The sequence below is a fragment of the Phyllobates terribilis genome, unplaced genomic scaffold, assembly GCF_046119375.1.
Source record: "Phyllobates terribilis strain yellow unplaced genomic scaffold, ASM4611937v1 Scaffold_11__3_contigs__length_659146591, whole genome shotgun sequence".
Taxonomy (NCBI): Eukaryota; Metazoa; Chordata; class Amphibia; order Anura; family Dendrobatidae; genus Phyllobates; species Phyllobates terribilis.
In genome coordinates this window covers 591539668-591683846 of record NW_027362771.1, presented here as the reverse complement: position 1 = coordinate 591683846, position 144179 = coordinate 591539668, and the positions used below count along the sequence as shown (strand labels likewise).

At 44.1% G+C, this 144179-nt stretch overlaps 1 protein-coding gene across 1 annotated transcript; it reads right to left on the bottom strand.

Moving 5' to 3' along the window:
• Positions 1-23533: 23533 nt before the first annotated feature.
• Positions 23534-119214, bottom strand: LOC141165381 (uncharacterized). The gene is made up of 10 exons (XM_073650974.1): positions 115616-119214; positions 115399-115503; positions 109139-109257; positions 83245-83306; positions 79680-79819; positions 77553-77609; positions 60145-60316; positions 54552-54719; positions 37420-37615; positions 23534-24090 (listed from the first exon to the last, which is right to left on the bottom strand). Exons 1-10 carry the CDS (start codon positions 118419-118421, stop codon positions 24046-24048), a joined length of 3870 nt encoding a protein of 1289 aa, XP_073507075.1. The 5' UTR covers positions 118422-119214; the 3' UTR covers positions 23534-24045.
• Positions 119215-144179: the final 24965 nt, after the last annotated feature.

The following is a 144179-nucleotide window of genomic DNA, read 5'->3' as shown; positions in this document are numbered from 1 at the left end:
CTGATAGGCTGACGGATTGCACCTCCCCACTGTAAATGCGGGAAAGAGAAAAAAAAAATGAAGATCTTCATTGTTCCTGCAGAGATCCATCCCCTGCCCCTCCCCCCACCCCGCTGTACACTCAAACTGCGTATTAACATTAATTTTCATCATTACTGAGAAAAAATCCAGTTATGATTTTGGTGCACGAACAGTTATCGAACATAACCTCGAACAGCCGAATTTTTCTCAAATTGTTCGTGTTCACCGAACGGCTCGAACACCGCCCAAAACAGCTCGAATTTGAGATTGGCGAACAGTTCGAGTAGAACAACGCTCATCTCTAGTGTAGAGTTCCAATGTGTGGGGACATCACACACCAGTCTGTGAGCCAGAAGCTGCAAACACTGCTGAAACACGGCAAGGACGGCGGAAGCTCTAAGTGACTTTCTAAAATGGGTACACAGGCAGCGTACTTTAACAAGCAGATCTGGCAGCTCTGGGTAGGATTTGAGAAACCGCTGAACCATGAGGTTAAGCACATGGGCCAGGCATGGTACGTGTGTGAGCTCGCCTCGCCTCAGAGCCGCCACCAGGTTCTGGCCGTTGTCACACACAACCATGCCTGGCTGTAGATTCAGTGGTGTGAGCCACAGATCTGCCTGCTCTTTCAGAGCTGTCCACAACTCTTCAGCATTGTTCGGTTTGTCACCTAAGCATATTAGCTTCAGCACAGCCTGTTGCCGCTTGGCCGAGGCAGTGCTACAATGCTTCCAGCTTGTGACTGATGTGGTCATTTCGGGGATGGAGGCTGAAGAGGAGGAGGAGGAAGCTGAGGGCCCACAATCCTTGGCATCGGGAGGACGTGTTCCGTCCCAAGGTCCGAATGGGTCCCGGCTTCCACTATGTTAACCCAGTGGGCCATCAGCGAGATGTACCGTACCTGCCCACAAGCACTTGTCCACGTGTCAGTGGTTAGCTGGAATTTCCCGGTAACTGCATTGTTGAAGACACGGCTAATGTTTTGGGACACATGTTTGTGTAATGCGGGGACGGCACACCGGAAGAAATAGTGGTGGCTAGGGACCGAGTACCGAGGGACGGCCGCAGCCATCAGGTTGCGGAATGCTTCCATCTCCACGAGCCTAAAAAGCAACATTTCAAGCGCAAGCAGTCGTGAAATGTGGGAATTTAGTAGTGTGGCCTGTGGGGTGTTGGCTACGTATTTGCGCTTGCGTTCCAAGGACTGGGGTATGGACAACTGACCTCTGCGCTGGGACAAGGATATGGACGTGCTTCCTGATGCTGCTGCTTGAGAGTGTGCAAAGACAGGTGCAGGCCAGGAGGAATCTTCGTATGCACCATGGACAGGCAATTGGCTTGCTTACACAACAGCGGAAGAAGCAATGGTGCCACCCGCTGACACTCTTCCTGGACCCTGGGGTTCAGCCCATAAAGTCGAGTGCTTTGCTGCCACATGCCTGATCATGCTGGTGGTGGTCAGGCTGCTAGTTTTGCCACCCCTGCTGATGCTGGCCTGACAGGTGGTGCAAAAGGCCTTTTTGGAGTCATCGTCTGAGTCTTTAAAAACAACCAGACTCGGGAAGACCTAACAGTTGTACTAGCAACTTCCTTCGTGTTGGTGTTACGGAGAACGGTTGCCTACCTTCTGTCTGTGGCCACCACACTGCTTCTTCCTGCCTGTTGGGGTGCTCTGCCTCCCGCCCTCTGTGTGCTGCTGTCCTCGCTCTGCATTTCCTCCTGCCAGGTTGGGTCAGTTATTATATCATCCACCACTTCATCTTCCACTTCCGCACCCTAGTCCTCCTCCTGACTTTCTGGCAATTGTGTCTCATCATCGTCCACCTCTTGTGACACTTTCCCACCGTCGCCTTCGTGTGACCGTGGCTGCTCAAATATTTGGGCATCGCTACATGCGATCTCATCTTGCCCCGCTTCAAGTGGACTGGGCGAGAGGCCAGAATCTATAAATGGCAAAGTGAACAGCTCTTCGGAGTGTCCAAGTGTGGGATCAGTTGTCTCCGTGCACTCAGCATGGTGGGAGGAAGGAGGATCAGGGTGAGGAATATGCAGTCCAGACTCACGGCTACTGATACTTGACCGTGTGGAAGACAGGTTGTTAGTGGTGGCTAAGTGACTGGAATCATTATCCGCTATCCAACCAGCAACCTTTTGACACTGCTCTGGGTTCAATAGTAGTGTGCTGCGTTCCCCTAGGAATTGGGACAGGAAGGTTGGGCGAGAAGATGTGGGTGTTTGTTGTGGCACAATTTCAGCTTGCCCATGGCCTCCGCCTCAGCCTCTGCATACACCATCACCATCACATCCAGTTCCCCGTCCCTTGCCACTCGCCTTGCCCATTTTAAATGGAGGACAATATCTTCCACGCTCGCTACAAATGGCAGAATTTGGAGCGAAGTTATATGCAATCCGCATGATGGAGAAACCACAGTTTTAAATACTTGGCCTGTAGGTAACTATTTTGAACAGCAAACCGTTGTCGAAAACTTTGCTGACACACTGAAAAAAAGTTAGAATGGAGGCCAGAAATGACAGAATTTTCAGAAAAGGTATATGTGATCAGTGTGACGGAGAAAACACAGTTTTAAATACCTGGCCTGTAGGTAACTATTTTGAACAGCAAACCGGTGCCAAAAACTTTGCTGACACACTGAAAAAAAATTTGAATGGAGGCCAAAAATGGTAGTATTTTCAGCGCAATTATATGTGATCTTTGTGATGGACAAACCACAGTTTTAAATAGCTGGATTTTTAGCGCTGTAATATGGAAAGGACCTGGCTGTATTCTGCAGTGCCAACAAGCAAATGGCGCAGAAAAACTGTGTTCTCTGGATTGCCTTTTAAGCAAATAATGAGGATTAAGATCCAAAAAAATTATTCCTGGCCCCTGAGATCTGGACCTCTGTATAGAAATATCTAACAGCAGCAGAAGGCATAATTGGAATTGTTTGCCAATCTCAAATTCGAGCTGTTTTGGGCGGTGTTCGAGCCGTTCGGCGAACACGAGCGATTTGAGAAAAATTCGGCTGTTCGAGGTTATGTTCGATAACTGTTCGTGCACCAAAATCATAACTGGATTTTTTCTCAGTAATGATGAAAATTAATGTTAATACGCAGTTTGAGTGTGCAGCGGGGCGGGGGGAGGGGCAGGGGATGGATCTCTGCAGGAATAATGAAGATCTCCATTTTTTTTCTCTTTCCCGCATTTACAGTGGGGAGGTGCAGTCTGTCAGCCTATCAGCAGCGCACACACGGAGCCAAGTGCTTTTTTTCACACAAGCAAGGGTATGTGTCATTGGCAGTGTATGTCACATGTCCTTGCCCTATAAGACCCAGTCATTTTCCCCGTCGCCACCATTTTCTCACTGCTGCAGCTGCGTGTTAGACGGCACCGCTGTTGCTGTGTGCGCTATACCTTGTTAATTTCAAGCCAATTTTCGCACAAATCTAAAGATAGCTTGGGAGTAGGGAATAGTTGTGATTGCAGTCCTTTTAAGAACTACGTTACATCATTTCATACGACTTTTATCAGACAGGTCTGTGCTCTTAACCCCTTAACAACATCTGACGTACTAATACGCGTCTGAGCCCTAGGACTTAAGAGCCAGACCCGTATTAGTACGTCATGGCGATCGCTCGCGCACACAGGCTGTGCAGGCAGGATCGCCGCCGGGTGTCAGCTGATTGTCACAGCTGACACCCGATACTATGTGCAGGGAGCGGTCCTGCACTGCTCTCAGCACATTAACCCCAGCGATGCTGCGATCGAAGTCGATCGAAGTCGATCGCAGCATTGCGGTGGCAAGGGGAGGTGATCGCAGATACTCACCTCCTCTTCCGGCTTCCAGCGCTGTCTCACGCGGCTTCCCGGGTGTTGCCATGACGACCCGATGTCGTCATGACAACATCCGGGTCACCAGACAAGCAGGAAGATTGTTTGGACATGCGCAGTGCATCTCCAAACAATCTTCTCCCTGTCCAGCGCTGATAGCCTGCATGGCACAGGGATGGTGCTGCATTCCTGTGCCATGCAGGCGATCAGAGAAAAAAAAGTGAAAGTCCCATAGTGGGACAAAGTAATAAAGCATATAAAATTTCAGAAAGTGAAAAAAAAATGTAAAAAAAATTGCAAAAATATAAAAAAAAAAATAAAAAAAATAATCCACCAAAAATAAAAATATAATGTACCCATCAATAAATATTATTATAAAAAAAAATAAATAAATAAAAGTACACATATTTGGTATCGACGCGTCCGGAACAACCTGACCTATAAAACTGTCCCACTAGTTAACCCCTTCAGTGAACACAGTAAAAAAAAAAAAAAAAACCGAAGCAAAAAACAATGCTTTATCACCATACTGCCAAACAAAAAATGGAATAACACGCGATCAAAAAGACAAATATAAATAAACATGGTACCACTGAAAACGTCATCTTGTCCCGCAAGAAACAAGCCGACATACAGCTCCATCAGCCAAAAAATAAAAAAGTTATAGCTCTCAGAATAAAGCTATGCTAAAAATAATTTTTTCTATAAAATTGCTTTTATTATGTAAAAGTGCAAAACATAGAAAAACGATATAAATGTGGTACCGCTGTAAACGTACTGACCCGAAGAATAAAGCTGCCTTATCAATTTTACCACACGCGGAACAGAATTTTAAAAAAAAAAAAAATCCTGAATTGTTGTTTTTTGTTTATTCTGCCTCCCAAAAATCGGAATAGAAAGCGATCAAAAAATGTCATGTGCCTGAAAATGGCACCAATAACAACGTCAACTCATCCCACAAAAAACAAGCCATCACATGACTGTCTGCCAAAATCTGGAAAAATTATAGCTCTCAAAATATGGCGATGCAAAAACTAGATTTTACAAAAAATGCGTCTTTTAGTGTGTGACAGCTGTCAATCATAAAAACCCCATATGATTCTGGTATTGCTGTAATCACACCGAACCGAAGAATAAAGTCGTCTAATCACTTATACCGCACGAGGAACGGCGTCAAAAATAAACTCTCGGGTTAGGGTTGGGCTAGGGTTAGGGCTGGGTTTGGGGTTAGGGTTGTGATGGGGTTGGGATTTTTTTCAAAAGTAAGAAAAAAAGATGACATATGGCGATTAGTGTTGAGCGCAAGTGCTCGCTACTTGAGTTTGCATCGGGTGCTCTGGTATGCATTGAGTATCGTGGGTATTTGAGTGACATGCTCGAGTCTCCGCCCCATATGCTTCGCGGCCGAAAAAACTTTACGGGGATTGCCTGCCATGCACGAGCGATCCCCGCATGGTTTTTTTTGGGTGTCTAATAACCGTGAAACATGCGGAGCAGGGACTCGAGCATGTCACTCGAGCACACGCTGTACATGGTGCATACCTGAGTACCCGATGCAAACTCAAGTAGCGAGCACTTGTGCTCAAGACTAATGACAACTTATTCAATATGATGACCTAATGTTATCAAATTCTGTGTCGTACCCCTGGGTTCAAAATGTTCACTATACACCTTAATAAAATCCTTGAGGGGTATAGTTTCCAAAATGGGGTCACTTGTGGGGGAGCTCCACTGTTTAGGCACATCACGGGCTCTCCAAACGCGACATGGTGTCCGCTAACAAATTTAATGGAAAATCGGCTCAAATTGTTAGCGGACGCCATGTTGCGCTTGGAGAGGCCCTGTGTGCCCAAACATTGGAACTCCCCAAAAAGTGACCCCATTTTGGAAACTAGACCCCCCAAGGCACCTATCTAGATGCATAGTGAGCACTTGGAACCCCCAGGTGCTTCACAAATTGATTCATAAAAATGAAAAAGTGTTTTTTTTTTCACTTTTTCATTTTTACTAATCAATTTGTGAAGCACCTGGGGGTTCCAAGTGCTCACTATGCATCTAGATAGGTGCCTTGGGGGGTCTAGTTTACAAAATGTGGTCACTTGTGGGGGAGCTCCGATGTTTGGGCACACAAGGTCTCTCCTAAAGCAACATGGTGTCCGCTAACAATTTGAGCCGATTTTCCATTCAATTTGTTAGCTGATACCATGTTGCATTTGGAGAGTCCCTGTGTGCCCAAACATTGGAGCTCCCCCACAAGTGACCCCATTTTGGAAACTAGACCCCCCAAGGCACCTATCTAGAGGCATAGTGAGCACTTGGAACCCCCAGGTGCTTCACAAATTGATTCATAAAAATGAAAAGGTGTTTTTTTTTCACTTTTTCATTTTTATGAATCAATTTGTGAAGCACCTGGGGGTTCCAAGTGCTCACTATGCATCTAGATAAGTGCCTTGGGGGAGTCTAGTTTCCAAAATGTGGTCACTTGTGGGGGAGCTCCAATGTTTGGTCACACAAGGTCTCTCCAAAAGCAACATGGTGTCCGCTAACAATTTGAGCCGATTTTCCATTCAATTTGTTAGCGGATACCATGTTGCATTTGGAGAGTCCATGTGTGCCCAAACATTGGAGCTCCCCCACAAGTGACCCCATTTTGGAACTAGACCCCCCAAGGCACCTATATAAATGCATAGTGAGCACTTGGAACCCCTAGGTGCTTCACAAATTGATTCGTAAAAATGAAAAAATGAAAAAAAAAACACTTTTTCATTTTTACGAATCAATTTGTGAAGCACCTAGGGGTTCCAAGTGCTCACTATGCATCTAGATAAGTGCCTTTGGGGGTCTAGTTTCCAAAATGTGGTCACTTGTGGGGGAGCTCCAATTTTTGGGCACACAGGGGCTCTCCAAACGCAACATGGTGTCCGCTAACAATTTGAGCCGACAATTTGTTAGCGGATACCATGTTGCATTTGGAGAGTCCCTGTGTGTCCAAACATTGGAGCTCCCCCACAAGTGACCCCATTTTGGAAACTAGACCCCCCAAGGCACCTATCTAGATGCATAGTGAGCACTTGGAACCCCCAGGTGCTTCACAAATTGATTCATAAAAATGAAAAAGTGTTTTTTTTTTCACTTTTTCATTTTTACAAATCAATTTGTGAAGCACCTGGGGGTTCCAAGTGCTCACTATGCATCTAGATAGGTGCCTTGGGGGGTCTAGTCTCCAAAATGGGGTCACTTGTGGGGGAGCTCCAATTTTTGGGCATACAGGGGCTCTCCAAACGCAACATGGCATCCGCTAATTATTCAAGCAAATTTTACAATCAAAAAGTCAAATGGTGCTCCTTCCCTTCCGAGCCCTGCCGTGCGCCCAAACAGTGTTTTTTACCCACATATTGGGTATCTGCATGCCCAGGGGAAATTGCACAATACATTTTGGGGTCCATTTTTTCTTGTTACCCCTGTGAAAATAAAAAAAATTGGGTCTAAAGTAACATTTTTGTGAAAAAAGTTAAATGTTCATTTTTTTCTTCCATATTCCAAAAATTCCTGTGAAGCACCTGAAGGGTTAATAAAGTTCTTGAATGTGGTTTTGAGCACCTTGAGGGGTGCAGTTTTTAGAATGGTGTCACTTTTGGGTATTTTCTGTCATAAAGACCTCTCAAAGTGACTTCAAATGTGATGTGGTCCCTAAAAAAATGGTTTTGTAAATTTTGTTGGAAAAATGAGAAATCGCTGGTCAATTTTTAACCCTTATAGCTCCCTAACAAAAAAAAAATTTGGTTCCAAAATTGTGCTGACGTAAAGTAGAAATGTGGGCAATGTTATTTATTGACTCTTTTGTGTGACATACAGTACAGACCAAAAGTTTGGAGACACCTTCTCATTTAAAGATTTTTCTGTATTTTCATGACTATGGAAATTGTACATTCACACTGAAGGCATCAAAACTATGAATTAACACATGTGGAATTATATACTTAACAAAAAAGTGTGAAACAACTGAAAATATTTCTTATATTCTAGGTTCGTCAAAGTAGCCACCTTTTGCTTTGATGACTGCTTTGCACACTCTTGGCATTCTCTTGATGAGCTTCAAGAGGTAGTCACCGGAAATGGTTTTCACTTCACAGGTGTGCCCTGTCAGGTTTAATAAGTGGGATTTCTTGCCTTATAAATGGGGTTGGGACCATCAGTTGTGTTGTGCAGAAGTCTGGTGGATACACAGCTGATAGTCCTACTGAATAGACTGTTAGAATTTGTATTATTGCAAGAAAAAAGCAACTAAGTAAAGAAAAACGAGTGGCCATCATTACTTTAAGAAACGAAGGTCAGTCAGTGCGAAATATTGGGCAAACTTTGAAAGTGTCCCCAAGTGCAGTTGCAAAAACCATCAAGCGCTCCAAAGAAACTGGCTCACATGAGGACCGCCCCAGGAAGGGAAGACCAAGAGTCACCTCTGCTTCTGAGGATAAGTTTATCCGAGTCACCAGCCTCAGAAATAGCAGGTTAACAGCAGCTCACATTAGAGACCAGGTCAATGCCACACAGACTTCTAGCAGCAGACACATCTCTACAACAACTGTTAAGAGGAGACTTTGTGCAGCAGGCCTTCATGGTAAAATAGCTGCTAGGAAACCACTGCTAAGGACAGGCAACAAGCAGAAGAGACTTGTTTGGGCTAAAGAACACAAGGAATGGACATTAGACCAGTGGAAATCTGTGCTTTGGTCTGATGAGTCCAAATTTGAGATCTTTGGTTCCAACCACCGTGTCTTTGTGCGACGCAGAAAAGGTGAACGGATGGACTCTACATGCCTGGTTCCCACCGTGAAGCATGAAGGAGGAGGTGTGATGGTGTGGGGGGGCTTTGCTGGTGACACTGTTGGGGATTTATTCAAAATTGAAGGCATACTGAACCAGCATGGCTACCACAGCATCTTGCAGGGGCATGCTATTCCATCCGGTTTGCGTTTAGTTGGACCATCATTTATTTTTCAACAGGACAATGACCTCAAACACACCTCCAGGCTGTGTAAGGGCTATTTAACCAAGAAGCAGAGTGATGGGATGCTACGCCAGATGACCTGACCTCCACAGTCACCAGACCTGAACCCAATCGAGATGGTTTCCGGTGAGCTGGACCGCAGAGTGAAGGCAAAAGGGCCAACAAGTGCTAAGCATCTCTGGGAACTCCTTCAAGATTGTTGGAAGACCATTTCCGGTGACTACCTCTTGAAGCTGATCAAGAGAATGCCAAGAGTGTGCAAAGCAGTCATCAAAGCAAAAGGTGGCTACTTTGAAGAACCTAGAATATAAGACATATTTTCAGTTGTTTCACACATTTTTGTTAAGTATATAATTCCACATGTGTTAATTCATAGTTTTGATGCCTTCAGTGTGAATGTACAATTTTCATAGTCATGAAAATACAGAAAAATCTTTAAATGAGAAGGTGTCTCCAAACTTTTGGTCTGTACTGTATCTCTCTGATTTAAGGGCATAAAAATTAAAATTTTGAAAATTGCAAAATTTTCAAAATTTTTGCCAAATTTCCATTTTTTTCACAAATAAACGCAAGTGATATCGAAGAAATTTTATGACTATCATGAAGTACAATATGTCATGAAAAAACAATCTCAGAATCAGGGGGATCCGTTGAAGCGTTCTAGAGTAATTACCTCATAAATTGACAGTGGTCAGAATTGTAAAAATTGGCCTGGTCATTAACGTGCAAACCACCCTCGGGGCTTAAGGAGTTAAATAGATAGGTTGGGAGTAAAGACTAATTGTAATTGCAGTCCTTTTCAGGGCTAGGTTACATCAGTTCCTATCACTTTTTGCCAGGCAGGTCTGTGCCAGTGCTGTGCAAGTTTTTTTCACAGCATTTGGCTGAATCTAGCAAAGCTAATCCTTTTTGGCCTATTGCAGAGTGTGTTAGTCAGTGGAGTAGCCTATCTGTGTTGCAAGCTACACCACCTGTGCATAGAATACCAATTTTTTTACTGCACCTAGTGAAGTAAAACCTTTAGGGCATAGCATCATTCTATTAGTCCATCTATACTGACCTCCATCAGGTTGCAAACTGAATATAATTTTTTTCTGCATCTACCTCTGAAAAAATATTTGGCCTTCTAGCAGTGTGTGGGACTTGTTCTATTAGTCAATCTATACTGACCTCCATCAGGTTGCAAATTAAAAATAATTTTTATCTTCATCTAGCTCTGAAAAAATATTTAGCCTTCTAGCTGTGTGTGGGACTTGTTCTATTAGTCCATCTATACTGACCTCCATCAGGCTGCAAATTCAAAATAATTTTTTGTCTGCATCTAGCTCTGAAAAAATATTTGGTCTTCTAGCAGTGTGTGGGACTTGTTCTATTAGTCCATCTATACTGACCTCCATCAGGTTGCAAACTGAATATAATTTTTTTCTGCATCTACCTCTGAAAAAATATTTGGCCTTCTAGCAGTGTGTGGGACTTTCTCTATTAGTCCATCTATACTGACCTCCATCAGGTTGCAAATTCAAAATGATTTTTTGTCTGCATCTAGCTCTGAAAAAATATTTGGCCTTCTAGCAGTGTGTGCGACTTGTTCTATTAGTCCATCTATACTGACCTCCATCAGGTTGCAAACTGAATATAATTTTTTTCTGCATCTACCTCTGAAAAAATATTTGGGCTTCTAGCAGTGTGTGGGACTTGTTCTATTAGTCCATCTATACTGACCTCCATCAGGTTGCAAATGAAAAATAATTTTTATCTGCATCTAGCTCTGAAAAAATATTTGTCCTTCTAGCAGTGTGTGGGACTTTCTCTATTAGTCCATCTATACTGACCTCCATCAGGTTGCAAATTCAAAATATTTTTTTGTCTGCATCTAGCTCTGAAAAAATATTTGGACTTCTAGCAGTGTGTGGGACTTTCTCTATTAGTCCATCTATACTGACCTCCATCAGGTTGCAAATTAAAAATAATTTTTATCTGCATCTAGCTCTGAAAAAATATTTGGCCTTCTAGCAGTGTGTGGGACTTGTTCTATTAGTCCATCTATACTGACCTCCATCAAGTTGCAAATTAAAAATAATTTTTATCTGCATCTAGCTCTGAAAAAATATTTGGGCTTCTAGCTGTGTGTGGGTCTCATTGTATTAGGCCATCTATACCAAGCTCCACCAGCTTTTAAATTATTAATAATTTTTAGCTGCATCTAGCCCTGAAAATAATTTTTCTTCCCAATAGTGGTAGCAATAGAAATATGGGGTGCGCGCCTGGCTTACAAAAATATACGCTTCATAACAAAAAACACCAGCCTAGCGCACTGCATTAATAAGATGGCATCATCGTCTCTCCCAGTGCTAGGCCTACTACCCAGGCTAGCATTTCTGTGCCTAAAACACAATGTATGGGTCCGCGCTAGCCACTATGCTGAGGGGTCTAAAGCTGCTGCTATATAACAATTCAATTGGCAGATTTTCACAGAGCTCTTCCACAACGCCCACCCATCGGGCAACAGTTGCCCACCTTCCCTATGGGATCTAATGGCGAATAGTTGATGCCATTAATCAGAGCGTCAGTTGCCCCGTCGACGTGGCAAGCTTACGGTAAGGCATGGGAAGAGTGGACACGACTAGTAGCAGGCAGACGGGTTGACCAATGTGAACAAGCCAGATCACAAGTCACCATAGAATTTCTCCACCAGCTAATTATGAGGGGCATATCAGAGGCGTCAGCGCAGCGGTGTCTGACCGGAGTAGCATTTCACTTCCAACTACTGAATTGGGGAGATGTGACAAAGGTTCATCATCAGACAATCCATAAAAGTGTGGAAAAGGGGTCAGCCAAGTCAGGAGTGTAGACGTCCCGTCCCGTGTCACTAAAACTGATTTCTCACATCATATCCCTAACAACATTAACATGACACTCACAATTTGAAGCAACACTACTGTCTACTGCATTTGCAATCGCCTTCTTCGGGGCGCTATGCATAAGCGAATTAGTCCCTCAATCCAAAATTACCACCAGTGGAGGCTTATTACACCAGGACGTAGTCATAGCCAATAATGCAATACGTCTACGCATACACAAATCGAAAACGGTTCCAGCGGGCAAGGGCACTTGGGTACTTCTACAACCCACAAACGGTACACTGAGTCGGATAACAATAGTAAAAACATATCTAACCATCAGATCACAAAGTAATTTCTTCCTATCACACATTGATGGAATGCCATTATCAAGATACCAGTTCCAAGCTATATTTAATAAATGCATAACATCGGCAGGGAACCACCCCAAAGATTACGGGACACACTCATTCCGCATAGGCGGGGCCACGGAAGCAGCAAGAGCAGGACTGTCAGAAACGGAAGTTCAGAGGATAGGGAGATGGCGATCCACGTGTTTGGCAAGATACATAAGACCGGACTTGTTATCCTAACGTGGTTTGTTTCTTTTACAGGTGACGCTAAGCCAACAGTGTGGGTGATAGGCCACTCGTATATGTATTGGGCAGAAAAAAGGGCGAAAGTCTGCCCAGGTGGGAGGAAATTAGAGTTTCATAACACATATTTCAACTGGAGAGGTATTAGAGGCCTGCTATGGCCACAGGTACTAATGGAGGTAATCAAGGTAGGGAGAGAGGCAAGATGTCCGGTCATCTTAGATATACAGGCCGGGGGAAACAATCTAGGTCATCACAACAGCGCATAACTAATGGCAATAATGAAACTAGACACTGAGCGCTTCAGAGAATTTTTCACAAAACTAGCTATAGTATGGTCAGAGATTGTGCCGATAGCGGTATGGCAAGGTGCGCGAGACATCACGGCCATCGAACGGACAAGGCGGGTAATAAATATTCGGATGGCAAAATTTAGAAGAGACAGAGGCGGTGTAGTGGTACGACACCGACAACTGAAAGGAGATAAAGCAGGCCTCATACGGCCCGACGTTGTTCACTTAATGGATATTGTACTGGACATATTCCTGTCAGGACTCCAGGACGGAGTGGAACAAGCGTTAAGAGTGATGGGTGGGGGTCAGAGTCAAGCATACGAGTACGCAGGATCCTCCATGGCCTGGAAATAGAAAGGACATGTTGGAGAGTTACACTTGTTGGCCAACTTGCCGGAGTGGAGACCCAGGGCATGCTGCAACAAGCTGAATTATTTTAGAAATAAAATGCCTTTCTAATGGAATGAGTATAAAGAGTTAATAAAGCTGTGACCGATCCTCACCCATCCAGTTGTAAGAGTTACATTATTGTATTGTCAAGGAAAGGGGGGCGGTAGGGGGGCTGAGCGTCTGGGTTTGGTTGGGGGTCCCCACAGTCTGCCTAGCCTAGATGCATTTAAAAATTCTTATTAGATACACAGGCGGTGCAGCTTGCTTTGCAGCTGGGCTACTACGCCCAAAGTATTGCCTAGGCTAGATGCAGTTAAAAATTCTATGCTGACTAGCAGACACTGAAGATTTGGAGCATACCTCTAAGTAAACAGCTCTTCAGACTCAACCATCTGTGTTACCCCAAGCCATAGTGTATGTAGTTTCTTACAGTTAAAAGGGGGGGGGAGCGACCCAACCCACCTGGAATTGACGATGCCAACGTCACGTAAGACACAGCAAGGGGACTCCAAAAAGAGTCTCCATTTTTTCCCAAAATTGTGGCACAGACACCACTTAACCCTAGAACGCATACCTGGGGCCTCGCAGGCCCGCCCTGCTAATTGTTTTCTATTTTCTGCAACATTACTTTAGTTAGAATTTTGAAACTCTAGGTATTCTTCATGTATATAGTTGTTTGTCATTTGAGTTAGAGTTATTCCATGTTATTTGCACACGGGCCTAAAAGGCCCCAGGTATATGAAAGTGTAGATTTTTATGGTCATGCATTCTAGGGTTAAGTGGCATCAATTGCCCCACAGTTGCTTAAAACGGTTGGTGAGGTGATTTTACCAAATCCTCAAGGTTTTAGTCTCCCAAGGATAACACAGGGGTAGAAAAGTCCTTGCGAATCCATGATTTGTTCATCTTTATGAATGTGAGTCTGTCTAGATTCTCAGTGGACAGACGCGTGCGCTTATCTGTCAGCACACCACCAGCAGCACTGAACACACGTTCAGAGAGAACACTGGCTGCAGGGCTTGACAAGATCTCCAAGGCGTGAGTGGCGAGCTCCGGCCATTTTTCCAGATTGGAATACCAAAATGAGCAAGGGTCCAGTGACACAGTCATGGCTTCGATGTTCACTTGGAGATGCTCCTGCACCATCCTCTCTAGGCATTGACTATGTGTCAGACTTCTTGTCTCCTGTGGCCTTGCAAAGGATGGTCTAAAAAAGTGGTGAAACGATTCCACAAAATTGCTGTTACCAGCAGATACTGTGTTACTGTTACGGTTTGAGCGATGAAGACTCAAAAGTAAAGTAGTAAATACAGTAGTTGATACAGATGAGGATAGGGCACAGATACAGGAGGATTTAGATAAATTGGGGAGTTGGGCCAAAAAATGGCAAATGGGGTTCAATGCCGATAAATGTAATGTCATGCACATGGGAAAGAAAAACAGCAGTAACCCATACATATTAAATGGGAAACCGTTGGGGAAATCTGACATGGAGAAGGACCTGGGCGTCTTGGTTAATAGCAAATTAAATTGGAGTGCCCAGTGTCAGGCAGCAGCTGCGAAGGCAAATAGAGTCATGGCATGCATCAGAAGAGGAATAGGGGCATATGATGAGAACATTGTTCTTCCTCTGTATAAAGCGCTGGTAAGGCCGCACTTAGAATATTGTGCACAGTTCTGGGCTCCTGTGCTCAGGAAAGACATATTGGAGCTAGAGAGGGTACAAAGGAGGGTGACTAAGGTAATAAAGGGAATGGAGGGACTAGAATACCCAGAGAGGTTGTCAAAATTAGGCCGATTTACGTTGGAAAAGAGAAGGCTTAGGGGAGACCTCATAAACATGTATAAATACATCAGGGGCGGTACAGAGATCTCTCCCATGACCTGTTTATACCAAGGATGGTGACAAAGACGAGGGGGCACACTATGCGTCTGGAGGAAAGGAGGTTCCTGCACCAGCATAGAAGGGGATTCTTTACGGTCAGAGCCGTGAGACTCTGGAACTCTCTGGGAGAGGAAGTGGTGATGTCCAACTCACTTTAAGAGTTCAAGACAGGCCTGGACGCCTTTCTTGAGAACAATAAAATTACATCTTATGCTTAGTTAATTAATCCAGGGATTTAATCTGACTGCCAGATTGGTGTCGGGAAGTGAATTTTTCCTCAATGATGTAAATTGGCCTATACCGCATGTTTTTTTTTTTTTGCCATCCCCTGGATCAACGCTGTGGAATAGCTGCAGTGCACAAGAAATAGGCTGAACTGGATGGACGCTTGTCTTTTTTCGGCCTTATAAACTATGTAACTATGACTCGACAGTCCCACGGTTGGCAAGTTAGAACTGTGAGATTCACTACGTGCACCACTGGTGTTTTGTGGAAAAGCACATGTAAGATTCTGCAACAGCGTCTGCAGATACTCCTGCATGCGTCAATCCCCTGAGGGTCATGTTGCAGGTAGTGCAGCAAGAAGGCACTCATGTGTCTTGCGCATCCAGGAGGACCAAGTCCTTGTTGTGTTGGTAGCGAGGTAAGAATCATGCTTCCTTCCTCAGCCCTCTCCCCCCAACCTCGCACAACAGAAATGTGATCAAGGTCTCCCTCATCTGATGAGTCTTCCATGCCCATCGCCAGTTCGTCCTCCACTTCTTCCTAGGCTCCTGCACCTTCCTCAAGTTTGGCTGCTACCATGCGCCCTAGTTAATCCCTCTCCCCCACCCTCCCATGCCTGCCGCCTTGGTGCTGCCAACCGTCTGGACCTTGGAGATGTTATCCCTTCCGCATACGACTCCTCCTCTACTTCCTCCACCTCCTCTTGTCCCTCCACCTGACTCTGAATTCTGTTTAATGTGTGCTTCAGCATGTAAATCACCGGAATAGTCATGCTGATAATGGCATCGTCGTCAGCACTAAACATCTTCGTCGCCATTTCAAAACTGTGCAGAAGGGTGTGTGGCTCCCCTGAGGGTTCAGTCGCCACAGAGTTACTGCATCTCACCTAGAGGTGTGGTATCTCACCCTCAGGTAAGGAAGGCATATGGCTCGGGACCCTAACACCTGCATCCAACACATACCCGCAGTGGGGGTAGGGCGAGATTGCTCCTAAGGGAGAGCAGAGTCCCAGGTCCCTAGCTGGTGGGAGGGTCCTATGTAGTGGGTGCTTAGGGGAGCAGCTTAGCGGAGCACATGACAGGGAGAGTATAAATAGGAAGCCATCTTAGAAAGAGCAAGCCAGTCAGAGGAGGAAAAGTGACAGGAGCAGAGGCTCTGCATGAGCTCTGCTCCAGAGGCGGGCCTAGCCTGGGAGGCCCAGGACTGAAGGAGAGAAGAGAGGAGTGGGAGCAGGAAAGCTCCAGGAACCGAAGGTACCCTAGGGCTACGGGCCGTGCAGAATGCCACCCGTACTCCTGCTGCTACCAGGAGGTAGAGGGGTCAGGCCAGATAAGGGGAACCGGTCCCTCAACTAGCGGAGAAACAGCAAGGCTCAACTAGAAACCGGAGACTGCAGCATTTCATGTACTGCAGGTAAAAGTCCACTCCAGTCTCACTAAGAAGGTAGCCACATAGGACACAGGGGACGGAACACAAGTGTCACTGGGTGTGAGGTGCAGGGAGAAGGCCAGAGAAAGGACACACAGAAGGGGGTCCTGCTAAGTACTCCAGAGCTATCTGGGGGTGGACTGAGCCCCTCACTGAGTATGCACAGCATGACGGGTGAGATTGCTCTGGTACCTGTAATCTGGACTGCAACAACTGTGAGTAAAGATCTTGGGACTGCATCACACGGACTCTGTGTTCATTACTGACTTACTGCACTACAACCACCATCTTCCACCCACACTGCCCTGAAGCTACACTCTTCCTGTGGTGAGTAATAATACCATTGCTGCAAAACCACCAGCTTCAGAGGACTGTTCCGCAGCGGCGGCCCCTTTTGCCCCACTCCAGAGGTGGCGTAGTCGGACATTATAAAACCCATATATAGAAATTACCCATGGATTGACCGCCCTGGATCACGGACCGGGTCACCACCACAGTGACTACAACCTCCAGCGTCTACTGGCCCGGCTCAGGGTACCCCACGGCCCAGGGGGCGCGTCAACTTCATAGGTCCCTGATCTGAGACCACTCCTGCAGCGTGATTTGCCCCACCTCTGGATCTCGTTGGCCCAGGCTATACGTCAGAACGTATTGCACCAGGGCTTGTCGGTGCTGCCACAGTCGCTGCAACATGGTCAGAGTTGAATTCCACCATGTCGGCACATCGCATTTCAGCCGGTGAACTGGCAGGCCCAACGACTTCTGTAGAGCTGTAAGTCGTTGAGCTGCGGGATGCAAACTGCGGAAGTGAGCACACAACGACCGTGCCCTCTGCAGAAGGCCATCTAGTCCGGGATACTGGGCTAACAATTTATGGACAACCAGGTTCAACACGTGAGTCATACAAGGCACGTGTGTGACATTGCCCCAGCGAAGGGCCGCACCCTGGTTTGCAGCATTGTCGCACACGGCCTTCCCTGGTTGCAGGTCCAGTGGAGACAACCATTCATGAAACTGGGTCTCCAGAGCTGACCACAACTCCTCAGCTGTGTGACTCACATTTCCCAGACATTTCACAGTAAACACTGATGCCTTGAGCCCTGCTGCCAGCATAGTAAGGAGGTGTGCAGGATTCCTTCTGCGCAGTTAGAAAGCAGGTGGCATTACCAGACAGGCTTTGGGTGCAGGTGGAGGACCAAGAGGAGGTTGAGGAGGCAGAAGCAGTGGAGGAACTTCTAGATAAAGAGGATTGACGCACAACTCGTGGGGACGGTAAGACTTGGACAGCAGCCCCTTGTCCTGCTGTCACCATAGTTACCCAGTGCCCAGTCAGCGACATGTAACGCCCCTGTCCATGCCTACTCGTCCAAGTGTCTGTGGTGAAATGCACCCTGTCACACACAGAGTTTCTCAAAGAAGCGGTGATGTTGTGTGCGACATGCTGGTGGAGCGCAGGCACACCTTTCTTTGAGAAGTAGTGCCGACTGGGCATCTGGTACAGGGGCACTGCGACGGACATAAGGTCTCGAAAATCCACTGTGTCCTCCAGGCGGAAAGGCAGCATTTCTGTAGCCAAGAGCTTGCAGATGGTGAAATTCAACCTCTTAGCTTTCTCATGGCTAGGAGGAAATGGTCTTTTACTTTTCCACATCTGAGGGACCGAGTGCTGGCTGTTGTGCTTAGATGGGGTTGAGTAGGGTGTCCCCGGCAAACTGCCAGTCTGTGAGGAAGATGCAGGCGGACATGTTAGGTTGCCATTATCCAAAAGTGGTGCTCTCGATGTCAGAGAGCGCTCAACACCAGCAGGTGTTTCCACTTCCCAATGAACTGACGACCTGCCAATCACACTGGCTGTTGCAGGTAAAGAGGTGGCAGGTCTGCGTCCAAAAACATGTGTGACTGCTGTCCCCCCAGTCACAGAGGATGAAGAGGCCGCGGATGCACAAGATGGGGCAGATGGTGGTTGGCCCAGCCTGCTAGGCCGCATTGTAGCACAGTGAGCTTCCCACTGCAACTTATGCTTCATATCCATGTGACGGTACATGCATGAAGTACTCAAACTATGGATTTTTTGGCCTCTACTTAGCTTTTGGTGACAAATATTACAGATAACACGAGTTGGGTCATCCTTATCATTCTGAATAAATGCCCACGCTATGCAAGGCTTAGTGCCCATTCGACCTGAAGAGCCACTACGACTTGTGGTCAGAGGCAGAGTTGTGGTTGAGGATGCAGTTGTTGACGTGCTTCCAGTACTCCGTCTCTGTCCAGGAAGGCGCAACCTAACCTCATCGTCAATAGCATCTGTGACGCTCCGCTGTGCTTGGTATCACAGATCCTAGAAGAGTGTATTGATGGAATCCTCCACAAGAGGCCCCCATAAACATTCACACATCTCCACCTTCCACCTCAGACCAGCAGAGGGAGCCCGTTAGGGATATAAATAGGAAAGGTGGAGCTAGGCAGTTCAGTTCCTCTGAAGAGTTCCTGCAGTAGAGAAGCCTAAGAGAGGTCAGTCTGCAGTGGAGCTCAGTCTAGTCTAGAGAACTCAGTTAATAGTTCAGCAGTGGAGCACGAGGCTCCTGCTAGCTAGATTCAGTAAGGCATAACCGGAATCCCTGGAGAACTACAAGTCCCAGGATCGCTAAGGTGCTGATACGTAACAGAGCCAGGAGATGCTTAGGCCCCGCATACTGGGAGCGTGAACTCCAAGAGAAGGCCCTACCACAAGGTCAGCCAGCGCAGGACAGAGACAAAGTTAGGCCTAGCTCCAGTCAGGTCAGAAACTTACTACGCAGAGGCAAGAAACAGGAGGCCCTACACCCGCTCATTGGGGAGGATCCTGATATTCACCCTTCACCCTACAGTGCTCCGGGATGTGCCTGAATTTCCTCCAGTAAAAGGTACTGAAGCGACTTCCGTGTCCGTTCCCGTTCTTGCTCTGACCCAGCTGGGTCACGCCTGTCCTGCATTCCCCCTGCATACGCTACCCTGAGACCTAGCTCCACCTGTGGGGAGCTATACCATCGAGCTGCCTTATCATGGGTCTCAGTGGACTGCTGCAGCGCTGGTGCTTCTCACCAGATACCACAGGTGGCGTCACGAACTCTTATAAAATTAACAATTATCCACTCTTTTAAAGAGTGACCCCAGGGTACGGGCCAGGGAGCCGACCACCGCGACATCCCCAAGGCCAGGCAAAGGCCCGGGTACCGAGTCATCCCCATACCCTGGGCTAGTCACATCCTTCTCCACCTCCTCCGTTGACCTCATCGACTGGCTGACTGTGGGTTGACAGTAAGTGGGATCTCCAACCTCGTCATCATCACCCTGTGTGTTTTCACACCCGTCGTCCTCAAAGCCAACCTCTTCCTGCCCTGATCGAAAAGTCAGGTTGTCGCTCCAATCAGGTATTTGAGTCTCATCATCGTCTTCATCATTGTCTCCACCAACAGGAGTGACAGTTTGGGAACGAGGGTCTACATTATGCTCAGAACCTTCTTCATTTGGTCCTGGATCCGACTTATAAAGATTCTGGGCATCAGTGCAGATCATTTCCTCGTCTGGATTAACAGAAGCTCTGGAGCAGACCTCCGTTTCCCAGGCTATAGTATGAGTAAACAGCTCTGCAGACTCAACCATCTGTGTTACCCCATACTCAGACGGGCAGCTGGAGACTTGGGAGCTGTGAGGAAGCAAGTGCGATTGGGGTGACACCTCTGAGGACTGGAGTATTTGTGATGTTGAAATTGAGGTGGAAGAGAGCCCACTTGAAGGAGCACTTGATATCCGCCGAAGCACCTGCTGTTTTTGTGCCTCATCTGGAATTTGTAGCGATGGGCGTGTCCGTAAGAAAGGAATCGTATCACATTGTCCACTAAAAGAAGTCGACATAAGATAAGATAAGATAAGATAAGATATACTTTATTTATCCCGGAGGAAATTGCGGACATCTTAGTTTGGCTGGAAGATGGTCTTTCTTCTGCAGATGTTACCCCCCCCCACCGCTGGGGGGCTCGACCAACCAGCGGACAGGCACCAGTATTGGGAGAGGGGGGCTGGCCGTCAGGGTCCACCGCGGCTCTGGTACAAACCCGGCGACACGGAGGTGGCACGAGCAGGAACGAACTGGCCGTGTCGGCTTCTCACTTTTTGAATTTTAGAAGGGCATGACATGCCTATATCTGTGTCTCCCCCTCCTTTTACTCCTCCACCTCTTTTCTTTTTGCATGACTATATGTACTTGTCACTTTTCCATGTGTTAGTTGTGTCTTCTGAGCAGTTTGTCAGCTTTTGGACACCTTTGAAGGTGTTTTCTATGTGTTTCTGTGTTTTTGTTTGCCTGCCATTGGTTTTAACGGTGTTCGAAGGTGTTCGACGAACAGTTCGATGAACAGTTCGGCGAACAAACGGGTGTTCGACGAACCGAACTCGAACACTACGGGGGTGGCTCAACACTAGTTATGTGCACTGCAGTCTGCTATATACACTGCCTGCCTATACACCCTGCCTGATATTTCTGCAGATGGATTAGTCCTCAGAAGGACTGTTTGTTAACATGGATATGTGTAATATTTTCTCCCTACACTTCCTAATACACACCCAAATCTCTTTACCTAGTTCAGCAGCACCTCTCGCTACACTGCCTGATTGCGTAGTATACTGACGAGAACAGCGACGCCAGGTCTGATATAGACCTGATGACTCTGTGCGGCCAGCCAATCACTGTAATGTCACAACCAACATGGCTGCTGCATCATAGTGAGTGGCAGGCCATCGCTGCATGTTGATTGGCGCTCTAAAGAGCGCCAAACATGCAGGGAGGAGACCCGAGCATCCGCCCGAGCATCTCGCAAGTACTCGGCAAGCTCCGAGCATCTCGAGTACTGAGATGCTCGGGCGAGTACCGAGTACTTGCGAGTATGCTTGCTCATCACTATTAGTAATCTTTTTTTACTACCTAAACAAGAAAAATGGTTTCCAAGTATCAGATTTAGCAATTTTTTTAAATTTTGGCAGACTTTACTCAATTAACAGGATATTTGATCTTTGATCAGAGCAATCCTATAAGATCAAACAAGTCAAAATTTTTGAACTTTCTGTATGTTGATCACATAGGCAACAAAAAATATAACATTTTCCAAATGAGAGTCAGCAGACATGTAAAATTTATGGGCTCAGCAATAAACCATAGTAACAGCTGCCGCCTGGGATGGTCGGGTATTTTTAGAATCTCTAGAGATTGTGTTTTCACTTTCAATGGTATCTCACAGATCATCATTGGATGGATTTATAGCTCTTGGTTAAGTAAAAGAGGAACAATCAGAAAACAATCAGAAAAGGATTCTATATATTGTTTTATACTGTATATCACCTGTGTATATTAAATCCCAACCAATAAAAAGCAAAACTTTCGACGAAAATGAACAGAGTATACCCAAATATGCAACCAAGAGGTTCAGCAGTTCCACCTTGTGGATGAGAAAATGTGTTGGATATAAAGGTGTAGAGGAAACTTAAAAGATAAAGTTATACATTGTAAACTATCTGCCTTTTATGCCCGGCGCAAAGCTCTGCCAGATCAGAGCAATAAAGGACTGCTCTTGCAGTCGATTCTACTGTTTCATTTGACCCCACATCAAGTCTTCCTCATCCAGACTGTTCTGTTGATGGGGCATCACTGCCAACGTCATGCTGCTTGATAGCTGGCTCCCTGCAGTTAGGCAGCGGAAAACCGATTGTCAATCAGCATGACATCGGCAGATACAACCCATCAAGAGGGCAGCGCAGGAGAAAACAAGCTGCCCTGTTGACGTAACATCAACGGAAGCCGCAGAATCACTGGCAGCAGCGGTCCATGACTGCTCTGAGCCAGCAGAGATCGGCGCCGGGCGAAACATGCAGGTTGTTAGCACCTACCTGCCTAATAGTTCTTAGACCTGTAGGAAAAAAATAAGCATAGTCTCGGATATCCCCTTTCAGGACATTGGCTGTATGCTCAGGGTCGTTGCAGCATGAATTTGGAGCCAATCAGATGCCTACCTCATGGTGTTGCATGCTGAATAAGTATGCTGCCTATCTTTAGCATAAGGAGTAACAAGAAATCATGGATGAAATGATCTGGCCCCCACAGTGTCCTGATCTCAAATCATCCAGTCTGTCTGGATTTTTGCTAGCCTTCATCCAACATGCTTGGAACAATCTCCTGCCGAGTTCCTTCAAACACTGTGTACAAGTACCTAGAAGAAGTGATGCTGTTTTGAAGGCAAAGAGTCGTCACACTAAATGTTGATGTCATTTACATTTCTCTTTTCTTCATTCACTTTTCATTTTGCTAATTGGTAAAAATAAACTAAAAACACTTCTATTTGTGGAATCATTCTTACTTTACAGAATTTTTTCTAAACCTATATAAAACTTTTTGAATTTTCGTATATTTAATTTCCCATGATAAGACAGAAGAAGAATCAACATCTTTGAAATGTGGTGCTGGAGAAGGATGTTATCAAATTGATTTGTTTGTTCTTCTTTCCATCCATGGTAAGAAGAACAAACAAATCAATTTTGGAACAAATCAAGCCAGACATGTCACTCGACACAAGGATCACCAAGCTAAGACTTTCCTACTCTAGACACCTCATACGAAGAGAGCAATCACTGGAGAAGGACATCATGGTCGGAAGAAGGAATAAGGTGAAGAGAAAGACCAGCAACCCAATGGATTAATACGATCAAGATAACGGCGGACAAGACCCTGGTTGACCTATCTAAGCTTGTACAACATTGATCTTCCTACGGAGAATTCATCCATCAAGTCACCATGGCTCAAGATCAAGTTGAAGGCCGATAAATAAATAATAAATACATTTACCATGACCATTAGTCTTCTTAAGCTGGCTTGTACTTTCCTACTAGGAGAAACATTACCCATAGACATCCTACATGTATAACACCAAGAAAATCTTTTGTTCAATTGCAATATTTTCTTTATTGGACATTTGTTACACATGGCCTATTTTGTGTGAAATCTAACTTTTTATTCAGATGCTCACAAAATTAAATTCAAAATACATTAATTTACTTTAATAAATACTAATAAAATAATGAATAAATAATCCAATAAATTAAAAGTAAATTGTAATATGTAGATTTTTTAAAAGCTCATGTAAATTTAGGATCTTTAGGATGGCGCTGGGTTAATACAATGAGCAAATTGTGCAATCTTTTCATAATAATCAATACAGATCAATCAAAGTCAAAAGTGTATGTTCCCGATGGAGCTAATGTGACTCTGAAATGTGTTAACTGTATACTTGATCCAAAGGGGGTTCATTACCATTTTCTTTGTAAACCAATATTGTAGTTGCCTCTTATTTCCATTTTTTTCTCTACCATAGTCTCCTTGTATTTTATAGGAATTTGGGAGATCCTTTGATATCTTTTGTTCTTCGCCATTAAATAAAATCATCAGTAAACCTTTAAGGGTGGTCATATGTTTTGAAGATTGTGTAGGGCTCCTCTTGTGACTTATTGTAAATATCTGTTGCTGAGGTTGGAACTGGGTCTGCTCATCTAAAAAGTAATGGAAACAAATATTCATCATCTGAAAAGCATCATTACCCATGGTTCATCTATTGATTATTTTAAAATTGGTCACACATTATTTTCATAAGCATGGACAGGAACAACAACAAAAATTTGAGAAAATCAGAAATCTGGATGTTTTTAGATGATTTTGTCCCACAACCTTGGAGAAGAAGGAAGATTTAAAAAGGTGAAATTCAGTCAGTGCAAGTAAATGTTGTGGTCCTGTAAATGACAAAAAGTATTTAAGGAGAGGTAAAGTTTAAAATAAGATATTTTATTGGTTTAATAAATATTTTAAAAGGAGAGTATAAAACCAAGGTTATAGGACAGGGCCCTGAGTAAAGAGGAAGTGGAAAAATCGGATGGATGTAGAGGTCAATGTTGAGTGGAGTTTGCCTAAAAGGAAAGAGGAGCGGTATTTAGAGAGTGACCTGTTTGACTCTACTAATTATTTCGGTATTGGTATAAACTATTACCTGTTTGGTCTAGTATGGCTGACCGTATAGTGGCTCAAAACCGTATGATAGTACGATAATTTAGATCACTCTGAAAAAAGGAGGGTGAAGGTCAATAAAGAACACAGTGGGAGGTTGGAGGGACTATGATGACAATGGGTGGTTTACCTGAGTTAAAGAGAAGTGGCTTTAGTTCAGTCGAGTCCTGTACCTATGAGGTAGTACTGGTTATGTGGCACCCTGCTGTTCACAGGTACCACAGGACCCAGGGTGCATGGACGGACTTCTCCACAAGAGGCACTCACTACATACAAACACCTCCACCCTTCCACCTCACACCACCAGGGGGAGCCCGTTAGGGATATAAATATGGAGGGTGGAGCCAGGCAGGGAGTGAGAAGTTAGTCAGAGAGAGAGCGTGCTGACGCTGAGAGCAGCGAAGACGCAGCGCGTCTGCTGCTGCGTATTGAGGGTCCTGAGTGTGGCCGACGGCAAGGAGGAGAGGAGAGAGGAGTTGAGGGGGCAGAGGAGTATCATAGGCTCACCGCGATATACAAACCAGACACTGGGTCCGCGCCTACAGAGTCCTTTATACCCAGTAGGGATCACTGGCATTCCAGGAGGACTACAAGTCCCTGGCAGACTTGAAGCTAGACCCATTACAGGACCAGGAACCACGAAGGCCCCAGCGTTACCAGGGATAGTGGTTGCCAGCAGAAGGTCCTACTACCGAGCAACAGGTGAGAACAGCACGACACATAAGCTAGGCCCAGTTGCAGGCTGGCCAGGAGCATACAGAGAGGCAGACACAGACCAGGAGGCCTTATACCCGCTCAGTGGGGAGAAGTCCTGAAGTGCACCCATCCTACTGAGTACCCTGGACCGTACCTGACATCCGCACCAGTAAAGGTATTGAAGTGAATCCCCTGTCTTTGTCAATTACTCCTGCTGCGCCATCCCGCCTGCACTACAAGTTCCAGCATCACCACCCACCAAACTCCACACTGCCCCGGGGACCCGCTCCACCTGTGGGGAGCAGAAACACCTCAGCTGCCATCCCATCTCCCCCGGAGGTCTGCAGCAGCGCTGGTAAACCTTACCAGGTACCACAGGTGACATCACGAACTATTTACTTCATTTTTAATTTTCCTATCCAAGTTACTATCCCCTTTTTGGTTGACGCCCTGGGCCATGGACCGGGCCGGCAACTGTGACCTATCCCCCACCAGCATCCATAGGCCCGGCTGCCGAGTACCCCATTGCCCCGGGGGCGCGTCAGTTATACACTCCAACACTGCACAGCTGGGTATCCCGCAGACATTTAACCTTCAACTTCAGGTAATTTACCCCAATAAATAACTTAGCTCTCCAAACCAATTGCAATGGAATATCTAATCTTCTCAATTCTTAGACCTTTCACCATGGGTTTGAGTGTATAACCAGTACTACCTCATAGGTACAGAACTCGACTGAACTAAAGCTACTTCACTTTAACTCAGGTAAACCACCGATTGTCATCATAGTCCCTCCAACCTCCCACTGTGTTCTTTATTGACCTTCACCCTCCTTTTTTCAAAGTGATCTAAATTATCGTACTATCATACGATTTTGAGTAGTGTTGAGCCACCCCCGTAGTGTTCGGGTTCGGTTCGGTTCGTCGAACACCGGGATGTTCGTGGAACTGTTCGTCGAACACCTTAGAACACTGTCGAACACCGTCGAACACCATTAAAACCAATGGCAGGCAAATAAAAACACATAGAAAACACCTTCTAAGGTGTCCAAAAGCTGACAATCTCCTCAGAAGACACTCTCTTTAAAAAAGCCGGCCGGCAATTCAGCATCGGTACCCGACAATTTAGAACAGAAAGAATAGACAATCACACACAGATTAGATAGATAGAAACATGTCAGTCACATATATAATAAGTACAGTGATAGTGTTGATTACTGTACTTGTCATTTAGTGTTAAAATAAAGGATTTATTAAAAAAAAAATTGGCGTGTGGTTCCCCATAATTTTAGTCTCTAGCGGAGGTTAAGCAGACGGCTGGGGCAGATGTTTGAAGCCTGGGAAGGGGGTAATACCCACGGAGCTTCCCAAACTACTAATATCAGCCCCCAGCGGAATACCTAGCCTTTACTAGCTATTAAAATGGGGGACCCCCAAAAAAAATGACGTGGGGTCCCCCCTATTTTAATAGCTAGCAAAGGCTAGGCAGACAGCTGGGGGCTGATATTTATAGCCCAGGAAGGGTGCCATGAATATTGACATTGGCTTCAGCCGGAATGGGCGTGATGGTAAGTATGGTTTAATTTAGAACATTAAAAAATTGTGTGTTTATTTCAATTAAAGGACGTTCATAGAAGCGCCATCTTCTGGCGCTGTACCTAACTCATCCAGGGCCCTGGTGCGGTGGCTCACTGGGTAATAAAGGGGTTAGGGCCAGCTTGGTATTATCAGCTGGCCCTAAGCCCAAAATTCATGCGGTCACGCCAATATTAGACATGATTGCCATGAATTTCTAGTAAAGTATTTAAAAAAAAAACACAACACCCAGAATAAAGTCCTTATTTGAAATAAACACACAATTTTTTAATGTTCTAAATTAAACCATACTTACCATCACGCCCATTCCAGCTGAAGCCAATGTCTTCTGCAATAAAAGTAAAATAATAAACCAACATCATCTTTACCTTTCCATGATTCCCAGGACGGCTCCAGCTCTGCTACATTCACATGACAGGCTGGATCGCAGCAGAAAGCTGCCATCCAGCTTGTCATGCCGCAGACACTGAGAAGCTCAGGCATGCGCTTTTCAATTAAAGGACTTTATTCTGGGTGTTTGTGGTTTTTTTTAACTTTGACTATGGGGTTAGTAATGGGGGTGTCTTATAGACGCCTCTCCATTACTAACCTGTGCTTGATGTTAGCTGGCATTATAAGCTGACATCAACCCTAGCCCTATTACCCCACTGCCACCGCTACAGGGCAAGAGTGAGGCTAAGTGCCAGAATTGGATGCGCCATTTCTGGGGCGGCTGACGGCTGGTGTTTTTAGCCTGGGAGGGGGCCAATATTCATGGCACCCTTCCTGGGCTATTAATATCAGCCCCCAGCTGTCTGCCTAGCCTTTGCTAGCTATTAAAATAGGGGGGACCCCATGTCATTTTTTTGGGGGGTCCCCCATTTTAATAGCTGGTAAAGGCTAGGTATTCAGCAGGGGGCTGATATTAGTAGCCTGGGAAGCTCCGTGGGTATTACCCCCTTCCCAGGCTTCAAACATCTGCCCCAGCTGTCTGCTTAACCTCCGCTAGAGACTAGAATTATGGGGAACCCCACGCCAATTTTTTTTTAAATAAATCCTTTATTTTAACACTAAATGACAAGTACAGTAATCAACACTATCACTGTACTTATTATATATGTGACTGACATGTTTCTATCTATCTAATCTATGTGTGATGCTCTATTCTTTCGGTTCTAAATTGTCGGGTACTGATGCTGAATTGCCGGCTGGCTTTTTTAAAGAGACGGTGCATGAAAACACTATTATTTTTTTTAATAAATCCTTTAACACTAAATGACAAGTACAGTAACCAACACTGTCACTGTACTTCTTATATATGTGACTGACTTGTTTCTATCTATCTAATCTATGTGTGATGCTCTATTCTTTCTGTTCTAAATTTTCGGGTACTGGTGTATGCCGCTGCTGAATTGCCGGCTTTTCATGTTTCACTGTGAGCACTGTTCCCATCGATTTGGGCAACCACTGTAATACCACAACCACCATGGCTGTGACATTACAGTGAGTGGCAGACAATCCCTGCATGATGTGAAAAAATCCAGTTACGCTTTTGGTGCACAAACAGTTATCGAACATAACCTCGAACAGCCAAATTTTTTGCAAATCGTTCGCGTTCGTCGAACGACTCGAACACCGCCCAAAACAGCTCGAATTTGAGATTGGCGAACAGTTCTAGTCGAACACCGCTTATCTCTAGTTTTGAGCTTCTATACGGTCAGCCAAACAAGACCAAACAGGTAATAGTTTATACCAATACGACAATAATTAGTAGAGTCAAACAGGTCACTCTCTAAATACCGCTCCTCTTTCCTTTTAGGCGATCTCCACTCAACATTGACCTCTACATCCATCCGATTTTTCCACTTCCACTTTGCACAGGACCCTGTCCTATAACCTTGGTTTTATACTCTCCTTTTAAAATATTTATTAAACCAATAAAATATCTTATTTTAAACTTTACCTCTCCTTAAATACTTTTTGTCAGTACCTCAATCAAACCAGGACCAGCGCAGATACAATATATATTTACATTTTATCCTCCTTGCAGCTTTTTTGGTTTACTGCCTTTATCCGCAGCAGGCCCTGGATGTAAATCTAATAGCGCCCCCTTATATATCATATTTATACGTGATCCTGTAAATGGTTTACAGGTTTTAGAGGCAAATGTTTGATTTCTATTTACAGGCAATCCATTAAATCTGGGAGCCACCCAACATATGACACCTCCAGCTTAGGAGCTGGGATACATGGACAGTCTAAGACCTCATTCAGATGTCAGTGATTTTTCTCAAACACAAAAAGAGACTGATTTTCATCTTTGATTTGGATCAGATTGTCATCAGTGTTTGGTCAATGTAGCATCCATATCTGAACTTGACCCTATCAGCTCTTCATATGTCTCTAGGCAGTGCCACACTTTTATTGCGTTTGATGTGGGGTGACACAAGAGCCTTTCTGATTTTTAGAACTTGTGCTGCTATGCAAGCAGGTAACTTGTAAGTTAATACCTTTACTAATCATTGTATCCTGAATCTACTGGCATTTAATTTGTGGCCTTGGCTCATTTTTCTGATCACCCAACTAATAATTCTGTCCATGACTTTGACCTCCTAGTATGACCCAGCCTTATGACTTTTTTCTCTGACAATTTGCTCAACCGGCCAGCAGCCACTCCATTGACTTAACCCAGGAGGCTATATAAGTCAAGATCCCTGTATAGAGGTTAAAGGGTGAAGGCCATTGTCTCCATAGGACCTTTTAAACATAGTGGCTTGTTCAACAACTGTCCATGAAAACCTTTTTTAGAGCTGCCAGACTTCCTTGAATGGAGTTCCATTACAGTCAGTATGTCAATTTTTATCATCAGAGTTTCATTAATTTCTCTTGTATGTAAAATTGTAAGAGGTTTCACAAGCTTCTCCTATCAGTCAGTGAAAAAAAAACAGAACACAGATGGCATCCAATTTTTTAATGGACCCATGGACTTGCATTGGTGAGTTTGATCTGCGACTCAGACGTAAGTGCCTTATTTTGGTGCAGACTAGTGATGAGCGAGCATACTCGCATATACTCGGTACTCGCCCGAGCATCTTAGTACTCAAGATGCTCGGAGCTCGCCGAGTACTTGCGAGATGCTCGGGCGGATGCTCAGGTTCCCTACCTGCATGTTTGGCGCTCTTTAGAGCACCAATCAACATGCAGGGATTGCCTGCCACTCACTGTAATGCCATAGCCATGTTGGTTGTGGCATTACAGTGATTGGCTGGCCGCACAGCGTCATCAGGTCTATATCAGACCTGGCGCCGCCATGCTCGTCAGCCTACTCCGCAATCAGGCAGTGTAGGGAGAGGTGATGCTGCTGCGTCAGAGAGAGATTTGGTTGTGTATTAGGTAGTGTAGAGAGAAAGCAAGTACATTACACATATCCATCTCAACAAACAGTCCTTCTGCAGAGATATCAGGCAGGCAGTGTATATAGGCAGGCAGGCAGGGTATATAGCAGACTGCAGTGCATATAACACAAGAGGCTCCATTCCAGTTCTGCCTTCTGCAACTGTTAGATATTTCTAGACAAAGGCCCAGGTCTCAGAGGCCAGGAATAATTTTTTTGGATCTTAATACTAATTATTTGATTAAAAGGCAATCCAGAGAACACCGTTTTTCTGCGCCATTTGCTTGTTGGCACTGCAGAATACAGCCAGGTCCTTTCCATATTACAGCGCTAAAAATCCAGCTACTTAAAACCGTGGTTTGTCCGTCACACGGATCACATATAATTGCGCTGAAAATACTGCCATTTTTGTCCTCCATTTAAATTTTTTTCAGTGTGTCAGTAAAGTTTTTGACACCGGTTTGCTGTTCAAAAGAGTTACCTACAGGCCAGGTATTTAAAACTGTGGTTTCTCCGTCAAAAGCATCACATATAATTGCGCTGAAAATACTGCCATTTTTGGACTCCATTCACATTTTTTTCCAGTGTGTCAGCAAAGTTTTTGGCTCCGGTTTGCTGTTGAAATTAGTTACCTACAGGCCAAGTATTTAAAACTGTGGTTTCTCTGTCACACGGATCGCATATAATTGCGCTGAAAATTCTGCCATTTCTGGCCTCCATTCTAATTTTTTTTCAGTGAGTCAGCAAAGTTTTTGACACCGGTTTGCTGTTCAAACTAGTTACCTACAGGTCAGGTATTTAAAACTGTGGTTTCTCCATCACATGGATTACATATAACTTCACTCCAAATTTAGCTATTTGTAGTGAGCATGGAAGATATTGTCCTCCATTTAAAATGGGCAAGGCGAGTGGCAAGGGACGGGGAACTGGATGTGATGGTGATGGTGCATGCAGAGGCCGAGGAGGAGGCCGTGGGCAAGCTGGAATTGTGCCACAACAAACACCCACATCTTCTCGCCCGACCTTCCTGTCCCAATTCCTAGGTGACCGCAGCACACCACTATTGAACACAGAGCAGTGTCAAAAGGTTGTTGGTTGGATGCTTCCAGTCACTTAGCCACCACCACCACCACCCTGTCTTCCACACGGTCAAGTCTCAGTAGCCGTGAGTCTGGACTGCATATTCCTCACCCTGATCCTCCTTCCTCCCACCATGCCGAGTGCCCGGAGACAACTGATCCCACACTAGGACTCTCTGAAGAGCTGTTCACTTTTCCATTTATAGATTCGGGCCTCTCGTCCGGTCCACTTGAAGCGGGGAAAGAGGAGATCGCATGTAGTGATGCCCAAATATTTGAGCAGCCACGGTCACACGAAGGCAACGGTGGGAAAGTGTCACAAGAGGTGGACGATGATGAGACACAATTGCCAGAAAGTCAGGAGGAGGACCAGGGTGCGGAAGTGGAAGACGAGGTGGTGGATGATATATAAATTGACCCAACCTGACAGGAGGACAGGCAGAGCGTGGACAGCAGCACACAGGGGGAGGGAGGCAGAGCACCCCAACAGGCAGGAAGAAACAGTGCGGTGGCCGCAGACAGGAGGCAGGCAACCGCTCCCCGTAACACCAACACGAAGGAAGTTGCCAGTACAATTGTTAGGTCTTCCCGAGTCTGGTTATTTTTTAAAGACTCTGCCGATAAACCCAAAAAGGCCATTTGCACCACATGCCAGGCCAGCATCATCAGGGGTGGCAAAACTAGCAGCCTGACCACCACCAGCATGATCAGGCACATGGCAGCAAAGCACCCAACTTTGTGGGCCAAACCCCAGGGTCCAGGAACAGTGTCTGCGGGTGGCCTTATTGCTTCTTCCGCTGTTGTACATGCAAGACAATCCCCTGTCCATGGTGCATGCGAAGATGCCTCCTGGCCTGCACCTGTCGTTGCACACTCTCAAGTAGCAGCATCAGGAAGCACGTTCACGTCCTTGTCCCAGCTCAGCGTTCAGTTGTCCATACCCGAGTCCTTGGAACGCAAGCGCAAATATGCAGCCAACTCCCCACAGGCCACACTACTAAATTCCCTCATTTTCCGACTGCTTGCACTCGAAATGTTGCCTTTTAGGCTAGTGGAGACGGAAGCATTCCGCAACCTGATGGTGGCGGCCATACCTCGGTACTTGGTCCCCAGCCACCACTATTTCTCATGGTGTGCCGTCCCCGCATTACACAAGTACGTGTCCCAAAACATTAGCTGTGCCCTCAACAACACAGTTACCGGGAAAGTCAACCTAACCACGGACACGTGCTTGTGGGCAGGGACGGTACATCTCGCTGATGGCCCTCTGGGTTAACATAGTGGGAGCCGGGACCCAGTCGGACCTTGGGACGGAACACGTCCTCCTGACGCCAAGGATTGCGGGCCCTAGGTCAATCAGGGTTGCCCCCACAGTCTACAGCTCCTGCACCTCATCCTCCTCAGCATCCTCCTACTCTTCAGCATCCATCTCTGAAATTACCACATCAGTCACAAGCTGGAAGCACTGCAGCACTGCCTCGGCCAAGCGGCAACAGGATGTTCTGAAGCTAATATGCTTAGGTGACAAACCGCACAATGCTGAAAAGTTGTGGACAGCTCTGAAAGAGCAGGCAGATCTGTGGCTCACACCGCTGAACCTACAGCCAGGCATGGTCATGTGTGACAATGGCCGGAACCTGGTGGTGGCTCTGAGGCGATGTAAGCTTACACACATACCATGCCTGGCCCATGTGCTTAACCTCGTGGTTCAGCGGTTTCTCAAATCCTACCCGGAGCTGTCAGATCTGCTTGTTAAAGTACGCCGCCTGTGTGCCCATTTTAGAAAGTCACTTACAGCTTCCGCCGCCCTTGTCGTGTTTCAGCAGCGTTTGCAGCTTCCGGCTCACAGACTGGTGTGTGATGTCCCCACGCATTGGAACTCTACACTGCAGATGTTGAGAAGGATTTGTGAGCAGAAGAGGGGAGTTGTTGAGTACCAGCATCAACAAGGACATCGATTTTCAGTTCAGACTCCACACATAAGACCTCGGGAGTGGACATGGATGTCAGACATATGTACCATCCTTCAAAGCTTTGAGGACTCCACCAAGATGGTGAGCGGCGATGACGCCATAATTAGCGTCACCATCCTGCTACTCTGTCTTCTGAAATGCTCTCTGCTCACAATCAAAGAGGATGCATTGCAGGCGGAGCACGATGAGATGGAGCAAGTAACCATACAGGGTGATTACACACAGCCAAGCCTCATCTCATCCCAATGTGGATTGGGTGACAATGAGGAAGAGGAGGAGGAAGAACAGGAGCTAGTTTCATGTGCTATAGACGGTACTACCTCCACAACTGTCATACCGTCTGTTCAGCGTGGATGGCCAGAGAACAGAGAGGAGGAGGAGGAAGGGAGCATGGTCAGTCATCCTCTTGGTGAGGACACGGAAGTCTTGCCTGTTAGCAGTCTGGCACGCATGGCTGAGTTTATGTTACGTTGCCTTTCCCATGACCCACGCGTTCTCAAAATTTTGGATGACAGTCATTCCTGGTTGGTGACACTTCTAGACCCACGCTACAAGGAGAACATTATATGTCTTATTCCTGAAGCGTACAGGTCTACAAAAATGGTGCTGTACCAGAAGGCCCTTGTTGCGGAACTATTAAAAAAATTCCCATCTGAAAACGCTGGCGGAAGAGGGCACACTTTGTTGGACAACCAAGGAGTACAGGCGAGAGAGACTCAAATGCAATCCAGCAGAGGCAGGGGAACACTGTCAAAGTTCTGGGAGAATTTTCTCAGCCCCTCCCATTGCACAAGCCCTGAGGCGCGAGGTACTCTCGCAAGGAGTGCAAAGTTCGGGAAGATGCTTTGAGAGTACCTTGCCGACCATACCAATGTCCTCTGTGATTCCCTGTGCCTTATAATTATTGAGTATCCAAGCTGGATACGTGGAATGAACTGGCTCTCTGTACGCCTTGGAGGTCCTTGCCTGCCCTGCCACCAGCATTTTATCAGAGCGGGTTTTTAGTGCCACTGGTGGAATTATAACTGATAAGCGCATCCGCCTGTCAACTGAAAATGCTGACAGGCTGAACAAATGAACAAGGGCTGGATTGGGCCAGACTACTCAACACCACCGAATGATAGCAGAGTAACATAAACTCAAATCCAGTGTCTTTTTTGGGGACGTGTATTTCCATGCACCTCTTCACACCCACACATTGGTATACGCTTCCTGATTTTGGCTATTTGCTTTTGTCCTACTCCTTCTCCACATCCTCATTCTCCACCCCCATATCAGCAGGATGACCATGGTCCCTGATGCAACTCCCACAAAAAAATTCTAGAGGGTATTTATGATGCCCATAAAAAAATTTTTTATAAAGTATGTTCATGTATACCCCCCAGGGGTAAATGTTTGTCAGCCCATACACTTAGTTCATGTGCATTACAAGTATAGGAGACCCGCTCCTTTCTAATGGGAACATTATTTTATGAAGCCCTCCTCCACGTCTCTTCCAAGGGGCATTGGAGTGCCTGCCAATTTTTGGAAGCTCTTGCATTCACTGTATAAGTAAACACAATGGGAGACCCACTTCCTAATAATGGGAACATTGTTTTCAGGAGGCCCTCTGACCTTCACGTCTCTTCCAAGGGGCATTGGAGTGCCTCCAAATTTTTGGCAACCCTTGCATTCACTGCATAGGCAAGCACAATGGGAGACCTACTTCCTAATAATGGGAACATTGTTTTCAGGAGTCCCTCTTTTAAGTCTCTTCACAGGGGTATTGGGGTGCGTCCAAATTTTGGGCAGCCCTACCACTCACTGCATACGCAATAACAGTATAGGAGAACCACTCTTTAGTAATAGGAACAATAAAACATAGCCGGCTGAGGGCTCTCTAAGAATAGTGAGGGCCGACTGCTGGCCCTTTAAGAATAGTTAAGGCCGTCTGATGGCCCTATAAAAATAGGCTTTGTGACTTTCAGAGTCCCTCCTTCATAAATGAAACACGATGTGTCTGATGATGTGTCACACACCACATGGCCAGATAAGGATGTAAAATGTTAAAATGACATATCCTGGTGAATGCATTTGTCACGGTGGAAAGTAATGAGAAAGTGCAAAAACGAATCAAAATTGCTACGTGTGAACATACCCAAGGTGTGGAGAAGCATTTTGGCTTTTGGTTATTTATTTTGATTTTTATACAAGTCATTACCCTGGAAAGGATGTTCCTTAACATATTTCCCAGGAAAATCCATTTTGGTTTCGCTTTTGAATGTTTTATTGTGAGTTTGTAAAAGTGGCTTAATACCTCTGACAACGTTGTTGACAGCAATTACCTGGGAGTCAGAAATGCTTCCAGGGGTCTTCCCTATGCTGTTCCCATATCATTTGAGCACTGTTCCCATCAGTTTGGTAAATTTTTAGGCCCTCTGCAGACCGCCGGGGGGAGCCGCCTGAAAAATGCTTGAGTTTCCCATAGACATAGATTGGGCCCATTGCTCGGGTTGAGCACCCGAGTTTTCCAATGTGCTTGACCCGAGCATCAAGTACCCGAGCATTTTAGTGCTCGCCCATCACTAGGGCAGACCTCTTGATCTGAGCAGACATACAGACCATAATGGTTATGAGTTCTGTTTGTGAAAAACATGGAACCATGATGAGAACTGTTGCTTGTTAGCTGCTCTCTCCTCTAGGTTATAGAGGGTACTATGCGTCTGTGGCGCCCCTGAGGGTTCGACCGCCACAGGGATGCTGCACCTCTTCAATGGGGTGTGGTATCCCTCCTTCGAGGTAAGAACGGTGCAATGGTCAGGACCCCACTTTCACATCCAACACCACACTTCTTCCACCAGAGGGGGATAATAGGCACTAGTGTGCTGCCCCTCCCGGGAAAATGGGAGACTGGGGAACCAAAAGATAGGGGAAGCATGTAGAGGGTGGGGGTGGAGGACGCACATTTAGTTTACACTTAATATTTCATATTTAATGAACAGCCATCTTGGGCTCATGGTCTTTTAATTGAGATCTTCATCCCTGAACTTGGCTTCTGGGTGAACCTGCAGTGGATGGAGACACGGTCCTCGCAATCTGGCCTTGAGTCGAGGGGCGGGTTGGAGTTAACTGATGTCTCAACCCGGTCAAGGTCCATATCCAAGAAGGCCTGGAGCTTAGGAGTGTAGCTCCATTGCAAAAGGATGCCAGGGGGATGCAGACAGAGCGGTATACGCCACCTGTCCTCGCTTTTTTGGCCTAGTCAGAGGGATTCCAGCTGCAAGAGGGGTACCGGCCCCCGACACCTGACTTTGCTACTCTACATCCTAGTCAGGGAAGCCTGGCAGGCCCAGAGGATCCCACCAGGTAATGGAAGGAGCGGAGCTGCCACCCGTACCCTTATTCTGAGCGTAGTCCAGAGGGAGACCGGGCCTGTCTACACACACACAGACAGAAGTTTAGGAACACTCTGGTGCGGGGTCCTGATTTAAGCTCTGGAATTACTCGGAGGTAATGGGGAGCAGTATCAACGTCGGCTGCCACAACATCCCGCCTCAGAGGACTGCAGCAGCGCTGATGGCCTTCACCAGGTACCACAGGTGGCGTAGTCGATAGCAACCACTCAACCCTGATAGCCCATTACACCCCTTTTTTTAGTGTGACGGCCCTGGGCACAGAACGGGTCCAGGCCACGGCTGCAACTCACCAAACATCTGACCCGGCTCCGAGTACCCCCATCTCCCAGGGCAGGGCTGCGAGAGTCACATACGTCCCTCTTTAATGACCAAATACTCTTATAAGAAATAAAAAATGGTTTGTCCTGACATGAGAGCTTCTATGTAAATGAGATTGGTTACCTCATAAGAACTCTCATCTATTAGCCAATGGAATTTATCTACAAAAACATTATTTCATTATGGGAAAATGTGGCACATGTCTACATGCAAAGCACATTGATTGCATGGGTGCCTGAAAATGCTTTAGATCTCCAGTGGTGACGCTGCACATTACAAATTGGTAGTTCTGGAAGTCTTAGTATCATTATATTATCATGAGGACTCTTCTATTTAAAAGGGAATATTGTTAACAACTTTTCAATTTACTGCAAATACAGCCATAAAGTTACCATGTGCACGTCAACATTTCCTAAGGATAGGTGGAAGCCAGGTCTCGAATTCTGAGATCCAAATGATGGAAGTGTTATTGCCGCGGCATCCCCCTCCGATGATATCTCCAAGACACAACTGGGGTTGACAAGAACAGGTTCCTGAGAAGTATAATCCCAAGCATCCTCCTGACAGTTTCCTTCTGGATCAATTAACCTACAGAAAAAAAAGTGATCCAGTTAATGAAGTAAGGTCCCAAGTTTTAGGGGAATTTTAGAGAAAAAAACTAATACTTTTATTCTTGCATTGAAAAATTAAAAGAACCTATGAGAGTCCAAGGTTACCCATTTGATATTACTTTAAGCTTTATTTTTATTGCTATAAATGTTTCTAAAATTAAAAAATGAAACATTTTTTTAAATAGTGTTTGAATATAAAACCATGTATCCCCATGGTAACAGACTACAAACGAGCCCTGTGTGTAGTCTGATCCAGTAGTTAGACATTTAACGTGTCTCTAGGATGAATAGTTTGTCTGTCGTTATAGAGACACATAGGTTTTCATAGGAGCTATATACACAAAAGACATTCTAATCAAGGTTATTCGTGAGGCTGCTTAATTTTACATTTTTAATACATAAGAGAATTAAGCTGGTGGCAAAGATCTACACGTCTTTTGTTCTGGGGCTGACAGAATGTAGAAGATTGAGAACTGTTTTTCCATCTTCTACTCATCAGAGAAAATTGGATCACACTCTGATCCCACTCTGATCACACTCTAATCACACTCTGATCACACTCTGATCACACTCTAATCACACTCTGATCACACTCTGATCACACTCTGATCAAACTCTGATCAAACTCTGATCCCACTCTGATCACACTCTGATCACACTCTGATCACACTCTGATCACACACTCGGATCACACACTCGGATCACACTCGGATCACACTCTGATTACACACTCTGATCACACACTCTGATCACACTCGGATCATACTCTGATCACACTCGGATCACACTCGGATCACACTCTGATCACACTCTGATCAGAGTGTGATCAGCATAATCAACCTGATTTTCTCAGATGGGAGAAAACACTGTTGTGTGACCGTAGCCTAAACCATATCACTTCATACCTTGGTCACATTTCCACACAAGGACCAGTGTGGAAAAAAATTAAAGACAAGTAAAAACTGAAAAATGGAAAGTGAAATCTGGTGAATAAGGAAATAAGGTTTCTGGTAAATAAAATTTCCTCCGAACCTCACGTCAGCTACTTTCTCCTACAAAACTTTTGTTTATTTCAGCCATAAACACAACTTGGTGACCTGTACAGATGCTTCATCCGAGACCAGAGGTCATAAGACACAAGGGGAGAATAATTTGCTTTACTGGTTAACAACAACTTCAAGGCATGTTTTTTATTTTTAATTGTTATGATTGAGAAATAGCGTTGCTATAAAAACTGCAATTTGTGACCTATACAAAGGCAGCAGCCATGCCTGAGGAAGCGTAATGCCTATCGGCAACATAATAGCATATAAAAAATATAAATGGTAAATTTTTTGTTGGAACCCAGAAGCTTCAAATCACATGTCTTTTGATCATATCCAATCTCATGAAACTGTACACAATATACAAATTATTTCCTTTATTTCACAAAATTCCACAGTTTTGTCTTTCTGTAAGGCAATTTCATTCAACAGAAGCTTCGCCCAACATTCAGTAAAAAATCAAAAAGTGAGAGAAACGTGAATAAATGCTGCCAACTCACCAATTGCACCTTTTTCAAAAGTTGCAATTTTTTTACACAAATATACTCCAGTCTCTCCTGCCCTGAAAGGATTTTATGTATGCCTGAAGAATTTGCACAAATTTTGCAACATTTTTGTTTTGCAAAATTTGTACCTTTTTGGGCTAGAAAGTTGCCAAAAGGTTAAAAACAAAATTAAAAAGCATTAATGATTGTGGGCAAACTTTTTGAATATTTTTTAACAATTTGGTGCAAAGAATATTAAGGGAGAACGTAAGAAAAAAAGAAAAGTAAATTTAAAAATGCAAATGATATATTGGGTTATTAGTAGTGTTGAGCGATGCCTTCCGATATCAGGAAATATCGTATCGGATTGGAACGGACCGATACCCAAAAAGTATCGGATATCGCCGATTCCGATACCGGAAACCAATGCAAGTCAATGGGACACAAATATCGGAATGAAAATAAACCCTTTCTTTCCTTGTAGGTTAATTCTGCATGAAGTAAAACAACTAAGAATAATGTAGAATGTATTACACGAAAAGCCGGCAATTCATCAGCGGCATACACCGGTACCTGACAATTTAGAACAGAAAGAATAGAGCTTCACACATAGATTAGATAGATAGAAACATGTCAGTCACATATATAAGAAGTACAGTGACAGTGTTGCTTACTGTACTTGTCATTTAGTGTAAAGGATTTATTAAAAAAAATAATAGTGTTTTCATGCACCGTCTCTTTAAAAAAGCCGGCCGGCAATTCAGCAGCGGTACCCGACAATTTGCAACAGAAAGAATAGAGCATCACACATAGATTAGATAGATAGAAACATGTCAGTCACATATATATGAAGTACAGTGACAGTGTTGATTACTGTACTTGTCATTTAGTGTAAAGGATTTATTAAAAAAAATAATAGTGTTTTCATGCACCGTCTCTTTAAAAAAGCCAGCCGGCAATTCAGCATCGGTACCCGGCAATTTAGAATAGAAAGAATAGAGCATCACACATAGATTAGATAGATAGAAACTAGTGTTGAGCGAGCACTAAAATGCTTGAGTGCTCGAAGCTCGGGCCGAGCTCGCCGTGATACTCGGGTGCTCGACCCTAGCAACGAGCCCAATGTTAGTCTATGGGAGACTCGAGCATTTTTGCGGCAGCACCCCCGGCAGTCTTTTAAAAGCCTAACAAGTGCCCAAAACGATAGTGACAGTGCTCAAATGACATGGGGACAGCATGGGGATCGCCCCAGGAAGCATTTCTGACCCCCAGGTCACTGCTGTGAACAACGTGGTCAGAGGTATTAAGCCACTTTTACAGGCTCACAATAAAACGTTTTTTCCTGTGAAATATGTTAAGGAACATCCTTTCCAGGGTAAAGACTTGTGTATAAGTTAAAATAAATGACCAAAAACAAAAATACTCCTCCACACCTTCGGCTATGTTCACAAGTAGCATTTTTTATGCGTTTTTGCACTTTTGTATTGCTTTCAACTATGACAAATGCATTCACCGTGAAATGTCATTTTAACATTTTGCAACCTTATCTGGCCATGTGCTGTGTGACACATGCATAAAGTGCTGAAAAGACAAGGGAACAGCATGGGGAAGACCCCTGGAAGCATCTCTGACTCCCAAGTCACTGTCTAAAAGTGTGCCCATCATAAGTGATCCTTACCGCATCAGAAGATGCAGACTTGCAACTATCCCCATGCAAGTTCTAGTCCCAGGGCAGTGTTCAATTGTACCTCCCCCATTCCTTGCAATACAAGCTCAAGTATGCAGCCTGCCACCCACCCAACCCCAGGCTGCAATACCATACTGCTTGCTTGCTTGAACTTGAAATTGGGCCTTTTAGGCATGTGGAGGCGGAATCTGGCCACCACGCCATGGCTGTGTCGGCGGCCTGGTATCCATACTCAGTCCCCAGCCGCCTGGTGGCCGGGTGTCCCCGCTTGCTCCCCAGCCTCCAGGGGGTGGCCGGGTGTCCATACTCGGTCCCCAGCCACCACTATTTGTCCCGGTAACCTTTCCCACACTTTTCTTAGCCTGGCCTGCTTTAGGGCAGCATTGGCCGAGCCCACCGGACTATCAGACTCCTCCAATGGGCCCTGGCTTCTCCATCAGGGGAGTTGAGAGTGCCAAGGTGAGGAGCATGATGAGGATGAGAGAAGTTAGCATCTGCTTTGTTTTGTTGTAATGCAAGCGCATGTATGTAGTAGCGGCTAGGCCTGAGGTGGTCAGCGTTTTGGCGCATATCCTACCTCCTCCGAGGATTGCTGGATGTTTTCCTGCTACTATTCAAGTTCTATGACTCCCGTTAAAACAAAGCTTCAGGTGATAAATGATGGATGAGGTAGTGGCAAAGGAGAAAAAGCAGGAGGAACAGGGACCATTCACATCAATATCAGGCCAGTCAACCAGATATGTCTTGTAGGATATGTTTCTGTAACAAAAGGAGTGGTTCGGCTACACAGTTATAGGGCATACAGTGAGTGCAATGCCTACCAAAAATTTCGAGCCACTCCAATGCCCCTTGGAAATGACATAGAGGTCAGAGGGCGTTAACTAAACCTTTTTTTCCATTTATAGCAACTGGGTCTCCCGTGCACTGTTGGCTTAAGCAGTGAATGGAAGGCCTTCCAAAAATTATGAAGAACTGCAATGCCCCTTACAAGAGCCATGTGTGGCGCCCCAGGGGTCTGGTCACCACAGTAATAGAGATATTACGTCGGAGAGCAAGTGGGAGGTTTCCTGGTCAGGATCCCTTAAACATGCAACATCCTCCTGCCCCAATCCTGGGAAGGGAGAATTCTGCCCTTATAAACTGGATCTGGGGCGGGGTTGAGTGAGTCAGAGAACAGTCAGAGTCAGAGTGAGAGCAAGGGAAAGTAACAGCAAGGAGATCTGTAGGAGCTAGGAGCTAAAGACCAGGGGCTGGAAGCTGAGCAGAGCTCGCCCTGGCAGAAGACAATAGGAACCGGACACTGGAGTCCGAAGCTGTGAGGACTTATATATCCAGCAGCAGAAACCAGCCGGCAGGGGATTTCAGGTTCTCAGACCATAGAAGCCCGGAGGCTCAGTCACAAGCAAGGGACCAGCACCGCCATCGTAGAGCGGAGGCTAACAGAAGGCCCCAAGTCACCAGCCATACGGGTGAGCACTACACGGTACACTCAGGGACGTGGGCTACTTCTACCCGCTTACAGCAAGGTAGCCAGGAAGAGTGCAGACAGACGGGGAGGCCTACAACTCTACCTGGCCAGGGGAACTCCTGCTTGCTCACAGACTGACCAGGCCTCTTATGCTAGCCAGTACTCCCGGGAGGGTCTACCTTATAATCATCAGTAAAGACCCTGAACTGCACTGCAAAGACTCTGAGTCATTAATGCTGCGCTCGTGCACCATCACCCCCATTATCCACACTCACTGCCCTGAGGCTATACTCCTCCCGAGGGGAGTTATCCCATTCTATGCTGCGCACACAACACCAGCCTCAGCGGTCTGGCTCGCAGCGGTGGTACTCCCTGACCGCAATCCACGGGTGGCGCAGTAGGACAATTAACCTCAAAACCTAAGAAAGACTGCCACTGGTTTGACCAGCCTGAGCCACGGGACCGGGTCACCGCCACGGAGACTACAGACCGAAGAGACCCGGCACCGGGTATCCCACACACGTGTACACACAGCCCCGGGGGCGCGTCACATGCAGTACAGCATATTACAAACATAAGTCCCATTATTGGGGAGTGGGTGTCCCATGGTATTTGCTTATGCTTTCCAAGCAAAAGCTGCCAAAAATTAGGACGGAGCAACTTGCAATGCCCCTTACAAGAGCCATGCAGTACAGCATATTACAAACATAAGTCCCATTATTCGGGAGTGGGTGTCCCATAGTATTTGCTTATGCTTTCCAAGCAAAAGCTGCCAAAAATTAGGACGGAGCAACTTGCAATGCCCCTTACAAGAGCCATGCAGTACAGCATATTACAAACATAAGTCCCATTATTGGGGAGTGGGTGTCCCATGGTATTTGCTTATGCTTTCCAAGCAAAAGCTGCCAAAAATTAGGACGGAGCAACTTGCAATGCCCCTTACAAGAGCCATGCAGTACAGCATATTACAAACATAAGTCCCATTATTGGGGAGTGGGTGTCCCATGGTATTTGCTTATGCTTTCCCAGCAAAAGCTGCCAAAAATTAGGACGGAGCAACTTGCAATGCCCCTTACAAGAGCCATGCAGTACAGCATATTACAAACATAAGTCCCATTATTGGGGAGTGGGTGTCCCATAGTATTTGCTTATGCTTTCCCAGCAAATGCTGCCAAAAATTAGGACGGAGCAACTTGCAATGCCCCTTACAAGAGCCATGCAGTACAGCATATTACAAACATAAGTCCCATTATTGGGGAGTGGGTGTCCCATAGTATTTGCTTATGCTTTCCCAGCAAAAGCTGCCAAAAATTAGGATGGAGCAACTTGCAATGCCCCTTACAAGAGCCATGCAGTACAGCATATTACAAACATAAGTCCCATTATTGGGGAGTGGGTGTCCCATAGTATTTTCTTATGCTTTCCAAGCAAAAGCTGCCAAAAATTAGGACGGAGCAACTTGCAATGCCCCTTACAAGAGCCATGCAGTACAGCATATTACAAACATAAGTCCCATTATTGGGGAGTGGGTGTCCCATAGTATTTGCTTATGCCTTGCAAGCAAAAGCTGCCAAAAATAAGGACGGAGGAACTTGCAATGCTGGCACCCTGGTGGTATAGTGGTGGTGGAGGCTGAGGATAAGGAGAAGAAGATTAAACAGCCGAAACGAGGAAGCGTATACCCATGTGTGGGTGTGGAGCGGTGCATGTGAATACACCTCTCGAAATAACACAGTGGATTTGACTTTATGTTACTCTGCTGTCATTTGGTGGTGATGAGAAGTCTGGCCCAATCCAGCCCTTGTTTATTTTGATAAGGGTCAGCATTGTCAGTTGACAGGCGAGTGCGCTTATCAGTTATAATTCCCCCAGCGGCACTAAAAACACGCTCCGATAACACGCTAGTGGCAGGGCAGGCCAGGACCTCCAAGGCGTACAGAGCGAGTTCATTCCAAGTGTCCAGCTTTGATACCCAATAATTAAAAGGCACAGAGGAATCAAGGAGGACGCTGGTACGATCGGCAAGGTACTCCCTCACCATCTTTTGAAACTTTCCACTCCTTGTGAGAGTACCCCGCGCCTCAGGGCCTGTAAGCTGGGCGGGTGTCAGAAAACTGTCCCAGAACGTTGACAGTGTTCCCCTGCCTCTGCTGGATTGGAGTTGCATCTCTCTCGCCTGTACGCCATGGTTGGGCAACGAACTGTGACCTCTGCCGCTAGTCTGTTCAGATGGGAATTTTTTTAAGAGTTCTGCAGCAAGGGCCTTCTGGTATTGCCCCATTTTTGTAGACCTCTCCACCTCAGGAATAAGAGAGTGAAAGTTCTCCTTGTAGCGGGGGTCTACAAGTGTCACCAACCAGTAATGACTGTCACCCAACATTTTGACAACGCGAGGGTCACGGTTAAGGCAGCGTAACATAAAGTCAGCCATGCGTGCCAGACTGGTAACGGGCAAGATTTCCGTGTCCTCACCAAGATGACGACTGACCATGCTCTCCTCCTCCTCCTCCTCTTCCTCCTCCCCCCTGTCCTCAGGCCACCCACGCTGAACCGACGGTATGACACTTGTACAGGTACTACCGTCTACAACGCATGATAGCAGCTCCTGTTCTTCCTCCTCCTCCTCCTCTCCCTCATTGTCCCCCAATGCACGTTGGGATGAGATGAGGCTGGGCTGTGTGTAATTGCCCGCTACGGCTTCTTGATCCATCTCATCATACTCTGGCTGCAATGCTTCCTCTTTAATTCTCTGCAGAGAGCGTTGCAAAAGACAGACAAGTGGGATGCTGACACTAATGATGGCGTCATCGCCACTCACCATCTTGGTGACCTCCTCAAAGTTTGTCAGGATGGTACATATGTCAGACATCCAGGTCCACTCCTGAGGTCTTTTGTGTGGAGTCTGACCTGAACATCGATGGCCTTGTTGCAGCTGGAACTCCACAACTGCTCTCTTCTGCTCACAAATCCTTTGCAACATGTGGAGGGTAGAGTTCCAACGTGTGGGGACATCACACACCAGTCGGTGTGCCGGAAGCTGCAAACGCTGCTGCAACACAGCAAGGGCAGCAGAAGCTGTAGCCGACTTCCGAAAATGAGCTGACAGGCGGCATACTTTCACGAGCAGATCTGGCAACTCGGGGTACGATTTAAGAAACCGCTGAACCACGAGGTTAAGCACATGAGCCAGGCATGGTACGTGTGTGATCTCACCTCGCCTCAGAGCCGCCACCAGGTTACGGCCATTGTCACACACGACCATGCCGGGATGTAGGTTCAGCGGTCTCAGCCACAGATCTGCCTGCTCTTTCACAGCTGTCCACAACTCACAAGCAGTGTGAGGTTTATCACCTAAGCTTATGAGTTTCAGCACAGCCTGTTGCCGCTTGGCGGAGGCAGTACTGCAATGCTTCCAGCTTGTAACTGATGTGGTGATATCTGAGATGGAGGCTGAACATGAGGAGGAGGAGGATGCGCAGGAGCTGTACACTGTGGGGGCAACTCTGACTGACATAGGGCCCGCAATACTTGGTATGGGGAGGATGTGTTCCGTCCCAAGGTCCGACTGGGTCCCTGCTTCCACTATGTTTACCCAGTGTGCCGTCAGAGAGATGTACCGTCCCTGGCCACAAGCACTTGTCCGTTGTCAGGTGGACTCTCCCAGTAACTGTGTTGTTGAGGGCACGGCAGATGCTTTGGGACACGTGCTTGTGTAGTGCGGAATGACACACCGGGTAAAATAGTGTCGGCTGGGGACCGAGTACCGAGGGACGGCCACCGCCATAAGATTGCGGAAGGATTCCGTCTCCACCAGCCTAAAAGGCAGCATTTCCAATGCAAGCAGTCGTGAAATGTGTGAATTTAGGACTGTGGCCTGTGGGGCGTTAGCTGCGAATTTCCGCTTTCGTTCAAAGGTCTGGGATATGGACAATTGAACGCTGCGGTGGGACGTGGACGTGGACGTTGATGCTGTTTCTTGAGAAACTGCCATAACAAGTGAAGACTGAGAGGAGGGGCATCTTTACATGCAGTATGGACAGGGGATTGCCTTGCACACACAACAGGTGGTTCTATTGCACGCACAACAGTGGAAGAAGCAGTGTTGACACCCGCTGACACTGGTCGTGGACCCTGGGTTTTGCCCCACAAAGTCAGGTGCTTTGCTGACATGTGCCTGATCATGCTGGTGGTGGTCAGGCTGGTAGTTTTGTCACCCCTGCTGATGCTGGCATGGCAGGTGGAACATATGGCCTTTTTGGGGTTATCAGCAGAGACTTTAAAAAAATTCCAGACTCTGGAAGACCTACCGCTTGTACTGGCAACGTCCCTCGTGTTGGTGTTACGGGGAACGGTTGCCTGCCTTCTGTCTGCGGCCACCACACTGCTTCTTCCTGCCTGTTGGGGTACTCTGCCTCCCTCCCCCTGTGTGCTGCTGGCCTCACTCTGCATGTCCTCCTTCCACATTGGGTCAGTTACTAGATCATCCACCACTGCCTCCTCTTCCACTTGCGCACCACGATCCTCCTCCTCACTTCCTGGCAATTGTGTCTCGTCATCGGCCACCTCTTGTGAAAGATTGCCAACGTCGACTTCCTGTGGCCATGGCTGTTCAAATATTTGGGCATCGCAACATGGGATCTCCTCTTCCACCACTTCAAGCGTATCAGGCGAGAGGCCCAAATATGGAAATGGACCAGTGAACAGCTCTTCAGAGTGTCCAAGTGTGGGATCACTTGCTGTCTGACGACACTCGGCATGGTGGGAGGAAGGAGCATCAGGGTGAGGAGGAGTATGCGGTCGAGACTCACGGCTACTAAGAGTTGACCGTGTGGAAGACAGACCGGAGGTGGTGGTGCCCAGGTAACTGGAAGTATTATCTGCTATCCAATTAATAACCAGTTCTCAATACTGGTGTTGTTCTGTGCTTCCCTAGTAATTCGGTCAAGAAGTGGGAGCGAGAAGATGTGGCTGTTGGTTGTGGCACATTTTCACCTTGGCCACGGCCCCGTCCTCTGCACGAACCATCACCAGAACGTCCACTTCCACGTCCCTTGCCACGCGCCTTGCCCATTGTAAATGAAGTAAAATAGCTTACACTTGCACTATCAATGGAAAAAGGGTAATAAAGAGTAGATTAGAACGGTGGAAGAGGAAAACCACAGTTATTGTTTACTGGGGTATACCACACTTTTTTAAATAGAGATATTTGCGGCTGAACAGTGAGCGACACACTCAAACTGCTTTTTTTTTAGATACCGAAGGCCCAAAACTGGATAGTACAGCGATTTGACCCGTGGAGCTACGAAACCACACTGGGATGTCGGGCCTACACAAGACTATTTTCAACAGATATATTTTTGTGTCACAACAGTCAGGAGACACTACTGTTTTTCTTTACGGAAAAATCTACCAAAAGCTGAATAATAGAGATTTTTTACCGTGGGATGGCAAAACCACGGTTATTGTTTACTGGGGTATACCACACTTTTTTAAATAGAGATATTTGCGGCTGAACAGTGAGCGACACACTCAAACTGCTTTTTTTTTAGATACCAAAGGCCCAAAACTGGATAGTACAGCGATTTGACCCGTGGAACTGCGAAACCACACTGGGATGTCGGGCCTACACAAGACTATTTTCAGCAGATATATTTTTGTGTCACAACAGTCAGGAGACACTACTGTTTTTCTTTACGGAAAAAACTACCAAAAGCTGAATAATAGAGATTTTTTACCGTGGGATGGCAAAATCACAGTTATTGTTTACTGGGGTATACCACACTTTTTTAAATAGAGATATTTGCGGCTGAACAGTGAGCGACACACTCAAACTGCTTTTTTTTTTAGATACCAAAGGCCCAAAACTGGATAGTACAGCGATTTGACCCGTGGAACTGCGAAACCACACTGGGATGTCGGGCCTACAAAAGACTATTTTCAACAGATATATTTTTGTGTCACAACAGTCAGGAGACACTACTGTTTTTCTTTACGGAAAAACTACCAAAAGATGAATAATAGAGATTTTTTACCGTGGGATGGCAAAACCACAGTTATTGTTTACTGGGGTATACCACACTTTTTTAAATAGAGATATTTGCGGCTGAACAGTGAGCGACACACTCAAACTGCTTTTTTTTTAGATACCAAAGGCCCAAAACTGGATAGTACAGCGATTTGACCCGTGGAACTGCGAAACCACACTGGGATGTTGGGCCTACTCAAGACTATTTTCAACAGATATATTTTTGTGTCACAACAGTCAGGAGACACTACTGTTTTTCTTTACGGAAAAAACTACCAAAACCTGAATAACAGAGATTTTTTACCGTGGGATGGCAAAACCACAGTTATTGTTTACTGGGGTATACCACACTTTTTTAAATAGAGATATTTGCGGCTGAACAGTGAGCGACACACTCAAACTGCATTTTTTTTAGATACCAAAGGACCAAAACTGGATAGCACAGCGATTTGACCCGTGGAACTGCAAAACCACACTGGGATGTCGGGCCTACAAAAGACTATTTTCAACAGATATATTTTTGTGTCACAACAGTCAGGAGACACTACTGTTTTTCTTTACGGAAAAAACTACCAAAACCTGAATAATAGAGATTTTTTACCGTGGGATGGCAAAACCACAGTTATTGTTTACTGGGGTATACCACACTTTTTTAAATAGAGATATTTGTGGCTGAACAGTGAGCGACACACTCAAACTGCTTTTTTTTTAGATACCAAAGGACCAAAACTGGATAGTACAGCGATTTGACCCGTGGAACTGCACAACCACACTGGGATGTCGGGCCTACACAAGACTATTTTCAACAGATATATTTTTGTTTCATAACAGTCAGGAGACACTACTGTTTTTCTATACGGAAAAAACTACCAAAACCTGAATAATAGAGATTTTTTACCGTGGGATGGCAAAACCACAGTTATTGTTTACTGGGGTATACCACACTTTTTTAAATAGAGATATTTGCGGCTGAACAGTGAGCGACACACTTAAACTGTTTTTTTTTTAGATACAAATGGCCCAAAATGGATAATACAGAGGTTTGAACCGTGGAAGTGCAAAACAACACTTCTGTTTCTCTAGCCTACACCAGACAATTTTCAACAGTTATATTTGTGTCTGAAAAATCAGAGACACGCTTTTTTTTTGGGGGGGGGGGGACACACCAAAAGGTTAATAAGACGGGTATTTGTACAGTTTGAAGGAGGAAAAAAAAAGGAGGATTTAGATGAAAAAAAAGGATTTTTCCTGGCCCCCGACACCTGGTGCTAAGTCCAGCAATTTCAGCAACAGGAGCACACAGGAATGTAATGCAGCGTTTGCTGGTATAACCACTCTGTCTCCTATACAGCCTGCCTGCCTGGTATCTGGGATGGATATTAGTCCTGAAAAGGACTGTTTGTTTGTTCTGGCAGCCTTTACAGACCCTACACTAACTATTTCGCAGTTTATATCTCTCCCTAAATCAGCAGCGCTGTCCCTACACTGTCTAATCCGGATCGACTGTGTCCAAGATGGCGGCGCCCCGTTTTAAATACTCGAGGTGACGCTGTGCGGCCAGCCAATCACTGTAATGCCCACAACCAACATGTCTGCAGCATTACAGTGACTGGCTGGCAATCCCTGCATGTTCATTGGCTCTGTAAAGAGCGCCAAACATGCAGGGCGGAGACCCGAGCTCCCGCCCGAGTAACCCGGAAATGCTCGGTGCTCGCCGAACATCCCGAGTAGCGTGATGCTCGGGCGAGTACCGAGCAGTGTCGAGCATGTTCGCTCAACACTAATAGAAACATGTCAGTCACATATATATGAAGTACAGTGACAGTGTTGATTACTGTACTTGTCATTTAGTGTTAAAATAAAGGATTTATTTAAAAAAAAATTGGTGTCGGGTTCCCCGTAATTTTAGGCTCTAGCGGAGGTTAAGCAGACGGCTGGGGCAGATGTTTGAAGCCTGGGAAGGGGGTAATACCCACGGAGCTTCCCAGGCTACTAATATCAGCCCCCAGCTGAATACCTAGTCTTTACTAGCTATTAAAATGGGGGACCCCCTCAAAAAAATGACGTGGGGTCCCTACTAATTTAATGGCTAGCAAAGGCTAGGCAGACAGCTGGGGGCTGATATTAATAGCCCAGGAAGGGTGCCATGAATATTGGCCCCCTCCCAGGCTAGAAACACCAGCCGTCAGCCGCCCCAGAAATGGCGCATCCATAGGATGCGCCAATTCTGGCATTTAGCCTCGCTCTTCCCACTGCCCTGTAGCGGTGGCAGTGGGGTAATAGGGCTGGGGTTGATGTCAGCTTATAATGCCAGCTGACATCAAGCCCAGGTTAGTAATGGAGAGGCGTCTATAAGACACCCCCATTACTAACCCCATAGTCAAAGTTAAAAAAAAACACAAACACCCAGAATAAAGTCCTTTAATTGAAATAAACACACAATTCTTTATTGTTCTAAATTAAACCATACTTACCATCACACCCATTCCAGCTGAAGCCAACGAGCTCCTGCAATAAAAGAAAAATAATAAAGCATCATCATCCTTACCTTTCCATGAGGTCAGCTGAGTTCATTGGACATGATCTCACCTCATGCACGTCACTGACAGGGTGGGAAAATTCTCACGCTGAAGCGCTGAGTGCAGGTGAATTTTCCCACGCTGTCAGTGACGTGCATGAGGTGAGCTGAGTTCATTGGACATGACCTCACCTCATGCACATCACTGACAGCGTGGGAAAATTCACCTGCACTCAGCGCTTCAGCGTGAGAATTTTCCCACGCTGTCAGTGACGTGCATGAGGTGAGCTGAGTTCATTGGACATGACCTCACCTCATGCACGTCACTGACAGCATGGGAAAATTCTCCTGCACTCAGCACTTCAGCGTGAGAATTTTCCCACGCTGTCAGTGACGTGCATGAGGTGAGTTCATGTCCAATGAACTCAGCTGACCTCATGCACGTCACTGACAGCATGGGAGAATTCTCACGCTGAAGCGCTGAGTGCAGGAGAATTTTCCCACGCTGTCAGTGACGTGCATGAGGTGAGCCGAGTTCATTGGACATGACCTCGGCTCATCTTTATGCCGTCACAGCCAGATACTGAGGAGCGCAAGCAAGCCTGCGCTTCTCAGTGTCTGCGGGATGACAGGCTGGATGGCAGCGTTCTGCTGTGGTCCAGCCTGTCATCTCGATGTAGCAGAGCTGAAGCTGTCGTGGGAACCATGGAAAGGTAAGGATGAGGTTGCTTTATTATTTTTCTTTTATTGCAGGAGATCGTTGGCTTCAGCTGGAATGGGCGTGACGGTAAGTATGGTTTAATTTAGAACAATAAAGAATTGTGTGTTTATTTCAATTAAAGGACTTTTTTCTGGGTGTTGTGTTTTTTTTAAATACTTTACTAGAAATTCATGGTGGTCAAGTCTAATATTGGCGTGACCACATGAATTTCGGCCTTAGGGCCAGCTGATAGTGCCAAGCTGGCCCTAACCCCTTTATTACCCAGTGAGCCACCGCACCAGGGCCCTGGATGAGTTGGGTACAGCGCCAGAAGATGGCGCTTCTATGAACGCGCCATTTTCCGGGGTGGCTGCGGACTGCAATTTGCAGCGGGGGTGGCCCAGAAAGCTTGGGCCTCCCTGCGCTGCAGATTCCAGCCCCCAGCTGCCTAGTTGTACCTGGCTGGACACAAAAACAGGACAAAGCCCCATGTCAATTTTTTTTTAATTATTTCATGAAATAATTTAAAAATAAGGGCTTCCCTATATTGTTGTGTCCGGCCAGGTACAAATAGGCAGCTGGGGGTTGGGGGCAGCCCGTTCCTGGATGCTGTACCTCGCTGGCATACAAAAATATGGCAAAGCCCACGTCAAAATTTTTGGGAAAAATTAATGAAAAAATAAATAATAATTTAGGGACTGCATCTTTATTAACCCCTCAAGTGTCATTTAGTGTTAAAATAAAGGATTTATTAAGAATAAAATTGGCGTGGGATCCCCCATAATTTTAGTCTCTAGCGGAGGTTAAGCAGACGGCTGGGGCAGATGTTTGAAGCCTGGGAAGGGGGTAATACCCACGGAGCTTACCAGGCTACTAATATCAGCCCCCAGCTGAATACCTAGCCTTTACTAGCTATTAAAATGGGAGACTCCCCAAAGAAATGACGTGGGGTCCCCCCTATTTTAATAGCTAGCAAAGGCTAGGCAGACAGCTGGGGGCTGATATTAATAGCCCAGGAAGGGTGTCATGAATATTGGCCCCCTCCCAGGCTAGAAACACCAGCCGTCCGCCACCCCAGAAATGGCGCATCCATAGGATGCGCCAATTCTGGCACTTAGCCTCACTCTTCCACGCTGCCCTGGTGCGGTGGCAGGGTGTAATAGTGGTGAGGTTCATGTCAGCGCCAGCTGCCATGAAGCCTAGGTTAGTAATGATTGGCGTCTATAAGACACCCCCATTACTAACCTACAAAGTGTTAAAATAAAAAACACACTACACCCAGAAAAAAATAATTTATTTGAAATAAAACACACCATTTTATTTAATTCTTAGTTTACTAAAAAAAAAATAGTTACCTGTCCATGTTCCTGCGCTGATCTCCCATGCACAGCTGTCCATCTGGAGATGTGACAGCTGTCATTGCTGCTGTAAGCTCACGCTGCCGGGAACACGTCCGCTCCCGGCAGCGTGAGCCCCTGACTGAGGTCACCGGAGTGCATTCAGGCAGCGCAGCTCCGGAGACCTCCTTTACGGCACTGCTGTACTGTGGGAATTTCTCACGGTACAGCAGGGCCGTAAAGCAGCTAACTGGAGCAGCGCTGCATGAACTCCGGCGAGCCCGCTTATGCAGTGACGGGGCTGCTTTACGGCCCCGTTATTCTAGCGGCGGCAGCGGTTCAGAGCGGTCACATTCTATGTGGCTGCTCTAAACTGGAGATCATCGTGGGACACTCGTGGACTACTACGGAGGGGTAAGGATAAGGTTGTGGTTTATTATCTTATATTTTATTACAGGAGATCGGGGAATTAGGTGTTTAGGTGAGTATAGGTGTAGTTTTTTATTTTTTACTTTATTTTAGGTGGCGATCGGTGGGGACAGGTAATGTATAAACTAATTTATTTTAGGTAACCACTGGCCACCAATGACATGTATTTAAAATTTATTGGGGACACAGTAGGGCAATTTAAATAGCAGGATCAGGCTGATGGGAACTACTGCTCCCATCGAGCTGATCCTGCTGGCACGAGTGGACGGGGGACAGACATAGGCCGATGGGAGTAGTAGTGTCACATCGGCCTATGTCTGCCTGCAGGCACACACCTGCAGACATCACACAGACACCGCGCACACCCACAGACATCGCACAGACACCGCGCACACCCGCACACATCGCACAGACACCGCACACACCCGCAGACATCGCACAGACACCCCGCACACACTAATCATGATGGGTCTGATCGTCTGGGAGGTGAGGCTGACCTGTGCGGCCGTGGGAAAGTTCATGTGAGTTCATGCAATGCAGTCAAGCATGAACTCACATGAACCCTCCGAGGGCACCACGGCTACTTCAAATGAACAGCTGATCGGCATCACCTGATACCTCAGCTGTTCATTTGAAATAACCGGCGGGAAAGCGCAGCACAGAACGGGAAAGCCGGCGGTGAAGTCTTTTCACTGCCGGCTTCCCCGCCCGGGTCCTTCGCTCCCCGCTCCTTGGTGCTGTGCTCCCCGCCCGGTCCTAACTTACGATCGGGATGGGAGGTGGCGAGGGGAGCGGAGGATCGGGGTGGGAGGCTGCGGGGAAGCAGTATGGGGCTGTGTGATTGTTTGAAAGCCGGCGGCTTTTTACCGCCCGCCGGCTTTTAAACAATCAGGAGAATTCTCTCACGATGCGATGGCATTCTGATGACAGGCTGGATCGCAGCTGAGCCCTGCCATCCAGCTTGTCATCCTTCAGAGACACTGCAGAGCGCAGGCATTATGAGAACTTCCGATTCCGGTATTCGATATTGTAAAAGTATCGGAATTAAGTATCGGAATTCCGATACCGCGAATATCGGCAGATACCCGATATTTCAGTATCATAATGCTCAACACTAGTTATTAGTTTGTACAATGGTTTTGAGGAGAACCCACACAATAGATGGAGGCTTCCTTTAACCTAAATGCACTGGCTTAAACCAATTTAATATATTTTACTTACGTTCCCTCGTTCTTTTTATGTTTCTGTCGATATAGTAAAAAAGCCAGCAATAAAATGATTATCAAAAGGAATGTAAGACCAGCAGCCGCACCGCCATAAATTCCTGACTTGCTGACAGCCACCTGGCATCGATCTCCTCTGTACCAAAACTGGCTTGATGATTGACAGCTATAAAAAAAGATGAAATTAAATTAAAAATAAATTTAGGTTTAACAACAACTTTAAACAACAACTAAAAAGTATAGAGATGAAGGGAGGGGAGGGAGGTTAAGGCAAAACAGAAGATAGACGTTGGGATGGCATTGTTTAGAAGAATGAAAAATAAAAGCAACGGGACGGGTACATTTTAAGGACTAACTATAATTATGTAATTTTTGTATTCAGATACATCGGGAAGAGTAGTCAAAGGAATGGGACACTTTGTGGTTTAATTTAAAAAATGGCCTAAATTATTTCGGGAACCCTAAATACCCCTGTTTAGTGGACAACATATCATTGGTGCTACTTTAGCAGTTTTACAGGAGCCCAAGATGTAAGGGGGCCACTTCTACATCCAATGCAGATGGAATTGTGCATTATGAAGAGACTTCAATGGGTCCATATAATGTCCTTACACATGAGCCCTTTTCAGTCTGTGTCTGCACCTGCCCCAATGATTCCTCCTGGATTACATTACAAACCCTCCTGCTTCCCATAAATAGCATTTGCGAAGAGTTGATGGCAGCATAGATCCCATTCACAGCTCCAAAGATGGCATGGGTCTCATGAGTGACCCACATGGCCGCCTCCTTCTTCTTCAGTACTGGCATCATGTTGGTAAATCAAAGAACCTCAGCAATATGGAAAGTCATGGAATGGAAACACAACACAGTCCACTCTTTATTTTAAGGGCATCGTCATTTTAGACTTTCAACCAAAAAGTGGTCAACCTCTTTCAAGTTGTATTCAAGGTAACAGTACAAAGCCAGAAGACTTTCTTCTAAAGCTCCAAACAATTATATTGTGGAGCTCAGAAGAAATTTTCAGGGAGAATCTTCAAATTTTGTACTGTATAGCTAACCTTCAGGTGTTAGCATCTACCATGACATAATTCAGCGTGTCCTTCTTCAAAGATACAGGGAAAATATACACTGCTCAAAAAAATAAAGGGAACACTCAAATAACACATCCTAGATCTGAATGAATGAAGTATTCTCATTGAATACTTTGTTCTGTACAAAGTTGAATGTGCTGACAACAAAATCACACAAAAATCATCAATGGTAATCACATTTATTAACCAATGGAGGCCTGGATTTGGAGTCAATCCCAAAATTAAAGTGGAAAAACACACTACAGGCTGATCCAACTTTGATGTAATGTCCTTAAAACAAGTCAAAATGAGGCTCAGTATTGTGTGTGGCCTCCACGTGCCTGTACGACCTCCCTACAACGCCTGGGCATGCTCCTGATGAGGCTGAGTATTGTGTGTGGCCTCCACGTGCCTGTATGACCTCCTTACAACGCCTGGGCATGCTCCTGATGAGGCTGAGTATTGTGTGTGGCCTCCATTTGCCTGTATGACCTCCCTACAACGCCTGGGCATGCTCCTGATGAGGCTGAGCATTGTGTGTGGCCTCCACGTGCCTGTATGACCTCCCTACAATGCCTGGGCATGCTCCCGATGAGGCTGAGTATTGTGTGTGGCCTCCACGTGCCTGTATGACCTCCTTACAACGCCTGGGCATGCTCCTGATGAGGCTGAGTATTGTGTGTGGCCTCCACGTGCCTGTATGGCCTCCCTACAACGCCTGGGCATGCTCCTGATGAGGCTCAGTATTGTGTGTGGCCTCCACGTGCCTGTATGACCTCCCTCCAATGTCTGGGCATGCTCCTGATGAGGCTCAGTATTGTGTGTGGCCTCCACGTGCCTGTATGACCTCCCTACAATGCCTGGGCATGCTCCTGATGAGGTTGTGGATGGTCTCCTGTGGGATCTCCTCCCAGACCTGGATTAAAGCATCTGCCAACTCCTGGATAGTCTGTGGTGCAACATGACGTTGGTGGATGGAGCGAGACATGACGTCCCAGATGTGCTCAATTAGATTCAGGTCTGGGGAACGGGCGGGCCAGTCCATAGCTTCAATGCCTTCATCTTGCAGGAACTGCTGACACACTCCAGCCACATGAGGTCTGGCATTGTCCTGCATTAGAAGGAACCCAGGGCCAATCGCACCAGCATATGGTCTCACAAGTGGTCTGAGGATCTCATCTCGGTACCTATTGGCAGTCAGGCTACCTCTGGCGAGCACATGGAGGGCTGTGCGGCCCTCCAAAGAATTGTCACCCCACACCATTACTGACCCATTGCCAAACCGGTCATGCTGAAGGATGTTGCAAGCAGCAGATCGCTCTCCACGGCGTCTCCAGACTCTGTCATGTCTGTCACATGTGCTCAGTGTGAACCTGCTTTCATCTGTGAAGAGCACAGGGCGCCAGGGGCGACTTTGCCAATCCTGGTGTTCAGTGGCAAATGCCAAGCGTCCTGCACGGTGTTGGGCTGTGAGCACAACCCCCATCTGTGGACGTCGATCCCTCATACCACCCTCATAGAGTCAGTTTCTAACCGTTTGTGCAGACACATGCACATTTGTGGCCTGCTGGAGGTCATTTTGCAGGGCTCTGGCAGTGCTCCTCCTGGTCCTCCTTGCACAAAGGTGGAGGTAGTGGTCCTGCTGCTGGGTTGTTGCCCTCCTATGGCCCCCTCCACGTCTCCTGGTGTACTGGCCTGTCTCCTGGTAGCACCTCCAGCCTCTGGACACTACGCTGACAGACACAGCAAACCTTCTTGCCACAGCTCGCATTGATGTGCCATCATGGATGAGCTGCACTACCTGAGCAACTTCTGTGGGTTGTAGAGTCCGTCTCATGCTACCATGGGTGTGAAAGCACAACCAACATTCAAAAGTGACCAAAACATCAGCCAGACAGCATTGGTACTGAGATGTGGTCTGTGGTCCCCACCTGCAGAACCACTCCTTTATTGAGGGTGTCTTGATAATTGCCAATCATTTCCATCTATTGTCTATTCCATTTGCACAACAGCATGTGAAATTGATTGTCAATCAGTGTTGCTTCCTAACTGGACAGTTTGATTTCACAGAAGTTTGATTTACTTGGAGTTATATTCTGTTGTTTAAGTGTTCCCTGTATTTTTTTGAGCAGTGTATATTTGTATTGTGTTAGCCAGTATATAGGAAAATAATCAGTATGTCCTTGCAAATATCATTATGTGTTTTTCAAAGACATCCTGATAGGGAATTTAGTTTGTGAGTCCAGATGGGGACAGTGATGATGATGTCTGTATAGGGCTGTGGAATATGATGGCTCTATACATTCATAATAAATAAGTAATAAATATATTTTTGGTAGTTAATTTGATTTTCCCATCAGGAGAACCTCTGTCTATCTATCATGCTTGGGCATTAGGAACCCTTCTTTTTTGCTGATAAAAAGCCACTCTTACGGACTGTAAATGGGCTTTATTTAAAGAAGCCCTCCCATCTATATTTTTTTTCACTAAATCTGTGTATATGTATATGTAATGTAGTGTGAGTGTATTAATATAGTCATCCACCGCAGTCTTCTCTGGAGTTCAGCACCGTTCTGCTCCTCTTCTCAGTGACGTCACAGCTCTGCAGACGCCCTGGGTCATGCTGCGCTCTGCGTGACTCAGAAGTGGCTTTTACAATGTAAGTGTAAGGGACATCAGAGCAAGGCTCAATAGACTTACTTTGTAAAATAGACCAGAGCATAGAGTGAGTCGGCTGGTCGCAATTACGGTGATGCCACTGAATAGAGGAGCAGAACAGAGCTGGACATCGGAGTAAGCGGAGGTAGGTGAGTAGATTAATACACTCACACTACATTACATGCATATGTGCACACATTTAATAAAAAAATATATATACATGGGAGGAGTGCTTCTTTAATACATATATGGTGAAATCATGAACATGGATCCTCAAACAAATGACGCGATTCGGAAGTAAAGTTCCTTATTCGTAGCCATTAGCCATGAATAAAGAAGTTTACTTCCGAAACGCGTCAGTTCTGTGAGGTTCTTTGTTAAATGGTTTTAGCACATAAGCAATAAAGTTACAATAAGCACAGAGTTTCTCAAGAATCACAAAGTTCTGACTTTTCTCTTTCTGGATTATATTGACATGCTCAGCTCAAGCTGTCGAGCACTCTGGATGACGCCATTACAGGTGATGGTTTTCTTATGTTGCTTCTTTAATACTACCATTTATTGAAGTCCAATGGCCATCATATGTCTTGGCATTGAATATCTGAACTTTTATCTTTCCATGATCTGCTGGTCTCGTACTATTTGGGTAATGTGGACTTTGTCACCTGTATTAGCAAATCTTCTGACTAAATGAGTGTCCACCTCAACAACTGCTCATCCACCTAAACTCCCATCTAAATAGGCATCTTTCTATCATAATTTTTTTTGTTGTGACCTTATTTACCTTATATTTGCGATTTCTTCATCATATTTGCAGTGAAAACTAATGTGTGAATGCTAATATGAGCAACAAGCAGGAATTGGGAAACATTGTAGACTTGCATATCTCGTATTTCCAATGTTGATTATTAAAAGGTCACCAAGATCTTTGTATTGTGTAGAGTTCTTTACAGTACAGAGTGGTGGCTACATTCTGGGTAATTATTATATTTGCCCATTGTAGGACAACATATTCTGGAAGATACCCAGAAGATGAAGGTCTACTTCTCCTGTTCTTCAGAACATTTTGTAGGAAAATTAAGGTCAGAACCCTGAGATCCACATCCATTTGATGAATAACAGGTCTTGCAATATTTTATGCTGGGGAGCTAATTTTCGACACATTGTCATTTAGGATTAAAATCTTCTCAATTCTCAAGGTGGTTTCCATATACAATATATGTATTTATTTGCCCAGGCCGAGGGGCTTACTGGATCTCCGAAACCTATGCGATGGTGGAAGCCTACAGTGGTGAGCTCATCCAGTTTTCTGGTTTCCATATACATTAGAGTAAAACTTTAACCATCATGTATAGAGTTGCCCCAACACTACCCTGGAAAAAGATAGATTAGGCATGTTGGATTTTAACATATCCAATCATTCGATCTTTTGGGAGACAAGCCTCCTTGAGATGTGACTTATTTCCTTCTCCCGATTAAGAAAAGAGGCACACTTGGCAGATATCAGCATTAATGCACATGGGTGGGTAGGGAGGAATATCTATTGGCCAAGTAAATGTTTGGCTACCAGCTAAGATGTATGGCCAATACTATCCTTAGTCACATTCACACTAGTATTTGGTGAGGTTTTTATCTCAGTATTTGGAAGCCAAAAGCAGGATTGGGTGAAAAGTGTAGAAGTGGTGACGCGTTTCTATTATACTTTTCCTCTGGCTGTTGAACTCCTGGTTTTGGCTCCCACTGCTGCCATTCAAATACATTTGTTTTATTTCACTGACCAATAGAAAAAGTCACAAAAACCAAATAGTGTTCTCAAAAAGGACACAGCACAGGGTGGAGCAGAAAAGCAGAAAAGGAACTTACTAGCAGCTGGGACCCTTGTCAGAAGCCAGACATTGTCCAATATTACAGTCTATGAAATGCAGACTATTACTGCTGCAACTGGTCACGCACAAGAATTGACTGGAGGCAGTGATGATGCCGAAGAAAAACTTATGAAACTCGGTAGGAATGATTTCCAATTCAGAGCACAATCCTAAGGAGAAAGCATGTCACACGATAATTATTATATTGTATATTAATATAGTAATATTCTTATAATATGAATTATACAATAATACAGCTAAAAAATTCTTCTCTATAAGGTACTACATTCTAGTAGTTCTATACTAGCAAATAGAGGAATGCATTAAATTAATTATCTTCTTGTACATAGGAGCAGTATTATAGTAGTTATATTCTTCTACATAGGAGCAGTATTATAGTAGTTATATTCTTGTACATAGGGAGCAGTATTATAGTAGTTATATTCTTGTACATAGGGAGCAGTATTATAGTAGTTATATTCTTGTACATAGGGGGTAGTATTATAGTAGTTATATTCTTGTACATAGGAGCAGTATTATTCTAGTTATATTCTTGTACATAGGGGCAGTATTATAGTAGTTATATTCTTGTACATAGGAGCAGTATTATAGTAGTTATATTCTTGTACATAGGAGCAGTATTATAGTAGTTATATTCTTGTACATAGGGGCAGTATTATACAGTAATATAGTAGTTATATTCTTGTATATAGGGGCAGTATTATAGTAGTTATATTCTTGTACATAGGAGCAGTATTATTGTAGTTATATTCTTGTACATAGGAGCAGTATTATAGTAGTTATATTCTTGTACATAGGGGGCAGAATTATAGAAGTTATATTCTTGTACATAGGGGGCAGTATTATAGTAGATATATTCTTGTACATAGGAGCAGTATTATTGTAGTTATATTCTTGTACATAGGGAGCAGTATTATAGTAGTTATATTCTTGTACATAGGGGCAGTATTATAGAAGTTATATTCTTTTACATAGGGAGCAGTATTATAGTAGTTATATTCTTGTACATAGGGGCAGTATTATAGTAGTTATATTCTTGTACATAGGGAGCAGTATTATAGTAGTTATATTCTTCTACATAGGAGCAGTATTATTGTAGTTATATTCTTGTACATAGGGAGCAGTATTATAGTAGTTATATTCTTCTACATAGGAGCAGTTTTATTGTAGTTATATTCTTGTACATAGTGGCAGTATTATAGTAGTTATATTCTTGTACTAGGAGCAGTATTATAGTAGTTATATTCTTGTACATATGGGGCAGTATTATAGTAGTTATATTCTTCTACATATGAGCAGTATTATAGTAGTTATATTCTTGTACATTGGAGCAGTATTATAGTAGTTATATTCTTGTACATAGGGGCAGTATTATAGTAGTTATATTCTGTGCATAGGAGCAGTATTATAGCAGCTATATTCCTCTACACAGGGAACAGTATTATAGTAGTTATATTCTTGTACATAGGAGCAGTATTATAGTAGTTATATTCTTGTACATAGGAGCAGTATTATAGTAGTTATATTCTTGTACATAGAGGAGCAATATTATAGTAATTATATTCTTGTACATAGGAGCAGTATTATAGTAGTTATATTCTTGTACATAGGGATCAGTATTATAGTAGTTATATTCTTGTACGTATGAGGCAGTATTATAGTAGTTATATTCTTGTACACAGGGGCAGTATTATAGCAGTTATATTCTTGTACATAGTGGCAGTATAATAGTAGTTATATTCTTGTACATAGGAGCAGTATTATAGTAGTTATATTCTTGCACATACAGTACTGACCAAAAGTTTGGGCACACCTTCTCATTTAAAGATTTTTCTGTATTTTTATGACTATGAAAATTGTACATTTACACTGAAGGCATCAAAACTATGAATTAACACATGTGGATTTATATACTTAACAAAAAAGTGTGAAACAACTGAAAATATGTCTTATATTCTTGGTTCTTCAAAGTAGCCATCTTTTGCTTTGATGACTGCTTTGCACACTCTTGGCATTCTCTTGATGAGCTTCAAGAGGTAGTCACCGGAAATGGTTTTCACTTCACAGGTGTGCCCTGTCAGGTTTAATAAGTGGGATTTCTTGCCTTATAAATGGGGTTGAGACCATCAGTTGTGTTGTGCAGAAGTCTGGTGGATACACAGCTGATAGTCTTACTGAATAGACTGTTAAAATTTGTATTATGGCAAGAAAAAAGCAGCTAAGTAAAGAAAAACGAGTGGCCATCATTACTTTAAGAAATGAAGGTCAGTCAGTGCAAAAAATTGGGAAAACTTTGAAAGTGTCCCCAAGTGCAGTTGCAAAAACCATCAAGCGCTACAAAGAAACTGGCTCACATGAGGACCGCCCCAGGAAAGGAAGACCAAGAGTCACCTCTGCTTCTGAGGATAAGTTTATCCGAGTCACCAGCCTCAGCAATCGCAGGTTAACAACACCTCAGATTAGAGACCAGGTCAATGCCACAGAGAGTTCTAGCAGCAGACACATCTCTACAACAACTATTAAGAGGAGACTTTGTGCAGCAGGCCTTCATGGTAAAATAGCTGCTAGGAAACCACTACTAAGGACAGGCAACAAGCCGAAGAGACTTGTTTGGGCTAAAGAACACAAGGAATGGACATTAGACCAGTGGAAATCTGTGCTTTGGTCTGATGAGTCCAAATTTGAGATCTTTGGTTCCAACCACCGTGTCTTTGTGCGACGCCGAAAAGGTGAACGGATGGACTCTACATGCCTGGTTCCCACCGTGAAGCATGGAGGAGGAGGTGTGATGGTGTGGGGGTGCTTTGCTGGTGACACTGTTGGGGATTTATTCAAAATTGAAGGCATACTGAACCAGCATGGCTACCACAGCATCTTGCAGCTGCATACTATTCCATCTTGTTTGCGTTTAGTTGGACCATCATTTATTTTTCAACAGGACAATGACCCCAAACACACCTCCAGGCTGTGTAAGGGCTATTTGACCAAGAAGGAGAGTGATAGGGGCTACGCCAGATGACCTGGCCTCCACAGTCACCAGACCTGAACCTTATCGAGGTGGTTTGGGGTGAGCCGGACCGCAGAGTGAAGGCAAAAGGGCCAACAAGTGCTAAGCATCTCTGGGAACTCCTTCAAGTTTGTTGGAAGACCATTTCCAGTGACTACCTCTTGAAGCTCATCAAGAGAATGCCAAGGGTGTGCAAAGCAGTCATCAAAGCAAAAGGTGGCTACTTTGAAGAACTTAGAATTAGTGTTGAGCCACCCCCGAAGTGTTCGGGTTCGGTTCGGTTCGTCGAACACCGGGATGTTCGAGGAACTGTTCGTCGAACACCTTAGAACACTGTCAAACACCGTTAAAACCAATGGCAGGCAAACAAAAACACATAGAAACACATAGAAAACACCTTCAAAGGTGTCCAAAAGCTGACAAACTGCTCAGAAGACGCTCTCTTTAAAAAAGCCGGCCGGCAATTCAGCAGCGGCATACACCGGTACCCGACAATTTAGACAAGAAGGAATAGAGCATCACACATAGATTAGATAGATAGAAACATGTCAGTCACACATATAAGAAGCACAGTGACAGTGTTGCTTACTGTACTTGTCATTTAGTGTAAAGGATTTATTTAAAAAAATAATAGTGTTTTCGTGCACCGTCTCTTTAAAAAAGCCGGCCGGCAATTCAGCAGCGGTACCCGACAATTTATAACAGAAAGAATAGAGCTTCACACATAGATAGATATAAACATGCCAATCACATATATAATAAGTACAGTGATAGTGTTGGTTACTGTACTTGTCATTTAGTGTAAAGGATTTATTTAAAAAAATAATAATGTTTTCATGCACCGTCTCTTTAAAAAAGCCGGCCGGCAATTCAGTACCCGACAATTTAGAATAGAAAGAATAAAGAATCACACATAGATTAGATAGATAGAAACATGTCAGTCACATATATAAGAAGTACAGTGACAGTGTTGCTTACTGTACTTGTCATTTAGTGTAAAGGATTTATTTAAAAAAATAATAGTGTTTTCATGCACTGTCTCTTTAAAAAACCCGGCCGGCAATTCAGCAGCGGTACCCGACAATTTAGAACAGAAAGATAGAGCATCACACATAGATTAGATAGATAGAAACATGTCAGTCACATATATAAGAAGTACAGTGACAGTGTTGATTACTGTACTTGTCATTTAGTGTTAAAATAAAGGATTTATTGAAAAAAAAAATTGGCGTGGGGGTCCCCGTAATTTTAGGCTCTAGCAGAGGTTAAGCAGACGGCTGGGGCAGATGTTTGAAGCCTGGGAAGGGGGTAATACCCACGGAGCTTCCCAGGCTACTAATATGAGCCCCCAGCTGAATACCTAGCCTTTACTAGTTATTAAAATGGGGGACCCCCCAAAAAATGACGTGGGGTCCCCCCTATTTTAATAGATAGCAAAGGCTAGGCTGACAGCTGGGGGCTGATATTAATAGCCCGGGAAGGGTGCCATGAATATTGGCCCCCTCCCAGGCTAGAAACACCAGCCGTCAGCCGCCCCAGAAATGGCGCATCCATAGGATGCGCCAATTCTGGCACTTAGCCTCGCTCTTCCCACTGCCCTGTAGCGGTGGCAGTGGGGTAATAGGGTTGGGGTTGATGTCAGCTTATAATGCCAGCTGACATCAAGCCCAGGTTAGTAATGGAGAGGCGTCTATAAGACACCCCCATTACTAACCCCATAGTCAAAGTTAAAAGAAAACACAAACACCCAGAATAAAGTCCTTTAATTGAAATAAACACACAATTCTTTATTGTTCTAAATTAAACCATACTTACCATCACGCCCATTCCAGCTGAAGCCAATGATCTCCTGCAATAAAAGAAAAATATTAAACCAACCTCATCCTTACCTTTCCATGGTTCCCACGATGGCTCCAGCTCTGCTACATTGAGATGACAGGCTGGAACGCAGCAGAACGCTGCCATCCAGCCTGTCATCCCGCAGACACTGAGAAGCGCAGGCATGCTTGCGCTCCTCAGTGTCTCACTGTGACGGTATAAAGATGAGCCGAGTTCATGTCCAATGAACTCGGCGCATCTCATGCACGTCACTGACAGCGTGAGAGAATTCTCCTGCACTCAGCGCTTGTCACGGGTGTGTCGCCACGAAGATCGTCACGATTACACAGCCTGACTTCTCGCAGCTGACTTTTTGGTGCTTTGTGTTTTTCGGCAGTGAGGGAGTTAATTCTCTCTCTCTCTGTGCTAGACGAGGTCCAGCCTCGCCCAGCTGCAATCAATGCTGCTGTAGTGAGACTCCTTCAAATGCCTGCTGGTCTGTTAGGGAAGTGTCGGTGAAAGCATTTCATGCAGACTAACAGAGCGGATCGTGGTATTTGAAGTTTCAGATATAAGTGTATTTGGAGAGTTTTTTCCCTTCCTCGCTTTATCATTTATCTCCTTTCCCGTTGGTGTTCCCTCTGTTGTAGTTGTGTAGTTTTTGTATGCAAGGTGGTTTTGGTTTTTCCCTTGTACTGTCTCGTTCGTCTAAGTACTGAGTGTGGGCATATTATTACCTGTCCCCTTTTGTTGTGATCAGGGGTCCTTCTCAGGACTAGATTACTTAGGTGCAGGGATCCTCAGGAGGTAGGGGTTACGCTGGCGGCCTGGACCTCTGTACCTTTAACAGTACCTCCAGGTAGAGGGATTAGTCAGGGCCCCAGCTTAGGGTCAGCTTAGGCCCCCTACCTCCAGTATACAGAGACAGCGTGACATTTTCACCGACCACTTAGTTTTTCTCCAGCTACCATGGATCCAGTAGCCGGTCTAGCTCGGCAGTTGCAGAGTTTGTCCATGGAGCTGGCGGACGTTAGGTCCAAGGTTTTGTATCCTCAGGAGCAAGCCGGACCAGAACCTAAAGTAGCTCTCCCTGACAGGTTCACTGGGGGGCGGGATAAGTTTTTTGTTTTCCGGGAGGCATGCAAGTTGTACTTTCGGCTGCGGCCTCGGTCATCGGGGAGTGAAGAACAAAGGGTGGGAATTGTCATCTCGCTCCTACAAGGGGACCCACAATCTTGGGCGTTCTCTCTTCCCCCGGGCTCCCCGGCTCTCCAGTCAGTGGATAGGTTTTTCGCTGCTCTGGGATTCGTATATGATGACCCAGATCGGATCTCCCTTGCTGAGTCTAAGTTACGTAGGATTCAGCAGGGAGATCGTCCGGCGGAGGAATTCTGTTCGGAGTTCCGTAGGTGGGCCACGGACACCCAGTGGAATGACCCGGCTCTTAGGAGCCAGTTTTGTCAAGGTTTATCCGACAAATTACAGGATGTGTTGGCACAGTATGACTCTCCCGCGTCACTGGAAGCCGCTATGGCCCTTGCTATTCGCGTTGACAGACGGCTTCGGGAGAGGTGCGGGATAACTCTACCCCCTGTGATGACTCCACCTCCTACAAGGTCCCCTCATATGGTGGTTCCCCTGGTCAGTCCAGAGGAGCCTATGCAATTAGGAGGGACATCATTTCGGGGGAGGGGACCGGTGGTGCGCCATAAGACAGGAAGGTGTTTCTTCTGTGGGAGAAAGGGACATTTTATTGGGGGGTGTCCATCCCGTCCCTTGCAGAGTGAAGAGTCGTCGGAAAACTGTTGATCCCAGGTTGTGTGGTGGACGGCAATCTGGGAGTAGGTATTTCGTCCCTAGGTTCGTCTCAGTTTCTCGTACCGGCGAAGGTGGTGGTGGGTACGAGAACTGAGAGGATATCTGTTCTTCTGGATAGTGGGGCCGGGGCTAATCTGGTTGATGCTCGGTTTGCCCGGGTTCAAGGTATGCGATTGAGTGAGTTGGCTAAACCCATCCCCATATTCTCGATCGATGCCAGGCCTCTCGGTCAGGGAAGTTTTTTGCAAGCTGTGCATGACGTAAAACTTCAAGTGGGGGCGATACATAAAGAACTGTTGTCTTGCTACGTGTTGGAGGGTCTTCCCACTCCTATAGTGTTGGGCCTTCCTTGGTTAACTAAGCATAACCCGGTTATTAATTGGCAAACCAGAGAGATAAGCCAATGGAGTAAATTCTGTAATAAAAACTGCATGAACACGGTCATCGGTGCGGTAACTCCTTGGGTCTTACCTCCATTTCTGGTGGACTTTGAGGATGTATTCTCGGAGAAAGGGTGTCAGGAACTACCTCCTCATCGCGAGTATGACTGTTCTGTAAAACTGCTCCCTGAGGCCAAGTTACCTAAAGCTAGGTTGTATAACCTTTCTGGTCCTGAGAGGCAGGCCATGAAGGATTATATTTCAGAAAGTCTGGCTAAGGGGCATATTAGACCTTCATCTTCACCGGTGGCTGCGGGGTTCTTCTTTGTTAAGAAGAAAGATGGAGGCCTACGCCCTTGCCTGGATTTCCGTGAACTTAATCGGATTACGGTCCGAGATCCATATCCGCTCCCACTTATTCCCGATCTCTTTAATCAGATCGTGGGCGCCAAATGGTTCTCTAAGTTGGATCTCAGGGGGGCATACAATCTGATTAGGATGAAGGAGGGGGATGAGTGGAAGACGGCGTTTAACACTCCGGAGGGGCATTATGAGAACCTTGTCATGCCATTCGGTCTGACTAATGCCCCGGCGGTGTTCCAACACTTTGTTAATGACATTTTTCGCCGCCTGGTGGGACAGTTTGTTGTCATATATCTGGATGATATCTTAATTTACTCGCCGAATCTGGTGTCTCATCAGGAGCACGTTAGGCAGGTGTTACAGATCTTGCGGGATAATAAACTGTATGCCAAATGGGAAAAGTGTGTGTTCGCCGTACAGGAACTCCAGTTTTTAGGCTTCCTGGTTTCAGCGTCCGGTTTTCGTATGGACCCTGGGAAAGTGCGGGCAGTTCTTGAGTGGGATCGGCCAGAGAATCTTAAGGCACTACAACGTTTCCTGGGGTTTGCTAATTATTACCGGAAGTTCATTCGTAATTTCTCGTCCATGGTTAAGCCTCTCACAGACATGACTAAAAAGGGGACGGATTTTTCTAGGTGGTCTGACAAGGCTTGTCAAGCATTCTCCTCCTTGAAAAAATGTTTTGCCTCGGCACCCATACTCATTCAACCTGATGCGTCACAGCCATTCATTGTAGAGGTAGACGCTTCCGAGGTAGGGGTGGGAGCAGTATTGTCACAAGGTTCGTCCCCTGGTAAGTGGCATCCGTGCGCCTTTTTCTCTAAAAATTGTCGTCCGCTGAGAGGAATTACGATGTCGGCAATAGGGAACTCTTGGCCATTAAGTTAGCTTTTGAGGAGTGGCGCCATTTTTTGGAGGGGGCAGTCCATCCGGTCACCGTCATCACCGATCACAAGAACCTGCTATATCTGGAGTCCGCGAAACGTCTGAATCCCAGACAAGCTAGGTGGTCATTGTTTTTTACCAGGTTTAATTTTGTCGTTACATATCGTCCTGGGTCAAAAAATGTAAAGGCGGATGCCTTATCTCGTAGTTTCCCTGGGGCCGGGAATACGGACGACCCGATTCCTATCCTTCAGGAGGGGGTGGTGGTTTCGGCAGTATGCTCTGAGCTGGAGGAGGAGGTATTGGAGGCTCAGGGGGACACCCCTGTTGGACCTCCGGGGAGACTGTTTGTTCCAGATCAGTTGCGACAAAAGGTGATCGAGGCACACCATAACTCAGTTTTTGCAGGACACCCGGGGAGTAGAGCAACTGTGGATCTCCTCTCGCGTCGGTTTTGGTGGCCTAACTTACATAAGGAGGTGGTAACTTTTGTCGCGTCCTGTGGGGTTTGTGCGCGCTCTAAGACCTCACATACCCGTCCGTCTGGGGCCCTCTTACCTTTGAAGATCCCGGAGCGTCCTTGGACTCATCTGTTTATGGACTTTATTACGGACCTCCCTCCGTCTTCGGGTAAAACGGTCATACTCGTTGTAGTGGACAGGTTCAGCAAGATGGCACATTTTATCGCTCTTCCGGCTCTCCCTAATGCTAAAACTCTTGCGCAGGTGTTCATTGGGGAGATTGTGAGGCTTCACGGGGTACCCTCCGAGGTGGTGTCTGATCGGGGGTCTCAGTTTGTGTCCAAGTTCTGGAAGGCATTTTGTGCACGGCGGGGGATGCATTTGTCGTTCTCATCGGCTTTTCATCCTCAGACCAATGGTCAGACGGAACGTATGAACCAGAGCTTGGAAACATATCTCTGGTGTTTTGTGTCAGAGAACCAGGAGGACTGGGCTTCTTTCTTACCTCTGGCAGAGTTTGCTCTTAATAATAGGCGGAGCGAGTCCACTGGTAAGTCCCCGTTTTTTGGGGCATATGGTTTTCACCCCCAGTTTTGTACTTTCAGTAGGGGGGGCTCTTCGGGGGTTCCTGAGGAGGAACGATTTTCCTCATCACTCGCTTCAGTATGGAGAGGGGTGCTGAAGAATCTGAATACTATGGGGAACCGATACAAACGTATGGCTGATAGGAGGAGAGTGTCTGGTCCGGACCTAAGTGTGAACGATCGGGTATGGTTGTCTACCAGGAATATAAAACTTAAGGTTCCCTCCTGGAAACTGGGTCCCAGGTTCATCGGGCCGTACAGAATCAGTTCTATTATTAATCCGGTGGCATTCTGTCTTGACCTCCCCCCTACGTTTAAAATTCACAACGTGTTCCACAGATCGTTGCTTAAGAGGTATGTGGCGCCGGTGGTACCGTCACCTTTACCTGCCCCTCCAGTGGTGGTCAAGGGTAACTTGGAGTTCCAGGTATCGAGGGTCATCGATTCACGCTTTAATCGCCGGTCCCTACCTGGTTCATTGGAAAGGGTATGGTCCTGAGGAGAGGATGTGGGTTCCTGCGTCGGATATTAACGCAGACCGATTAGTTCGGGCCTTCCACACGACTCACCCGGATAAACCTGGCCCTGAGGGTCCGGAGGCCCCTCGTAGAAGAGGGGGTACTGTCACGGGTGTGTCGCCACGAAGATCGTCACGATTACACAGCCTGACTTCTCGCAGCTGACTTTTTGGTGCTTTGTGTTTTTCGGCAGTGAGGGAGTTAATTCTCTCTCTCTCTGTGCTAGACGAGGTCCAGCCTCGCCCAGCTGCAATCAATGCTGCTGTAGTGAGACTCCTTCAAATGCCTGCTGGTCTGTTAGGGAAGTGTCGGTGAAAGCATTTCATGCAGACTAACAGAGCGGATCGTGGTATTTGGAGTTTCAGAGATAAGTGTATTTGGAGAGTTTTTTCCCTTCCTCGCTTTATCATTTATCTCCTTTCCCGTTGGTGTTCCCTCTGTTGTAGTTGTGTAGTTTTTGTATGCAAGGTGGTTTTGGTTTTTCCCTTGTACTGTCTCGTTCGTCTAAGTACTGAGTGTGGGCATATTATTACCTGTCCCCTTTTGTTGTGATCAGGGGTCCTTCTCAGGACTAGATTACTTAGGTGCAGGGATCCTCAGGAGGTAGGGGTTACGCTGGCGACCTGGACCTCTGTACCTTTAACAGTACCTCCAGGTAGAGGGATTAGTCACGGCCCCAGCTTAGGGTCAGCTTAGGCCCCCTACCTCCAGTATACAGAGACAGCGTGACAGCGCTTCAGCGTGAGAATTTTCCCACGCTGTCAGTGACGTGCATGAGGCTGATATTTAAATTTGGCGCACAAATCGGTGATTGGTCGCGACCAATCAGCACGGTAGTGTTTAACTTTGGCGGCAAGATCAGTGATTGGTCGCGCGCCAAGACCGCGACCAATCACCGATTTGGGCGCCACATTTAAATATCGGCCGCGACCAATCAGCACAGCGTTGTTTAAATGTGGATCCAAGATCGGTGATTGGTCGCGGCCGATATTTAAATTTGGCGCACAAATCTGTGATTGGTCGCGGACAGTGTCCGCGACCAATCAGCACAGTAGTGTTTAACTTTGGCGGCAAGATCAGTGATTGGTCGCGGTCAAGACGGCGACCAATCACCGATTTGTGCGGCACATTTAAATAGCGGCCGCGACCAATTGGATGTCAGCGCCGCTCCCCGGTCCTCCCTTCACACCCTAGCCGCATGGATGTCAGCGGCGCTGCCTGTGCGGATACTTCCGCTGCGAGAACCCAGGACATGAGTGGGCGCTCGCAGCAGAAGTATCCCGACCCGCAGCGCCGCTCCCCGGTCCTCCCTTCACACCCTAGCCGCTGATGTCCCCACAGTATCCGCATGGTGTTACAAAGGTCTGGACATTTGTGTTAAAAATCGCTGATTGGTCGCTGGCGCTGCCCGCGACCAATCACCGATTTGGGCGCCAAATTTAAATATCCTCCGCGACCAATCACCCATCTTGGCTCCACATTTAAACACCGCTGTACTGATTGGTCGCGGACGCTATTTAAATGTGGCGCCAAAATCGGTGATTGGTCGCGCCCAGCGTCGGCGACCAATCAGCACAGCGTTGTTTAAATGTGGAGCCAAGATTGGTGATTGGTTGCGGCCGATATTTAAATTTGGCGCCCAAATCGGTGATTGGTCGCGGGCAGCGCCAGCGACCAATCAGCGATTTTTAACACAAATGTCCGGATCTTTGTAACACCATGCGGATACTGTGGGGACATCAGCGGCTAGGGTGTGAAGGGAGGACCGGGGAGCGGCGCTGCGGGTCGGGATACTTCTGCTGCGAGCAGTCACTCATCTCCCGGCTTCTCGCAACGGAAGTATCCGACCAGGCAGCGGCGCTCCCCGGTCCTCACCAATACGATTAGCTGATTGGTCGCGCTCTCCGCACGCGACCAATCAGTGATCTTGGCGCTAAATTTAAACAACGCTCTGCTGAGTGGTCGCGGACGCCAGCCGCGACCAATCAGCGAGATTGGCGCCAAATTTAAACAATGCTCTGCTGATTGGTCGCGGATGCCGGCCGCGACTAATCAGCATTATTGGCGCCAAATTTAAACACCGCTCTGCTGATTGATCGCGGTCGCCGTCCGCGACCAATCAGTAGTATTGGCGCCAAATTTAAACCCTGCTCGGCTGATTGGTCACAGTTGCCTTCCGCGACCAATCAGCGATTTTGACGCCAAATTTAAACACCGCTCTGCTGATTGGTCGCGGCCGGCGATTGCGACCAATTAGCATTATTGGCGCCAAATTTAAACCTCGCTCTGCTGATTGGTCGCGACCGCCGGCCGCGACTAATCAACATTGTTGCCGCCAAATTTAAACATCGCTCTGCTGAATGGTCGAGGTCGTGACCAATCACCATTATTGGCGCCAAATTTAAACACCGCTTTGCTGATTGGTCGCGACCACAACCTATCAGCATTATTGGCGCAAAATTTAAATCCCGCTCTGCTGATTAGTCGCGACCGCCGGCCGTGACCAATCAGTGATATAGTCGCCAAATTTCAACACTGCTTTGCTGACTGGTCGCGGTTGCTGGCCGCGACCAGTCAGCGATTTTAGCGCCAAATTTAAACACCGCTCTGCTGATTGTGCCGGGTCTGCCGCATACATATTCTAGAATACCCGATGCGTTAGAATCGGGCCACCATCTAATTTCATGAAATAATTTAAAAAAAAATTGACGTGGGGCTTCGCACTATATTTGTGTCCAGCCAGGTACAGCAGGCAGGAACGGGCTGCCCCCAACCACCAGCTGCCTATTTGTACCTGGCCGGACACAACAATATAGGGAAGCCCTTTTTTCCTTAATTATTTCATGAATTTCATGAAATAATTTAAAAAAAAAATACGTGGGGCTTCGCCCTATTTTTGTGTCCAGCCAGGTACAACTAGGCAGCTGGGGGCTGGAATCTGCAGCGCAGGGAGGCCCAAGCTTTCTGGGCCCCACCCGCTGCAAATTGCAGTCCGCAGCCGCCCCGGAAAATGGCGCGTTCATAGAAGCGCCATCTTCTGGCGCTGTACCCAACTCATCCAGGGCCCTGGTGCGGTGGCTCACTGGGTAATAAAGGGGTTAGGGCCAGCTTGGCATTATCAGCTGGCCCTAAGCCCGAAATTCATGGGGTCACGCCAGTATTAGACATGACCACCATGAATTTCTAGTAAAGTATTTAAAAAAAACACAACACTCAGAAAAAAGTCCTTTAATTGAAATAAACACACAATTCTTTATTGATCTAAATTAAACCATACTTACCATCACGCCCATTCCAGCTGAAGCCAACGATCTCCTGCAATAAAAGTAAAATAATAAAGCAACCTCATCCTTACCTTTCCATGGTTCCCACGACAGCTTCAGCTCTGCTACATCGAGATGACAGGCTGGACCGCAGCAGAACGCTGCCATCCAGCCTGTCATCCCGCAGACACTGAGAAGCGCAGGCATGCTTGCGCTCCTCAGTGTCTGGCTGTGACGGCATATATTCTTGTACATAGGGGGCAGTATTATAGTAGTACTATACTTGTACATAGGGGCAGTATTATAGTAGTTATATTCTTGTACATAGGGGGCAGTATTATAGTAGTTATAATCTATGTGTGATTCTCTATTCTTTCTATTCCAAATTGTCGGGTACTGATGCTGAATTGCCGGCCGGCTTTTTTAAAGAGACGGTGCATGAAAACACTATTATTTTTTTTGATAAATCCTTTACACTAAATGATAAGTACAGTAAGCAACACTGTCACTGTACTTCATATATATGTGACTGACATGTTTCTATCTATCTAATCTATGTGTGATTCTCTATTCTTTCTATTCCAAATTGTCGGGTACTGATGCTGAATTGCCGGCCGGCTTTTTTAAAGAGACGGTGCATGAAAACACTATTATTTTTTTTGATAAATCCTTTACACTAAATGACAAGTACAGTAAGCAACACTGTCACTGTACTTCATATATATGTGGCTGACATGTTTCTATCTATCTAATCTATGTGTGAAGCTCTATTCTTTCGGTTCTAAATTGTCAGGTACCGGTGTATGCCGCTGCTGAATTGCTGGCTTTTCATGTTTCACTGTTGGCACTGTTCCCATCGATTTGGGCAATCACTGTAATGCCACAACCACCATGGCTGTGACATTACAGTGAGTGGCAGACAATCCCTGCATGATTGGTGCTCTAAATAGCGCCAGACATGCAGGACACGCTTTTGGTGCACGAACAGTTATCGAACATAACCTCGACCAGCCGAATTTTTTGCAAATCGTTCGGGTTCGTCGAACACCACCCAAAACAGCTCGAATTTGAGATTGGCGAACAGTTCTAGTCGAACACCGCTCATCTCTACTTAGAATATAAGACATATTTTCAGTTGCTTCACACTTTTTTGTTAAGTATATAATTCCACATGTGTTAATTCATAGTTTTGATGCCTTCAGTGTGAATGTACAATTTTCATAGTCATGAAAATACAGAAAAATCTTTAAATGTGAAGGTGTGTCCAAACTTTTGGTCTGTACTGTATGAGGCAGTATTATATTAGTTATAGTCTTGTACATAGGGGCAGTATTATAGTAGTTATATTCTTGTACATATCAGGCGGTGTAATAGTAGTTATATTCTTGTACATAGGGGTAGTATTATAGTAGTTATATTCTTGTGAAGAGTAGCAGTATTATAGTAGTTATATTCTTGTATATAGGGGCAGTATTATAGTAGTTATATTCTTGTACATAGGAGCAGTATTATAGTAGTTCTATTCTTGTACATAGGGGAGGTATTACAGTAGTTATATTCTGTTACATATTAGGCGGTATTATAGCAGCTATATTCTTGTACATAGGGACAGTATTATAGTAGTTATATTCTTGTACATAGGGAGCAGTATTATAGTAGTTATATTCTTGTACATAGGAGCAGTATTATAGCAGTTATATTCTTGTACATAGGGGCAGTATTATAGTAGTTATATTCTTGTACATAGGGACAGTATTATAGTAGTTATATTCTTTTACATAGGAGCAGTATTATAGTAGTGATATTCTTGTACATAGGGGGCAGTATTATAGTAGTTATATTCTTGTACATAGGAAGCAGTATTATAGTAGTTATATTCTTGTACATAGGGGGCAGTATTATAGTAGTTATATTCTTGTACATAGGGACAGTATTATAGTAGTTATATTCTTTTACATAGGAGCAGTATTATAGTAGTGATATTCTTGTACATAGGGGCAGTATTATAGTAGTTATATACTTGTACATAGGGACAGTATTATAGTAGTTATATTCTTGTACATAGGGAGCAGTATTATAGTAGTTATATTCTTGTACATGGGAGCAGTATTATAGCAGTTATATTCTTGTACATAGGGGCAGTATTATAGTAGTTATATTCTTGTACATAGGGACAGTATTATAGTAGTTATATTCTTTTACATAGGAGCAGTATTATAGTAGTGATATTCTTGTACATAGGGGGCAGTATTATAGTAGTTATATTCTTGTACATAGGAAGCAGTATTATAGTAGTTATATTCTTGTACATAGGGGGCAGTATTATAGTAGTTATATTCTTGTACATAGGGACAGTATTATAGTAGTTATATTCTTTTACATAGGAGCAGTATTATAGTAGTGATATTCTTGTACATAGGGGGCAGTATTATAGTAGTTATATACTTGTACATAGGAAGCAGTATTATAGTAGTTATATTCTTGTACATAGGAGCATTATTATAGTTGTTATTTTCTTGTACATAGGGGGCAGTATTATAGTAGTTATATTCTTGTACATAGGGGGCAGTATTATAGCAGTTATATTCTTGTACATAGGAGCAGTATTATAGTAGTTTTATTCTTGTACATAGGGGGCAGTATTATAGTAGTTATATTCTTGTACATAGGGGGCAGTATTATAGTAGTTATATTCTTGTACATAGGGGGCAGTATTATAGTAGTTATATTCTTGTACATAGGGGGCAGTATTATAGTAGTTATATTCTTGTACATAGGGGGCAGTATTATAGTAGTTATATTATTGTACATAGGGGGCAGTATTATAGTAGTGATATTCTTGTACATAAGGGGCAGTATTATAGTAGTTATATTCTTGTACATAGGGGGCAGTATTATAGTAGTGATATTCTTGTACATAGGGGGCAGTATTATAGTAGTTATGTTCTTGTACATAGTGGCAGTTTAACATCAGATTTATTCTTGCACTTGAATGTACTGTAGAAATTTTTCTTACCTTAAAATTTTATAGATGTCTTTTTCTCATTTCCTAATAACCCCACATTGGTACAGATCTTTAACTAGTAATTGGCTCAAACACACAATAAAGAAGAAAGACCCCCTATGGCTTGAATATATCCTGCTTCTCTCCTTAGTTACACAGAATACCCCTTTTCAAAACTTTACGTGTCTACTACTAAATTCTTTAGATAAAAAAACAATTCCTTAACACAATTGTACATAATTACTATTGTGTATTCCAGGTGATGCTGTCCCAAAATACAACTATTCTGTCCACAATTTCTATCTGAATTTCATACACTTGAACCCCCCAGCAGCATGTCACTGTCACCACCAATAAACTTTATTTTACTACTCTCCTACTGCACTTCTTACCCGATGAAATGAAGAAATTCGTATGCCCTAAAACAACCCTGTAAGTCCAACAATGAACTTCTATCAAAATACAGAACTTTGCCCTAAAGTTTGACATTTGTGCACATAGTGTATTCTTGTAGAAGAGCTTGTCCTTATGGACACAATACACTTTATTCTGCACGTGGTGTAGAAGAGCTTGTCCGTGTGGACACAATTCACTTTATTCTGCATGCGGTGTAGAAGAGCTTGTCCGTGTGGACACAATACACTTTATTCTGCATGCGGTGTAGAAGAGCTTGTCCGTGTTGACACAATACACTTTATTCTGCACGCGGTGTAGAAGAGCTTGTCCGTGTGGACACAATACACTTTATTCTGCATGCGGTGTAGAAAAGCTTGTCCGTGTGGACACAATACACTTTATTCTGCATGCGGTGTAGAAGAGCTTGTCTGTGTGGACACAATACACTTTATTCTGCATGCGGTGTAGAAGAGCTTGTCCGTGTGGACACAATACACTTTATTCTGCACGCGGTGTAGAAGAGCTTGTCCGTTTGGACACAATACACTTTATTCTGCACACGGTGTAGAAGAGCTTGTCCGTGTGGACACAATACACTTTATTCTGCACGTGGTGTAGAAGAGCTTTTCCGTGTGGACACAATACACTTTATTCTGCCTCTTCCTAGTCGCAGTGGCTGTGTATTGATAAAACTTACGGCTGTTATTGGAAGTTTTACAAGCTTTCTACGTGCCGATAAATGCGCAAGTTACGAGCTCAGTAAACATCCTCTTTTTCCTTTCTCTTTCCCCTCTGCTTCTCACTTAGTCTAACAATGTTCTTTATTACCGGCTGTAAAGTTTTATAACTTGTTTTACTTCTCTGTAATAATAATTGATATTTTATTACCTGTTGCATCCAGGTGATCGCTGATAACCACTCGGCTCGAATTAAAACATAACAGTCCTGTATGGGAAAGTTAAGAGGATAGAAATGTAGTCAGGTGGAAATTGTAGCCCCGTAGGTGAATTCTGTAACAGCCCCACCCCCACCATGTATTATTTTATACTACTGGTGTCTTCTTATGTGTTTTTAAGACCCCTCAGACATCAGGATCCAAGTGCGACTCTAACTCTAAAACGACTATGAACCCGACTCACTTACATTTCTTTTCTTTATTTTGCTTGTAGAATTTGTTGACTATTTTTTGCACCAAATTCTTCCTCACGGCACACGTGGTTTTTGAACTTTGCTCAACCTAAACTATGATTTTATTTTATTTTTTCTCTCTTTACCCCTTTTCGACCGGACAATTTCTCATTTTTGACCTTTTCATTCTTTTTCTCCACTTTTTCCAGGAGCCTTAATTTATTTTTATTTTTTCCGTCCGCATAGATGTATCAGGGCTTGTTTTTCTGCCGCATGAGTTGTAGCATGGAATGACTCCAATCATTTTACCATAAAATCTACTAAATACCGTAAGGAAAATTCCAAGTGAGGTGAAAAATATGGAATTCTGCCAATGCTTTTTGGGTTTTGTTTTCACAAGGAGAAACGTTACCCCTTAGACCTCAGTCCAGAGTCTCTCACCTAGCCAAATCAGTTCTCATACTTTGCACTGACGAGGGCCAACAGTCCAAAACACCGTGTCTGCAAATTGAGATTCTGATTTGGTTTTTATCCTAAGTCATATTGCACGACTCGTTAAAGGGTTGATTGTGACTTGTAGGATTGCTGCTTCCAATAGGTGGCGCTATAGAGATCAAGTCCTCTTTTTCTCTGAGTAGGCAATTTGCATCTTTAATGCGTTCATTATATGGTAAAAATGACAGATCAACAGGATTCTCCAGGTTAGTACAATTACTGCAATACCAAATTAGCTTTTTTTTTTTTATTTGGTTTGTGTCACCATTTTCCAAAACTTGTGACATTTTTACTTTTCCATCAAAGGATATGGATGAGAACTTATTTTTTGCATAGTGGACTGATGTTTTCATTAATACTATACCGGTGATGTTTTTTATTGTATATTTTAGAGAGGTCTGGTGACTGAAAATACGCAATTCTGGAATTTTAATATTTTTTATCAATTAGATTATTTAATTTCAAATTTTTATAGATTAAACTTTCCTGGATGCTATCAAATATGTTTTTATTCTGTTAATTTTTTTATTTTTATTGGAAAAAAAAGGGGGGTGAGTTGAATCTTTACATATTTTTCATAACTTTTTTTGTCTTTCAAATTGAGTTAGTTCCCTTGGGGGACTTGAATCTGCAATCATCCAATCGTTTACACTATATAAGGCAATGCCAGAATGTTGCAGTATAAAGTGTAAATCGTTGTCTTTGAAGGTTAACATATAGGACCAGGATGGCAGCATAGTTACTCATCAAGGTCCCGCGATCACGTCATTGGGTGCTGATGACAGCAGGCACTTGTGCACCTGCTGTAACGTCATTTAAATGACGATGTCGGAAATTTCAGCAGCATCTAAATGGTTAACAGCTGTGGCCAAAACTTAGCTCTGGTCACAGCTGTTACAGTCAAATGTCAGCTATTTAATATAGTCTGAACTCAACTTCTGAGCACCCTCCATACATGGCACCCCTGCGATGTACAGTGATGCCAATATATGAGAAGATGTTAACTTTTTTGTTGACTTTTTAGAGCAAAAAGAAAAATTTGTGAGATATTATTTACATTATTTTGGCTATTTTTATTTACATTATTTTTGGCTATTTTTATATTAGTGTAATATTCAGTATGATATTCAGAATTCGTTAAAAAAAATCTGAATTATTCAGGATTAGAAAAACATGTCTACTTTCCTCCCACTACAGCGCCCCCTTGTCAACAGGTCAGGCGAGGTAATGAAATTTAATCCCATTCCCATTATTAGAGATAAGTAACAATACCACAGGCAACTTGTGAACAAGTAAAAAAAACTTGTAAAAAAACTTGTAAAAAACAGCTCTTTAAGGTTGTGTTCACATGAGTCAGCCATATTGTGCTTTTTTTTGCCATTGTGCACTCACCTTCAAAATAAAAATCCTTTGTGCAGTTTTCATTTCTTAAAGCCTCATAAAGACTTTGTACGGCCCTCGCGTGCTGTTCTTGGACACTGTCAGAATCCACGCTCAGTAGTACCACGTGATCCACGCGAATGCTCCCCTTTCTAGAAACAATGGAGACAAAAAGTAATATGTCCTATCCTTTTGAGGATTCTCTTAGTAATGATCCGTGCTGCTATTTCTGCATCTGCCGTCTGCGTTGTCTCCTCATATAATGTGACGTAATATGCGATAATACACGAGTGACTGTGCGGCCAGGAGCGATTACCTCTGACTCACAGCCATTACCAATGACACAGGTGTAATTTGGCATAATTCATCCCTATCCCTGATACTGGACTGATCTACGTGAACACTATCTTCACCCCAGTGTCGGACAAGTTCAATATCCAATTGGCAACCAATAGTGCAGGCGCGCCCGACACTAATTATTGCATGGATGAACCATTCTAAGCTCAAAAAAAAACCTTGCTCTCTTACCTATTTGTTAATTAAAGAGGTTAGGGATATTTTTTTTTTTCTTATTCAAATGAATGAATTTTTGGCTAAAAATTATTTTTGTGATTGGGTCTTATTCAGACGTTTGCACCCTTTGCCTTCTATAGTCTCCATACTGCATTGTCTATTTCCGGCTGCAGAATAGAGTAACTGAGAATCCATCAGAGAGCTCATTCTGATGGTTCAGTGGGAGAGTTTTTAACTCTTTCATCTGCATTTTTTTTAGCGCCCTTGCAATTGATTAATGACCACAGACCAAATCAAAGTTGAAAGTTCAGGGAAATGAAGAGTCTGTTCAAAAATAAATTTTAGCCTAAAGAATATTCATTTAAAAGGGAATCTGTCGCCAGGTTTTACCTACCTCATCTGAGACCAGCATAATGTAGGAAAAGAAACCCCAATTCCAGCAATGTATCACTTAGTGTATTGGGTGCAACAGTTGTGCTACAATCAGAGTTTTCAGATGTCCACACCACAGCTTTCTGTGTACATTGTATAGTGACAGTGAGTTGCTTATCTGAGAAGGGGGCGTGGTAGGACCAGGATTCATGTGAACTGTAGTCCAGGCAGTGATAATCACTTGGTAATAAAACCTTCATTGTATGGAAACAACAGCACACAGCCTAATAAGTGATATATCTCTGAATTCAGTGTTTCAGCATCTACCTCATGCTGTCCTCAAATTACATAGCAAAAACCTGCTGGCAGATTCCCTTTAAGTAAAAAAGAAAAAATATCCTCAGAGATAGATAACTCCTTTTAATATTTCACTTTTATGATTTTATTATAGGGACACTATAACAGTCTCCCATAGCTGACATGAAGTTATCTGTCCATAGCGAAAAGTCCTCCAGCCGTATTCCAGATTAAAAGGTGAATTTTTATTCCAGCTTGATTAAAAGGAAGACACAGCTTCAAGTATAATACAGTGTGATAATTTTGTCTTTTTCCTTGGAGAATTATCACCCTGGATTACACTTGAAGCTGTTTCTTCCTTTAATCATGCTGGAATAAAAGTTTATCTTTTAATCTAGAATACAGCTGGAGGACTTTTTCTCAATGGATTTCAATGCACCATACCAGGCAGATATCGTTCCCTCCAATAACAAGTCTTCATAAGGAAGAGTTGGTTTTCTTTACATTATCAATGAAGTTATTTGTGCCAGAACTTTTTGTAAGTTCCTACTGGACCAACCAATGGTGAAAAAACAACCCTAAATCTACATGGGTAAAGGTGTGCCAATGCTGATGGCCAGCTCCTCAAACAATGCCACTGCTATCTAATCATCTACTAGACAACAAATTTCTTCCCAGATGAGAGAGTAAATAGAGTACAGAGTATGCACAAAGTCAACATGTGTTACATGCCCTGTACATTTTGGTGTGAATCTGGATAATGAGAGGCAAATTGGACAAAACCCCTAAAATGGGCAGGACAAAATTGTTGCCTCCTTTCAAAATTGTGGGTAAACAACTTTGTTTCAAGCATGTGATGCTCATTCAAACTCACCTGTGGCAAGTAACAGGGCAATATGAAAATCACACCTAAAACCAGATAAAAAGTGAAATTGACTAATCTTTGCATTGTGTGTCTGTGTGTGCCACACTAAGCATGGAGAAAAGAAAGAGGAAAAGAGAACTGTCAGAGGACTTGAGCAGCAAAATTGTTGAACAATACCAACAATCTCAAGTCCTTCTCCAGAGATCTTGATGTTCCTTTGTCTATGGTGCGCAACATAATCAAGAAGTTTACAACCCATGGCACTGTAGCTAATCTCCCTGGACATGGAAGGCAAATAAAATTTGATGAAAGGTTGCAATGCAGGATAGTCCGGATGACGGATAAGCAGCCAAAGAAATTCAAGTTGTCCTGCAGGCTCAGGGTGCATCAGTGTCAGCTCAAATTATCCATCAACATTTGAATGAAATAAATGGCCATAGACCTGGGAGGACCCCACTGTTGACAAAGAGACCTTACAAGGATAGACTGCAGTTTGCCAAGGTGTACATGAATAAACCAAACTCCTTCTGGTAAAGCATCTTGTTGACAGATGAGTCCAAGATAGAGCTTTTTGGTAAAGCACGTCATTCTGCTGTTTATCAAAAATGGAATTAGGCCTAAAAAGAAAAGAACACAGTACCTACAGTCAAATATGGTGGAGGTTCAAAGATGTTTTGGGGTTGTATTGCTACCTCTGGCACTGGGTGCTTTGTTTGTGATAATCTGAAGATTATCAAAGGATTTTTGATCAACATGCAGTACCCAGTGTTAGAAAGCTGGGTTTGCGTCCTAGGCCAAGGGTCTTCCAGCAGGACAATGACCCCAAACATATTTAAAGAAGCCCCCAGAAATGGACAGAAACAAAGCGCTGGAGAGTTCTGAAGTGGAAGTAATGAGTCCGGATCTAAATCCCATTGAACAACTGTGGAGAGATCTTACACTTGCTGTTGGGAAAAGATGCCTTCAAATATGAGAGACTTGTAGAAGTTTGCGAAAGAAGAGTGGTCCGAAATTCCAGGTGAGAGGTGTAAGACGCTTGTTGATGGTTATAGGAAGTGACTGATTGCAGTTATTTATTCCACAGGGTGCAACCAAATATTTAGTTGAGGGTGCCAACAATTTTGTCCGGTCCATTTTTGGGGGTTTTGTGTGAAATTATGTTCAATTTGCCTTTTTTTCTCTGTTTTTTTGTGTTGTTCCAATAGATAAAAAGGAAATAAACCTGTGTATAACAAAACGTGTAATTGCAATAATTTTCTTGGAGAAATACTTCATTTTCTGGAACATTTTCAAGGATGCCAACACTTTTGGCCATGAATGTATATAATGGTGTCATATGACTTTGCAGCTCAATGAGAATGCGAAGTAATCAAGGACAATGTGATAACACAGGGTCTGAGCTATCATTAGATCCACCTATGAGTGGACCACTTACCAAAATCTAGTAGTCTTGAGAAATCAAGCCACTAATTCAGCATATAAGCCTACATACAACATGTTCTACATCACATCTACTCCACCGTCCCTTACCTTATAGAAGAGATCTTGACCTCTGTGAAGTAGGGAACTCGCAAGCCATAGAAATGGTTCATCTGCAGAAGAAAATTATTTTAACTGTTAAGACATCCAAAAAAGCATTACATTTGTGCAAAAATTGTAATTTTCGTCTATGAGTCATATGAACAGAGTACTAAAAATTGTCTCTTTGCATAACTTACACCACATTTTTCGCCATGATGCAAGTATGCAATCAAGAACTTTTGGAAACTCCTTAGTATGCAATAAATAACTGCATCAGCTCTCCAGATGCCCATTTTTCTGTAACAACGGAAAGACCACTGCTTCCTCAAAATGTCTTAGCGATGTACACGGGCAGTGATTTCATAAGACATTTTGCAAAGAAAAACAATGCAAATTGTGAAGACTATGATTGGTCATGGTGCTCTGTTCTGCCTCTAGTGGTCATTTTTGATATTTCAGCTTCTGCCTTATGACTCTTTCACACGTCAGTGTGTCCAGTATGTGTGGTGTCTGTTTCCACACGTACCGGAGACACTGACACACGCAGACCTATACAAATCTATGGGTCTGCGCACATGTCAGTTTGCTTCCACGGAGCTTGTGTCCATTTTTGGATGACAGCACGGATCACATGGACCCATTCAAGTCAATAGGTCCGTGTAAACATATACCGCACACGGATGCCATCTGTGTGACATGTACCGGCTCTTGGGAATCAGTGTACAGTTAGCGATTTTCCCAAGTGCCGAGTGCTGAACGCTGCCCTCATCATGGTTCCCTGCCGACGCTGCGATCGGCACCAGCAGGGACAATAATGAGGGTAATAGTGTAAAAAAAAATTCCTTACACTCACCTGTCCTAAATGACCCTCCTACAATTTATATTAGTGGCACACATGGACAATGGCGGTCCTGGTAGGTTAATCCCTTTAATAATACACATTATTTCTAGTGTTGAGCGAGCATGCTCGACACTGCTCGTTACTCACCCGAGCATCTCACTACTCGGGATGTTCGGCGAGCACCAAGCATTTCCGGTTTACTCGAGCGGGAGCTCAGGTCTCTGCCCTGCACGTTTGGCGCTCTTTACAGAGCCAATCAACATGCAGGGATTGCCAGCTAGTCACTGTAATGCCGCAGCCAAGTTGTTTGCGGGCATTACAGTGATTGGCTGGCCGCACAGCGTCACCTCGAGAATTTAAAACCGGGCGCCGCCATCTTGGACACAGTTGCTCCGGATCAGCCAGCGTAGGGTCAGTGCTGCTGAGCTAGGGAGAGATTTATACTCCGAAATAGTTAGTGTAGGGTCTCTAAAGCCTGCCAAATCAAACAAACAGTCCTTCTCAGGACTAATATCCATCCCAGATAACAGGCAGGCAGGCAGGCTGTATAGGAGACGCAGTGGTTATAGCAGCAAATGCTGCATTACAGTCCTGTGTGCTCCTGTTGGTCAAATTGCTAGACTTATCCCCTGGTATCAGGGTCCAGGAAAAATCCTTTTTTTCTCATCTAAATCCTTTTTTTTTTTTTTCTCAGTCAGACTGTCCAAATACGGGTCTTATTAACCTTTTGGAATTTCCCCCCCCAAAACAAAAAAAATTGAGTGTGTCTGTTACTGTTCAGACACCAATATATCTGTTTAAAAGAGTCTGGTGTAGGCCAGAAAAATATAACTGTGGTTTTGCAGTTCCACAGGTCAAATCTCTGTATTATCCTGCTTTTGGCATTTTTTGCCGTAAAAAAAACAGTAATAGTGTCTCCCTGACTGGTCTGATACCAATATATCTGTTTAAAAGATTCTGGTGTACGCCACATAACTATAACAATGGTTTTGCAGTTCCACGGGTCAAATCTCTGTATTATCCTGCTTTTGCCATTTTTTGCTGTAAAAAAGAAACAGTAATAGTGTCTCCCTGACTGGTCAGACACCAATATATCTGTTTAAAAGAGTCTGGTGTAGGCCAGAAAAATAGAACTGTGGTTTTGCAGTTTCACGGGTCAAATCTCTGTATTATCATGGTTTTGGGCCTCATTTGCCATAAAAAAAAACTGTAATCGTGACTCCCTGACTGGTCAGACACCAATATATCTGTTTAAAAGAGTCTGGTGTAGGCCAGAGAAATAGAAATGTGGTTTTGCCGTTCCACGGGTCAAATCTCTGTATTATCCTGCTTTTGGCATTTTTTGCCGTAAAAAAAAACTGTAATAGTATCTCCCTGACTGGTCAGACACCAATATATCTGTTTAAAAGATTCTGGTGTACGCCACATAACTATAACTGTGGTTTTGCAGTTCCACGGGTTAAATCTCTGTATTATCCTGCTTTTGGCATTTTTTGCCGAAAAAAAACCCAGTAATAGTGTCTCACTGACTGGTCAGACACCAATATATCTGTTTAAAAGAGTCTAGTGTAGGCCAGAAAAATAGAACTGTGGTTTTGCAGTTCCACGGGTCAAATCTCTGTATTTTCCTGCTTTTGGCATTTTTTGCCGTAAAAAAAAACAGTAATAGTGTCTCCCTGTCTGGTCAGACACCAATATATCTGTTTAAAAGAGTCTGGTGTAGGCCAGAGAAATAGAACTGTGGTTTTGCAGTTCCACGGGTCAAATCTCTGTATTATCCTGCTTTTGGCCAGTTTTACGTAAAAAAAAAAACAGTAATAGTGTCTCCCTGTCTGTTCAGTCATAAATATATCTGTTTAAAAGATTCTGGTGTAGGTCAAACAAATAGAACTGTGGTTTTCCTCTTCCACTGTTCTAATCTCCTTTCTATTACCCTTTTTCTATTGATAGTGCGAGTGTAAGCTATTTTACTTCATTCACAATGGGCAAGGCGAGTGGCAAGGGACGTTGAACTGGACGTTCTGGTGATGGTGCGTGTAGAGGACGGGGCCGTGGTGAAGGTGAAAATGTGCCACAACCAACAGCCACATCTTCTCGCTCCCACTTCTTGACCGTATTACTAGGGAACCATACCACAACACCAGTATTGCGAACTGATCAGTGTGAACAGGTTATTAATTGGATAGCAGATAATACTTCCAGTTACCTGGGCACCACCACCTCCTGTCTGTCTTCCACACAGTCAAGTTTTTGAAGCCTTGAGTCTCGACCGCATACTCCTCCTCACCCTGATGCTCCTTCCTTCCACCATGATGAGTGTCGTCAGACTGCAACTGATCCCACAGTTGGACACTCTGAAGAGCTTTTCACTGGTACATTTCCATATTTGTGCCCCTCGCCTGCTCCGCTTGAAGTGGTGGAAGAGGAGATCCCATGTAGCGATGCCCATATATTTGAACAGCCACAGCCACAGGAAGTCGACGCTGGCAATTTGTCACAAGAGGTGGCGATGACGAGACACAATTGCCACGAAGTGAGGAGGAGGATCGTGGTGCGCAAGTGGAAGAGGAGGTGGTGGATGATCTAGTAACTGACCCAACGTGGCAGGAGGACACGCATAGTGAGGCCAGCAGCACACAGGCGGAGGGAGGCAGAGTACCCCGACAGGCAGAAAGAAGCAGTGTGGTGGCCGCACACAGAAGGCAGGTAACAGTTCCCCGTAACACCAACACGAGAGAAGTTGCCAGTACAACCGGTACGTCTTCCAGAGTCTGGAATTTTTTTAAAGACTCTGCTGATAACCCCAAAAAGGCCATTTGTACCACATGCCATGCCAGCATCAGCAGGGGTGACAAAACTACCAGCCTGACCACCACCAACATGATCAGGCACATGTCAGCAAAGCACCTGACTTTATGGGGCGAACCCCAGGGTCCACGACCAGTGTCAGCGGGTGCCACCACTGCTTCTTCCGCTGTTGTGCGTGTAATAGAACTCCCTGTTGTGCGTGCAAGGCAATCCCTTGTCCATACTGCATGCAAAGATGCCCCCTCCTCTCAGTCTTCACTTGTTATGGCAGTTTCTCAAGAAACAGCATCAATGTCCACGTCCACGTCCCACCGCAGCGTTCAATTGTCCATATCCCAGAGCTTTGAACGAAAGCTCAACATCGCAGCCAACGCCCCACAGGCCACAGTCCTAAATTCGCACATTTCACGACTGCTTGCATTGGAAATACTGCCTTTTAGGCTGGTGGAGATGGAATCCTTCTGTAACCTTATTGGGTGGCTGTCCCTTGGTACTCGGTCCCCAGCTAACACTATTTTGCCCGGTGTGCCATCCCCACACTACACAAGCACGTGTCCCAAAACATCTGCCGTGCCCTCAACAACGCAGTTACTGGGAGAGTCCACCTGACAACGGACACATGGACAAGTGCTTGTGGCCAGGGAAGGTACATCTCCCTGAAGGCACACTGGGTAAACATAGTGGAAGCCGAGACCCAGTCGGACCTTGGGACGGAACACATCCTCCCCACACTGAGGATTGCGGGCCCTATGTCAGTCAGAGTTGGCCCCACAGTGTACAGCTCCTGCGCATCATCCTCCTCATGTTCAGCCTCCATCTCAGATATCACCACATCAGTTACAAGCTGGAAGCACTGCAGTACTGCCTCAGCTAAGCTTAGGTGATAAACCTCACACTGCTTGTGAGTTGTGGACAGCGGTGAAAGAGCAGGCAGATCTGTGGCTGAGACCGCTGAACCTACATCCAGGCATGGTCGTGTGTGACAATGGCCGTAACCTGGTGGCGGCTCTGAGGCGAGGCGAGATCACACACGTACCATGCCTGGCTCATGTGCTTAACCTCGTGGTTCAGCGGTTTCTTAAATCGTACCCCGAGTTGCCAGATCTACTCGTCAAAGTACGCCGCCTGTCAGCTCATTTTCGGAAGTCGGCTACAGCTTCCGCCGCCCTTGCTGTGTTGCAGCAGCGTTTGCAGCTTCCAGCACACCGACTGGTGTGTGATGCCCCCACACGTTGGAACTCTACCCTCCACATGTTGCAAAGGATTTGTGAGCAGAAGAGAGCAGTTGTGGAGTACCAGCTGCAACAAGGCCGTCGATATTCAGGTCTGACTCCACACATAAGACCTCAGGAGTGGACCTGGATGTCTGACATATGTACCATCCAGACAAACTTTGAGGAGTCCACCAAGATGGTGAGTGGCGATGACGCCATCATTAGCATCAGCATCCCACTTGTCTGTCATTTGCAATGCTCTGCAGAGAATTAAAGAGGAAGCATTGCAGCCAGAGTATGATGAGATGGATCAAGAACCCGTAATGGGCGATTACACACAGCCCAGCCTCATCTCATCCCAACGTGCACTGACGGACAATGAGGGAGAGGAGGAGGAGGAAGAACAGGAGCTGGTATCATGCGCTGTAGACGGTAGTACCTGTACAGCTGTCATACAGTCGGTTCAGCGTGGGTGGCCTGAGGACTGGGGGGAGGAGGAGGAGGAGGAGGAGAGCACAGTCAGTCATCATCTTGATTACACGGAAGTCTTGCCCGTTACCAGTCTGGCACGCATGGCTGACTTTATGTTACGCTGCCTTAACTGTGATCCTCGCTTTGTCAAAATGTTGGGTGACAGTCATTACTTGTTGGTGACACTTTTAGACCACCGCTACAAGGAAAACTTTCACTCTCTTAGTCCTGAAGTGGAGAGATCTACAAAAATGGGGCAGTACCACAAGGCCCTTGCTGCAGAACTGTTAAAAAAATTCCCATCTGAACACGCTAGCGGCAGAGGTCACAGTTCGTTGACCGACCAAGGCATACAGGCGAGAGAGACGCAACTCCAATCCAGCAGAGGCAGGGGAACACTGTCAACATTCTGGGACAGTTTTCTGAGACCCGCCCAGCTTACAGGCCCTGAGGCGCGGGGTACTCTCACAAGGAGTGGAAAGTTTCAAAAGATGGTGAGGGAGTACCTTGCCGACCGTACCAGCGTCCTATGTGATTCCTCTGTGCCTTTTAATTATTGGGTATCCAAGCTGGACACTTGGAATGAACTCGCTCTGTACGCCTTGGAGGTCCTGGCCTGCCCTGCCGCTAGCGTGATATCGGAGCGTGTTTTTAGTGCCGCTGGGGGAATTATAACTGATAAGTGCACTCGCCTGTCAACTGACAATGCCGACAAGCTGACCCTTATCAAAATGAACAAGGGCTGTATTGGGCCAGACTTCTCATCACCACCAAATGACAGCAGAGTAACATAAAGTCAAATCCACTGTGTTATTTTGGGAGGTGTATTCCCATGCAAGGCTTCACACTCACACATGGGTATACGCTTCCTCATTTCGGCTGTATTTTGCTCCATCTCCTTATCCTCAGCCTCCACCACCACGATACCACCAGTGTGACCGTGGTCAGTGTTGCCAGCATTGCAAGTTCCTCCGTCCTAATTTTTGGCAGCTTTTGCTTGGAAGGCATAGGCAAAGACTATGGAAGACCCACTCCCCAATAATGGGAATAAAGTTTTTAACATGCTGTACTGCATGGCTCTTGAAAGGGGCATGAAAACCATCTTGTTAAGCTACTGCGACGTCCACGACTTTTCCCAGGGGCATTGATATTGTCTTTTTATTCCACTGCGACCTCCATGTCTCTTCCAAGGGGCATTAAAACCATTTTGTTAAGCTACTGCGACCTCCATGTCTCTTCCAAGGGGCATTAAAACCATCTTGTTAAGCTACTGCGACGTCCACCACTTTTTCAAGGTGCATTAAAACCGTCTTGTTAAGCTACTGCGACCTCCACCACTTTTCCCATGGGCATTGATATTGTCTTTTTATTCCACTACGACCTCCACCATTCTTCCAAGGGGCATTAAAACAGTCTTTTTAAGCTACTGCGACCTCCACCTCTTTTCCCAGGGGCATTAAAATCGTCTTGTTAAGCTACTGCGACCTCCACCACTTTTCCAAGGGACATTAAAACCATCTTGTTAAGCTACTGCGACATCCACCATTCTTCCAAGGGGCATTAAAACTGTCTTGCTAAGCTACTGCGTTCTCCACCATTCTTCCAAGGGGCATTTAAACCATCTTGTTAAGCTACTGCGACCTCGACCACTTTTCCCAGGGGCATTAAAACCGTCTTGTTAAGCTACTGCGACCTCCACCACTTTTCCCAGGGGCATTAAGACCGTCTTCTTAAGCTACTGCGACCTCCACCACTTTTCCCAGGGCATTAAAACCGTCTTGTTAAGCTACTGCGACCTCCACCACTTTTCCCAGGGGCATTAAAACCGTCTGATTAAGCTACTCCGACCTCCACCATTCTTCCAAGGAGCATTAAAAATGTCTTGTTAAGCTACTGCGACCTCCATCTTTCTTCCAAGGGGCATTAAAACCGTCTTGTTAAGCTACTGCGACCACCACCACTTTTCTCAGGGGCATTGATATTGTCTTTTTATTCCACTCCGACCTCCACGTCTCTTCCAAGGTGCATTAAAACCGTCTTGTTAAGCTACTGCGACCTCCACCACTTTTCCCAGTGGCATTAAAACTGTCTTGTTAAGCTACTGCGACTTCCACCACTTTTCCCAGGGGCTTTGATATTGTCTTTTTATTCCACTGTGACCTCCACGTCTCTTCAAAGGGGCATTAAAACTGTCTTGTTAAGCTACTGCGACCTCCACCACTTTTCCCAGGGGCATTAAAACAATCTTGTTAAGCTACTGCAACCTCCACCATTCTTCCAAGGGGCATTAAAACCATCTTGCTAAGCTATTGCGACCTGCACCATTCTTCCAAGGTGCATTAAAACTGTCTTGTTAAGCTACTGCGACCTCCACCACTTTTCCCAGGGGCATTGATATTGTCTTTTTATTCCACTGCGACCTCCACGTCTCTTCCAAGGGGCATTAAAACCGTCTTGCTAAGCTACTGCGACCTCCACCATTCTTCCAAGGGGCATTAAAACCGTCTTGTTAAGCTAATGCGTCCTCCACCATTCTTCCAAGGGGCATTAAAACCATCTTGTTAAGCTACTGCGACCTCCACCACTTTTCCCAGGGGCATTAAAACTGTCTTGCTAAGCTACTGCGACCTCCACCACTTTTCCCAGGGGCATTGATATTGTTTTTTATTCCACTGTGACCTCCACGTCTCTTCAAAGGGGCATTAAAACTGTCTTGTTAAGCTACTGCGACCTCCACCACTTTTCCCAGGGGCATTAAAACCATCTTGTTAAGCTACTGCGACCTCCATCACTTTCACCAGGGGCATTAAAAGCATCTTGTTAAGCTACTGCAACCTCCACCATTCTTCCAAGGGGCATTAAAACCGTCTTGCTAAGCTACTGCGACCTCCACCACTTTTCCCTGGGGCATTGATATTGTCTTTTTATTCCACAGTGACCTCCACGTCTCTTCCAATGGGCATTAAAACCGTCTTGTTAAGCTACTGCGAACTCCACTACTTTTCTTAAGGGCATTAAAAAAGGCTTGTTAAGCTACTGCGACCTCCACCACTTTTCCCAGGGGCATTAAAACCATCTTGTTAAGCTACTGCAACCTCCACCACTAATTCAAGTGCATTGATATTGTCTTTTTATTCCACTGCAACCTCCACCATTCTTCCAAGGGGCATTTAAACCATCTTGTTAAGCTGCTGCAACCTCCACCACTTTTCCCAGGGGCATTAAAACTGTCTTGTTAAGCTACTGCGACCTTCACCACTTTTCTCAAGGCCATTGATATAGTCTTTTTATTCCGCTGTGACCTCCACGTCTCTTCTAAGGGGCATTAAAACTGTCCTGCTAAGCTACTGCGACCTCAACCACTTTTCCCAGGGGCATTAAAACCATCTTGTTAAGCTACTGCGACCTTCACCACTTTTCCCAGGGGCATTAAAACCGTCTTGTTAAGCTACTGCGACCTCCACCACTTTTCCCAGGGGCATTAAAACCGTCCTGTTAAGCTACTGAAACCTCCACCATTCCTCCAAGGGGCATTAAAACCGTCTTGTTAAGCTACTGCAACCTCCACCATTCTTCCAAGGTGCATTAAAACTGTCTTGTTAAGCTACTGCGACCTCCACCACTTTTCCCAGGGGCATTTATATTGTCTTTTTATTCCACTGCGACCTCCACGTCTATTCCAGGGGCATTAAAACCGTCTTGCTAAGCTACTGCGACCTCCACCATTCTTCCAAGGGGCATTAAAACCATCTTGTTAAGCTATTGCGACCTCCACCATTCTTTCAAGGGGCATTAAAACCGTCTTGTTAAGCTACTGCGACCTTCTCCACTTTTCCCAGGGTCATTAAAACCATCTTGTTAAGCTACTGCAACCTCCACCATGTAGCATCGGCGTCTCTGCCCACTGCTAGGCAGAGACGCCGTCCCTCTCACCTTCCCGCTCCTGGCGCGGCGTCCTCCTGCGCTCCCCTCCTCGCTGCTGCCAGCGCGCGCTCCTTCCCAGGCTCTGTGCTTAGGGCGCATGCGCGCTCCCCCTCTCTTAAAGGGACCGCGTGTGCCGTCCTAGAGAGTCCCCGGCTGGAGGACGTCCCATATATAAAGCACCTCCTCCAAAATGGAGGTGCCCGAGCAAAGTTGTTGCAAAGCATAGTGACCTCTGCTTCAGCCCTCAGGTCCCGTTGCCAGCCTGACTACCAGTCCTGTCTGCCAGCTTGTCTTCTCTCCAGACCGACAATCTGTCTCCAATCATCCAGTCTGTCTATGGGCGAGTCCACCTGCATACCAGGAAGCACCTGCCAGTTACCTGCCTGCTACCTGCTGTACCTGTTAGCCCGCTCACCAGGGAGCGCACGTCTGCTACTCGCCTGCTGGCCTACCTGGAGGCTCTGCCGTCACATGCCGTGACCTCCTGCCTGCTAGCCAAGAGACTTCTACCTGTTCTGCCGTCACATGCTGTGACCACCTGCCTGCTAGCCAAGAGACTTCTACCTGTTCTGCCGTCACATGCTGTGACCACCTGCCTGCTAGCCAAGAGACTTCTACCTGTTCTGCCGTCACATGCCGTGACCACCTGCCTGCTAGCCAAGAGACTTCTACCTGCTCTGCCGTCACTTGCCGTGACCACCTGCCTGCAAGTCAAGAGACTTCTTCCGTCACGTACCGTGACCACCCGTCAGCTAACCCAGAGACTGCTGCCTGCCTGTTGTGTCCACCCACTATACCGGTCAGTCCTAGCTATCTGACCCGTGGGAGCCACCTGCTCTTTTACAAGGTCGTCCCCTGAGTAGTGTGGCACCCCAGGGGTCTGGTTACCACAGTAATAGAAATATTACGTCTGAGAGCAAGTGGGAGGTTTCCTGGTCAGGAGCCCTTAAGCAAGCAACACCTCCTGCCCAGTCCTGGGAGGGGAGGAATCTGCCCTTATAAACTGGGTCTGGGGCGGGATTAGTCAGTCAGAGCCTGGAGTGAAGTTGCAGACACAGGGCGAGAAACAGCTAGGAGCTCTGTAGGAGCAGGAGCTGAGTGCCAGGGACTGGAAGCAGATATATTGCTCGCCCTGGCTGAAGAGACTACTACCGGACAACGGAGTCCGAGGCTGTGGGAACCTCTAAGTCCAGCAGCAGAAACCAGCCAGCAGGGGATTTCAGGTCCTCTGGCCATAGAAGCCCAGAGGCTCAGTCACAAGGAAGGGACCAGCACCGCCATCGAGGAGCGGAGGCTATCAGAAGGCCCCAAGACACCAGCCATACAGGTGAGCACCACACGGTATACTCAGGGACGTGGGCTACTTCCACTCGCTTACAGCAAGGTAGCCAGGAAGAGTGCAGATAGATGGGGAGGCCTACAACTCCACCTGGCCAGGGGAACTCCTGCTTGCTCGCAGACTGACCAGGCCCCTTATGCTAGCCAGTACTCCCGGGAGGGTCTGCCTTAATATCATCAGTAAAGACCCTGAACTGCACTGCAAAGACTCTGAGTCGTTCCTGCTTTCTCACCGCATACAGCACTACTAGTACTGGGACGCCCGCGCACCATCACCCCCATCATCCACATTCCCTGCCCTGAGGCTATACTCTTCCCGTGGGGAGTTATCCCATCCTTTGCTGCACACACCACACCAGCCTCAGCGGTCTGCCTCGCAGCGGCGGTACACCCTGACCGCAATCCACGGGTGGCGTAGTCGGACATTAAACCACAAAAACCCTATAAAGACTGCCACTGGTTTGACCATCCTGAGCCACGGGACCGGGTCGCCGCCACGGAGACTACAACCCCCAGAGACCCGGCTCCGGGTATCCCACACACGTGCACACTCGGCCCAGGGAGCGCACCAACTTTGGCGTAGTCGGCAGGATTTCGTGCCCGCAACCACCGGGTACTGCGCGCCTTCAAAAGACTGTCATACCTGCCGTGGTGAAGGTTCCCGTCATCCAGAGCTGTTTCCCGCCGTCTTCAGCCGTTTCCCGCCATCTCCAGTCGGTTCCCGCCATCCGCAGCTGTTTTCCCACCATCTGCAGTCGTTTTCCTGCAATCGGACGCCATCTTCGGGACGCCGCGCGGGAAGAAGAGGGGCGTGGACGCCGAAAGCGCGCGAGACCGGAATCTCCGCCCCACACACCGACACTGCGTAAGATCCTGGAAGGGAGAGAGAGGGACGCTGACATCACCAGGACGCGACGCAAGGTCCTCGTCCGGAACAGCACCAGCGGAGCCGCGGCCTACAGAAGAGGATCGTCGGAAGGTAGGCCACACTTAACTAGGGGGGAGGAAGATGACGGACACGGAGGGACCCTCTACCACCAGCGCGGCCACTGCCGCAGTAATGCCATTTACAATGCCTTACATCCCCGGAGCGGCCTGGCTGCCCCAATACTCAGGGGAGTCGCATACCCTAAGCGACTTTAAAGAGAGACTGTACAGCCTATTTAAGGTATACTCCCTGACAGAGGGCCAGAAAGTGAGCATATTGATAGGCCAGCTAACCGGCGCAGCCCAGCGTGAAGTAAAGTCCTGGTCAGTCCAGGACAAGGAGACCGTAAAGGAGATCTTGGCCCGTCTGAAGGACACTTTTGATACCCGCACCTCGGTCGAGATCAAAATGAGATTTTATGGGTGCAAGCAGCGGGCCCAAGACAGTATAAGAGACTATGCTTTGAGTTTGCAAGAGGCCCTGGGAGCCGTTAAACAGGCAGACCCTGACAGTGTGCAGATGAACTGTTAACTGAGCAATTCATTGAGGGTCTGCTGTCCAACGCCCACCGAACCCAGTTGCTTGCAATGGCCTTGCAGAACCCTGGTTTAGACTTTGCAAAGTTCAAAGATAAGGCCATCTGGGTGCTCCGAGAACCGGCATCGGGTAGCACTGTAACCCACCGGCGCCCTGCTATTACCTATCATCAAGAGGCGGCGCCCTTGTCTGCAGAGCCTGTAGGAGCTGGTGCGCAGGCTTTGGACAACAACCCGGCTACAGACCTGCACCATCAGGTCCAAGAACTAACTAAAAGCGTAGCCGCGATAACCCGAACTGTGCAGTCTTTTCAGGTCTCTCCTCCAGGAAGGATCAAGCCGGCCACCAGTCCGGAGGACGTCCCGTGGCACCGACAGAGGAGGATCCCATCGTCCAGATGAAGACCCAGTGACAGATACAATGAGGAGGGACAACCCATCTGCCTCCACTGCAATCAACCCGGACATATGGCAAGGTACTGTCATTTAAACAGGCACAACCTGGGGCAGAGGGCCAACCCCCAGGCATAAGATCATCAGGCCCATCGAACTGGCGTGATAAATACGTAGGGGGACGTCCGGTCTTGCCTGTGGTACTGGATGGCATTCCTATGAGCGCCCTACTAGACACTGGGTCACAGGTGACTACCATCCCGTACATGCTCTTTAAGCGGTACTGGAATGACTTGGACATAACCCGCTACCCAGATGACGACCTGAGTATCATCGCCAGCAATGGTCAGCCCGTGCCGCAGGTGGGGTTCAAAGAGGTGACCATTAAGGTCGGTAAGGTCGAACTGGCGGCACAAGGACTGATTATTGTGGACATTGAAAGTCATGAGAGTCACCCTAGAATAACCTTGGGAACTAACGTGATTGAAAATTGTCTTGCAGAGGTGATTCTCATCTTACAGCAGGTTGCCAAGAACGCCAGTTCCAGCCAGCAGCGTGTCCTCCAAAAAGAGGTTCGGGCACTGATGAAACGGCACCAGGTGGAATTATCTGGTGGCGAGATTGGTAGCGTGAGAATGTGTGACCCGTTCCCTATTGCCATGCCCCCGAAAAGTGAGATGATGATATGGTGCCGGGCAGCTATTGGTCTAAGAGGTAGAGACTACCAAGCAATGGTAGAGCCCGTCTACTCAGACAGTAGGCCCACCATTTTGACAGCACGGGGAGTGGTCGATGTACGTCATGGGAGGGTACCTGTCCGCATCGTAAATATCGGGGAGAGAGAAGTACACCTGCCCCGGTATGCCACGCTAGCCAAATTGTTCACCATAAACCAAAATTCTGTAAAGGCCGTAGAACCCTTCCCTCCATCTCAACCAGAGGAAGGTAACGGCTCTAAGAAACAAATGGAGGACTGGAGTCAGCAACTGCATTTGGGTACTGACTCCACTCCCTCACACCAAAAACAGGGAGTCTACCGGGTGGTTCAGGAGTACAAAAGAGTCTTTAGTAAACACCCGCTAGACTTCGGGCGAGTAAAGGGGGTAGAACATCACATCCCCACAGGAGACCATCCACCCATAAAGGAAAGATACCGACCTGTACCCCCTGCACACTCTCAGCATGCAAAAGGGATGTTGCGGGACATGAAGGAGGCTGGGGTAATCAGGGACAGCTGTAGCCCCTGGGCAGCTCCACTAGTTTTAGTGAAAAAGAAGGACAACACAATGAGAATGTGTATAGACTACAGAAAGGTCAACCGTATCACACACAAAGATGCGTACCCGTTACCTAGAATAGAAGAATCTTTAGCTGCATTAAAATCTGCTAACTTCTTCTCCACTTTGGATGTTACTAGCAGGTACTGGCAGGTTCCTGTAGCAGAAGCAGACAAGGAGAAGACTGCATTCACCACCCCGATGGGTCTCAGCGAATTCAACTGTATGCCGTTCAGGCTCTGCAACGCACCAGGAACCTTCCAGCAGTTGATGGAATGCTGTCTGGGACACCGGAATTTCGAGACGGTCCTGTTATGCATGGACGATGTCATCGTTTATTCCAAAACCTACGAGGACCATCTGAAACACCTGGCAGAAGTGTTTGACGCCCTGGCAAGCTACGGCCTAAAGGTGAAACCCTCCAAGTGTCACCTGCTGAAACCAAAGGTGCAGTACCTGGGACACGTGGTGAGTGCTGACGGAGTGGCTCCCGACCCCGATAAGATCACCGTGATTAAAGACTGTCCAAGACCCTCCAGCATAAAGGAAGTGCGGCAGTTCCTCGGGTTGGTAGGCTACTACCGAAGATTCATTCCCGGTTTCACCAAAATGGCAGCTCCTATGCAGGACCTCCTGATAGGTCAATCCAGGAAGGCCAAAAACCAGAAGCCGCCCTTCAGGTGGGAAAAGCTGGAAGAGGAGTCCTTCCGCCAGCTGAAGATGGCCCTCATGGGGGATGAAATCCTGGCGTACCCTGACTACAGCCAGGCCTTTATCCTCCACATGGACGCGAGCAACATCGGGCTAGGAGCCGTACTGTCCCAGATCCAGCAGGGGAAAGAACGGGTAATCGCTTACACCAGCCGAAAACTACGGCCCACAGAGAGAAACCCTGAGAATTATAGCTCATTCAAGCTAGAGTTCCTGGCAGTGGTGTGGGCAGTGACCGAACGTTTCAAGCATTACCTTGCCTCTTCCAAGTTCACCGTGTACACGGATAACAACCCGTTGACACACCTGGACACTGCAAGACTTGGTGCCCTGGAGCAGAGATGGATGGCCCGCCTGTCCAACTATGAATTCACCATCAAATAATGGGCGGGACGCTCAAATGCCAATGCGGATGCCCTGTCCAGAATGCCAAACTTACCGGACGTAGGGGAAGATCCAGAAGAACTGGAAGAAGTCGAGCTCCCTGCGTTCCACCGTCATGGGATTACCCTGTATTCCCACCATGTAAGGGACAGGCCCTCTGCTACGTTCAATCCCTTACCCCACTACAGCTGGGCGGAGACACAAGACAGTGATCCCGCAGTCCGTCTGGTGAAGGAAATGCTGACACAGGCTGATGCCCGTCTTGACCCAGACGCTCCGGAGGAGACTAAGCAACTGTGGAAAGAGAAAAGTAAGCTGTTTCTTTACAAGGAGAAGCTGTGCCGGAGAATGGTCAACTCAAGAACACATGAGTTGACCTGGCAGGTATTGGTCCCAAGACTATATGCGGCTATGGTTCTGGAGGCATACCACGGCGGAGCAGGACACTTCGGATGGAAGAAGCTGGAGTTCCTGTTGTGTGGATGGTTCTACTGGGTAGGCATGAGAGGAGCCATCGAGAGGTGGTGTAGAGACTGTGGCCCGTGCAACCTAAGAAGGAAGGACCGCACCAGCCAGAAGACTCCCCTGCAGCCCATCATCACCAGGCAGCCACTGGAACTGGTAGCCCTGGACCATGTGAAACTGGCTCCAAGCAAATCTGGGTACGTCTACGCCCTCACAATCGTAGATTACTACTCCCGGTTCCTGGTGGTGGTCCCTGTCAAGGACTTAATGGCTCAAACAGCAGCTAGAGCCTTCCAGCAGAACTTCTGCCGTCCACACGGGTATCCGGAGCAAGTGTTGACTGACCAAGGGCCAGCCTTAGAAGCGGAGGTCTTCCAAGAGTTCTGCAATCTGTATGGCTTGAGGAAGATAAGAACAACGCCCTATCACCCTCAGACCAACGGACTATGTGAGAAAATGAACCAGGTGGTGATAGACCTGCTAAAAACGTTGCCCCTGGAAGAACGCAGTCTCTGGCCAGAAAAACTGCCTGATCTGGTGGACTTATATAATCACATCCCTGTAGGTTCCACCAACTGTACCCCGGCTTACCTAATGAGAGAAAGACCTGGTAAGCTGCCTATTGACCTGGATATTGGAGTCCTGACACCTGAGGACACCTCGCCAGAGGCAGACTGGGATACAGAACAGCAGCAGCAGTATCGGAAAGTACAGGAGAGCGTCGAGCGAAGTCTGTCTCAAGCAAGAGAAAGGCAAGAGAAGACTTATAACCAGCATGCTCCCGCTGTTCCCCTGGTACCTGGAGAGCAGGTCTTGAAGAGAAAGAGGCGGCTCCACAAGTTGGACGACCAGTGGGAGAAGGACCCGTACACAGTACTGCCTTCAAGTCATGATAACCCAAAAGTCTGCATAATCAGTAAGGATGGAGGAGAGACCACAGCCATTGTTTCCAGAGACCACCTGAAAAAGTGTCCCGAGCAGCTGCAAAGCCCTGACGAAGATCAAGAGAACCCTCAACCCGCAGAGGAAAGGGAAGAAATGATCAGTACCGTACTCGGAGACTTTCCCTGGTCCTGGACTCAAATCAACAACGCAGTCATGGTACACGTCCTCACCTTTCTCCAACCAGCCCCTCAAGGGCCTACAGAAGAACAGGGAGTGTCAGAAGAGCAGCCGGCCCAGGAGGCAGAAGAATCCATACCAGCAGCCCAGGAGAATCAACCCTCTGCTAGTAGTGAGCCTGCCGTGCCCCTAGTAAGCCAAAGAGTGCACAGAAAGCTGCCAGGCCTGCCCGTAACACCTTCTACACCCTGTAGTGCAGAACCAGATAGTGGGTTACGTAGGTCCACCAGGAGCACTAGAGGACAGATGCCTGCTCGCTGGAGAGTCTAATGCCAAGTATATATTTACCTGTACATACGTAAATGCTGAAAAAGGTTTATGTTTTTGTTGCCTGTTCATTGATTATGTTTCTCTAGTTACCCTGCAGGTTTATTTGGACTGACAGGTTATGGACGCTGAGTAACCGGAACTAAATTGTAGATAGTTGCACCTTGGTGCCTCTTGCAAAGATGGCCACGGAAGAGAAAAAACTGTCTGGCGTGGCCTCCTTGTGGCCCAAAGTAGCTAGCCTCAGCCTTGAAGCCACGCCCAGGGCCAACGTTTGGGGTTTGCTTTGGACAGGTCCCCTACTTTGTTCCAAGACTTCACTTTGTTGGGTGACATGGACACCCGGTTACGGACACACCGTGACCTCTAAAGACTAAAGCTTCTTGTACATATGTTGTTGTATTATTGTTTATACCCTGTGCTTGTGTTTTCTTAAAAATGTGTTTAGTCCCGGAGTACTAAAATTTACTATGGGGGAATGTGGCACCCCAGGGGTCTGGTTACCACAGTAATAGAAATATTACGTCTGAGAGCAAGTGGGAGGTTTCCTGGTCAGGAGCCCTTAAGCATGCAACACCTCCTGCCCAGTCCTGGGAGGGGAGGAATCTGCCCTTATAAACTAGGTCTGGGGCGGGATTAGTCAGTCAGAGCCTGGAGTGAAGTTCCAGACACAGGGCGAGAAACAGCTAGGTGCTCTGTAGGAGCAGGAGCTGAGTGCCAGGGACTGGAAGCAGATATATTGCTCGTCCTGGCTGAAGAGACTACTACCGGACAACGGAGTCCGAGGCTGTGGGAACCTCTAAGTCCAGCAGCAGAAACCAGCCGGCAGGGGATTCCAGGTCCTCTGGCCATAGAAGCCCGGAGGCTCAGTCACAAGGAAGGGACCAGCACCGCCATCGAGGAGCGGAGGCTATCAGAAGGCCCCAAGTCACCAGCCATACGGGTGAGCACCACACGGTATACTCAGGGACATGGGCTACTTCCACTCGCTTACAGCAAGGTAGCCAGGAAGAGTGCAGATAGACGGGGAGGCCTACAACTCCACCTGTCCAGGGGAACTCCTGCTTGCTCGCAGACAGACAAGGCCCCTTATGCTAGCCAGTACTCCCGGGAGGGTCTGCCTTAATATCATCAGTAAAGACCCTGAACTCCACTGCAAAGACTCTGAGTCGTTCATGCTTTCTAACCCCATACAGCACTACTAGTACTGGGACGCCTGCGCACCATCACCCCCATCATCCACAGTTTCTGCACTGAGGCTATACTCTTCCTGTGGGGAGTTATCCCATCCTTTGCTGCGCACACCAGACCAGCCTCAGCGGTCTGCCTCGCAGCGGCGGTACACCCTGACCGCAATCCACGGGTGGCGTAGTCGGACATTAAACCACAAAAACCCTATAAAGACTGCCACTGGTTTGACCACCCTGAGCCACGGGACCGGGTCGCCACCACGGAGACTACAACCCCCAGAGACCCGGCTCCGGGTATCCCACACACGTGCACACTCGGCCCAGGGGGCGCGTCAGTAGCACCTGCCCCTCTGGCTCCCTCCTTGTTCCAAGGCACAGAGGTTCCACCACCCGGACCCGTTCACACCACTTTTCCTATGGGCATTGATATTGTCTTTTTATTCCACTGCGACCACCTCGTCTCTTCCAAGGGGCATTAAAACCGTCTTGTTAAGCTCCTGCGACCTCCACCACTTTTTCAAGGGGCATTGATATTGTCTTTTTATTCCACTGCGACCTCCACCATTCTTCCAACGGGCATTGCTTTTCCTCCTAATTTTAGTCAGCTTTTGCTTTTCAATGCATAGGCGAACACTAAGGGAGACCCACTCCCCAATAATGGGTAGAAAGATTTTAGTACGCTGTAATCCATATCTGTTTCAAGGGGCATTGCAGTTCCTCATAATTTTTGGAAAGCCTTCCATTCACTGCTTAGGCCAACTGTGCACAGGAGACCCAGTTGCTATAAATGGAAAAAACGGTTTAGTTAACCCTCCGTCACATACAATAGGCCTGACAGGCACATCTCTTTTACTTTCATTTCTCCTTCCTCACCAGATTGTGAGGAAATCCCCTCCCTCCAGGTAGTCTCCTGTCTCTAGCAGCTCTGTGAAGCCTCATACCACAGTTGGATTGCAGAGCTTCAGGAGGACAGATATAACTGCGCTAATCTCTCAGGCTCATTGTATGTGAACACATCACACTCAATAAGGTTGGTATTTTATGTTTTTTATTCATCACAGTTGTTTATTTAGCTTGTTTTATGAATGTATAGCACAAAGTCTGAGGATATTTCATAGAAATAAGGCAGATTAAAAAAAGAAAGTGTGCTGCTCAGGCATATACAGTAGTTCCCTAACACATATTCCTTCTCTTGCTTCAGATTATCTGCTGAAATGGAGAGGAAAATGTACAATTTATCAAAAACCTTGATGTTGAGGAAGTAACAAACATGCTGTTAGATGATGCAGACCCCACACTGAATGAGGATTTAGGAGAGGAAAGTGAGATTGATTCTCATGATGAGATGGAAGTATGTGAAGTGGATTCTGAAACAGAGCAAGATGGTGACAGTGATGAGGATGAAGATGTAGAATCTTATTATATGGGAAAAGATAAAAAAAAAACAATGGAACAAGAAGCCACTCCAGAAAAAACGTAGGGAACCTCAAAAGATTATTACTCACCTTCCTGCAGTTATAGGAACTGCAAGTAATGCAAAAATTGCAGTTGAATGTTGGAATAGTTTATTCACAAATGACATTCTGGACTCTCTTGTCACATATACCAACCAATATATAGACATTATAAAGGACAAGCTCATCTGCAACAGAACCATCAAGGCCACAGATGAAATAGAACTGCGTGCTTTTGTTGGATTATTATACCTTGCAGGAGCTTATAGGGCAAATAGACAAAGTTTGGAGGAACTTTGGAGTAAAGATGGGGATGGAGTTGAAAAATTTGACCTTGTTATGTCCATAAACATATTCAAGCTTCTAATTCGGTTTGACGACAGAACTACCCGAACCGAACGTAAAACACATGACCGACTTGCTCCAATTCGTGATATATTCCAAAAATTTGTTGAAAACTGTAAAAAAAGCTATTGCCCTGGGGAGAATCTCACTATTGACTAAATGCTCCCTGGTTTTCGTGGTAAATGTGCCTTTCGTCAATATATTCCATCAAAGCCTAACAAATATGGAATGAAAATGTATGCCCTTGTTGATGCCAGTAAGACCTACACTTACAACCTGGAAGTTTATGCAGGAAAACAACCAGAAGGTCCTTACTGTGTCAGCAACAAACCCAGTGATGTTGTAAAAAGACTGGCTGAGCCCTTATTTGGATCGGGTCGCAATATAACAGCTGACAATTGGTTTTCAAATTGTGATCTGATTGATTATCTGAAAATGCAGAAGCTTTCATATGTCGGAACTGTAAGAAAAAATAAAAAAGAATTGCCTACACAGTTTGTAAGTGTGAAAGGGAGACAACAGTACAGCAGTATGTTTGCATTCCATAATGGAAAGGTTTTGGTTTCCTATGTACCACAAGCAAAAAAAATTGTACTTCTTCTATCAACACTTCATCATGATGATGCCATCGATCCTAGGACTGAGGCACAAAAAAAACGGAGATAATTACATTTTATAATACAACCAAAGGGGGTGTTGATACAGCTGATCAGATGTGCTCAACTTTCAACGTCAGCAGAAACACCAAATGCTGGCCAATGGTCATATTTTTTGCTATGTTGAATTTGGGTGGTATAAATTCACAAGTCATTTACCTTGAAAACAAGCTTGAACCGCTCCGTAGACGATTCTATCTGAAAAAATTGGCCCATGAACTAGTGCTTGGAGAGCTACGCAGGAGAAGTATGAAAACAATCGGTATCCCCTCTCGCCTTCAAGTTCAGCTCAAAAGATTCTGCCCAGAAGATGATAGTGAAAATTCACCACCTGCACCACCTCCCAAAAGAAGGAGATGCACCACCTGCACCACGGAAAGCGGAATCAGAAGGCTTTCTAATTCTGAATGTCACAAATGTCATAATGCAATCTGCCTGACACATGCAAAAATGATGTGTAATTCTTGCTCTTTGCTCTGCAAGTGTAATTTTTCTGGGGAAACTTCAGGATCTAATTCTGATTGAATATGTGTTTAATAGTACTTAAGGTACCTTAAAATTAAGTTTGTTTCCATAAATTTTCTTTGTAGAGTTTTTTAACAGAGTCGAACTGGGGACTATTTGGCGGGAGTTTTGAAATGTTTGTATTTCAGAGTTATTAGTTTTATGTTAAGTAAATGGGTTTTTTTTGCACCTGATTATGTGTAGTCTCTTTTATTACATCCCTATGAAGGTCACTGATCACTTTTAGAGCACTGAAATTGCAAACATTAGATATTATAGGTATTTTTCTAGCCTGCGCCTGACAGTCACATTGTATGTGAACTCGTTAGAACCGATATTGTATGTGACGGAGGGTTAAGGCCCTCTGACCTCCAAGGGGCATTGGAGTGCCTTGAAATTTTTGGTAGGCATTGCACTCACTGTATGCCCTATAACTGTGTAGCGAACCGCTCCTTTTGGTACAGAAACATATCCTACAAGACATGTGTGGTTGACTGGCCTGATATTGATGTGAATGGTCCCTGTTCCTCCTGCTCTTTCTCCTTTGCCACCACCTCATTCATCATTCATCACCTGATGCTTTGTTTTAGCGGGAGTCATAGAACTGGGATAGTAGCAGGAAAACATCCAGCAATCCTCGAAGGAGGTAGAATATGCGCCAAAACGCTGACCACCGCAGGCCTAGCCGCTATTGCATACATGCGCTTGCATTCCAAGAAAATAAAGCAGACGCTAACTTCTATCATCATCATCATGCTCCTCACCTTGGCACTCTCAACTCCCCTGATGTAGAAGCCAGGGCCCACCGGAGGAGTCTGGCTCTCTGGTGGGCTCGTCCAATGCTGCCCTAAAGCAGGCCGGGCTAAGAAAAGTGTGCTGGGAACTTCCAAGGAGAAATAGGGGCGGCTGGGGACCGTTTATGGACACCCGGTCGCCCCCTGGTGGCTGGGGACCGAGCGTGGACACCTGGCCGCCGGGTGGCTGGGGACTGAGTATGGATATCTAGCTGCCAAAGCAGCCATGAGGTAGTGGCCAGCTTCGGCCTCCTCCAAACTAAAAGGCCCCATTTCAAGTGCAAGCTAGCAGTATGGTATTGCAGCCTGGGGGTGGGTGGGTGGCAGGCTGCATACTTGCGCTTGCATTGCAAGGAATGGGGGAGGTACAATTGAACACTGCCCTGGGACAAGGACTTGCCCGGGGATAGTTGCAAGTCTGCATCTTCTGATGCGGAAAGGATCACTTCTGATGGGCACACTTTTAGGCAGTGACCTGGGTTTCAGAGATGCTTCCAGGGGTCTTCCTCATGCTGTTCCCATGTCTTTTCAGCACTGTATGCATGTGTCACACAGCACATGGCCAGATAAGATTGTAAAATGTTAAAATGACATTTCCCGGTGAATGCATTTGTCACGGTTGAAAGCAATACAAAAGTGCAAAAACGCATAAAAAATGCTACTTGTGAACATAGCCCAAGGTGTGGAGGAGTATTTTTGTTTTTGGTTATTTATTTTACCTTATACACAAGTCTTTTCCCTGGAAAGGAAGTTCCTTAACATATTTCACAGGAAAACCGTTTCAGTTTCGCTTTTGAACGTTTTATTGTGACCCCGTAAAAGTGGCTTAATACCTCTGACCACGTTGTTGACAGCAGTATCCTGAGGGTCAGAAATGCTTCCTGGGGCGATCCCCATGCTGTCCCCATGTCATTTGAGCACTGTCACTATCGTTTTAGGCACATTTTAAGCTTTCTTCCGACTGCCGGGGGTGCCGCCACAAAAATGCTCGGGTCTCCAATAGACTAACATTGGGCTTGTTGCTCGGGTCGAGCATCCGAGTATCACGGTGAGCTCGGCCCGAGCTTTGAGCACCAGAGCATTTTAGTGCTCGCTCAACACTAATAGCTATAGATATGTTGGATTTTTATTTTCCTATCATGCCGGTCCAAATCTTTTGCTTTGCTGACTATAACTATACAGTTCCCACTAAGGGGGTCCACTATTATTGTTTTATGATTTAACAATCTCGAGCCATGGTGACTTGATGGATGAACGCTCTGTAGGAAGATCGATCTTTTACAAGCATAGATAGTATCAAGCCATCGGGTTGCTGTTCCTCCTCTTCACCTTGTTTCTTTTATTCTTCTGATCATGATGTCCTTCTCCAATGATTGCTTTCTTTGTATGATGGGTCCAAAGCTGGCAAGTCACAGCATGGTGATTCTTGCTTCAAGTGACATGTCTGGCTTGATTTGTTCTTCTTGCCATCCATGGTATTGATAACATCCTTCTCCAGCACCACATTTCGAAGGCGTCAATTCTTCTTCTGCCTTTGTTTCTTTATTGTCCAGGTTTTGCATCCATATGTTACCATAAAAAAGACCAAACTATGTATGAGCCGTGTCTTCATCACCAGTGAAATGTTCTTTGATTTGAAGACCTTGTCTGGTGACTTCATTGTTTATTTGCCCATAGCTATTCTCCTATTATCATCCAGTGATCATCCCTCCGAGTAGGTTAAAATCCTATAAAACTTCCAGTTTGCTACCGTCCTTCTCAAATGTTCTCAAATGTTGTCCCAGTCTGAGGTGCCCACTACCAGTTCATAAAGATGGCACTGCCCTCAATACTCACTATATAAAGCTGCGTGTCAATAGACCCCTTTATTAACACTTTCAGAATATACAACTAAAATGAATAATGTGTGATTATATCTACCACATCTGACATAAAGTAGATTTGCTTGGCTAAGAGGAGACTTAAGTATATGGAAGGAACAGAAAAACCAAGTACAGTCATTAATATTACAGTTATATGAAAAAGTTTGGGCACCCCTATTAATCTTAAGCTTAATGTTTTATAAAAATTGGTGTTTTTGCAACAGCTATTTCAGTTTGATATATGTAATAACTGTTGGACACAGTAATGTTTCTGCCTTGAAATGAGGTTTATTGTACTTACAGAAAATGTGCAATCTGCATTCAAACAAAATTTGACAGGTGCATAAGTATGGGCACCCTTATCATTTTCTTGTTTTAAATACTCCTACCTACTTTTTACTGACTTACTAAAGCACTTTTTTTGGTTTTGTAACCTCATTGAGCTTTGAACTTCATAGCCAGGTGTATGCAATCATGAGAAAAGCTACTTAAAGTGGCCACTTGCAAGTTGTTCTCCTGTTTGAATCTCCTCTGAAGAGTGGCATCATGGGCTCCTCAAAACAACTGTGAAATGATCTGAAAACAAAGATTATTCAACATAGTTGTTCAGGGGAAGGATACAAAAAGCTGTCTCAGAGATTGAACCTGTCAGTTTCCACTGTGAGGAACATAGTAAGGAAATGGAAGAACACAGGGACAGTTCTTGTTAAGGCCAGAAGTGGCAGGCCAAGAAAAACATCAGAAAGGCAGAGAAGAAGAATGGTGAGATCAGTCAAGGACAATCCTCAGACCACCTCCAGAGAGCTGCAGCATCAACTTGCTGCAGATGGTGTCACTGTGCATCGGTCAACTATACAACGCACTTTGCACAAGGAGAAGCTGTATGGGAGAGTGATGCGAAAGAAGCCGTTTCTGCAAGCACGCCACAAACAGAGTTGGCTGAGGTATGCAAAAGCACATTTGGAGAAGCCAATTTCTTTTTGGAAGAAGGTCCTGTGGACTGATGAAACCAAGATTGAGTTGTTTGGTCATACAAAAAGGCGTTATGCATGGCGGCAAAAAAACACAGCATTCCAAGAAAAACGCTTGCTACCCACAGTAAAATTTGGTGGAGGTTCCATCATGCTTTGGGGCTGTGTGGCCAATGCCGGCACCCGGAATCTTGTTAAAGTTGAGGGACGCATGGATTCCACTCAGTATCAGCAGATTCTTGACAATAATGTTCAAGAATCAGTGACAAAGTTGAAGTTACGCAGGGGATGGATCTTTCAGCAAGACAATGATCCAAAACACCGCTCCAAATCTACTCAGGCATTCATGCAGAGGAACAATTACAATGTTCTGGAATGGCCATCCCAGTCCCCAGACTTGAATATCATTGAACATCTGTGGGATCATTTGAAGAGGGCTGTCCATGTTCGGCGACCATCAAACTTAACTGAACTGGAATTGTTTTGTAAAGAGGAATGGTCAAAAATACCTTCATCCAGGATCCAGGAAATCATTAAAAGCTACAGGAAGCGACTAGAGGCTGTTATTTTTGCAAAAGGAGGATCTACTAAATATTAATGTTACTTTTCTGGTGAGGTGCCCATACTTATGCACCTGTCAAATTTTGTTTGAATGCAGATTGCACATTTTCTGTTAGTACAATAAACCTCATTTCAAGGCAGAAACATTACTGTGTCCAACAGTTATTACATATATCAAACTGAAATAGCTGTTGCAAAAACACCAATTTTTATAAAACATTAAGCTTAAGATTAATAGGGGTGCCCAAACTTTTTCATATAACTGTATGGTGGCAAATGATTATAATTTTCATATTGAGTGACTTTTACGAATCAGCTGTGTGTAAGCATAAGGAATAACACTACTTCTGGCCGTTATATTGTATGATTTGTATCCTTTATGTAATACCATTTTTTCCCCTTTACAGACTCTATCTGTAACTTTCAGTTGTCTCTGAGGAAGAGGGTGAAGATAAGCTGCTACGATGTCTCCTGCACACATAGACATGAAGGATTCCCCCTTTCTTGTCTCTATGCAGCTCATATTCAGAAGCAGCAGCGCATGCAGGACATTGTATATCAATACTGAGCAGTGTAGCTGTGAGTCCAGCACTTGGATGAGATAACAATTACTGGAAAGCTACAGATGTATCTCTCCTCTCTCCCCTCACTATAAACTTCAATAGGCAGCTGTAATTACATCCATCAGGATGCTGGTTATTTGTCTTGAGTAAGATGGATAGTTTTAGAATGAGGAATTCAGGGGTTCAGGACGTAGTGGCTCATAAGTGCAGAAAGAAGCAGATTTCTTTGTTCAGATATATCCCAAAATTTCTAATTTTCACTTGTACTATTGCTTTCTATAAAGCTTATAGAAAGGACAGTGACATTTAAGACTTTGGACATACCTGTTCTGTGAACCTGGCTGAGAATTTCTTGTATACGTCGGTGCTCCGATTAGTCAGGTCATCGGTGAATGCCTCATTCACAATGTAGACTGTGACGTTGACCTTGATGATGACTTTAGCTAAAAGCATATGCATTATTGCTATAACAGAACTACTGTGTATTCACAAAAAAATCAGCATTATTGTTGATGACATTGTTCCCAGCATAGCTGTAGATAGGCATTCCTTCACTGGTGGCTAGCACCCGGACACATGCCCAGGTAGTCATTCTGCAGCCATCCTACTCCCCTGGATCCTGGACTGAGTTCTGAGTTCTTTATGCTTACAGAATATGATATATTGGTTTTCACTGTAACCCACAGTTGTGATTTTAAGGCTGGACATTGACTTACAAAGCATTGACCTATAGGTGGCAGTAGAGAGGGAGTTTCCCGGAAGACACCTAAAATAATTATCTTTCACTTGGGAGGACATGACCCGCTCAGGTATTACTTGGACAGTCATTTAATATCAAGTAGCGTCATGTAATGCTTTGTTTTTCCTGTGGTGGCACTGTAGGGTATTTGATGTCGCCCATAGATTAGTCATTTAAGACCACACACAGTAGAAGGTGATCATTTAATTTTCAAGGGACTTTTGCAACTAAAGAAGTATTAGAATTTCCACTAAAGAACCATTTCCTACAACTGCCTCTTTATGAAACAACATAGCTACAACAGACCGTATCTCTACTTAAAGATGACCTTTCACCAGGTCAAAAGTAACCTCTTGTTTTATTCCTGTTGATTCCCTGAGAAATTCTGGGGGGTTTTTTTGTTGTTTTTTTTTTAATCTGCCTTATGGGTCCAGAGATATGGAACTTTATATTATGGGTATATATGGTCTTTATAAGGGGGTGTGGCTCACAGGGTGACACGCCCCAGAGGATCCTGTAAGCCATGCCCACTTTTGAGTACTATAAAAATTTTCACTAAATAAAAAGACCCATATGAAACCGCATGACGAATTGAAAAAAAAAATTTGGAAAACTTATCTGAGTGGGGGGAAATAAAATAAGAACAAGAACGGGCCAATTTTGCCCGGTGACAGGTTCTCTTTATAAGGATTATCTAAGATCAGCATGGCTGATTTTTTTTCAGAGACAGCACCACACCTGTCCACAGGTTGCATGTGGGTTTCAAGCTTGCTCTGCAATACCAGACACAACCACACGGTCAAGTGTGGTTTTATTTTTTAAAGAAAAAAAGTAATGTTTTTTTTCTAATTTCGAGACAAACCCTTTAAGACAAACTTTGGGACATTGACTTTCTTTTGTCAGTATTGACCATTAACTCTTAAACTTCAATTCCCAGGATCCTGTGGTCATTATGATGTGATCAGAAATTGCCAAGATTTTGAGTTTCCCATTTTTTCTAGTGGCAATGTGGGGAGCCAGTAGATTTAGTCTGTGATGTCTGATATACAAGTCATGAATGAACCAGATGGGAACAGATGGTAGCATCACTCACTAATATTCTAATATCTGCCCATCCAAATTACTCCGAAACAGTGGCCTGGGAATGCAATGCTCCATGGGATACAAACAATGCAAATTAGCTATCTCTCTGGTGCCACCTATAGGTAATTACTAGTGATGAGCGAGCATGCTCGCCACTGCTCGGTACTCGCCCGAGCATCTCAGTACTCGAGATGCTCGAAGCTCACCGAGTACTTGCGCGATGCTCGGGTGGGAGCTCGGGTCCCCATCCTGCATGTTTGGCGCTATTTAGAGCACCAATCATGCAGGGATTGTCTGCCACTCACTGTAATGTCACAGCCATGGTGTTTGTGGCATTACAGTGATTGCCCAAATCGATGGGAACAGTGCTCACAGTGAAACATGAAAAGCCCGCAATTCAGCAGCGGCATACACTGGTACCCGACAATGTAGAACAGAAAGAATAGAGCATCACACATAGATTATATAGATAGAAATATGTCAGTCACATATATAATAAGTACAGTGACAGTGTTGGTTACTGTACTTGTTATTTAGTGTTAAAATAAAGGATTTATTAAAAAAAAATAATAGTGTTTTCATTCACCGTCTCTTTAAAAAAGCTGGCCGGCAATTCCTCAGCGGCATACATCAGTACCCGACAATTTAGAACAGAAAGTATAGAGCATCACACATAGATTAGATAGATAGAAACATGTCAGTCACATATATAAGAAGTACAGTGACAGTGTTGGTTACTGTACTTGTCATTTAGTGTTAAAATAAAGGATTTATTTAAAAAAAATTGTCATGGGGTTCCCCGTAATTTTAGTCTCTAGCGGAGGTTAAACAGACAGCTGGGGCAGATGTTTGAAGCCTGGGAAGGGGATAATACCCACGGAGCTTCCCTGGCTACTAATATTAGCCCCCAGCTGAATACCAACCCTTACCAGCTATTAAAATGGGGGACCCCCCCAAAAAATGACGTGGGGTCCCCCCTATTTTAATAGCTAGCAAAGGCTAGGCAGATAGCTGGGGGCTGATATTAATAGCCCAGGAAGGGTGCCATGAATATTGGCCCCCTCTCAGGCTAGAAACACCAGCCGTCAGCCGCCCCAGAAATGGCGCATCCATAGGTTGCGCCAATTCTGGCACTTAGCCTCGCTCTTCCCACTGCCCTGTGGTGGTGGCAGTGGGGTAATACGGCTGATGTTGATGTCAGCTTATAATGCCAGCTGACATCAAGCCCAGGTTAGTAATGGAGAGGCGTCTATATGACACCCCCATTACTAACCCCATAGTCAAAGTTAAAAAAAAACACAAACACCCAGAATAAAGTCCTTTAATTGAAATAAACACACAATTTTTTAATGTTCTAAATTAAACCATACTTACCATCACGCCCATTCCAGCTGAAGCCAACGATCTCCTGCAATAAAAATAAAATAATAAACCAACCTCATCGTTACCTTTCAATGGTTCCCAGGACAGCTTCAGCTCTGCTACATTCACATGACAGGCTGGATCGCAGCCGAAAGCTGCCATCCACTTGCCATGCCGCAGACACTGAGAAGCGCAGGCATGCTTGCGCTCCTCAGTGTCTGGCTGTGACGGCATAAAGATGAGCCGAGGTCATGTCCAATGAACTCAGCTCCCCTCATGCACGTCACTGACAGCGTGGGAGAATTCTCCTGCGCATGCGGTGAGCGTGAGAGAATTCTCCTGCGCATGCGGTGAGCGCAGGAGAATTCTCCCACGCTGTCAGTGACGTGCATGAGGTGAGCTCATGTCCAATGAACTCAGCTCACCTCATGCACGTCATTGACAGCGTGGGAGAATTCTCCTACGCTCAGCGCTTGAGCAGGAGAATTCTCCAACGCTGGGATGGCATTGAGATGAAAGGCTGGATGGCAGCGCTGCGCTGAGCGCTGCCATCCAGCATGCCATCCTTCATAGACACTGAATAGCGCAGGCATGCTTGCGTTCTGCAGTGTCTCTGAAGGATGAAAAGCTGGATGGCAGCGCTGAGCTGCGATCCAGCCTGTCATCAGAATGCCATCCCAGTGTGGGAGAATTCTCCTGCTCAAGCGCTGAGCGCAGGAGAATTAGAATTCTCCCACGCTGTCAATGACGTGCATGAGGTGAGCTGAGTTCATTGGACATGAACTCTGCTCATCTGGATGCCGTCACCGACAGACACTGAGGAGCACAAGCATGCCTGCGCTTCTCAGTGTCTGCGGCATGGCAAGCTGGATGGCAGCTTTCGGCAGCGATCCAGCCTGTCATGTGAATGTAGCAGAGCTGGAGCCGTCCTGGGAACCATGGAAAGGTAAGGATGAGGTTGGTTTATTATTTTATTTTTATTGCAGGAGATCGTTGTCTTCAGCTGGAATGGGCGTGATGGTAAGTATGGTTTAATTTAGAACAATAAAGAATTGTGTGTTTATTTCAATTAAAGGACTTTATTCTGGGTGTTTGTGTTTTTTTTAAACTTTGACTATGGGGTTAGTAATGGGGGTGTCTAATAGACGCCTCTCCGTTACTAACCTGGGCTTGATGTCAGCTGGCATTATAAGCTGACATCAACCCCAGCCCTATTACCCCACTGCCACAGCTACAGGGCAGAGGGAAGAGCGAGGCTAAGTGCCAGAATTGGCACATCCTATGGATGCGCCATTTCTGGGGCGGCTGACGGCTGGTGTTTCTAGCCTGGGAGGGGCCAATATTCATGGCACCCTTCCTGGGCTATTAATATCAGCCCCCAGCTGTCTGCCTAACCTTTGCTAGCTATTAAAATAAGGGGGCCCCCACGTCATTTTTTTTTGTGTCCCCCATTTTAATAGCTGGTAAAGACTAGGTATTCAGCTGGGGGCTGATATTAGTAGCCTGGGAAGCTCCGTGGGTATTACCCCCTTCCCAGGCTTCAAACATCTGCCCCAGCTGTCTGCTTAACCTCCGCTAGAGACTAAAATTACGGGGAACCCTATGCCAATTTTTTTTTAATAAATCCTTTATTTTAACACTAAATGACAAGTGCAGTAATCAACACTGTCACTGTACTTCTTATATATGTGACTGACATGTTTCTATCTATCTAATCTATGTGTGATACTCTATTCTTTCTGTTCTAAATTGTCAGGTACCGGTGTTTGCCGCTGATGAATTGCCAGCCGTTTTTTTTAAAGAGACGGGTGCATGAAAATAGGAGGGCCCTAGTGTGTTCCAAGTGCCCTGCTATGTTTTTCATGCACCCTCCTATATATCCTGCCTGCCTGTCTGCCTATATATTCTGCCTGCCTGACGTTTAATTGAGCACTGTTCCCATCGATTTGGGCAATTTTTGACCTTCTGCAGGCCGCCGGAGGGACCGCCAGAAAAATGCTCGAGTTTCCCATAGACTTACATTGGGCTCGTTGCTCGGGTCGAGCACCCGAATATTCCAATGTGCTCAACCCGAGCATCGAGCACCCGTGCATTTTAGTGCTCGCTCATCACTAGTAATTACCAATAAGTCAATGCCTAGCCTATAAAAGAGCTTTGAAACATGACTTGAGATATACGTAAAACCAAACACCCATCAGGTATATAGCTGTATCATGGTTTCTACTCCTCTTCAGTATTTAGTAAAGATGAAATAGTAAATTTTGCTACAAATTTTTATAAAAAAAACAACAGATTTTTTGGTATTAAATTTGTATAAATATAGCAAAATTGAGGATTCTAGGGGCCAATAAAATGTTAAAAAAGCAAAAACAATCATAGTCACATTCAGTCCTCCCTATATCTGCCACAGTTGTCCAGCCGATCCCCTGACTGTCCTCCTTCTTGTTTTTGGTCTCCAGGCACCACTGCTGACTAGGTCCTATGAAATCAACACGACATCGCTGACTTCAAAGACGTGCATTGCACCCTACATAACTATATGAAGTCTGGTCAGCAGCCACTCCTGAAGACCGGGAACAAGAAGAAGACCGAAGAGGACAGATTGGAGAAGCCTAAGTATGGGGAGCACAGAGGAGAGGGTTGTAGTTTATTTTTGTTTTCAATCTCATCCTTATAGATATGATTTCCACTGAATTTACTCCATGCAAATCGAATATTCCTGATAGAATTAAGGAAATCAGCCCAAATACAAGCTTTGGGCAGATTCACTCAGCTCTAGAACAGGACCATGAATGACTGAACCAGATGCCTTTTACACAGGTCTGTATAGTACTGGTTCTCCTGCTAGAGTACAGAGTCTTAAGAGTTATGCTCCTTAGGAAAAAAAAGTGTGAAAATTAGTGTGTTTTCCAAAAGTAAGGAAACTATCTCCCTAGAGCCACCTATGGGTATATTCCCAAAAATTGAGCCTCTTAGACCCCAATGAATATTCTATAACATCGCTGCCTACCTTCTAAGTAAATTTTGTAAAGCCTGTGGGGTTTTTTTATAGCTGAGGGACTTGTAGGCCTCCATAAGTATCAGGGCCTATGTGTATCTGCTACCTCTGAGTCCACTTTAGCTACACCCCTGCACCGATTATTCCCAACTCTTCTTTTTCACCTTTTTCTTTCCAGGTCTATCAAACTTGTGCATTATTCGCATAGTTATGTCCTTGTAAGTTCTATGCATATTTTGATTAGACCAAAACTAAAAGACTCCTACAGTTAAGTGAGAATGTCCACATGACAGCCCTCAAACATACAAAGGGTAACATACTCTATCTGAAAATGTTCAAAAAAGAATCATCATAATCTGGATCTTTCAATGAGTTGCATGCTAGAAAATGTAGAATGCTCACCAGGTTTTATCTCATTGGTGATGAATTCACATTGATTCCCATAGAAGAGGTCTTTACAGATGCAATATCTGCCATTATAATGGCCACCATAGCCACATAGGTCATCTAGATGAAGGGGCAATGAGAAAGAAGTAGATATAAATGAGTAGATGACATGGGAAATGATCATAGTTTTTGTCATGGACCTTGAAAGGAGCCCAAATTAGATGTGACTCACCTGTGTTGGTAGTAGGATCCTGAGTATACTTGGTCTGGAGTTGTCCCGTTGTTTTTGGTTTTGACTGTCCAGTGACTCTTGATGTGTACAGTTTAGTGTACAGCTGAACTGTTGATCCAGAAGAAGTAGAAGTAGCCATAGTCAGTGAGATAGTATTTCCGTCAGGGGATCTTGTAGATGTACTGGAGTCAGTAGCACTTTCATTAGTCGGGAATGATCCAATCAAGTCTGTTGAAGATCCAGGAGTATTTTTAGTAGTAAGCAAAACATTAGGACCAGATGTAAAGGTGGAAGTAGCATTTCCATCAGAGCTCTCAGATATAATGGGGTCAGTTGTAGGTCCATCAGTCCTCTTTGATGTAAAGGAACCAGTTGCAGGCCCGTGAGTGATAGTAAATGTAGTGGTGGCAGTAGTATCTCCATCTTTAATATCAGATGTAATTGGATCAGTTGTATGGCCATGAGTCCTCTCCGATGTAATGGGGTTAGTTGTTTTTCCATGTGTCCTCTCAGATGTAATGAGGTTAGTGGTATGTCTATGAGTTCTCTCGGATGTAATAGGTCTATCAGTATATCCATCAGTACCCTTAGATGTAATGGAGTCAGTTGTAAGTCCATCAGCACTATTAGATGAAATGTCGCCTGTCATATGTCCAACAGTCATTTCAGAAGAAATAGATTCAGTTGTTTGTCCATTAGTCTTTTCAGGGGTAATTGCATCCGTGGTACGTTTATCCGTCTTATCAGACGTAACAGGGTCAGTTTTATGTTTAGCAGTCATTTCAGAAGTAAATGGTTCAGTTCTACGTCCTTGAGTCCACTCAGATGTAATGGAGTCAGTTGTATGTCCATCAGTGTTTTCAGATAAAATGGTATCAGTTGTAGGTCTATGAGTTGTCTTTGATGTAATGGGATCAGTTGTAGCTCTAGCAATTCTCTCAGATGTAATGTGATCAGTTGTAGGTCCATGAGTCTTCTCAGTTGTAATGAGGTCAGTTGTAGGTCTATGAGTTGTCTCCGATGTAATGGGATCAGTTGTAGCTCTAGCAATTCTCTCAGATGTAATGTGATCAGTTTTAGGTCCATGAGTCTTCTCAGATGAAATAAAGCTAGTTGTATGCCCTTGAGTTTTCTCAGATTTAATGGGGCCAGTTGTAGGTCTATGAGTCCTCTCAAGTGTAATGGTGTCAGTTGTAGGTCCATGAGTCCTCTCAGATGTAAAGGGGTCAGTTTTTGTTCCAGAAATCCTCTCAGATGTAATTGAATCATTTGTAGGTCCATCAGTCTGCTCAAATGTGATGGGTTCAGTTGTGAATCCATGAGTCATGTCAGATATAATGGGGTCAGTTTTATGTGCATGAGTATTCTCAGATGAAATGGGGCCAGTTGAAGGTCCATCAGTACTCTCATATGTAATGGGATCATTAGTAGTAATTAGTTCAGTTGTAAGTCCATGAGTCTTCTCGGATGTAAGGGGGCAAGTTGTAGATCCACAATTCTTCTCAAATGTAATAGAGGCTGTTGTAGGTTCATGAGTCCTGTCAGATATAATCGGGTCAATTGTAGATGTATGAGCCCTCTCAGATGTAAAGGGATCAATTGTAGGTCCATGAGTCCTCTGAGATATACTGTGATTAGTTGTAGGTTCAGATATATCGTGGACAGTTGTATGTCCTTGAGTCTTCTCAGATCTAATGAAGCCAGTTGTAGGTCTATGAGTCCTTTCAGATGTAAATGTTTCAGGTTTGGTTACATGAACCTTCTCAGATGTAATGGGATCTGTTGTAGGTCCATCAGGACTTTCAGATCTAATAGGATCAGTAGCAGGTTCACGAGTCTTGTTAGATGTCCTGGACCTAGTTGTCGATCCATGATTCATGTCAAATGTGGTTTGGTCAGCTGTAGGTCCATGAGTCCTCTTAGATGTTATAAGGTCAGTTGTATATCTATATGTCTTTTCAACGTCAGTAGTATATTTGTTAGTAGTGTGTGATGTGATAATGCTAGGATCATATTTGTTAGTATTACTTGATGTTGTAAAATGAGTCGTATAATTAGAGGTAGTGCCTGATGTTATTGAGTCCACAGATCTGCTAGTACTGTCAGGTATGTTGGAGTCAGTATTAGAGCTGGTTGTACTGACAGTTATGATGGCATCAGTAGTAGAACTGGTAGTAGTAAAGTCAGAAATAAAGGTGTTAGTAGTAGATTTGATAGTACTCTCAGGGATGATGGAGTCAGTAGAAGATCTGGTAGCAATGGTAGAGTCAATGGTAAATCTGGTTGTACTGTTAGAAATGATGGAGCTACTAGTAGAGCTAGTAGAAGTGTCAGATACCGTGGAGTCAGTTGTAGATCTGGTAGCAATATCAGAGATCATGGAGTTAGTAGCAGATCTGGTAGAAGTGTCAGATATGATGGAATCAGTTGAAGATCTGGTTGTACCATAAGATATTGAGGAGTCAGTAGTAGATCTGGTAGGACTCTTAGATATCATGTTGTCATTAGTAGGTCTGGTAGTGCTGAAATATGTGTTGTCAGGAGCAAAACTGGTAGCAATGTCAGAACTTATGGCATCGGTAGAAGATCGGGTAGCAATGTCAGATTGGGTGATGTCAGTAGTGAATCTAGTAGTGCTATCAGAAATTATGGATTCTGTAATGAATTTAATAGTACTACCAGAAATGTTGGAGTCAGTAGAATATCGGGTAGCAGTGTCAGATATAATGGAGTCAGTAGTAAAACTGATAGCACTGTCAGAAATTATAGAGTCAGTAGTAGATCTGGTAGCAGTGTCAGAATGCATGATCTCAGAGGTAGATCTGATAGTGTTGGCAAAAGTGATGGAGTCTGTAGTAGAGCTGGATGTATTGTTAGATATGGTGGAGTCAGTAGTAGATCTAGCAGTAATATCAGAGATGATGGAGTTAGTAGAATATCTGGTAGCAGTGTCAGTTACGATGGAGTCGGCAGTAGAATTGGTAATACTATCAGATGAGATAGTGTCTGAGGAAGATCTGGTAGGATTCGTAGTTCTGAAAGAGTCAGTATTAAATGAATGAGATATGATGGTGCTAGAAGCAGATGTGTCAGATTCAATACAGTGAGTGGTAGATGATGTAGTAATAACAGAGAATGGTGAAGCTATATCAGATGTAGTAGAGTCAGTGGAGTATGGTGTAGTAATATCAGATGTAGTAAAGTCAGTGGAGTATGATGTAGTAATATCAGATGCAGTAGAGTCAGTAGAGTATGGTGTAGTAATATCAGATGTAGTAGAGTCAGTGGAGTATGGTGTAGTAATATCAGATGTAGTAGAGTCAGTGGAGTATGGTGTAGTAATATCAGATGTAGTAGAGTCAGTGGAGTATGGTGTAGTAATATCAGATGTAGTAGAGTCAGTAGAGTATGGTGTAGTAATATCAGATGTAGTAGAGTCAGTGGAGTATGGTGTAGTAATATCAGATGTAGTAGAGTCAGTGGAGTATGGTGTAGTAATATCAGATGTAGTAGAGTCAGTGGAGTATGGTGTAGTAATAGCAGATGCAGTAGAGTCAGTGGAGTATGATGTAGTAATATCAGATGCAGTAGAGTCAGTAGAGTATGGTGTAGTAATATCAGATGTAGTAGAGTCAGTGGAGTATGGTGTAGTAATATCAGATGTAGTAGAGTCAGTGGAGTATGGTGTAGTAATATCAGATGTAGTAGAGTCAGTGGAGTATGGTGTAGTAATATCAGATGTAGTAGAGTCAGTGGAGTATGGTGTAGTAATATCAGATGTAGTAGAGTCAGTAGAGTATGGTGTAGTAATATCAGATGTAGTAGAGTCAGTAGAGTATGGTGCAGTAATATGAGATGTAGTAGATTCAGTGGAGTATGGTGTAGTAATATCAGATGTAGTAGAGTCAGTAGAGTATGGTGTAGTATTATCAGATGTAGTAGAGTCAGTGGAGTATGGTGTAGTAATATCAGATGTAGTAGAGTCAGTAGAGTATGGTGTAGTATTATCAGATGTAGTAGATTCAGTGGAGTATGGTGTAGTAATATCAGATGTAGTAGAGTCAGTAGAGTATGGTGTAGTAATATCAGATGTATTGGAGTCAGTGGAGTATAGTGTAGTAATATCAGATGTAGTAGATTCAGTGGAGTATAGTGTAGTAATATCAGATGCAGTAGAGTCAGTGGAGTATGGTGTAGTAACATCAGATGTAGTAGAGTCAGTGGAGTATGGTGTAGTAATATCAGATGTAGTAGAGTCAGTGGAGTATGGTGTAGTAACATCAGATGTAGTAGAGTCAGTGGAGTATGGTGTAGTAATATCAGATGCAGTAGAGTCAGTAGAGTATGGTGTAGTAATATCAGATGTAGTAGAGTCAGTAGAGTATGGTGTAGTATTATCAGATGTAGTAGAGTCAGTGGAGTATGGTGTAGTAATATCAGATGTAGTAGAGTCAGTAGAGTATGGTGTAGTAATATTAGATGTAGTAGAGTCAGTGGAGTATGGTGTAGTATTATCAGATGTAGTAGAGTCAGTGGAGTATGGTGTAGTAAAATCAGATGTAGTAGAGTCAGTGGAGTATGGTGTAGTATCATCAGATGTAGTAGAGTCAGTGGAGTATGGTGTAGTATCATCAGATGTAGTAGAGTCAGTGGAGTATGATGTAGTAATATCAGATGTAGTAGAGTCAGTGGAGTATGGTGTAGTAACATCAGATGTAGTAGAGTCAGTGGAGAATGGTGTAGTAATAGCAGATGTAGTAGAGTCAGTGGAGTATGGTGTAGTAATATCAGATGTAGTAGAGTCAGTAGAGTATGATGTAGTAATATCAGATGTAGTAGAGTCAGTGGAGTATGGTGTAGTAATATCAGATGTAGTGGAGTCAGTGGAGTATGGTGTAGTAATATCAGATGTAGTAAAGTCAGTGGAGTATGGTGTAGTAATATCAGATGTAGTAGAGTCAGTGGAGTATGGTGTAGTAACATCAGATGTAGTAGAGTCAGTGGAGTATGGTGTAGTAATATCAGATGTAGTAGAGTCAGTGGAGTATGGTGTAGTAATATCAGATGTAGTAGAGTCAGTGGAGTATGGTGTAGTAATATCAGATGTAGTAGAGTCAGTAGAGTATGGTGTAGTAATATCAGATGTAGTAGAGACAGTGGAGTATGGTGTAGAAATATCAGACGTAGTAGAGTCAGTAGAGTATGGTGTAGTATCATCAGATGTAGTAGAGGCAGTGGAGTATGGTGTAGTAATATCAAATGTAGTAGAGTCAGTGGAGTATGGTGTAGTAATATCAGATGCAGTAGAGTCAGTGGAGTATGATGTAGTAATATCAGATGTAGTAGAGTCAGTGGAGTATGGTGTAGTAATATCAGATGTAGTAGAGTCAGTGGAGTATGGTGTAGTAATATCAGATGTAGTAGAGTCAGTAGAGTATGGTGTAGTATCATCAGATGTAGTAGAGTCAATGGAGTATGGTGTAGTAATATCAGATGTAGTAGAGTCAGTGGAGTATGGTGTAGTAATATCAGATGTAGTAGAGTCAGTGGAGTATGGTGTAGTAATATCAGATGTAGTAGAGTCAGTGGAGTATGGTGTAGTAATATCAGATGTAGTAAAGTCAGTGGAGTATGGTGTAGTAATATCAGATGTAGTAGAGTCAGTGGAGTATGGTGTAGTAACATCAGATGTAGTAGAGTCAGTGGAGTATGGTGTAGTAATATCAGATGTAGTAGAGTCAGTGGAGTATGGTGTAGTAATATCAGATGTAGTAGAGTCAGTGGAGTATGGTGTAGTAACATCAGATGTAGTAGAGTCAGTAGAGTATGGTGTAGTAATATCAGATGAAGTAGAGTCAGTGGAGTATGGTGTAGTAATATCAGATGTAGTAGAGTCAGTGGAGTATGATGTAGTAATATCAGATGTAGTAGAGTCAGTGGAGTATGGTGTAGTAATATCAGATGTAGTAGAGTCAGTGGAGTATGGTGTAGTATCATCAGATGTAGTAGAGTCAGTAGAGTATGATGTAGTAATATCAGATGTAGTAGAGTCAGTGGAGTATGGTGTAGTAATATCAGATGTAGTAGAGTCAGTGGAGAATGGTGTAGTAATATCAGATGTAGTAGAGTCAGTGGAGTATGGTGTAGTAATATCAGATGCAGTAGAGTCAGTGGAGTATGGTGTAGTATCATCAGATGTAGTAGAGTCAGTAGAGTATGATGTAGTAATATCAGATGTAGTAGAGTCAGTGGAGTATGGTGTAGTTATATCAGATGTAGTAGAGTCAGTGGAGTATGGTGTAGTAATCTCAGATGTAGTAGAGTCAGTGGAGTATGGTGTAGTAATATCAGATGTAGTAGAGTCAGTGGAGTATGGTGTAGTAATCTCAGATGTAGTAGAGTCAGTAGAGTATGGTGTAGTAATATCAGATGTAGTAGAGTCAGTGGAGTATGGTGTAGTAATATCAGATGTAGTAGAGTCAGTGGAGTATGGTGTAGTAATATCAGATGTAGTAGAGTCAGTGAAGTATGGTGTAGTAATATCAGATGTAGTAGAGTCAGTGAAGTATGGTGTAGTATCATCAGATGTAGTAGAGTCAGTGGAGTATAGTGTAGTAATATCAGATGTAGTATAGTCAGTGGAGTATGGTGTAGTAATATCAGATGTAGTAGAGTCAGTGGAGTATGGTGTAGTAATATCAGATGTAGTAGAGTCAGTGAAGTATGGTGTAGTAATATCAGATGTAGTAGAGTCAGTGGAGTATGGTGTAGTAATATCAGATGCAGTAGAGTCAGTGGAGTATGGTGTAGTATCATCAGATGTAGTAGAGTCAGTGGAGTATGGTGTAGTATCATCAGATGTAGTAAAGTCAGTGGAGTATGATGTAGTAACATCAGATGTAGTAGAGTCAGTAGAGTATGGTGTAGTAACATCAGATGTAGCAGAGTCAGTAGAGTATGGTGTAGTAATATCAGATGTAGTAGAGTCAGTGGAGTATGGTGTAGTAAAATCAGATGTAGTAGAGTTAGTGGAGTATGGTGTAGTAATATCAGATGTAGTAGAGTCATTGGAGTATGATGTAGTAATATCAGATGTAGTAGAGTCAGTAGAGTATGGTGTAGTAATATCAGATGTAGTAGAGTCAGTAGAGTATCGTGTAGTAATATCAGATGTAGTGGAGTCAGTGGAGTATGGTGTAGTAATATCAGATGTAGTAGAGTCAGTGGAGTATGATGTAGTAATATCAGATGTAGTAGAGTCAGTGGAGTATGGTGTAGTAATATCAGATGTAGTAGAGTCAGTGGAGTATGGTGTAGTAATATCAGATGTAGTAGAGTCAGTGGAGTATGGTGTAGTAATATCAGATGTAGTAGAGTCAGTGGAGTATGGTGTAGTAACATCAGATGTAGTAGAGTCAGTGGAGTGTGGTGTAGTAATATCAGATGAAGTAGAGTCAGTGGAGTATGGTGTAGTAATATCAGATGTAGTAGAGTCAGTGGAGTATGGTGTAGTAATATCAGATGTAGTAGAGTCAGTAGAGTATGGTGTAGTAATATCAGATGTAGTGGAGTCAGTGGAGTATGGTGTAGTAATATCAGATGAAGTAGAGTCAGTGGAGTATGGTGTAGTATCATCAGATGTAGTAGAGTCAGTGGAGTATGGTGTAGTAATATCAGATGTAGTAGAGTCAGTGGAGTATGGTGTAGTAATATCAGATGTAGTAGAGTCAGTAGAGTATGGTGTAGTAATATCAGATGTAGTGGAGTCAGTGGAGTATGGTGTAGTAATATCAGATGTAGTAGAGTCAGTGGAGTATGGTGTAGTAATATCAGATGTAGTAGAGTCAGTGGAGTATGGTGTAGTAATATCAGATGTAGTAGAGTCAGTAGAGTATGGTGTAGTAATATCAGATGTAGTGGAGTCAGTGGAGTATGGTGTAGTAATATCAGATGTAGTAGAGTCAGTGGAGTATGGTGTAGTAATATCAGATGTAGTAGAGTCAGTAGAGTATGGTGTAGTAATATCAGATGTAGTAGAGTCAGTGGAGTATGGTGTAGTAATATCAGATGTAGTAGAGTCAGTGGAGTATGGTGTAGTAATATCAGATGTAGTAGAGTCAGTAGAGTATGGTGTAGTAATATCAGATGTAGTGGAGTCAGTGGAGTATGGTGTAGTAATATTAGATGAAGTAGAGTCAGTGGAGTATGGTGTAGTAATATCAGATGTAGTAGAGTCAGTGGAGTATGGTGTAGTAATATCAGATGTAGTAGAGTCAGTAGAGTATGGTGTAGTAATCTCAGATGTAGTGGAGTCAGTGGAGTATGGTGTAGTAATATCAGATGTAGTAGAGTCAGTAGAGTATGGTGTAGTAATATCAGATGTAGTGGAGTCAGTGGAGTATGGTGTAGTAATATCAGATGTAGTAGAGTCAGTAGAGTATGGTGTAGTAATATCAGATGTAGTAGAGTCAGTGGAGTATGGTGTAGTAATATCAGATGTAGTAGAGTCAGTGGAGTATGGTGTAGTAATATCAGATGTAGTAGAGTCAGTGGAGTATGGTGTAGTATTATCAGATGTAGTAGAGTCAGTGGAGTATGGTGTAGTAACATCAGATGTAGTAGAGTCAGTGGAGTATGGTGTAGTAATATCAGATGAAGTAGAGTCAGTGGAGTATGGTGTAGTAATATCAGATGTAGTAGAGTCAGTAGAGTATGGTGTAGTAATATCAGATGTAGTAGAGTCAGTAGAGTATGGTGTAGTAATATCAGATGTAGTAGAGTCAGTGGAGTATGGTGTAGTAATATCAGATGTAGTAGAGTCAGTGGAGTATGGTGTAGTAATATCAGATGTAGTAGAGTCAGTGGAGTATAGTGTAGTAATATCAGATGTAGTAGAGTCAGTGGAGTATGGTGTAGTAATATCAGATGTAGTAGAGTCAGTGGAGTATGGTGTAGTAATATCAGATGTAGAAGAGTCAGTAGAGTATGGTGTAGTAATATCAGATGTAGTAGAGTCAGTGGAGTATGGTGTAGTAACATCAGATGTAGTAGAGTCAGTGGAGTATGGTGTAGTAATATCAGATGTAGTAGAGTCAGTGGAGTATGGTGTAGTAATATCAGATGTAGTAGAGTCAGTGGAGTATGGTGTAGTAATATCAGATGTAGTAGAGTCAGTAGAGTATGGTGTAGTAATATCAGATGTAGTGGAGTCAGTGGAGTATGGTGTAGTAATATCAGATGTAGTAGAGTCAGTGGAGTATGGTGTAGTAATATCAGATGTAGTAGAGTCAGTGGAGTATGGTGTAGTAATATCAGATGTAGTAGGGTCAGTGGAGTATGGTGTAGTAATATCAGATGTAGTAGAGTCAGTGGAGTATGGTGTAGTAATATCAGATGTAGTAGAGTCAGTGGAGTATGGTGTAGTAATATCAGATGTAGTAGAGTCAGTGGAGTATGGTGTAGTAATATCAGATGTAGTAGAGTCAGTGGAGTATGGTGTAGTAATATCAGATGTAGTAGAGTCAGTGGAGTATGGTGTAGTAATATCAGATGTAGTAGAGTCAGTGGAGTATGGTGTAGTAACATCAGATGTAGTAGAGTCAGTGGAGTATGGTGTAGTAATATCAGATGAAGTAGAGTCAGTGGAGTATGGTGTAGTAATATCAGATGTAGTAGAGTCAGTAGAGTATGGTGTAGTAATATCAGATGTATTAGAGTCAGAAGAGTATGGTGTAGTAATATCAGATGTAGTAGAGTCAGTGGAGTATGGTGTAGTAATATCAGATGTAGTAGAGTCAGTGGAGTATGGTGTAGTAATATCAGATGTAGTAGAGTCAGTGGAGTATAGTGTAGTAATATCAGATGTAGTAGAGTCAGTGGAGTATGGTGTAGTAATATCAGATGTAGTAGAGTCAGTGGAGTATGGTGTAGTAATATCAGATATAGAAGAGTCAGTAGAGTATGGTGTAGTAATATCAGATGTAGTGGAGTCAGTGGAGTATGGTGTAGTAATATCAGATGTAGTAGAGTCAGTAGAGTATGGTGTAGTAATATCAGATGTAGTGGAGTCAGTGGAGTATGGTGTAGTAATATCAGATGTAGTAGAGTCAGTGGAGTATGGTGTAGTAATATCAGATGTAGTAGAGTCAGTAGAGTATGGTGTAGTAATATCAGATGTAGTGGAGTCAGTGGAGTATGGTGTAGTAATATCAGATGTAGTAGAGTCAGTGGAGTATGGTGTAGTAATATCAGATGTAGTAGAGTCAGTGGAGTATGGTGTAGTAATATCAGATGTAGTAGGGTCAGTGGAGTATGGTGTAGTAATATCAGATGTAGTAGAGTCAGTGGAGTATGGTGTAGTAATATCAGATGTAGTAGAGTCAGTGGAGTATGGTGTAGTAATATCAGATGTAGTAGAGTCAGTGGAGTATGGTGTAGTAATATCAGATGTAGTAGAGTCAGTGGAGTATGGTGTAGTAATATCAGATGTAGTAGAGTCAGTAGAGTATGGTGTAGTAATATCAGATGTAGTAGAGTCAGTAGAGTATGGTGTAGTAATATCAGATGTAGTAGAGTCAGTGGAGTATGGTGTAGTAATATCAGATGTAGTAGAGTCAGTAGAGTATGGTGTAGTAATATCAGATGTAGTAGAGTCAGTGGAGTATGGTGTAGTAATATCAGATGTAGTAGAGTCAGTGGAGTATGGTGTAGTAATATCAGATGTAGTAGAGTCAGTGGAGTATGGTGTAGTAATATCAGATGTAGTAGAGTCAGTAGAGTATGGTGTAGTAATATCAGATGTAGTAGAGTCAGTGGAGTATGGTGTAGTAATATCAGATGTAGTAGAGTCAGTAGAGTATGGTGTAGTAATATCAGATGTAGTAGAGTCAGTGGAGTATGGTGTAGTAATATCAGATGTAGTAGAGTCAGTGGAGTATGGTGTAGTAATATCAGATGTAGTAGAGTCAGTAGAGTATGGTGTAGTAATATCAGATGTAGTAGAGTCAGTGGAGTATGGTGTAGTAATATCAGATGTAGTAGAGTCAGTAGAGTATGGTGTAGTAATATCAGATGTAGTAGAGTCAGTGGAGTATGGTGTAGTAATATCAGATGTAGTAGAGTCAGTGGAGTATGGTGTAGTAATATCAGATGTAGTAGAGTCAGTAGAGTATGGTGTAGTAATATCAGATGTAGTAGAGTCAGTGGAGTATGGTGTAGTAATATCAGATGTAGTAGAGTCAGTGTAGTATGGTGTAGTAATATCAGATGTAGTAGAGTCAGTGGAGTATGGTGTAGTAATATCAGATGTAGTAGAGTCAGTGGAGTATGGTGTAGTAATATCAGATGTAGTAGAGTCAGTGGAGTATGGTGTAGTAATATCAGATGTAGTAGAGTCAGTGGAGTATGGTGTAGTAATATCAGATGTAGTAGAGTCAGTAGAGTATGGTGTAGTAATATCAGATGTAGTAGAGTCAGTGGAGTATGGTGTAGTAATATCAGATGTAGTAGAGTCAGTAGAGTATGGTGTAGTAATATCAGATGTAGTAGAGTCAGTGGAGTATGGTGTAGTAATATCAGATGTAGTAGAGTCAGTGGAGTATGGTGTAGTAATATCAGATGTAGTAGAGTCAGTGGAGTATGGTGTAGTAATATCAGATGTAGTAGAGTCAGTAGAGTATGGTGTAGTAATATCAGATGTAGTAGAGTCAGTGGAGTATGGTGTAGTAATATCAGATGTAGTAGAGTCAGTAGAGTATGGTGTAGTAATATCAGATGTAGTAGAGTCAGTGGAGTATGATGAAGTAATATCAGATGTAGTAGAGTCAGTGGAGTATGGTGTAGTAATATCAGATGTAGTAGAGTCAGTGAAGTATGGTATAGTAATATCAGATGTAGTAGAGTCAGTAGAGTATGGTGTAGTAATATCAGATGTAGTAGAGTCAGTGGAGTATGGTGTAGTAATATCAGATGTAGTAGAGTCAGTGAAGTATGGTATAGTAATATCAGATGTAGTAGAGTCAGTGGAGTATGATGTAGTAATATCAGATGTAGTAGAGTCAGTGGAGTATGGTGTAGTAATATCAGATGTAGTAGAGTCAGTGAAGTATGGTATAGTAATATCAGATGTAGTAGAGTCAGTGGAGTATGGTGTAGTAATATCAGATGTAGTAGAGTCAGTAGAGTATGGTGTAGTAATATCAGATGTAGTAGAGTCAGTGGAGTATGGTGTAGTAATATCAGATATAGTAGAGTCAGTGGAGTATGGTGTAGTAATATCAGATGTAGTAGAGTCAGTGTAGTATGGTGTAGTAATATCAGATGTAGTAGAGTCAGTAGAGTATGGTGTAGTAATATCAGATGTAGTAGAGTCAGTGGAGTATGATGTAGTAATATCAGATGTAGTGGAGTCAGTGGAGTATGATGTAGTAATATCAGATGTAGTAGAGTCAGTGGAGTATGGTGTAGTAATATCAGATGTAGTAGAGTCAGTGGAGTATGGTGTAGTAATATCAGATGTAGTAGAGTCAGTGGAGTATGGTGTAGTATCATCAGATGTAGTAGAGTCAGTGGAGTATGATGTAGTAACATCAGATGTAGTAGAGTCAGTAGAGTATGGTGTAGTAACATCAGATGTAGTAGAGTCAGTAGAGTATGGTGTAGTAATATCAGATGTAGTAGAGTCAGTGGAGTATGGTGTAGTATCATCAGATGTAGTAGAGTCATTGGAGTATGGTGTAGTAATATCAGATGTAGTAGAGTCAGTGGAGTATGGTGTAGTAATATCAGATGTAGTAGAGTCAGTGGAGTATGATGTAGTAATATCAGATGTAGTAGAGTCAGTGGAGTATGATGTAGTAATATCAGATGTAGTAGAGTCAGTAGAGTATGGTGTAGTAATATCAGATGTAGTAGAGTCAGTAGAGTATGGTGTAGTAATATCAGATGTAGTGGAGTCAGTGGAGTATGGTGTAGTAATATCAGATGTAGTAGAGTCAGTAGAGTATGGTGTAGTAATATCAGATGTAGTAGAGTCAGTGGAGTATGGTGTAGTAATATCAGATGTAGTAGAGTCAGTGGAGTATGGTGTAGTAACATCAGATGTAGTAGAGTCAGTGTAGTATGGTGTAGTAATATCAGATGTAGTAGAGTCAGTGGAGTATGGTGTAGTAATATCAGATGTAGTAGAGTCAGTGGAGTATGGTGTAGTAATATCAGATGTAGTAGAGTCAGTGGAGTATGGTGTAGTAACATCAGATGTAGTAGAGTCAGTGTAGTATGGTGTAGTAATATCAGATGTAGTAGAGTCAGTGGAGTATGGTGTAGTAATATCAGATGTAGTGGAGTCAGTGGAGTATGGTGTAGTAATATCAGATGTAGTAGAGTCAGTGGAGTATGGTGTAGTAATATCAGATGTAGTAGAGTCAGTGGAGTATGGTGTAGTAATATCAGATGTAGTAGAGTCAGTGGAGTATGGTGTAGTAATATCAGATGTAGTAGAGTCAGTGGAGTATGGTGTAGTAATATCAGATGTAGTAGAGTCAGTAGAGTATGGTGTAGTAATATCAGATGTAGTAGAGTCAGTGGAGTATGGTGTAGTAATATCAGATGTAGTGGAGTCAATGGAGTATGGTGTAGTAATATCTGATGTAGTAGAGTCAGTGGAGTATGGTGTAGTAATATCAGATGTAGTAGAGTCAGTGGAGTATGGTGTAGTAATGTCAGATGTAGTAGAGTCAGTAGAGTATGGTGTAGTAATATCAGATGTAGTGGAGTCAGTGGAGTATGGTGTAGTAATATCAGATGTAGTAGAGTCAGTGGAGTATGGTGTAGTAATATCAGATGTAGTAGAGTCAGTGGAGTATGGTGTAGTAATATCAGATGTAGTAGAGTCAGTGGAGTATGGTGTAGTAATATCAGATGTAGTAGAGTCAGTGGAGTATGGTGTAGTAATATCAGATGTAGTAGAGTCAGTGGAGTATGGTGTAGTAATATCAGATGTAGTGGAGTCAATGGAGTAAGGTGTAGTAATATCTGATGTAGTAGAGTCAGTGGAGTATGGTGTAGTAATATCAGATGTAGTAGAGTCAGTGGAGTATGGTGTAGTAATATCAGATGTGGTAGAGTCAGTAGAGTATGGTGTAGTAATATCAGATGTAGTAGAGTCAGTGGAGTATGGTGTAGTAATATCAGATGTAGTAGAGTCAGTGGAGTATGGTGTAGTAATATCAGATGTAGTAGAGTCAGTAGAGTATGGTGTAGTAATATCAGATGTAGTAGAGTCAGTGGAGTATGGTGTAGTAATATCAGATGTAGTAGAGTCAGTAGAGTATGGTGTAGTAATATCAGATGTAGTAGAGTCAGTGGAGTATGATGTAGTAATATCAGATGTAGTAGAGTCAGTGGAGTATGGTGTAGTAATATCAGATGTAGTAGAGTCAGTGAAGTATGGTGTAGTAATATCAGATGTAATAGAGTCAGTAGAGTATGGTGTAGTAATATCAGATGTAGTAGAGTCAGTGGAGTATGGTGTAGTATCATCAGATGTAGTAGAGTCAGTGGAGTATGGTGTAGTAATATCAGATGTAGTAGAGTCAGTGGAGTATGGTGTAGTAATATCAGATGTAGTAGAGTCAGTGGAGTATGGTGTAGTAATATCAGATGTAGTAGAGTCAGTGGAGTATGGTGTAGTAACATCAGATGTAGTAGAGTCAGTGGAGTATGGTGTAGTAATATCAGATGTAGTAGAGTCAGTGGAGTATGGTGTAGTAATATCAGATGTAGTAGAGTCAGTGGAGTATGGTGTAGTAATATCAGATGCAGTAGAGTCAGTGGAGTATGGTGTAGTATCATCAGATGTAGTAGAGTCATTGGAGTATGGTGTAGTAATATCAGATGTAGTAGAGTTAGTGGAGTATGGTGTAGTAATATCAGATGTAGTAGAGTCAGTGGAGTATGGTGTAGTAATATCAGATGTAGTAGAGTCAGTGGAGTATGATGTAGTAATATCAGATGTAGTAGAGTCAGTAGAGTACGGTGTAGTAATATCAGATGTAGTAGAGTCAGTGGAGTATGGTGTAGTAATATCAGATGTAGTAGAGTCAGTGGAGTATGGTGTAGTAATATCAGATGTAGTGGAGTCAGTGGAGTATGGTGTAGTAATATCAGATGTAGTAGAGTCAGTAGAGTATGGTGTAGTAATATCAGATGTAGTAGAGTCAGTGGAGTATGGTGTAGTAATATCAGATGTAGTAGAGTCAGTGGAGTATGGTGTAGTAACATCAGATGTAGTAGAGTCAGTGTAGTATGGTGTAGTAATATCAGATGTAGTAGAGTCAGTGGAGTATGGTGTAGTAATATCAGATGTAGTAGAGTCAGTGGAGTATGGTGTAGTAATATCAGATGTAGTAGAGTCAGTGGAGTATGGTGTAGTATCATCAGATGTAGTAGAGTCAGTGGAGTATGGTGTAGTAATATCAGATGTAGTAGAGTCAGTGGAGTATGGTGTAGTAATATCAGATGTAGTAGAGTCAGTGGAGTATGGTGTAGTAATATCAGATGCAGTAGAGTCAGTGGAGTATGGTGTAGTATCATCAGATGTAGTAGAGTCAGTGGAGTAGGATGTAGTAACATCAGATGTAGTAGAGTCAGTAGAGTATGGTGTAGTAACATCAGATGTAGTAGAGTCAGTAGAGTATGGTGTAGTAATATCAGATGTAGTAGAGTCAGTGGAGTATGGTGTAGTATCATCAGATGTAGTAGAGTCATTGGAGTATGGTGTAGTAATATCAGATGTAGTAGAGTTAGTGGAGTATGGTGTAGTAATATCAGATGTAGTAGAGTCAGTGGAGTATGGTGTAGTAATATCAGATGTAGTAGAGTCAGTGGAGTATGGTGTAGTATCATCAGATGTAGTAGAATCAGTGGAGTATGATGTAGTAACATCAGATGTAGTAGAGTCAGTAGAGTATGGTGTAGTAACATCAGATGTAGTAGAGTCAGTAGAGTATGATGTAGTAATATCAGATGTAGTAGAGTCAGTGGAGTATGATGTAGTAATATCAGATGTAGTAGAGTCAGTAGAGTATGGTGTAGTAATATCAGATGTAGTGGAGTCAGTGGAGTATGGTGTAGTAATATCAGATGTAGTAGAGTCAGTAGAGTATGGTGTAGTAATATCAGATGTAGTAGAGTCAGTGGAGTATGGTGTAGTAATATCAGATGTAGTAGAGTCAGTGGAGTATGGTGTAGTAATATCAGATGTAGTAGAGTCAGTGGAGTATGGTGTAGTAACATCAGATGTAGTAGAGTCAGTGTAGTATGGTGTAGTAATATCAGATGTAGTAGAGTCAGTGGAGTATGGTGTAGTAATATCAGATGTAGTAGAGTCAGTGGAGTATGGTGTAGTAATATCAGATGTAGTAGAGTCAGTGGAGGATGGTGTAGTATCATCAGATGTAGTAGAGTCAGTGGAGTATGGTGTAGTAATATCAGATGTAGTAGAGTCAGTGGAGTATGCTGTAGTAATATCAGATGTAGTAGAGTCAGTGGAGTATGGTGTAGTAATATCAGATGCAGTAGAGTCAGTGGAGTATGGTGTAGTATCATCAGATGTAGTAGAGTCAGTGGAGTAGGATGTAGTAACATCAGATGTAGTAGAGTCAGTAGAGTATGGTGTAGTAACATCAGATGTAGTAGAGTCAGTAGAGTATGGTGTAGTAATATCAGATGTAGTAGAGTCAGTGGAGTATGGTGTAGTATCATCAGATGTAGTAGAGTCATTGGAGTATGGTGTAGTAATATCAGATGTAGTAGAGTTAGTGGAGTATGGTGTAGTAATATCAGATGTAGTAGAGTCAGTGGAGTATGGTGTAGTAATATCAGATGTAGTAGAGTCAGTGGAGTATGGTGTAGTATCATCAGATGTAGTAGAATCAGTGGAGTATGATGTAGTAACATCAGATGTAGTAGAGTCAGTAGAGTATGGTGTAGTAACATCAGATGTAGTAGAGTCAGTAGAGTATGATGTAGTAATATCAGATGTAGTAGAGTCAGTGGAGTATGATGTAGTAATATCAGATGTAGTAGAGTCAGTAGAGTATGGTGTAGTAATATCAGATGTAGTAGAGTCAGTAGAGTATGGTGTAGTAATATCAGATGTAGTGGAGTCAGTGGAGTATGGTGTAGTAATATCAGATGTAGTAGAGTCAGTAGAGTATGGTGTAGTAATATCAGATGTAGTAGAGTCAGTGGAGTATGGTGTAGTAATATCAGATGTAGTAGAGTCAGTGGAGTATGGTGTAGTAATATCAGATGTAGTAGAGTCAGTGGAGTATGGTGTAGTAATATCAGATGTAGTAGAGTCAGTGGAGTATGGTGTAGTAACATCAGATGTAGTAGAGTCAGTGTAGTATGGTGTAGTAATATCAGATGTAGTAGAGTCAGTGGAGTATGGTGTAGTAATATCAGATGTAGTAGAGTCAGTGGAGTATGGTGTAGTAATGTCAGATGTAGTAGAGTCAGTAGAGTATGGTGTAGTAATATCAGATGTAGTGGAGTCAGTGGAGTATGGTGTAGTAATATCAGATGTAGTAGAGTCAGTGGAGTATGGTGTAGTAATATCAGATGTAGTAGAGTCAGTGGAGTATGGTGTAGTAATATCAGATGTAGTAGAGTCAGTGGAGTATGGTGTAGTAATATCAGATGTAGTAGAGTCAGTGGAGTATGGTGTAGTAATATCAGATGTAGTAGAGTCAGTGGAGTATGGTGTAGTAATATCAGATGTAGTAGAGTCAGTGGAGTATGGTGTAGTAATATCAGATGTAGTAGAGTCAGTGGAGTATGGTGTAGTAATATCAGATGCAGTAGAGTCAGTGGAGTATGGTGTAGTAATATCAGATGTAGTAGAGTCAGTGGAGTATGGTGTAGTAATATCAGATGTAGTAGAGTCAGTGGAGTATGATGTAGTAATATCAGATGTAGTAGAGTCAGTGGAGTATGGTGTAGTAATATCAGATGTAGTAGAGTCAGTGAAGTATGGTGTAGTAATATCAGATGTAGTAGAGTCAGTAGAGTATGGTGTAGTAATATCAGATGTAGTAGAGTCAGTGTAGTATGGTGTAGTAATATCAGATGTAGTAGAGTCAGTGGAGTATGGTGTAGTAATATCAGATGTAGTGGAGTCAGTGGAGTATGGTGTAGTAATATCAGATGTAGTAGAGTCAGTGGAGTATGGTGTAGTAATATCAGATGTAGTAGAGTCAGTGGAGTATGGTGTAGTAATATCAGATGTAGTAGAGTCAGTGGAGTATGGTGTAGTAATATCAGATGTAGTAGAGTCAGTGGAGTATGGTGTAGTAATATCAGATGTAGTAGAGTCAGTAGAGTATGGTGTAGTAATATCAGATGTAGTAGAGTCAGTGGAGTATGGTGTAGTAATATCAGATGTAGTAGAGTCAGTAGAGTATGGTGTAGTAATATCAGATGTAGTGGAGTCAGTGGAGTATAGTGTAGTAATATCAGATGTAGTAGAGTCAGTGGAGTATGATGTAGTAATATCAGATGTAGTAGAGTCAGTGGAGTATGGTGTAGTAATATCAGATGTAGTAGAGTCAGTGGAGTATGGTGTAGTATCATCAGATGTAGTAGAGTCAGTGGAGTATGGTGTAGTAATATCAGATGTAGTGGAGTCAGTGGAGTATGGTGTAGTAATATCTGATGTGGTAGAGTCAGTGGAGTATGGTGTAGTAATATCAGATGTAGTAGAGTCAGTGGAGTATGGTGTAGTAATATCAGATGTAGTAGAGTCAGTAGAGTATGGTGTAGTAATATCAGATGTAGTAGAGTCAGTGGAGTATGGTGTAGTAATATCAGATGTAGTAGAGTCAGTGGAGTATGGTGTAGTAATATCAGATGTAGTAGAGTCAGTGGAGTATGGTGTAGTAATATCAGATGTAGTAGAGTCAGTAGAGTATGGTGTAGTAATATCAGATGTAGTAGAGTCAGTGGAGTATGGTGTAGTAATATCAGATGTAGTAGAGTCAGTAGAGTATGGTGTAGTAATATCAGATGTAGTAGAGTCAGTGGAGTATGATGTAGTAATATCAGATGTAGTAGAGTCAGTGGAGTATGGTGTAGTAATATCAGATGTAGTAGAGTCAGTGAAGTATGGTGTAGTAATATCAGATGTAGTAGAGTCAGTAGAGTATGGTGTAGTAATATCAGATGTAGTAGAGTCAGTGTAGTATGGTGTAGTAACATCAGATGTAGTAGAGTCAGTGGAGTATGGTGTAGTAATATCAGATGTAGTGGAGTCAGTGGAGTATGGTGTAGTAATATCAGATGTAGTAGAGTCAGTAGAGTATGGTGTAGTAATATCAGATGTAGTGGAGTCAGTGTAGTATGGTGTAGTAATATCAGATGTAGTAGAGTCAGTGGAGTATGGTGTAGTAATATCAGATGTAGTGGAGTCAGTGGAGTATGGTGTAGTAATATCAGATGTAGTAGAGTCAGTGGAGTATGGTGTAGTAATATCAGATGTAGTAGAGTCAGTGGAGTATGGTGTAGTAATATCAGATGTAGTAGAGTCAGTGGAGTATGGTGTATTAATATCAGATGTAGTAGAGTCAGTAGAGTATGGTGTAGTAATATCAGATGTAGTAGAGTCAGTGGAGTATGGTGTAGTAATATCAGATGTAGTAGAGTCAGTAGAGTATGGTGTAGTAATATCAGATGTAGTAGAGTCAGTGGAGTATGGTGTAGTAATATCAGATGTAGTAGAGTCAGTAGAGTATGGTGTAGTAATATCAGATGTAGTGGAGTCAGTGGAGTATAGTGTAGTAATATCAGATGTAGTAGAGTCAGTGGAGTATGATGTAGTAATATCAGATGTAGTAGAGTCAGTGGAGTATGGTGTAGTAATATCAGATGTAGTAGAGTCAGTGGAGTATGGTGTAGTATCATCAGATGTAGTAGAGTCAGTGGAGTATGGTGTAGTATTATCAGATGCAGTAGAGTCAGTGGAGTATGGTGTAGTATCATCAGATGTAGTAGAGTCAGTGGAGTATGGTGTAGTAATATCAGATGTAGTAGAGTCAGTGGAGTATGGTGTAGTAATATCAGATGTAGTAGAGTCAGTGGAGTATGATGTAGTAATATCAGATGTAGTAGAGTCAGTGGAGTATGGTGTAGTAATATCAGATGTAGTAGAGTCAGTGGAGTATGGTATAGTAATATCAGATGTAGTAGAATCAGTGGAGTATGGTGTAGTAATATACGATGTAGTATAGTCAGTTGAGTATGGTGTAGTATTATCAGATGCAGTAGAGTCAGTGGAGTATGGTGTAGTAATATCAGATGTAGTAGAGTCAGTAGAGTATGGTGTAGTAATCTCAGATGTAGTAGAGTCAGTGGAGTATGGTGTAGTAATATCCGATGTAGTATAGTCAGTGGAGTATGGTGTAGTATTATCAGATGCAGTAGAGTCAGTGGAGTATGGTGTAGTAATATCCGATGTAGTATAGTCAGTGGAGTATGGTGTAGTATTATCAGATGCAGTAGAGTCAGTGGAGTATGGTGTAGTAATATCAGATGTAGTAGAGTCAGTGGAGTATGGTGTAGTAACATCAGATGTAGTAGAGTCAGTGGAGTATAGTGTAGTAATATCAGATGTAGTAGAGTCAGTGGAGTATGGTGTAGTATCATCAGATGTAGTAGAGTCAGTGGAGTATGGTGTAGTATTATCAGATGTAGTAGAGTCAGTGGAGTATGGTGTAGTATCATCAGATGTAGTAGAGTCAGTAGAGTATGGTGTAGTAATATCAGATGTAGTAGAGTCAGTGGAGTATGGTGTAGTATTATCAGATGTAGTAGAGTCAGTGGAGTATGGTGTAGTAACATCAGATGTAGTAGAGTCAGTGGAGTATGGTGTAGTATCATCAGATGTAGTAGAGTCAGTGGAGTATGGTGTAGTATTATCAGATGTAGTAGAGTCAGTGGAGTATGGTGTAGTATTATCAGATGTAGTAGAGTCAGTGGAGTATGGTGTAGTATCATCAGATGTAGAAGAGTCAGTGGAGAATGGTGTAGTAATATCAGATGTAGTAGAGTCAGTGGAGTATGGTGTAGTAATATCAGATGTAGTAGAGTCAGTGGAGTATGGTGTAGTAATATCAGATGTAGTAGAGTCAGTGGAGTATGGTGTAGTAATATCAGATGTAGTAGAGTCAGTGGAGTATGGTGTAGTAATATCAGATGTAGTAGAGTCAGTAGAGTATGGTGTAGTAATATCAGATGTAGTAGAGTCAGTGGAGTATGGTGTAGTAATATCAGATGTAGTAGAGTCAGTGGAGTATGGTGTAGTAATATCAGATGTAGTAGAGTCAGTGGAGTATGGTGTAGTAATATCAGATGTAGTAGAGTCAGTGGAGTATGATGTAGTAATATCAGATGTAGTAGAGTCAGTGGAGTATGATGTAGTATCATCAGATGTAGTAGAGTCAGTGGAGTATGGTGTAGTAATATCAGATGTAGTAGAGTCAGTGGAGTATGATGTAGTAATATCAGATGTAGTAGAGTCAGTGGAGTATGGTGTAGTATTATCAGATGCAGTAGAGTCAGTGGAGTATGGTGTAGTATCATCAGATGTAGTAGAGTCAGTGGAGTATGATGTAGTAATATCAGATGTAGTAGAGTCAGTAGAGTATGGTGTAGTATTATCAGATGTAGTAGAGTCAGTGGAGTATGGTGTAGTATCATCAGATGTAGTAGAGTCAGTAGAGTATGGTGTAGTAATATCAGATGTAGTAGAGTCAGTGGAGTATGGTGTAGTATCATCAGATGTAGTAGAGTCAGTAGAGTATGGTGTAGTAATATCAGATGTAGTAGAGTCAGTGGAGTATGGTTTAGTATCATCAGATGTAGTAGAGTCAGTGGAGTATGATGTAGTAATATCAGATGTAGTAGAGTCAGTGGAGTATGGTGTAGTAATATCAGATGTAGTAGAGTCAGTGGAGTATGGTGTAGTATTATCAGATGCAGTAGAGTCAGTAGAGTTTGGTGTAGTAATATCAGATGTAGTAGAGTCAGTGGAGTATGATGTAGTAATATCAGATGTAGTAGAGTCAGTGGAGTATGGTGTAGTATCATCAGATGTAGTAGAGTCAGTGGAGTATGGTGTAGTAATATCAGATGTAGTAGAGTCAGTAGAGTATGGTGTAGTAATATCAGATGTAGTAGAGTCAGTGGAGTATGGTGTAGTATTATCAGATGTAGTAGAGTCAGTAGAGTATGATGTAGCAATATCAGATGTAGTAGAGTCAGTGGAGTATGGTGTAGTATCATCAGATGTAGTAGAGTCAGTGGAGTATGGTGTAGTAATATCAGATGTAGTAGAGTCAGTGGAGTATGATGTAGTAATATCAGATGTAGTAGAGTCAGTGGAGTATGGTGTAGTATCATCAGATGTAGTAGAGTCAGTGGAGTATGGTGTAGTATCATCAGATGTAGTAGAGTCAATGGAGTATGGTGTAGTATTATCAGATGTAGTAGAGTCAGTGGAGTATGGTGTAGTATCATCAGATGTAGTAGAGTCAGTGGAGTATGGTGTAGTATTATCAGATGTAGTAGAGTCAGTGGAGTATGGTGTAGTAATATCAGATGTAGTAGAGTCAGTGGAGTATGTTGTAGTAATATCAGATATAGAAGAGTCAGTAGAGTATGGTGTAGTATTATCAGATGTAGTAGAGTCAGTGGAGTATGGTGTAGTAATATCAGATGTAGTAGAGTCAGTGGAGTATGGTGTAGTAATATCAGATGTAGTAGAGTCAGTGGAGTATGGTGTAGTATTATCAGATGTAGTAGAGTCAGTGGAGTATGGTGTAGTATCATCAGATGTAGTAGAGTCAGTTGAGTATGGTGTAGTAATATCAGATGTAGTAGAGTCAGTGTAGTATGGTGTAGTAATATCAGATGTAGTAGAGTCAGTGGAGTATGGTGTAGTATCATCAGATGTAGTAGAGTCAGTGGAGTATGGTGTAGTAATATCAGATGTAGTAGAGTCAGTAGAGTATGGTGCAGTAATATCAGATGTAGTGGAGTCAGTGGAGTATGGTGTAGTAATATCAGATGTAGTAGAGTCAGTGGAGTATGGTGTAGTAATATCAGATGTAGTAGAGTCAGTGGAGTATGGTGTAGTAATATCAGATGTAGTAGAGTCAGTGGAGTATGGTGTAGTAATATCAGATATAGAAGAGTCAGTAGAGTATGGTGTAGTAATATCAGATGTAGTGGAGTCAGTGGAGTATGGTGTAGTAATATCAGATGTAGTAGAGTCAGTGGAGTATGGTGTAGTAATATCAGATGTAGTAAAGTCAGTGGTGTATGGTGAAGTAATATCAGATGTAGTAGAGTCAGTGGAGTATGGTGTAGTAACATCAGATGTAGTAGAGTCAGTGGAGTATGGTGTAGTAATATCAGATGTAGTAGAGTCAGTGGAGCATGGTGTAGTAATATCAGATGTAGTAGAGTCAGTGGAGTATGGTGTAGTAATATCAGATGTAGTAGAGTCAGTGGAGTATGGTGTAGTAATATCAGATGTAGTAGAGTCAGTGGAGTATGGTGTAGTAATATCAGATGTAGTAGAGTCAGTGGAGTATGTTGTAGTAATATCAGATGTAGTAGAGTCAGTGGAGGATGGTGTAGTAATATCAGATGTAGTAGAGTCAGTGGAGTATGGTGTAGTAATATCAGATGTAGTAGAGTCAGTAGAGTATGGTGTAGTAATATCAGATGTAGTAGAGTCAGTAGAGTATGGTATAGTAATATCAGATGTAGTGGAGTCAGTGGAGTATGATGTAGTAATATCCGATGTAGTAGAGTCAGTGGAGTATGGTGTAGTAATATCAGATGTAGTAGAGTCAGTGGAGTATGGTGTAGTAATATCAGATCTAGTAGAGTCAGTAGAGTATGGTGTAGTAATATCAGATGTAGTGGAGTCAGTGGAGTATGATGTAGTAATATCCGATGTAGTAGAGTCAGTGGAGTATGGTGTAGTAATATCAGATGTAGTAGAGTCAGTGGAGTATGGTGTAGTAATATCAGATGTAGTAGAGTCAGTAGAGTATGGTGTAGTAATATCAGATGTAGTAGAGTCAGTGGAGTATGGTGTAGTAATATCAGATGTAGTAGAGTCAGTGGAGTATGGTGTAGTATCATCAGATGTAGTAGAGTCAGTGGAGTATGGTGCAGTAATATCAGATGTAGTAGAGACAGTCGAGTATGGTGTAGTAATATCAGATGTAGTAGAGTCAGTAGAATATGGTGTAGTAATATCAGATGTAGTAGAGTCAGTAGAGAATGGTGTAGTAATATCAGATGTAGTAGAGTCAGTGGAGTATGGTGTAGTAATATCAGATGTAGTAGAGTCAGTGGAGTATGGTGTAGTAATATCAGATGTAGTAGAGTCAGTGGAGTATGGTGTAGTAATATCAGATGTAGTAGAGTCAGTGGAGTATGGTGTAGTAATATCAGATGTAGTAGAGTCAGTGGAGTATGGTGTAGTAATATCAGATGTAGTAGAGTCAGTGGAGTATGGTGTAGTATTATCAGATGTAGTAGAGTCAGTGGAGTATGGTGTAGTAATATCAGATGTAGTAGAGTCAGTGGAGTATGGTGTAGTAATATCAGATGTAGTAGAGTCAGTGGAGTATGGTGTAGTATTATCAGATGTAGTAGAGTCAGTGGAGTATGCTGTAGTATCATCAGATGTAGTAGAGTCAGTTGAGTATGGTGTAGTAATATCAGATGTAGTAGAGTCAGTGTAGTATGGTGTAGTAATATCAGATGTAGTAGAGTCAGTGGAGTATGGTGTAGTATCATCAGATGTAGTAGAGTCAGTGGAGTATGGTGTAGTAATATCAGATGTAGTAGAGTCAGTAGAGTATGGTGCAGTAATATCAGATGTAGTGGAGTCAGTGGAGTATGGTGTAGTAATATCAGATGTAGTAGAGTCAGTGGAGTATGGTGTAGTAATATCAGATGTAGTAGAGTCAGTGGAGTATGGTGTAGTAATATCAGATGTAGTAGAGTCAGTGGAGTATGGTGTAGTAATATCAGATGTAGTAAAGTCAGTGGTGTATGGTGAAGTAATATCAGATGTAGTAGAGTCAGTGGAGTATGGTGTAGTAACATCAGATGTAGTAGAGTCAGTGGTGTATGGTGTAGTAATATCAGATGTAGTAGAGTCAGTGGAGCATGGTGTAGTAATATCAGATGTAGTAGAGTCAGTGGAGTATGGTGTAGTAATATCAGATGTAGTAGAGTCAGTGGAGTATGGTGTAGTAATATCAGATGTAGTAGAGTCAGTGGAGTATGGTGTAGTAATATCAATTGTAGTAGAGTCAGTGGAGTATGTTGTAGTAATATCAGATGTAGTAGAGTCAGTGGAGGATGGTGTAGTAATATCAGATGTAGTAGAGTCAGTGGAGTATGGTGTAGTAATATCAGATGTAGTAGAGTCAGTAGAGTATGGTGTAGTAATATCAGATGTAGTAGAGTCAGTAGAGTATGGTGTAGTAATATCAGATGTAGTGGAGTCAGTGGAGTATGATGTAGTAATATCCGATGTAGTAGAGTCAGTGGAGTATGGTGTAGTAATATCAGATGTAGTAGAGTCAGTGGAGTATGGTGTAGTAATATCAGATGTAGTAGAGTCAGTGGAGTATGGTGTAGTAATATCAGATGTAGTAGAGTCAGTGGAGTATGGTGTAGTATCATCAGATGTAGTAGAGTCAGTGGAGTATGGTGCAGTAATATCAGATGTAGTAGAGACAGTAGAGTATGGTGTAGTAATATCAGATGTAGTAGAGTCAGTAGAATATGGTGTAGTAATATCAGATGTAGTAGAGTCAGTAGAGAATGGTGTAGTAATATCAGATGTAGTAGAGTCAGTGGAGTATGGTGTAGTAATATCAGATGTAGTAGAGTCAGTGGAGTATGGTGTAGTAATATCAGATGTAGTAGAGTCAGTGGAGTATGGTGTAGTAATATCAGATGTAGTAGAGTCAGTGGAGTATGGTGTAGTAATATCAGATGTAGTAGAGTCAGTGGAGTATGGTGTAGTAATATCAGATGTAGTAGAGTCAGTGGAGTATGGTGTAGTAATATCAGATGTAGTAGAGTCAGTGGAGTATGGTGTAGTAATATCAGATGTAGTAGAGTCAGTGGAGTATGGTGTAGTAATATCAGATGTAGTAGAGTCAGTGGAGTATGGTGCAGTAATATCAGATGTAGTAGAGTCAGTGGAGTATGGTGTAGTAATATCAGATGTAGTAGAGTCAGTAGAGTATGGTGTAGTAATATCAGATGTAGTAGAGTCAGTGGAGTATGGTGTAGTATCATCAGATGTAGTAGAGTCAGTGGAGTATGGTGTAGTATTATCAGATGCAGTAGAGTCAGTGGAGTATGGTGTAGTATCATCAGATGTAGTAGAGTCAGTGGAGTATGGTGTAGTAATATCAGATGTAGTAGAGTCAGTGGAGTATGGTGTAGTAATATCAGATGTAGTAGAGTCAGTGGAGTATGATGTAGTAATATCAGATGTAGTAGAGTCAGTGGAGTATGGTGTAGTATCATCAGATGTAGTAGAGTCAGTGGAGTATGATGTAGTAATATCAGATGTAGTAGAGTCAGTGGAGTATGGTGTAGTAATATCAGATGAAGTAGAGTCAGTGGAGTATGGTGTAGTAATATCAGATGTAGTGGAGTCAGTGGAGTACGGTGTAGTATTATCAGATGTAGTAGAGTCAGTGGAGTATGATGTAGTAATATCAGATGTAGTAGAGTCAGTGGAGTATGGTGTAGTAATATCAGATGTAGTAGAGTCAGTGGAGTATGGTGTAGTATCATCAGATGTAGTAGAGTCAGTGGAGTATGGTGTAGTAATATCAGATGTAGTAGAGTCAGTGGAGTATGATGTAGTAATATCAGATGTAGTAGAGTCAGTGGAGTATGGTGTAGTATCATCAGATGTAGTAGAGTCAGTGGAGTATGATGTAGTAATATCAGATGTAGTAGAGTCAGTGGAGTATGGTGTGGTATCATCAGATGTAGTAGAGTCAGTGGAGTATGGTGTGGTATCATCAGATGTAGTAGAGTCAGTGGAGTATGGTGTAGTATTATCAGATGCAGTAGAGTCAGTGGAGTATGGTGTAGTATCATCAGATGTAGTAGAGTCAGTGGAGTATGGTGCAGTATTATCAGATGCAGTAGAGTCAGTGGAGTATGGTGTAGTAATATCAGATGTAGTAGAGTCAGTGGAGTATGGTGTAGTATCATCAGATGTAGTAGAGTCAGTAGAGTATGGTGTAGTAATATCAGATGTAGTAGAGTCAGTGGAGTATGGTGTAGTATCATCAGATGTAGTAGAGTCAGTGGAGTATGGTGTAGTAATATCAGATGTAGTAGAGTCAGTGGAGTATGGTGTAGTATCATCAGATGTAGTATAGTCAGTGGAGTATGGTGTAGTAATATCAGATGTAGTAGAGTCAGTGGAGTATGGTGTAGTATCATCAGATGTAGTAGAGTCAGTGGAGTATGATGTAGTAATATCAGATGTAGTAGAGTCAGTAGAGTATGGTGTAGTAATATCAGATGTAGTAGAGTCAGTGGAGTATGGTGTAGTATCATCAGATGTAGTAGAGTCAGTGGAGTATGGTGTAGTATTATCAGATGCAGTAGAGTCAGTGGAGTATGGTGTAGTAATATCAGATGTAGTAGAGTCAGTGGAGTATGGTGCAGTATTATCAGATGCAGTATAGTCAGTGGAGTATGGTGTAGTAATATCAGATGTAGTAGAGTCAGTGGAGTATGGTGCAGTATTATCAGATGCAGTAGAGTCAGTGGAGTATGATGTAGTAATATCAGATGTAGTAGAGTCAGTAGAGTATGATGTAGTAATATCAGATGTAGTAGAGTCAGTGGAGTATGGTGTAGTATCATCAGATGTAGTAGAGTCAGTGGAGTATGGTGTAGTATTATCAGATGCAGTAGAGTCAGTGGAGTATGGTGTAGTAATATCAGATGTAGTAGAGTCAGTGGAGTATGGTGCAGTATTATCAGATGCAGTAGAGTCAGTGGAGTATGGTGTAGTAATATCAGATGTAGTAGAGTCAGTGGAGTATGATGTAGTATCATCAGATGTAGTAGAGTCAGTGGAGTATGGTGTAGTAATATCAGATGTAGTAGAGTCAGTGGAGTATGGCGTAGTATCATCAGATGTAGTATAGTCAGTGGAGTATGGTGTAGTAATATCAGATGTAGTAGAGTCAGTGGAGTATGGTGTAGTATCATCAGATGTAGTAGAGTCAGTGGAGTATGGTGTAGTATTATCAGATGCAGTAGAGTCAGTGGAGTATGGTGTAGTAATATCAGATGTAGTAGAGTCAGTGGAGTATGGTGTAGTATCATCAGATGTAGTAGAGTCAGTGGAGTATGGTGTAGTAATATCAGATGTAGTAGAGTCAGTGGAGTATGGTGTAGTAATATCAGATGTAGTAGAGTCAGTGGAGAA

Coding starts and splice junctions, on each gene's coding strand:
- LOC141165381 (XM_073650974.1), bottom strand. CDS start 118,421: ATGCATTCTGACACTGCTACCAGATCTACTACTGACTCTATAATTTCT. Junction 109,258..115,398: donor CACCAATGAGATAAAACCTG/GTGAGCATTCTA, acceptor ATATGCTTTTAG/CTAAAGTCATCATCAAGGTC. Junction 24,091..37,419: donor GAAATGTTGACGTGCACATG/GTAACTTTATGG, acceptor ATTACTTTTTAG/ATGAGCAGACCCAGTTCCAA.